General features: G+C 39.6%; 6 protein-coding genes and 3 pseudogenes across 8 annotated transcripts; 4 read left to right on the top strand and 5 right to left on the bottom strand.

Annotated features, from left to right (window-relative positions):
- Positions 1-1857: 1857 nt before the first annotated feature.
- LOC129652560 (putative olfactory receptor 10D3) lies at positions 1858-9710 on the bottom strand. Of its 3 annotated transcripts, none has more exons than XM_055581287.1 (3): positions 9523-9710; positions 4732-4843; positions 1858-4044 (listed from the first exon to the last, which is right to left on the bottom strand). In XM_055581287.1, exon 3 carries the CDS (start codon positions 4025-4027, stop codon positions 3095-3097), a length of 933 nt encoding a protein of 310 aa, XP_055437262.1. In that variant the 5' UTR covers positions 4028-4044; positions 4732-4843; positions 9523-9710; the 3' UTR covers positions 1858-3094. The 3 variants fall into 3 exon arrangements, with proteins under 3 accessions (XP_055437262.1, XP_055437263.1, XP_055437261.1); XM_055581288.1 differs by having other exon boundaries at positions 1858-4110; positions 4732-4845; XM_055581286.1 differs by lacking the exon at positions 4732-4843.
- Positions 9711-17281: 7571 nt separating this feature from the next.
- Positions 17282-18329, bottom strand: LOC129654193 (putative olfactory receptor 10D4; annotated as a pseudogene).
- Positions 18330-35436: 17107 nt separating this feature from the next.
- On the bottom strand, positions 35437-36482 carry LOC129653786 (olfactory receptor 149-like). Its single transcript, XM_055583473.1, has one exon. The coding sequence runs from the start codon at positions 36370-36372 to the stop codon at positions 35437-35439; it is 936 nt and encodes a 311-aa protein (XP_055439448.1). The 5' UTR covers positions 36373-36482.
- A 19028-nt stretch (positions 36483-55510) lies between these two features.
- Positions 55511-85751, bottom strand: VWA5A (von Willebrand factor A domain containing 5A). The gene is made up of 19 exons (XM_055581289.1): positions 85716-85751; positions 84683-84727; positions 82293-82350; positions 81987-82189; positions 81173-81395; positions 80875-81050; positions 80472-80586; positions 75585-75754; positions 75171-75259; positions 74375-74519; positions 70678-70757; positions 65767-65881; positions 64859-65023; positions 64481-64581; positions 63958-64223; positions 61422-61550; positions 59067-59197; positions 57367-57493; positions 55511-56844 (listed from the first exon to the last, which is right to left on the bottom strand). The coding sequence occupies exons 3-19, from the start codon at positions 82333-82335 to the stop codon at positions 56765-56767; spliced, it is 2358 nt and encodes a 785-aa protein (XP_055437264.1). The 5' UTR covers positions 82336-82350; positions 84683-84727; positions 85716-85751; the 3' UTR covers positions 55511-56764.
- On the top strand, positions 85628-99597 carry LOC129654194 (transmembrane protein 225-like; annotated as a pseudogene).
- Positions 99598-102511: 2914 nt separating this feature from the next.
- On the top strand, positions 102512-103523 carry LOC129653787 (olfactory receptor 147-like). Its single transcript, XM_055583474.1, has one exon. It carries the CDS (start codon positions 102594-102596, stop codon positions 103521-103523), a length of 930 nt encoding a protein of 309 aa, XP_055439449.1. The 5' UTR covers positions 102512-102593.
- A 7335-nt stretch (positions 103524-110858) lies between these two features.
- LOC129653788 (olfactory receptor 8B3-like) lies at positions 110859-111791 on the top strand. The gene has a single exon (XM_055583475.1). The coding sequence runs from the start codon at positions 110859-110861 to the stop codon at positions 111789-111791; it is 933 nt and encodes a 310-aa protein (XP_055439450.1).
- Positions 111792-125894: 14103 nt separating this feature from the next.
- On the top strand, positions 125895-126761 carry LOC129653789 (olfactory receptor 10G4-like; annotated as a pseudogene).
- Positions 126762-141866: 15105 nt separating this feature from the next.
- LOC129653790 (olfactory receptor 10G9-like) lies at positions 141867-143892 on the bottom strand. The gene has a single exon (XM_055583477.1). It carries the CDS (start codon positions 142854-142856, stop codon positions 141867-141869), a length of 990 nt encoding a protein of 329 aa, XP_055439452.1. The 5' UTR covers positions 142857-143892.
- Between the last annotated feature and the right edge of the window lie 287 nt (positions 143893-144179).

Consider the following 144179-nt stretch of genomic DNA (forward strand, 5'->3'; position numbering starts at 1 on the left):
TGCAGTGATTTGGGAGCCCCAAAAAATAAAGTCTGACACTGTTTCCCCATCTATTTGCCATGAAGTGATAGGACCAGATGCCACAATCTTAGTTTTCTGAATGTTGACTTTCAAGCCAACATTTTCACTCTCCTGTTTCACTTTCATCAAGAGGCTCTTTAGTTCTTCTCCACTTTCTGCCATAAGGGTGGTGTCATTTGAATATCTGAAATTATTGATATTTCTTCTGGCAATCTTGATTCCAGCTTGTGCTTCTTCCAGCCCAGCATTTCTCGTGATGTACTCTGCATATAAGTTCAATAAACAGAGTGACAATATATAGCCTTGATGTACTCCTCTCCCAGTTTGGTACCAGCCTGTTGTTCCATGTCCACTTCTAACTGTTGCTTCCTGACCTGCATACAGATTTCTCAGGAGGCAGGTCAGGTGCTCTGGTCTTCCCATCTCTTGAAGAATTTTCCACAGTTTGTTGTGATTCACACAGTCAAAACCTTTCGCATAATCAATAAAGCAGAAGTAGATGTTTTTCTGGAACTCTCTTGCTTTTTTGATGACCCAACGGATGTTGGCAATTTGATCTCTAGTTCCTCTGCCTTTTCTAAAACCAGCTTGAACATCAGGAAGTTCACGGTTCATGTATTGCTGAATCCTGGCTTGGAGAATTTTGAGCATTACTTTACTAGCCTGTGAGATGAGTGCAATTGTGTGGTAGTTTGAGCATTCTTTGGCATTGCCTTTCTTTGGGACTGGAATGAAAACTGACCTTTTCCAGTCCTGTGGCCACTGCTGAGTTTTCCAAACTTGCTGGCATATTGAGTGCAGCAGTTTCACAGCATGACCTTTTAGGATTTGAAATAGCTCAGCTGGAATTCCATCACCTCCACTAGCTTTGTTCATAGTGATGCTTCCTAAGGCCCACTTGACTTCACATTTCAGGATGTCTGACTCTAGTTGAGTGATCACACCATCATGAATATCTGGGTCATGAAGATCTTTTTTGTACAATTCTTCTGTGTACTCTTGCCACCTCTTCTTAATATCTTCTGCTTCTGTTAGGTCCATACCATTTCTGTCCTTTATTGTACCCACCTTTGCATGAAAATTTCCCTTGGTATCTAAGATTTTCTTGAATAGATCTCTAGTCTTTCCCATTCTATTCTTTTCCTCTATTTCTTTGCACTGATTGCTGAGGAAGACTTTCTTATCTCTCCTTACTATTTTTGGAACTCTGAATTCAAATGGGTATATCTTTCCTTTTCTCCTTTGCCTTTCACTTCTCTTCTTTTCAAAGCTATTTGTAAGCCCTCTTCAAACAACCATTTTGTCTTTTTTGCATTTCTTTTTCTTGGGGATGGTCTTGATTGCTGCCTCCTGTACAATGTCACACACCTCCATCCATAGTTCTTCAGGCATCTATCAGGTCTAATCCCTTCAATCTATTTCTCGCTTTCACTGTATAATCATAAGGGATTTGACTTAGATCATACTTGAATGGTCTAGTGGTTTTCCCTACTTTCTTCAGTTTAAGTCTGAATTTGGCAATAAGGAGTTCATGATCTGAGCCACAGTCAGCTCCTGGTCTTTTTTTGCTGGCTCTATAGAGCTTCTCCATCTTTGGCTGCAAAGAATACAATCAATCTGATTTCGGTATTGACCATCTGGTGATGTCCATGTGTAGAGTCTTCTTTTGTGTTGTTGGAAGAGAGTGTTTGCTATGACTAATGCATTCTCTTGGCAAAACTCTGTTAGCCTTTGCCCTGCTTCATTTTGTACTCCAAGGTCAAATTTGCCTGTTACTCCAGGTATCTCTTGACTCCCTACTTTTGCATTCCAGTCCCCTATAATGAAAAGGACATCTTCTTTGGGCATTAGTTCTAAAAGGTCTTGTAGGTTTTCATAAAACCATTCAGCTTCAGCTTCTTCAGCATTACTGGTCAGAGCATAGACTTGGATTACTGTGATATTGTATGGATTGCCTTGGGAATGAACAGAGATCATTCTGTAATTTTTGAGACTGCATTTTGGACTATTTTGTTGACTATGATGGCTGCTTCATTTCTTCTAAGGGATTCCTGCCCACAGTAGTAGATATAATGGTCATCTGAGTTAAATTCACCCATTCCAGTCCATTTTAGTCTGCTGATTCCTAAAATGTTGATGTTCACTCTTGCCATCTCCTGTTTGACCAGTTCCAATTTGCCTTGATTCATGGCCCTAACATTCCAGGTTCCTATGCAATATTGCTCTTTACAGCATTGGACTTCGCTTCTATCACCAGTCACATCCACAACTGGGTGTTGTTTTTTATTTGGCTCCATCCCTTCATTCTTTCTGGATTTATTTCTCCACTAATCTCCAGTAGCTGGAGAAGGCAATGGCACCCCACTCCAGTATTCTTGCCTGGAGAATCCCAGGGACAGCGGAGCCTGATGGGCTGCCATCTGTGGGGTCGCACAGAGTCAGACACGACTGAAGTGACTTAGCAGCAGCAGCAGCAATCTCCAGTAGCATGCTGGACACCTGCCAACCTGGGGAGTTCATCTTTCACTGTCCTATCTCACAAAAAGTTTAGCAGGAAATAAAGTAGAAAAGGTAGGAAAAGTGCAATGGCAAAGGCAATCTTCCTTCCTTTTAGTGGGAAGAGATTCTCCACAGAAGGAAAGCAAAATAACAAAACTATACTATTTTGAGGGTTTCTCTGGTGCTCAGTGGTAAATAATCTGCTTTCGAATACAGGGGAAGTGGGTTCAATTCCTGGGTTGAGAAGATCCTCTGGAAAAGGAACTGGCAACCCACTCCAGTTTTCTTGCCTGGAGAATCCCATGGACAGAGGAGCCAGGTGGGTTACAGTCCATGGGGTCAAAGAGTCAGGCATGACTTAGTGACTGAATAACAACAACATGCTATTCTGAAGCTATGAGGAGGGGCTTAGGTAATACAAGAAAATAAAACAGACAAAATGATGACATATTTTGACATACCCATCCACAGCATTCAGCATGAGCTGAAAAGACACATGTAAGAATTCCAGAGAAAAATTTCACATATTGAGGCAGAAAGAATTCCACATCATCAACCTTTCCAGCCATTCTTTTTAAATCACAAGAACATGGTTTTTCCTGTGCAATACTTTTTTCAGAGCTGTTTTTACTTCTTTATTCCTCAAGGTGTAGATTAAAGGGTTCAGCATTGGTCCCACCAGATTCATCAGAATTTGCACCACGGTTCCTAGCATGGGGTTAGGTGTGGGCTGCAGGTAGACAGTAATGATGGGTCCATAGGCACAGAGGATGGCGATGAGGTGGGCACTGCATGTGGAGAAGGCCCGGCGACGGCCCTCAGCTGATGGAATCCACAAGATGGAGATGGTGATCCGAGTATAAGACACAAGGATTAGGAGAAAGCAGACTAGAGATACTAGGCCAACGTTAGTGAAACTCAGCCTCTGGGCCAAGGATGTATCAGCACAGGCCAAGGGTAAGAGTGCTGGAATATCACAAAAGAAGTGAGCCACTTCATTGGGACCACAGTATGGCAGGGTGAAGGTAAGCAAAGTCAGGACGCTGGAATGGACACATCCTAGCAGCCACGTGCCCACAGCCAAGGCCACGCAGACTCTAGGGCTCATGATGACTGCGTACCGCAGCGGGTGACAAATGGCGGTGAAGCGGTCATAGGCCATCACGGTGTACAAGAAACACTCAATGCTGCCGAGGAAATGGAAGAAGAAGAGCTGGGAGACACAGTCCTTGTAGGAAATACGTGGGCTCAGGCCCATGAGGTAGAGCAGCATTTTAGGACAGGTCACAGAGGAGAAACTCATGTCAAACACAGACAAGTTCCCCAGGAAAAAATACATGGGTGTGTGAAGGCGACTGGAAAAAAGAACAGTTACAAGGATCGACATGTTTCCCAGCAGGGTGCAGGCATAGAAGGGCAAGAACAGGACAAAGAGTAGAGTCTCCAGCCCCTCCGTGTGCGGGATTCCCAACAGGATGAACTCAGTCACCTCAGAGCAGTTCTTCATCTCTGTGAATGTCAGTCCTGTGGAAGGAAACGGAAGCAGAGAATGTGGAAGAATGTCCTGATTTGATGTCAGCAGACAATGTACTGGAGAAATGAAATATGTGAGGGAAATTACAGCATTTTGTTTCAAAGTTAAGGAAATACTATGTCTAAGCCAAATTACAGAGCATTTAACCTGGAATGCAGCTACCATAGCAAAACGTCATAGTTTTTATAACAAATATTTTTATCATACTGATTCTAAATGCAAATATCCTTTATTAAAATACTACTTTTAATGTTGGAGCAAGGCTTTTAAAGAGAAGGGTGATGCCCATACAAATATGCTCCCTCAGAGTGGAGGAAGCCTCAAAAACAGACAAAGGCTCTTTAATGTCTCTAGAATGAAACTTGAGAATCACTATATTTGTGAGCCACTACTGGTGACAAAATTATATTTTATCTGTTTTCTGGTGAGACCTAGGGTTGAACCTCATAACAGTTTGAAACGCTTACTCAACATGATCTCAGTTCATTTAATCCTCCCAGTAACACTTTGAGATAAATGTATAGAAAAGGAAATTTCTGAACATTAGGAAGAGTGAATGACTTGCCTAATTTGAGGTTACTATACATCGCAGAGCTAGGTACTTAAATCTTTTTTTTTTCCCCCTGACATGAGTCTTTCCACTGTGTGCACTTGTGATGGACTGTGGTGTTACTGACCTTGTCAAATTTTGTCCTTCACCTTCATGTTGTTTATGTTTTTCCTTTTGATGTCACCAGGCTCCAAAAATGCTCCCAGTTCTCTTTAGTAAACAATGTAAACCCAACTTGTCTCTCCATGAAACACCACCACACACACACACACACACACACACAGAGAGACACACATACACATTTAAATATAAAGTCGAGAAGAATTAATACTTTTTGACATGTATGGCTATACCCTTGGTGCAGAAAACAGTGACCAGCACAGAGTAGGTTCTTAATAAAGATCTGATGAATGAGATAATGAAACAAGTCCTTGAATAACTGGAAAGAAAAGCATTCAGTTGTTTTGTCTTGTACAAGGACTTACATGACACTATCAGATATTAGTCTTCCTAAACAACCATGTAAAGAAGCTTGATCATACACCTGTTTCTCTTTTTCACCATCCTCTGAATAGTTGAACTTTCTCTGTTACCTATATGGCATCTGAACCCAAGAAGAAGCTTTGCTTTGTGCTGTAAAGATGACCCAAGACAAGAACTACATAATCTGTATGTGAGTGCATGCTAAGTTGCTTCAGTCTTGTACGACTCTTTGTGACCCCATAAACTGTAGCCCGCCAGGCTCCTCTGTCCGTAGGATTCTTTAGACAAGAATACTGGAGTGGGTTACTGTGCCCTCTTCCAGGGGATCTTCCTGACCTGGGGATCAAAACTGCATCTCCTGTGGCTCCTGCATTGCAGGTGGATTCTTTACTGTTGAGCCACCTGGGAAGCCGACATAATCTGTAGTCTCAAAAAAAAAAAAAAAAAAAAATGAGACCTGGATATCTTATTAAGAGAGTCACACAGAAGAAAAGAACTGGACTGAAGGTGTCCAGGGATAGGCTCATTCAAGTGTCCAATCCTTTAATTATTTTGAATGAAGACCAAAGCCCTAGTTGTAAAGGAAGATTTGGAGTTGGTGAGCCAATATCATGAGGTAAATGACAAACCAAGCAAGCAGTGTTCTATTCTTAGCCACAACTTTCTGTTCATTTCCTGGACTTTGAGACCATTTGTAAACCAGGGACTCCAAATTCTCCTTTCCACTGGATACCTGAGGAAGAAAAGAGGACTTAAAAAGAGAGAAAGATGAGGGCGGCACTTACATGACTAGCAAGGAGAAAGTTTCATCCCTGTAGTATTTGTCTCTCTAGGATCTGTCACCCAAGTTTGCTTCTGACATCATACCATAAGCCAGAATCAGGGATCTCCTCTCATAATCTGGAAAGTTCTTTCTTCTTAGTGAAATAAACTCAGATTAAGTGACAGAAAGCTGAAAGTCCCTCTGCCTTCTGCAAAGATCTCTTGCAAAACACTAATAGCAACATTGTTTTCTCATAGTGAAAATTTAAAAGCTCTTGAAGCCCTTGGGGAACCCCATTCCTGAATGAATCCTGTTTTGCGGGGGTTGTTAAGCAAAGGGAGTAATTAGAAGTGAGTGATGATAACTCCCCTGTGACATTACTGTGATGTGAACAAGATAGAGCCATATCTATATTTTCTACTTCTGTGAATGACCTGGGGAAGTTAGAGAAAAGCTAAGATGTACAGCTCAACCTTAGGACATATGTAGAAACCATTTCCCCAGTTTCAGGGTATACTTTTAGAATAGCAACCATATATCTCAGGCTTTTAACTATCTAATTTCATATACTTTATCTCAGTTTCTCTTTAGCCCATATACTTTTCTATGATACTTTGGTTTGGAAATATAATTCCAATATCAGATTCTCCTAAAAGCAGAATTCTCAATTGGCAAAGTTGACTTCCCTGAATGAGGAATTGTTCTCCACATGACTTTCCCAGAATTCTATTAATGTATCGATCAGCAAATATTTATTAGTAACTTATACTACTATGTCCAACTAAGCACAAAACATGTTTGCTGAGTCTGGAACTTCTCTTACTTAACAGAAGTCAATAAACTTGACTCTTGAACACAAATGTTGGAAATGTGAGAACTGATATTTTATGTGGCAGAGATCTATCTAATTTTCAAAGAACTAAAATAAATAAATAAAAGCATAAACTAATGAAATAAAGAAAACCAAAAGCGAAAAGATGAATGATGCTAAATTTTGACCTTCTTAAAATACTAAGAAAATAGATATACTGCTGCAAAGATTATTACTGAAAAAAACACCATATGGGTTAAGATTGATCAATCTCAAAAGCAAGTTTGATGGGAATAAGGGCAATCACATGTTAGTCTTTTTAAACAAATTTTAAAACCAGAAGAAAAAAATAGTATATTGTTTATATGTACTCATAGTGGCAAATCCATAAATAAAAGGAAGGTATTTTCTTAACAAAAATTCAGCAGTCTAACAACTGCTGAGAAGATGAGGATGACAAAATTACACAAAGGGAACTTCTAGATTATATTCTATATCCTGTACTGGCTGAAAAGCTCCCATGAATTTACTAATATTCTTTTTTTATTATTATTATTATTATTTATTTATTTATTTTTACTTTACAATATTGTATTGTTTTGCCATACATTGACATGAATCCACCATGGGCATACACGTGTTCCCCATCCTGAATCCCCTTCCACCCCGTCCCCATCCCATCCCTCTGGGTCATCCCAGTGCACCAGCCCTAAGCACCCTGTATCATGCATTGAACCTGGACTGACAATTCATTTCACATATGATAATTTAAAGATGTTCCACAAGGAAAACAATTTTAAAAACTGTAATAAATGAAAAATGTTATTAATTTTAAATAATATATGAAACATATATATATATATATTTCTAACCACTAAAGAATGTACCCTATTAATTTATCTTGAATTGATTATGGAAAACAACAAATAATTTATAACCACATTTTTTTCATGTCTTATTATGTTATGTTTGGCTAGTTTACCAAACATGTACAAAAAGTACAGACTAAAATGTCATTGAGTATTAGGACATATACATGGACAAAAACATTTTTTAAAACCCACTGCCTAAATTTTAACACTTCATGCTTTAAATTTTTAAAAAGAACGTGTACCCCAATGTTCATCGCAGCACTGTTTATAATAGCCAGGACATGGAAGCAACCTAGATGTCCATCAGCAGATGAATGGATAAGAAAGCTATGGTACATATACACAATGGAGTATTACTCAGCCATTAAAAAGAATACATTTGAATCAGTTCTAATGAGGTGGATGAAACTGGAGCCTATTATACAGAGTGAAGTAAGCCAGAAAGAAAAACACCAATACAGTATACTAACGCATATATATGGAATTTAGAAAGATGGTAACAATAACCCTGTGTACGAGACAGCAAAAGAGACACTGATGTATAGAACAGTCTTATGGACTCTGTGGGAGAGGGAGAGGGTGGGAAGATTTGGGAGAATGGCATTGAAACATGTAAAATATCATGTATGAAACGAGTTGCCAGTCCAGGTTCGATGCACGATACTGGATGCTTGGGGCTGGTGCACTGGGATGACCCAGAGGGATGGTATGGGGAGGGAGGAGGGAGGAGGGTTCAGGATGGGGAACACATGTATACCTGTGGCGGATTCATTTTGATGTTTGGCAAAACTAATACAATTATGTAAAGTTTAAAAATAAAATTAAAATAAAATAAAATACTGAATAACAACAACAAAAAAAGTAATGTTAAAAAGTGAAAGATTCAGTCTTTTATTTGTAAACACTTATCAGCTATTTTAAAAACCAAGGGCAAAGTCTATATCCTCAGGAAAAGAAACAAAACCTTTGTTGTAATTGTTGCTATATATCTTAAAGTTGATTTTAAACCAGGAACCAAAATTTGATGAGATGAGTATAATATCCGAAGTTCAACGTGAGCCAAATATGTTATTTATGTCAATCCATCTATCTTCTGTAAACGGCAACCCACTCCAATATTCTTGCCTGGAAAAACCCCATAAACAAAGGAGCCTGGCCGGCTATCGTCCATAGGATTGCAGAGAGTCAGAAACAACAGTGACTGAGCACGCACACATTTACCCTCTGTATTAGTTTGAATCTCAGTATCATTTTTCCTCATGCCTCGTCTTTTTAACCATTAGTCCAATGTGAATATAATTACATATAAACAGTTAAGACAAACAATTTAAAGATACAGTGGGTAATCAATTGTTATTTTTGCACAATATCAACAAATCAGGCTTTCCCAAGCCTCAGAAAGTAAAGAACCTGAGGGCAATTCAGGAGACCCAGGAGACTCCAGTTCAATCCCTGGGTGGAAGATCCCCTGGAGGAAGAAATGGCAACCCGTTCCAATATTCTTGCCTGGAAAATTCCATGGACAGAGGAGCCTGGCTGGCTACAGTCCATGAGGTTGGAGAGAGCCGGACACAACTGAGCAACTAAGCACACACATCAATAAATCAGTGAACAAATTGTGAGCATATAGTCTCATAGCCTCAAATTCTGCTCTTGTTTATTCAAGCCACACACAGAGGCTTTCAAAGCTTTTATTTAGGGGAAAATGCATTAAAATACTTTTGTTAACTCATTAAAAAAAAAAAAAAACACATATTGGAAAAAAGTAACTTGGAAAAAAAGCCATTGCTCTCCCTACTGATTTGAAGTGCAAGGATCATTTCCAGGAAATCTCTGTGGGTTTTGAAACCCTCAATTTGAAAAGGCTGCTGAATAATTTAGAATATACTCTGTGAAACCTAGAACGCATTCCAGTGCTTCTGGGCCAAGAATGACACTCTTTCCAAGCAGATCATTCTGTAATAATTATCTCTTCCATTTAAAGCCTACCTCCTCTGAGTCCCCAGACCGGGACTCAACTCAGGACTTGGGCTTGAGATATCGAGGAGACCGTGAATCTGGAAGGACACAGCCCTGGGGCCCTCGAGTGACCACGTGAGAGAGCTGGAGAGCAAAGCGCCCTCGGGGAGGAAGCAGAGCTTTGAAACGTGCACACACCCACCGCTGCTTCCGGCACAAGTGCCTCTTCTTTGCCTCTCTTTGGCCTGAAACAGACCCCAGCTGCTACTGTTGTTCCGCAGGTGATTCCTAAAGATGCACCTCCTGCAAGAGCTATCGTCCTGCTGCTCTGGGGCTGCCTAAGTGTGCTCAGGAGTGTCAGACAAGTGGGGCTGCCACGCCTGATGCTGGGGAAGGGCCTGATGCTGGGGGAGTGCCTGATGCTGGACTAGGGCCTGATATTGGGGGAGGGCCTGATGCTGGGGGAAGGTCTGATGCTGGACTAGGGCCTGATGCTGGAGGAGGGCCTGATGGCGGACTAGGGTCTGATGGTTGGGGAAGGTCTGGAGCTGGACTAAGGCCTGATGCTGGGGGAGGGTGTGATGCTGGAGGAGGTCCTGATGCTGGGGGAGGCCCTGATGCTGGAGGAGGGCCCTGATGCTGGGGCAGGAACATCTGATGCTGGAGGAGGGCCTGATGCTGGACTATGGGCCTGGTGCTGGGGGAGGACCTGATGCTGTAGGAGGGCCCTGATGCTGGGGCAGGAACATCTGATGCTGGACTAGGGTCTGATTCTGGGGGAGGCCCTGATGCTGGACTAAGGCCTGATGCTGGGGGAGGTCCTGATCCTGGACTAGGGCCTGAAGCTGGGGGCAAACGTCTGATGCTGGCGGGAGATGTGATGATGGTGGGCAGCCTGCTCCCAGATGTATGCAGAGTTGTGATTATAAATATGAGAAATCTTTTTTTCATACTTTCCTGACCACCTTGCTATGTTCTTTTTTTCTGAAGCATAATTGCTGTGAAATATCGATTTGATTTCTGCCATACATCAACATGAATTAGCCATAGGTGTACATATATCCCCTCCCTCTTGAATCTCCCTCCCACCTCCCTTTGCTACATTCTTGTTTCTATGGATATATGAATAATAAAGACTCTTGACTAAAATAACATAAAAAGCTCCCACACACAAGCATGCACATGCACACTCCCTAGTGCATCATTCAGGTCCTCGTCAGGGTTGCCCTCGGCCACCCCGCCCTGGGATCCACGTGAGCCTTGACACCTGCACTTTGTTCCCACCCTCGGCCCGCTGCCCACGCCTCAGCAGCAGAGGGGCCCTGTCCCCACAGATGCTGAAGTGATGAAGCCTCTTGTCTCCGGAGCCAAGGGTATGAACACCTAGTCGGTCGTCCTTTGGGGACACCTATACTTCCGCCTTCTAGCCTTTCCATTGTATCCATCCGTTTCTCTTAACAGAATGTCCGTGTGATGACACGGGCTCCCATTACCAGCTCTGGTCTGTTCTCATTGAGAGTACAGCTTACCCTCGGCACTCTCTATTGGCAGTGGGAAATTTTGCTCCAGTACTTTATTGAAGCAGTGAGTGCAGTGAAGTCGCTCAGTCATGTCCGACTCTTTGCCACCCTCTGGACTGTAGCCCGCCAGGCTGCTCTGTCCATGGGATTCTCCAGACAAGAATGCTGGAGTGGGTTGCCATTTCCTTCTTTAGGGGATCTTCCCAACCCAGGGATCGAACACGGGTCTCCGGCATTGCAGGCAGACGCTTCATCCTCTGAGCCACCAGGACTGACTTGTCAGGCCTGAGCTCGAATTTTTGTCTTCCCAGCCCAAGGAACCATCCAGAGCTGTGTTAGCCAGTACCCTCTGCTTGACTTTTCCCCTGCCTTTTCTTCCAAGAGTCAGCTTTGTTCAGATGCCGCGAGGGAAGGAGTGGCCCTCTCAGTGTCCAGCTCCCTCACTGGGCTTTTGTTTGAAATCTTGGATTGTGGCTGCCTAAGGACCTCTTTTTAAAGTGTATTTAGCTTCTCTAGCTCTTGGTAGGCTGACCCACAAGCTGCCTGTGTCTGTAACTGGAAGTGGGGAAGCCCTGGGTGTCTTCTCTCATCTGAAGCCACATGTAAAATTCACAGTAATTATATTGATCATCTTTGATACCGGGGAAAACAAGAACCAGAGGTCCATGCTTAGTACCCACGGTTGTGTTTTTGATCAGAATCCCCAGCTTCCCTGGGCTGTGTCAGTGCCACTTCAACTCGGGAAGAAGGTGGAGCAAGCGGCCCATGCGGCCTGGGGACAGAGGAGCCGGTCTGCCCTCTTCCCCTGCCCCTGACGGCCCAGGGCAGGCCTTGTGATGATGGGCTGCTGGTGGTCGAGGAGAAGGCTGAGGAGGCAAGGGTTGCGTGAACTGTATTCTGTGACGTGGTCACATGCGTGTTTCCTTTTTCAGTTTGAAAAAATGACTGCTTTTAGTCTTCCCTCCAGTTTGACTTTAAGGTTGAAAATGAAGATTTTATTCTTAAAGTTGAGCACAGTGATTTTACAGTCTTTTTGAAAGCAACAGTTGAGGTTTTAAAAAGACATCTAGCAAATATTGCTTGTTTTACTCTTTGCACATTACCAATAGAATCTAACTCTTTTTTCATTCAGCATCCCATTACAAATTTCAGATCCTTGGTTATATCTGCTTTCTCTTTGTCTAAACAGTCTAATTTCCAACAACTGTTTCTCATATACCTTGCTCTTTTGGCTTTCTGACATTTCTGCATCTGGTTTGTCAATAGCGCCCTAGTGATTTTAGACTTGACTTAGTCAAGTACTTTAGAGTTAGTATTTCAGGTATAATAACATTTAGATTGTACCTTGGATATAAGACTGCTCAATAAATGTCTATTGAACAAATAGATGACTTCTTTCTTCCACCTTTTGTATTTCTTTGTGTTGGGCTAAAGTTGCTATTCATGTCTGGAAATTCATTCTACCTCCCCCATACACATTCTCTAGTTGAACAGTGACAGCTCCTATCTTGCTCTTAGTACTTCATTTCCTGGAGGTTTGTCTTTTCAGACCACATCTCTTTGCTAGCACGCTTTTACATCTTAAACCGGTGTTTTCCTTTCCCCAAGAGAAGGCGCTTTCATGAGGAAGTCATTGCTGAGAGAGTGATATCTGCCTTCACAATTCAATCTGTTTTTTACATTTACTTGTTCTCAGTTTTCATATCCCTTGTTTCTATTGCTATCCTTCTAATAACATCATTTTTTTTTAATCAGAGAAAAAAATGTCTTGTCTAAACCAGGTTCAGATTGTCAACCTGCAACATGTACCTCTGACTTATCAAAGGGTGAGAGCCAACAAGGAGAAAGTGAGACACAGAGGGACAAATTTGAGACCGTTTTGTAAAAGGACTAAAGATTTTCCTTCCTGTGATTAACCTTGGATGCTCTGAGTTTTGATACAGTAAGACACATTGAACAAACACATGAAAATATGCTCAACATCACTCATTATCAGAGAAATGCAAATCAAAACCACTATGAGGTACCATTTCACACCAGTCAGAATGGCTGCGATCCAAAAGTCTACAAGCAATAAATGCTGGAGAGGATGTGGAGAAAAGGGAACCCTCTTGCACTGTTGGTGGGAATGCAAACTAGTACAGCCACTATGGAGAACAGTGTGGAGATTCCCTAAAAAACTGGAAATAGAACTGCCTTATGATCCAGCAATCCCACTGCTGGGCATACACACTGAGGAAACCAGAAGGGAAAGAGACATGTGTACCCCAATGTTCATCGAAGCACTGTTTATAATAGCCAGGACATGGAAGCAACCTAGATGTCCATCAGCAGATGAATGGATAGGAAAGCAGTGGTACATGTACACAATGGAGTATTACTCAGCCATTAAAAAGAATACATTTGAATCAGTTCTAATGAAGTGGATGAACTGGAGCCTATTATACAGAGTGAAGTAAGCCAGAAAGAAAAACACCAAGACAGTATACTACCGCATATATATGGAATTTAGAAAGATGGTAACGATAAAGCTGTATATGAGACAGCAAAAGAGACACTGATGTATAGAACAGTCTTTTGAACTCTGTGGGAGAGGGAGAGGGTGGGATGATTTGGGAGAATGGCATTGAAATATGTATAATATCATATATGAAATGAGTCGCCAGTCCAGGTTTGATGCACGATACTGGATGCTTGGGGATGGTGCACTGGGATGACCCAGAGGGATGGTATGGGGAGGGAGGAGGGAGGAGGGTTCAGGATGGGGAACACATGTATGCCTGTGGTGGATTCATTTCGATATATGGCAGAACCAATACAATATTGTAAAATTTAAAAATAAAATAAAATTTTAAAATAAAAATAATTTTAAAAAGACACATTGATACCTTTCAATTTCATATTCTAGGACTTGTTGGATGACATCTTTTACTCAATACTACCTATGGCATGTGCAGTAGAGGAAACAGAAGGTATGATGAACACAGTGTTGTTAATGGGAAAATAAGCGACTGTACTAAGAAGGTGTTTTAATACTTATAAAATGTGACATCATAGAATGATATTAGGAAGAATTAGAAATGCTGTCAAAGTTTATCCACTATTAGTTCATTTGAAACAGTATGTTCTAGGAGATGTAAGGCAATGGTCCCTCTCAGGAGATGAAAGTAACCGATTTAAAAAAAAAAAGAAAAAAAACAACCTCTATAAATAAAAAATTCAATGGACTTGAGAACAGATGTGAGGATAAAGCCTGACAACTCCCAATTGTCCCAAGTTCCTCTCAGTGTTATTTTTCCATATACAGGCAACTTTTCTTGAGTCATTCTTTTGGTTTTCTTACTTCTTAGACTAGACACCAAGATTTCAGATGGATAGTTCTTTTCTTAGTGATTCAGACAGTAAAGAATCTGCCTGCTATATAGGAGACTAGGGTCAATTCTTAGGTCAGGAAGATCCCTTGGAGAAGAAATGGTAACCCACTCCAGTATTCTTGCCTGGAGAATTCCATGGACAGAGGAGCCTGGTGAGTTACAGTCCACAGGGTCACAATGACGAGGTGGATACAACTGAACAACTAACACTTTCAATCCTCTTCCAAACCTCTGTTGAATAATCACAAAAATAGAAGGTAAGAATACACAAATGGATCAATAAATAAAATTAATATCAATTTAAGGGTAATAGTCACACAGACTTCTACCCATGCCACAAGAACCATAGTTAATGACAATCTTTCTAGAAAAGGTCAAAATCAGAAGTTGGTGTGATCTTGCCAGTGTGTCTATAACACTTGGATTCTGTCCTTTGGAAGAAACTTGTATTTTATATTTTAACAGAGGAGAATTAGGAATGGCAAAAGAGGAGCTCCAGTATACTAAGCCCTTGTTAATTTATTTTTTTGACCACTCTGCACAACATGTGGTATCTTAGTTCCCCAACCAAGGATCACACCCATGTCCCCTGCATAAGAAGCACAGAGTCTTAACCAGTGGTTCACCAGGGAAGTGTCTCCAATATACTATAGTAGTAGTTTAGTCACCAAGTTGTGTTCGATTCTTGCGACCCCATGGACTGTAGCCTGCCAGGCTCCTCTGTCCATGGGATTCTCCAGGCAAGAATACTGGAGTGGGTTGCTGTTTCCTTCTCCAAGAGATCTTCCTGACCCAGGCATTGAACCCAGGTCTCCTGCATTGCAGACAGATTCTTTACCAACTGGGCTACAAGGAAAGCCCCCTCCAATATACTAGCCACTTTAAATATTCTGGGGGCTTGGCACCATGGATTTTTTGGATCTGCTTTTATGTGGAAATGGGAAAAAAAGAACTTAGCCCAATATCATTAGAAAGAAGGTTTTATCTATATCTTTCTATCTGCTCAGGCTGAGGCCAGCTCGAGTTGCCTGTACCACCTAATACCACTGTCTGCTCAGTTAGTTAAATAAGAACTTACACAGGTTCCCAGAATACATGGAGTGTGAATAAAACATGCAAAGTCCATGGTCCCAACTAGAGAACTATCTTTACTTCTCAGCTCCCTCTCAGCTCCTCAGAGGGGCTAGTCACATTGCTGAAAAAACTATAGTAACACACATAAACACACACACACCACACACATATTGTGTCCTTTACCACTGAGCATGGAGTCTAAAAACTAAAGGTTCCAGGAGGAGATTCACTCTGTTGACAACTCTGCTAAACTGAGATAAAATAATCCTATCTTGTGACAAAACTTGGTAGTCATTTCAACAGAATATTCCAAGGTGCCCACCCAGTCACCTTCGGGGCTTTACAGCTGGCATGCTAATGGAGTGGTTGATACCAGCAGAGGCAAGCTGAGCAACTTCTGAGGTAAACATAAATTGTTTTTATAAGCAACAGTAATGACCTCTATGCATCTTCCCTGTAGCTCAGACAGTAAAGAATCTGCCTGCAATGCAGGAGACCCAGGTTCGATCCCTGGGTCAAGAAGATCCTCTGGAGAAGGAAATGGCAATCCACTCCAGTATTCTTGCCTGGAGAATCCCATGGACAGAGGAGCCTGGAAGGCCACAGTCCGTGGGATTGCAAAGAGTCAGACATGACTGAGCAACACTACTACTAATGACCTCTATGACCTTCAAGCCTCAGAAAACTGGACACAAACCATTTCTAGTACCAGGACCAAAGGTATCAGTACATTTCTAGGCATTGTTGCTGTTGTTTAATCATTAAATTGTGTCTAATCTGTGCAGCCCCATGGACTGTAGCCTGCCAAACTCCTCTGTCCATGGCATTTCCCAGGCAAGAGTACTGAAGTGGGTTGCCATTTTCTTCTTCAGGGGATCTTCCTGACCCAGAGATTGAACCTACATCTCCTGATTGGCAGATAGATTCTTTACCACTGAGCCACCTGGGAAGCCCATTATTTTTGGCATTATTGTTGTTCAGTCACTAAGTCATGTCGGGCTCTCTGCAACCCCAAGGTCTGTAGCATGCCAGGCTTCCCTGTCCTTCACTGTCTCCTGGAGTTTGCTTAAATCCATGTCCATTGAGTCGGTGATGCTATCCAACATCTCATCCTCTGTCACCCCCTTCTTCTCCTGCCCTCAATCTTTCCCAGCATCAGGGTTTCTCTTCTTTGCATCAGGTGGCCAAACTTTAGCATGGGTCATATTCAGATGAGCCTGTAGCAATAACAGGTCTCTCTGAAATGCTGTGGATTTCTCTTCAGGGTGTGCTCCCTGTGTTCCTGACACCCATCCCTTCCTTGACCATCCTTGATCAATAGTTCAGCTTGTGCCCTGGTGGGACTAAGCCCACGTCAAAGTCCAGTCTTAAAGCACTATCAACGTAGCCTTGAAAAAAAACTGATTTCAAATTCAAGTAACCTCTGACAGAGATCAGCAAGCTATGGCTTGTGGGGAATATCCTGCCTGTAGCCTATTTGTGTAAATGGAATTTCACTGGATCAAGCCTTCTCTTTTTTCATTCATTTATGTTTATTCATTCATTCTATGCCTGTTTTAATGCTACCACAGCAGAATTTTGTATTTGTGATAGAGACCCTCTGGCTCCCAAAGTCTAAAATACATACTACCTGGACCTTTAGAAAAAATATTTGCTGATGCCTGGTCTCTGAGATGGGGAAAATGCCACCAGTTTGGATCAGGTAGAGTTGTTTCCCCACTCTCTTTATTGCAAAAAGGTCTTTACAACTGTCATAGATATATTTTAAAAATTAATTTAATATACAAATGAGGGGAAAAAATCAGCTTTACCCACAAGTGACTAGTGACCTCTTTCTGAAGCTATCTGAGCGATCTGGCCCCCAACCAGTTTCTTCAGGGAGCCCTTGACATCTTTGTTTCTCAAAGTATAGATTGTGGGGTTCAGCATGGGAGTGATTACACTTGCAAAGATTTGCACTGGAGTGACCAGCACCTCGCTCAAAGACGGCTGGGTATAGACAAGAGCACAGGGCCCAAAGAACAGAGTGACCACAGAGAGGTGGGAGACACAGGTAGACACCGCCTTGTGCCGCCCCTCAGCCGAGTGCATCTTTACAACTGCAGTGAGGATGCGCAGGTAGGAGGAAACAGATCATGGGAATGAGGCCAATGTTGGTGAAGCTCACCATCTCAATGATGAGTGTGTTACCACAGGCCAATTTGACAACAGGAAAGATGTCGCAGAAGAAATAATCTATCTCATTAGACCCACAGTATGGCAACTGGAAGGTCAGTGTAGTGAGACTTGTGGCGTGGAAAGAGCTAATAGCCCAGGTGCCAGCCACCAGCAGGACACACGCCCGACGGTTCATGATGATGGCATAACGCAGCAGGTGGCAGATCGCAGCAAATCGGTCATACGCCATCACCGTGTAGAGCAGAGACTCCGTGCAGCCTAGGAAGTGGTAAAAGAAGATCTGGGACATGCAGCCACCCAGGGACATGACCCGGCTCTTCACCAGCAGGTTGGCCAACATCTTTGGGGTGCTCACAGAAGAGAAACCAATGTCCAGCACGGAGAGGTTACAAAGAAAGAAATACATAGGAGTGTGGAGGCGGGAATCAGACACCACAGCTAGCAGGATAAGCAGATTTCCTAGCAGAGTGCAGGCGTAGAAGATGAAGAACACCACAAAGAGCACAACTTCCTGCCCCTGGGTTCGAGGGATGCCCAACAGGATGAACTCTTTAACCAAAGTGTGATTCCTTATCTTCGTATAAGTTAGATTCTTGTCCTGAAAAGAAGGGAAGTGACAGTAAGTTAATGACCCACAGCACCAAAATCCGCAGCTTGCTACCAATAGATTCATAAAAGGAAAGACGATCATAGGTTCTATTCATGGAAGGATAATGCTTCTTGTGACTGAGACATCAAGAATAGCAAATACCCCAGAAGGAGGTACCGTCTCTGGGGTGAGGACTGAAGGCAGGCTGGTATATGGACAGACATTGTTTTATTATTATTAGAGAGAGAGGAGCAAGTGACAAAGAGAGTAGAAGCCTTGAAAACTGATGAAGGAAAAAAAAGGGAAAGGGAAGGAAAACAGAGTAGAGAAAAGAAAAGGAAAAAATGAGGCATGTTTATAGTTTACAGAGAATTTTTATGACCATTTTCGAGTTAAGCCTTAATAGAGTCTTATAAGGGAAGATCCCCTGGAGAAGGAATGGCAACCCACTCCAATATTCTTGCCTGGGAAATCCCACTGGCAGAGGAGCCTGGTGGGCTACAGTCCATAGGGTCACCAAGAATGGAACACGACTGAGTGACTAAACAGTAACAGAGTCGTATATATAATATAGGAATAATATTTCTATTTCATAGATGATGAAATTATGATTCAGAGAGATTAAGTAACTTGTTGAATTTCTCATATATAACTCATGGAAGATCCAGAATTAGACTCCAAGGATTCTAAATCCATTATACCGTAATTGGAAAAGAAGAAAAATAATTATGGAAATGCAGATAAGAGAAAATACTATTGTATTTTCTAAACTGAGAGGACAAGACAATGTGGCTCGGTCATTCATTTTTTTAAATTTAGATTTCTCCATAAACACCCTTGCCAAGTTGTCACTGAGTCCCTCCTTTCCAATTTTTGTCTCACTATACTCTTCCTGTCTATTATTGTTAAACGTTCCAGACAGTTATACAATGAGAGCTGTTACCCTGCATTCCTTATTCTATTTCTGTCAGTGCACTTATACATTTCATGAACTTTCAAAGCAACTTTGAGAACACTGTGATCTGAAATTGAATTATTCACATGTGAAGCTAAAAAGACGTTTTCACACTGGTTTCTGTTATTTAGTGCTGAAAACATTTTTTATGTCTTTTTTTATGAAAACACAGGTTCCTACATATATAATTTATAGGTGTCCAGTTTCATAGTTTTAGTATTCACCCATCACCCAAGCCTATCAAAACATCTTTGTGTATTTGGACTGTCATCAAAAATACACAATGCACTGTATTCTTTCCAGCATGCCCTTCCTTTAATCATAAGGTGTTGTATAGTGTCCACATTTTCATCTACATCCATATGGAAGATATTGGTAAAAGAAACTGCCTAAAATGGCAGTAAGTTTTTCTTTACTAAAATATTTGGATATATTATGTATCCTATTTCTGATCTAAGTAGGGAAGATATATGGATCAACTTTTATAATTCTTTCAATTTAACTAAATTTGAGTATTCTAGCTAGCATTGCACAAATGTACATACAAAAAATTCTTAAAACCTATGGATAAAGTAAATCACTGAAAATAAAGAATATTTCATAACATTCTGGAGAGGTTTTTTTGTATTCTCTAAAAGAGATTCAGAAATAACAAATTTCATGAACTATCTGAAATAGGATATTTTTTGCTCCTGAAGCAACCATATGAAATCAGATTAACTTAATTTAACATCCTAAACAGTTTTTTTTAATATGCAAAGGGAAAGCAACTTTTAAGAGTAAAATCAAGACTAACATGTGTGATGAGTCAGAAATGAATCAGAAAAACAGATTATTAACTTTGAGGGATCCATCATACACACATCCTTCAGCTTTTTTTCTTCATTGCCTCAGGGAATAATAAGATATCTAAAATTTTATGATAAAATAAATCATAAAAGTTTATTTAGACCATGCCTTTTTTAGGGTTAGATTTTATTTTCATTGAAGTTTTGAATAAAAAGAATACGTTCTATTGATTCTATTGATTCAAGAGCAGAAAGGGGAAAGTTTTCAAATCAGAGAAGAGAAATTATAACACGCAATAAAACAAAATTAGCAAATGTTTAGACATTGAAAAGACCCTCATTCCTATAATGCTAAATTATTCTCTTAATTCAACATGGTGGATGGTAGTGCTATTCAATGAAATATGGAACTAAGTGAATTATAGAATGAAAATCTATTTTTAAGGTAAATAATAGAATTGTTCCTGTATCTATTGACTTTGAGGAACCTATGGACCAAGCAATTGATGATGTCCAAAGTGGAGTTGAATGCATGACTCTGAAACCAAAGAGAAGTTCAGTGCTAAAGATGTAACCAAAAAATGGAAGATTGCTCCTTGCATTTAGGAAAATATAGATGAGTACAAAATATAGAACACAAGAGAGGAACTGGGAGCACTTGAGAAGTCTAGGGAATTATGAATCCTGTCTTCATTCCTTCCCCTCACCACTCCTCACATTATTATCTGATTCCAATGTACTGTTAAAAATCAGTAAATTAAATAAATAATAACTAATAATCAGCCTTTATATCATTAACATATTTAATCCTCTTAACAACCATCTGTAGTAGTTGTATTATTATTCCCCATTTACAGAAGAGTAAATGGAATAATAATTTGCCACATTACTTACGATTGAAAATGAAAGTGTCTCAGAAGAGTAAACTGCATAATAGAAGATTAAATAATTTGCCACATTACGTATGATTACCAGATAGTAATTTCTGACACTCTCTCTCCCCGCCAAAATAGATCTGGTGAGGTGTTTGCTAAGCATGAGTCACCTGATTACAGTTGGTCTATAATTATTTCTGAGTTTTTAAAAGTCTCAGTCCAGGTTTCATGTTGGTGAAAAAGAAGCCTCATACAGTTGTAAGGCTGTAAAGTGAGTCAGACAATAAAATGGATAGAAAAAGAACTATCAGGCTCAGTGTTTACTCTGTGTATAATAGCATTGAAGTGAATACCAGGAAATGACATACCAAGCAATGTCAGTCATTTGAATGACTCTCCAGGGACAAGAACACTGTAAATATATTAAAGTGGTTATTTTTAATTTCTTCTCTCAAAATTCATGAGAACAGTTAGGCCAGTGAACAATTTAACAATCCAGGAGCCCAAATCGTAATGTTCCAATGAATAATTCTATGGCACAATTCCTTAACTGTAAACATGTCTTTATTATCATCATACAAAGGAGAGCCATAGAGCAGACATATATTATAACTAATGCAGAGTAAATCCTACATGGCTAAATCTGGAAGGAGACAAAAAGACGAACTCAGTTTGTGTCTCGAATCGTAAATGAAAAAATAAAGGTCAAGAGAGGACAAACGCCCAATGTCTTAGATTCAGGATTAGAATTTAGGTCCAGGGTATGTTGTGGTTAATCTGCATCAGTTCTACTTAATCCCTTGACATCATTTTCAGCATGTCATGTCGGGGGGATGGGAAGGGAGATACACACAGACATACAAACACAGACACATATTTTTTCTGGGAAAATGTCCATAAGTATTCTTGGGTTCTTAAAAAGGGTTACAGTCATCAAAATGATGAGGAATCACTACTTAGACTAAACTAGAAAAATGACACACAATGTCTATGACTGAGCAGGGTAAGAACTAAGGTGAAACAAATATATTTGTGTTTATATTCCATGACAAAAGAGTGAAAATGTCTTAGCGTCTACTTAGAGCAAATGGGGAAAAAATAGAATAAGGAAGTTACATAGCAGAAAGGGCAGAGAGGAGTGAGAAAGTGATAGGAAAAGATATAGGAAAAAGAGAGGAAACTATATGTTATAATAAACATGTAGGCTTATACTGTCATAAAAACAGTGTTGTGATCCAGGTCAGTACAGTTTTACACTTCTCTGTTCTTCTGGTGCCTCTTATGGATGCTTTTATGGTCACCTTGTCAAGAAAGGATACAAACTGGCTTGATCCTGGGCTCTTTAGGCTTGTGGTGTTGCTGTGTTTCTGTCCTTGAGCTGGTCAGGGTCTGTGCAAATAGATTCCCAATCTAGAGCTCATTGAGTCATTGATCTTTTCTCTAGGCTCTAAAGCCTCCCTCAAGAGTGGGTATCAGAAGCTTAAATAGAACTGGCATCTCTAAGGGACCAGATTCCATGAAGTCTGTTTTAAGTCCATAAGGCTTACAGATAACATCAGATTTTTTCCTAATTAGTTTAAGGAATCTAATACTTTTTTTTTTTTTTTAATAAGACGTAGCCAATTGGTCTCTGTATTGAAGATGATGAAACTTTTGCCAAGGACCATTCTGGAAGAGCTACCAGATATGCTGGAAAACATTCAACTTATTATCTATGAAAAGTAAAGACCTAATGCTACATTAAAGTTTTTATTCCTGACATTTAAAGTCTCAATGGTTGGTTCTTCCTCAGAACAATTATAGTACCTCAGAACAATTATAGCTCATGATTGCTGCGTGGTACTTAAAGTGTAAGATTTTGAATCATAACATCTGGGTTTAAATCCTGACCACACAATGACTGGTGTGTGAGAATGAACAAGTTACTCAAATTGTCTGATGATCACCAAATTTCTTTATCTGTAAACCTGGGATGATAATACCTTTCACATTATAGATTTATGAATTTCACATGAGATAATGTATGTGCAAATTTGGTTTTGAATCATAAATCTTTCTGTAAATATTAAGAATTAGCACTATTTTAATTATTTTCACTTAATTAATATGATTAAAAGTGGCTGGAATAATGTGTTAAAAGAACCTAGACTATTGACTTTTTAATAACAAATTTCTTGAGATATAATTCACACATCATAAAACCTATCATTTTAAAGTATACCATTCAGTGATTTCACAGTTTTGCCACCAATACCACAATCCAATTTTAGAACATTTCTATCACATTAGAAAGATCCCTCATGCCTACTTGCAGGCATTGCTTCTTCCCATCCCTCACTCTAGGACACCATAATGTGCTTTTCTGCTGTTATGGACTTGTCTTTTGTGCACAGTTCATGTAAATACAATCATACACCATGTAGCCTTTTGCATCTGCCTTCTTTCATTTGGCATAATGTTTTCAAGGTTCATCTACTTCACAGCACCTACCAGCACTTCATTCCTTTCATAGCCAAATAATTGTGCACGGTGTAGATATAGTACATTTTTTACTCGTTCATTACTTTATGGGTATATGGGTTGTTTCTGGGGTTATTAAGTTTACTGCCTCAGGAATGCAGATAACCTCAGATATGCAAGTGACACCACCCTTATGGCACCTTTATGGCAGAAAGCAAAGAAGAACTAAAGAGGCTCTTGATCAAAGTGAAAGAGAAAAGTGAAAAAATTGGCTTAAAACTCAACTTTCAGAAAACTAAGATTATGGCACCTGGTCCCATCACTTCATGGCAAATAGATGGGGAAACAATGGAAACAGTGAGAGACTTTATTTTGGGGGGCTCCAAAATCACTGCAGATGGTGACTGCAGCCATGAAATTAAAAAGCAATTGCTCATTGGAAGAAAAGCTATGACCAACCTAGACAGCATATTAAAAAGTAGAGACATTACTTTGCCAACAAAGGTCCATCTAGTCAAAGCTATGGTTTTCCCAGTAGTTGTGTATGGATGTGAGAGTTGGATTATCAAGAAAGCTGAGTGCTGAAGAATTGATGCTTTTGAACTTGGTGTTGGAGAAGACTCTTGAGAGTCCCTTGGACTGCAAGGAGATCCAACCAGTCAATCCTAAAGGAAATCAGTCCTAAATATTCATTGGAAGGACTGATGTTGAAGCTGAAGCTCCAATAATTTGGCCACCTGATGTGAAGAACTGACTCATTGGAAAAGACCCTGGGAAAGATTAAAGGCGGGAAAAGGGAACAACAGAGGATAAGATGGTTGGATGGCATCACTGACTCGATGGACATGAGTTTGTGTAAGCTCTGGAAGTTGGTGGTGGACAGGGAAGCCTGGTGTGCTCCAGTCCATGTGGTTGCAAAGAGTTGGACATGACTAAGCAACTGAACTGAAACTGAACTGAACTGGGTTGTTCCTACTTCAGATTATTATTAATAGTGCTCTTATGAAAATTTATATATAAGTTTCTGTTTGACCATATGTTTCCAAATCTCTTGTGTATATGCCCAGAGGTGAAATGCTGAATCTAGATTGTTGGTACTTCAACTTGAATTATATACAAACAGAAAAAAATATTCTTGTTGACTGCACTTTTTCTTAAGTATTGTTATCTCTAATTTGAAATTAGATGTGAAGGGTTGCTTTCAACCTTTATATAGAAACGAGCAAAATAAATGCAAAAAAATACTATAAAACGTATAAAATCCTAAATGCACTGATTTGATCTAAATGATATATGTTGTTTTATGTGAAATCAAATAATTGATACTGAATTTAATCAAAGAAATATATTTATATTTCTGAGTTTTATGCTCCATTTGTCAACCTGATTTTATTTTTTCTTAACTTTTAATTTTATATTGCTGTATAGCCTATTAACAATGTTGCAATATTTTCAGGAGAACTACGAAGGGACTCAGCCATACATAAACATATGTCCATTCTCCCCCAAGCCCCTCTTCCACCCAGGCTGCAACATAGCATTAGGCAGAGTTCCCTATGCTATATGGTAGGTCCATGTTGGATATCATTTTAAATTTAGCAGTGTGTACCTGTCTATGCTATAAAGAGCAATATTGCATAGGGACCTGGAATGCTAGGTCCATGAATCAAGGCAAATTGGAAGTGGTCAAACAGGAGATGGCAAGAGTGAACGTTGAGATTCTAGGAATCCGTGAACTAAAATGGACTGGAATGGGTGAATTTAACTCAGATGACCATTATATCTACTACTGTGGGCAGGAATCCCTTAGAAGAAATGGAGTAGCCATCATGGTCAACAAAAGAGTCCAAAATGCAATCTCAAAAATGACAGAATGATCTCTGTTCGTTTCCAAGGCAAACCATTCAATATCACCATAATGCAAGTCTATGCCCCAACAAGGAATGCTGAAGAAGCTGAAGTTGAATGGTTCTGTGAAGACCTACAAGACCTTTTAGAACTAACATCCAAAAAAGAGATGTCCTTTTCATTATAGGGGACTGGAATGCAAAAGTAGGAAGTCAAGAAACACCTGGAGTAACAGGCAAATTTGGCCTTGGAATACAGAATGAAGCAGGGCAAAAACTAATAGAGTTTTGCCAAGAAAACGCACTGGTCATAGCAAACACCCTGTTCCAACAACACAAGAGAAGACTCTACACATAGACATCACCAGATGGTCAACACGGAAATCAGACTGATTATATTCTTTGCAGCCAAAGATGGAGAAGCTCTATACAGTCAACAAAAACAAGACTAGGAGCTGACTGTGGCTCAGATCATGAACTCCTTATTGCCAAATTGAGACTTAAATTGAAGAAAGTAGGGAAAACCACTAGATCATTCAGGTATGACCTAAATCAAATCCCTTATGATTATACAGTAGAAGTGAGAAATAGATTTAAGGGCCTAGATCTGATAGACAGTGCCTGATGAACTATGGAATGAGGTTCCTGACATTGTACAGGAGACAGGGATCAAGAGCATCCCCATGGAAAATAAATGCAAAAAAGCAAAATGGCTGTCTGAAGAGGACTTACAAACAGCTGTGAAAAGAAGAGAAGCGAAAAGCAAAGGAGAAAAGGAAAGATATAAGCATCTGAATGCAGAGTTCCAAAGAATAGCAAGAAGAGATAAGAAAGCCTTCTTCAGCAATCAGTGCAAAGAAATAGAGGAAAACAGCAGAATGGGAAAGACTAGAGATCTCTTCAAGAAAATTAGAGATACCAAGGGAACATTTCATGCAAAGATGGGCTCGATAAAGGACAGAAATGGTATGGACCTAACAGAAGCAGAAGATATTAAGAAGAGGTGGCAAGAATACACAGAACTGTACAAAAAAGATCTTCATGACCAAGATAATCACAATGGTATAATCACTCACCTAGAGCCAGACATCTTGGAATGTGAAGTCAAGTGGGCCTTAGAAAGCATCACTATGAACAAAGCTAGTGGAGGTGATGGAATTCCAGTTGAGCTATTTCAAATCCTGAAAGATGATGCTGTGAAAGTGCTGCACTCAATATGCCAACAAATTTGGAAAACTCAGCAGTGGCCACAGGACTGGAATAGGTCAGTTTTCATTCCAATCCCAAAGAAAGGCAATGCCAAAGAATGCTAACTACCACACAATTGCACTCATCTCACACACTAGTAAAGTAATGCTCAAAATTCTCCAAGCCAGGCTTCAGCAGTACGTGACTGCAAACTTCCAGATGTTCCAGCTGGTTTTAGAAAAGGCAAAGGAACCAGAGATCAAATTGCCAACATCCGCTGGATCATGGAAAAGGCAAGAGAGTTCCAGAAAAACATCTATTTCTGCTTTACTGACTATGCCAAAGCCTTTGACTGTGTGGATCACAATAAACTGTGGAAAATTCTGAAAGAGATAGGAATACTAGAACACCTGACTTGCCTCTTAAGAAACCTATATGCAGGTCAGGAAGCAACAGTTAGAACTGGGTATGGAACAACAGACTGGTTCCAAATAGGAAAAGGAGTATGTCAAGACTGTATATTGTCACCCTGCTTATTGAACTTATATGCAGAGTATATCATGAGAAATGCTGGGCTGGAAGAAGCGCAAGCTGGAATCAAGATTGCCAAGAGAAATATCAATAACCTCAGATATGCAAACAACACCACCCTTATGGCAGAAAGTGAAGAGGAACTAAAAAGCCTCTTGATGAAAGGGAAAAAGGAGCATGAAAAAGTTGGCTTAAAGCTCAACATTCAAAAAACGAAGATCATGGCATCCGGTCCCATCACTTCATTGAAATAGATGGGGAAACAGTGGAAACAGTGTCAGACTTTATTTTTCTGGGCTCCAAAATCACTGCAGATGGTGACTGCATCCATGAAATTAAAAGATGCTTACTCCTTGGAAGGAAAGTTATGACCAACCTGGATAGCATATTGAAAAGCAGAGACATTACTTTGCCAACAAAGGTTCATCTAGTCAAGGCAATGGTTTTTCCAGTGGCCATGTATGGATGTGAGAGTTGGACTGTGAAGAAAGCTGAGCACCAAAGAATTGATGCTTTTGAACTGTGGTTTTGGAGAAGACTCTTGAGAGTCCCTTGGACTGCAAGGAGATCCAACCAGTCCATTCTGAAGGAGATCAGCCCTGGGATTTCTTTGGAAGCAATGATGCTAAAGCTGAAACCCCAGTACTTTGGCCACCTCATGTGAAGAGTTGACTCATTGGAAAAGACTCTGATGCTGGGAGGGATTGGGGGCAGGAGGAGAAAGGGACAACAGAAGATGAGATGGCTGATGGCATCACTGACTCAATGGATGTGAGTCTGAGTGAATTCTGGGAGTTGGTGATGGACAGGAAGGCCTGGTGTGCTGCGATTCATGGGGTCGTAAAGAGTCGGACACGACTGAGCCACTGAACTGAATTGAACCTGTCCATCCTAAACTATTCACAGTATATTCAATCATCCTACCAGCTAATTAATTTTAAAGGGATTATAGCAATTAGATTTTGGAGGAAATCTAAAGGGGACTCCAGTTTATGATGAGGGGAGTCTCCACGGGATGATGATATTGGATGTTAATGTTAGATAACAATGTTGTTGGGTGACCATGGTAGGAATGGGTTACTTCCAGCAGACATCGGGGCAGATAGAGTTGACCAAACACCATCACAGGTCACAGTACATATCAGAGGAGGCCACAGGAAGGTGTATCCAAGTGGAAAAATGGACATCCCTCTTTACCAATGCTGTAGCCTTGTAGTGGCAGAGCTCAGAATCAACCATGGGGAAATGAAGGATGAGGGTAGAAAGTTAAAAATTGACTAAGTTTGTAACTTGAATGTAACAATTTTGTAACTTGAATATAGTAAGTGTAACTTGAATCTCCTTGACTTCAATGTAACTAGGATATTTTTCCTACCAACCATTTGGCAGAAATGGAGGTGCAAGATAAAAATAAGCTATGCTATGCTATGCTAAGTCACTTCAGTCATGTCCGACTCTGTGTGACCCCATAGACAGCAGCCCACCAGGCTCCCCCGTCCCTGGGATTCTCCAGGCAAGAACACTGGAGCGGGTTGCCATTTCCTTCTCCAATGCATGAAAGTGAAAAGTGAAAGTGAAGTCACTCAGTCGTGTCACTTTTCAAAAATAAGCTAGGTATGAGAAAATAAAGGAAGTTACATTTTGTGCATCTGAGTTTGTCCCATGGGAACAACAGTTGCCCACTATATATCTTCTTTGTATGTTTGCATGAGTGCTCAGTTGTGTCTGACTCTGCAACCCAATGGACTGTAGCCTCCCAGGCTACTCTGTCCATGGCATTTCCCAGGTTATAATACTGGAGTGGGTTGCCCTTTCCTCCTCCAGAGGATCTTCCTGAGCCAAGGATCGAACATATGTCTCTTGCGTCTCCTCCATTAACAGGCGGGTTCTTTACCACTGAGCCACCTAAGAAACCTACTTACATGTTTGAAATGACCTTAAATTGTGACTCCCCAAGAGATACATAGTGATGTAAGTTATATACATGTATCTGGATGTGGTCGGGGACCTGATAATATGATGGCTAGGAATAGAATTACGGGTGGAAAATAATAGGCCTAATTATGTTCAATGGACTTTGAAAATTAGTCAGCCAGTGCAATTTTACTTGCAACATTTTCTCTGACCGTCAAGCTTACACCTCATTTCAAAGGGCTCAGCAAACCAGCTTTGGTCAGTCGCTGACTTACAGGGTCCTCTGGAAGGTTTCCATGGAAACCAAATGCAGAGCAGAAGGAGAGCATGGATAGCCTAACAATTAATTTCAAGCCTGATGTTTCTCTTTTTCCTGACCATATAGCCAATGTTTTTAGCATGGCTTTTGCCAAATGAATATAAATAATACCATGCTACAAACATTTTAAATACTATAAAATACTATATTAACAGTATACAATAAAAATAGAACATGTTACTATATATATACACGTATGAATTATACATATATGTATAGTATACATTGTATGTACATACCATATTATACATAATAATAGCTGCTATATTATAAACATATAACATAATATTAAGGATTATATATTACTGATTTTTGGGGGGGGGACTAAAAAGGGAAAAAAAAAACTAATGACTTTTCTATTTCTCTTGACATTTCTATGCCTTAACCACTCCTAGATTTTCCTCTTATGGCCATCCCCATTCTCAAATTTTTAAATCCTCCCAGCCAGCAATACACATTTCATATGTGATCTATTTTAGGCTCACCCTGGTATTCCCAGACCAAATAAATGTCTCTCATTTGAACCCACTTCATATTTTAATTACATTTTTGACAGATAATACTTAATTTGTTTCATAATTAATTACATAAAGACCTCTGCCTAAATCAGCTTTTCTTTCTCTGTAGCATCGAGTTAAGTGACTTAACAGTGACTCAATGAATGTTTGCTAAATTAATACATCAGTTAATTAAAATAAGAGGAAATCAACTTAGACTTCAGATCCCTTGGAGAATAGAACTCCCAGTTTAGTGCCCTCATTTCTGAGCACTCAGTAAGATACACAGACCTCTTTCCTCTTTTCTAGGAGAGGTATTTATATGAGGGATCTCTGAGGTCCCTTCCACCTCAACAGTTCTATTTGATAATCATGATCTAAAAATAAGATCTAACTATGTTGCATTTAGACTATCTTTTCATGTGGACCCTAGTCTAAATTTCTCTCTTTACTTCTGCTCATCATTTGCTTCCCAATAGATAGACTTAGCTCTATAAATAATAAACTGGCCAGAGAGTTGAGGACCAGGCTATGTAAAGGCATCACTTACTAAAGTATATCCAATTCAATATTAAAAATAGTGATAGACCTTCAGCTGTGCTCAGACCCTGTGCTGAACCACTGCATGGGACACAAAGATGGGCTTAGTGGTACAAGATATATGAGACATACAGTACCTATTCTCAAGAATTCACCAGCTATGAGGTGGAGAAGACAAGTATAAAGATAAATATAAAAACTATGGAGGAGGATTCAGGAGGACACATGTATGCCTATGGCCAATTCATGTCACTCTATGGCAAAAAACCATCACAATATTGTAAAGTAATTATCCTCCAATTAAAATAAATAAATAAATTTTTAAAACTTATTCTAAACAGACAAACTCAGTATAAGATTTAGATCCTAATTTAGATACCAATCCATCCTTTTAAGTGAAACTGCATTGGAGAACAGAGTCCCTAACTTTTTTGTCACTTGTTCCATGTTATTTTATGTATGTTGTTTGGGCTCTCTGGATTCAGTTGCCTCATTATATATAAAATGAAATCACTGTTTTCATTTTATATTGAAATTTTCATTTATATTGGTTAAATTATAAAATTCATTTATAATTATAAAATTATAAAATTCATTTATAAAATGAAATTTATAAAATGAAATTATAAAATTCATTTATATTGGTTAAATTAATTTATAATTTATAAATTATATAAATTTATAAAATTAAATTATAAAATTCATTTATATTGGTTAAATTAATTTATAATTCACAAATTATATATAATTTTCATTTATATTGATATGATCTTTAAGGTCTCATAAATTTTCTATCTTCCTATGTCTTACAGGACTTAAGAATGTAGCTCTTTGTTTTCATAGAAATGGTATGTTTATTGGCATCCCTAAAGGACTTTTATATTCACTTTAAAAATAATGAATTTCATTCTGTTGGTATATTATCAGAATTATTGTCAGTTCCATTGATTGTATCATGTGTGTGTGTGCATGGGTTTTGTGTGTGTGTGTGTGTGTGTGTGTATTTAAGGAAATTAAATATTCCTTAGCTCTCTCAAAATAAGTAAGAATGTAAAATACTTCTAAATTTTGGGTATCAAAACTGCAGGCAATAACATGAGATACAAATTTTCATAGCAACTACTGATGGAAAGAACTAGCAAGTATCGGATTGATTTAAGCCATGAGAACTGTCAGGGTTGATAAACTGAACCTTCTGCATTCTATCTTAAAATTCATTCTGAGTGTCAGATTGCTCACCCTGGCCCTGCTGTTTGGTCTAACTGCCTTACTTTAATTCTGCTTTTTATTAGGTGCTGGGCAAAGCCAGCTCTGAGCCCTGGAATGTGATTGAAAGATTCCAATGGTGCTTCTTTGAGATAAGAAGATTCCACGTTCAGAATATGTAGCCATTTGAAACTGAATTATTTTAACTGCTTTGTCTAGACCATTTAATTGCATCATAACTGGCAAGTGACATTTTTATCACTAACTCTCACAAAAAGGTAATCTCATAGAAGCTCTCTCTTTTAATGCAATAATTTAGGAAGAAATCAGTCTCACCTTAGAAATGCTAGAAAAACTGAGGTGAATGAAATTTTGCCTGAGCGTGTGTGGAAAGTAGGCTGTATGTTGTGTGTGTGTATGCACACATATACACATGTATGTTACACTCACACTTAGTTCTTCCCTGGAATACTAATTGCAGAGAAAACCCAAACCATAAATCTAACAAGCCTTCTTGTACTTCCAGTATCAATTCCCAGTCTTATTAATCCACTTGGCCCTGATATGCAGCTCTGAAGTGAGAACTAAAAATTAGAGGGTAAAAATAAAAGCCAAAGTCATAATGAGCAGGAGAAGCATCTCATAAGAGTGAGTACCTTTGAGATTAATTAACTAGAGAATTCTCTTCACAATGATTCCCTTAGAGAAATCTTACAGCTTGGCGTAAGTGGTAAGAAAAGTTTTATAAATGTGTTTCTTATCTGGAACTTTCGATTACCTCCTTTGGGAAACAAAGACCATTTCTGAGTCTCAAACAGTGATGTTAATAGGAATGAATATAGAAAGTGCATGCTTTTATCAGCAGCACAAATCATACGTTGGATATGGGAGGCATTAGAACAGATCTGGGCTTGAAAGTCTCGGTTTTCTAGGACTGTGGGGACAAAATACTGAACCACAAATTGGGTGGCATGAAAAACAGACATTTATTTTCTCCCAGTTCTGGAGTCTCGGAGTCTAAGATCAAGGAGACAGAAGGGTTGGTTTCCTCTGGGAGGACAAGGGCCCCTTTTCACGCTCTGTCCTTGATGACTTGCCGACGGCCACCCTCTTACACATTCTCATGCCGACATTCTTCCGACTGTATCCCTGGTGTCTCTTTGTGTCTGCAGATTACCTCTTATAAGGACATCAGTCATGTTGAATTGGGGTCCACCCTAAGAGCCTCATTTTAATTTAATTACTGCTTTAAAGGTCCTATCTCCAAATTACAGCCACATTCTGAGGTATGGGGTCTGGCAGGGTACAGTTAGGACTTCAACATGTGAATCTGGGGGGAAAACACAATTCAGTCTATAACAGAGAGTAAGACAAACATAGGGCTGGACGGCAGCCAAGGTACACAGGACATGTATGGTTTTGAACAAGTTTCCCATGCTCAATCTCATATTTCTAAACTAAAATACAAAAATACAGTAATAACAAGTATTTAGCTCATAGGGTCATTGAGTGAGTGAAAGTCGCTCAGTCGTGTCCGACTTTTTGCGACCCCATGGACTATAGAGTCCATGGAATTCTCTAGGCCAGAGTAGTGGAGTGGGTAGCCTTTCCCTTCTCCAGGGGATCTTCCCAACCCAGGGATCGAACCCAGGTCTCCCACATTGCAGGTGGATTCTTTACCAACTGAGCCATTAGGGAAGCCCAAGAATACTGGAGTGGGTAGCCTATCCCTTTTCCAGGGGATCTTCCCAACTCAGGAACTGAACCAGGGTCTCCTGCATTGCAGGCAGATAGGATCATTACAAAAATAAAATGATATAAGAATGCAAATAAACTAGTATGTGCTTAGTACATGATAAATGCTCTATAAGTCTCCATTTATCACATTTTCTTGGTCTCTCCATTCCTGGTGTAGCTTCAGTTTATCTTTTTCTGTCTACAGTTATAATTTAACTATTGTATGTCTGTTTTCTCCAGCAGGCTATGACATCATTTAGGTAAGATCATCTGTGTCTTCTTTATCTTTGCCTTGCCCACTCCTAGCAGAGTTATCTATCAAATGACATCTGAATGAGTGAAAATGAAAAGGAATTTGATTCCATCTTTTATCATTACAAATTGTGCTAGGTTGACCCTCTGAGCTGTTACAACCAGGAAACTGAGGAATGGGAAGAGATCATGTAGACTCAGAGAGGCTTAGAAGGGTCGGAGGCTTAGAAGAGAGGCTGGAGTGGGTTGCCATTTCCTCCTCCAGGGGATCTTCCTGACCCAGGGATTGAACCCACATCTCTTATGTATCCTGCATTAGAACGCAGATTGTTTACCACTGCACCACCTAGAAAGATTTGGGATATATTAAATTTAGAGTCATTTGAAGTGTATTTGAACCTTCCCCTTTAGACTCTTGTTTACTGAGCAACAAAAAAATAAAAAGGTTTTTAAGAGTTTAAGAGAAGAGACCAACAAGAGTTTGTCTCTGATCCAGGAGTGATTGCTAGCTCACACCAGTGCCTGGAGGTACAGACACAACAGTGCTAGTCTGGTCTGGAAGTTTCCATGGCTGCTGTCTGATTTTGAGAAGTACAGAGGCAGGAATAAAGACTGCTCTCTGTCTCTGCCCCCTTCTCATCTATCACCCTTTTTCCAGTTTCCTTCCATCCCTACATCTCTGTTAGAATAAACTTCATAGTCACTAGATTCCCCAAGTGTGATAGTAATGCTAAATGAGTTCAGCTGTGAAAACAAACTGTATTGAAATAGCACATTTTTCAACCTTTCCATATTTCAGCCAAAGCAAAAAGAAATGTACGCATGGGGACCAAACTCAAATTCTTTCCATAAACAGAGAAGTCAAAGGTACAAAACAATGACATCTAGGATGCCACATTGCCTCCTGGCTGTGCTGAGGAATACAAAACCAAGTCCAGATTTTCTGAAACAGCATCACAGTGCAGTCACGGCTCTGTGGATTCTCCCCATCTGCCCTTCCCAGATTCCCCTTCACATGCTGCACATTTCCAACCAGGACTGCTTCCCAGCTGAGCCCAGCAGACAGGGTTTGTAGATGAGAAGTACACTAGTCCCTCTGCCTCACTCGTGAGAGACCTGCCTCAGGTCCCAGCCTCATGTCCTTCTCTTCATGCAATGACTTTTTAGGGTGCTACTTGGGCTTCCCTGGTAGCTCAGATGGTAAAGAATCCACCTACATTATAGGAAACCTGGGTTCAATTCCTGGGTCAGGAAGATCCCCTGGAGAAGGGAATGGCTACCCACACCACTATTCTTGTCTGGAGAATTTCATGGACAGAGGAGCCTGGTGAGCTATAGTCCATGGGGTCACAAAGAATCTGACACGACTGAGTGACTAACACTATGAACTATACTTGTAGCCTTGGGGATGTAAGTCTCTCTTTTTTTTTTTCAACAACTCCTAGACCAATAAAATGAGGACTTATTCAATGAAGACACTGGTGGAATCAAACACTGCGGCCAAGATGAAGAAGCACCAAGGCAAAGGGGGAAAGAAGAGGAGGAGGGGCTGCAAGAGGATGACGGAAACAGATCTTGAGAAGCTGAAGAAGCAAAAGGTGATCTCCCTCCTTCCCTTATCAGCAGCATAATAACACACACATCCCAGGGTCAGAAAGCCAGCCCTCGAGTCTTCTTTCTGCCATTCGCTCCGTATGTGTCCTTGCATACACGCGTGCATGCTAAGTCACTTCAGTTTGTCCAACTCTTTATGACCCCATGGACTGTAACCCACCAGGCTCCTCTGTCTATGGGATTCTCCAGGCAAGAATACTTGAGAGGGTTGTGGTGCCCTGCTTCAGGGGATCTTCCTGACCCAAGGATTGAACTCCCGTCTCTTATATCCCCTGTATTGACTGGCAGGTTCTTTACCACTACGGCCACCTGGAAGCCCTGTGTGTCTTTAACAAGCCATTTTATCACTTCCAGTCTTAGTCCCCACATTGCAAAATGGATGTAATCATAATAGTATCTGTCCTCTCAAAGATGTTTGTGAATATTACCATACAGTAATATTCCATAAACTATGAAGTGCAGTTGAAGTAGTAGCTACTGATTTCTCTACCTCTGCTCAGGGAGGAAGACCAGCTGATATAGGACCTTCCTCAGAGATGACTTCACCTCTTTATTCCTGAGGCTGTAGATGAGTGGGTTGAGCATGGGGGTGACCAGGTTATTCAGGATCTGAACAGTTGCATCCATCCAGGGGCTTGGGGTTGGCCGTAGGTAGATGAGGACCACTGGCATGTAGAAAAGCAGGATGGCAGTGAGGTGGGCGCTGCAGGTGGAGAAGGCGTGCTTTCGGCCGTCTGCAGAGCGGATCTGCAGGATGGAGCAGACTATGCGGCTGTAGGAGGTGAGGATGAGAAGGAAGCAGCTGAGGGGCATGAGGCCCACACTGATGAACCCCACCATCTCCAGGGCTGAGGTGTCTGCACAAGCCAGCTTCAGCATGACCGGGATATCACAGAAGAAATAATCCACTTCATTGGGGCCACAGTAGGGCAACTGGAAGGTGAGCGTAGTTAGAAAGGTGGCCTGAATACAGCCAAAAAATGAGGTGCCCATGGCCAGGATGGCACACGCTCTGTGACTCATGATTATTGTGTAGCGCAGAGGGTAACATATGGCAACAAAGCGGTCATAGGCCATTACCGTGTACAGGAAACACTCGGTACAACCCAGGAAGTGGTAGAAGAAGAGCTGGGACACACAACCTGTGTAGGAGATGGCTCGGCTGTTCCCTGCGAGGTAGAAGAGCATCTTGGGGGAACTCACAGAGGGGAAAAACATGTCACACACAGACAGTTTACACAGGAAGAAGTACATGGGAGTGTGCAACCGAGTGGAGGAGACAATTGCCAGTAAGATGAGCAGGTTCCCCGTAAGGGTGAAGATGTAGAAGGACAGAAACAGGACAAAGAGCATGGTCTCCAGGTCCTCTGTGTGCGGGATGCCCAGCAGAATAAACTCAGTCACCACCGAGGCGTTTCTCATAGCTGTGATGAAGTCAGACCTTGAAAAGGGATCAGGAACACTGAGGTCTAAACACCAATATCAAATTATTAAGCTTTTTGCCAATAAGCACATTGGCTGTGTTTTTAACAAGCAACAACCTGCTTTCCTATGAATGGCAGGTTTAAAATATGTATTAAAAAAAAAAAAAATAAAATAAATATATCATATATTAAAATATCATATATTAAAAATATTATGTATTAAGAAAAGGCTATTTTACAGGCAGTCTATCAATCTCTTGGAAGAAATGTCTTGAGAGGCTGATTGTTGTTTATGACAAGACCAGAAATTCTGAGATATATTCAAATCATTTTCAGGTCAATTTAGAAGCCACTTTACAGTTGTTTAATTCATGGATTCACTCTTTTCAGGCACATTTATATTTTTAAATCTCACAATATCTTTGAGAGGCAAACTCCCACTATGCATTACCCTCTGAAAAATAATCAGGAAAAAATTGTGTTAGGAATCAGAACATTTAATTTTAATTCTGGCTTTGCCACTTATTAGCTATAGGAGTTCAAACAATTTATACAATATCTTCCATAGACATAGTTTTGTCGTACACAAAATGAAAATAATAATAACCTTAGCAAAAACATCAACAACAAAGATACTCTGGTGTCACAGTAAAGTTAATGCAATTTCTATGAAAGTATCTGGGTAAAACATAAATCTTAATGAAAAGTGTATTTTTATGTTTATTAAATATATGTTTAAATACCTTTCTTCAATGTTGGCATTCTAAAATTGTTTGCAAATACATGTTTTATGAAATACTATTATTAAATAGACTTACATCACATCCTCTTCAGATTACATCCTTCCAGACTTGGGAGGTACAATGTCCCCAACTCTATCAGGAGATGCTGCTCTGGTTCTTCTAGTCCTTTTAACATTTTCTGAGTGGACTTAGAAATATTAAGTCCCAAGGTGACTTTGGAATATTAAGTAAAAGAAAGAATAGCAGCAAGTAAAGTACCAAATACTACAACAACTTATGGTTCTATAATACTGTTTGATTTTTAAAGTCCATTTGAGGAAAAAGAAGCCTCAAGGACCAGGAAGGTCCCTTTATGTGGTCCCCAAGTGTGTGGGGATGGGGCAGAAGTTAATGATAAGACATGGGCATGGGCAGAGGTTGAGACACTCACATAGTCCACCTGAGAATGGAGTCACATTCTCCGGTGTTATAACAGGACCTCATGTTTACTGCCTCTGAGCAGAGAACAGAGTGCTCCAGCCAAACACACTTTAGTTCTCCCACTTATAAAGAATTGAGTCTCTTAGGGTTTGTGCATTCGAGACCTGTACACACTCCTGCTTCCAGGAGTGCTTCCTTGGAAGTTGATTCAGATCCCCTGAAGCTCTATTTGGGAATGAGTGATAGCTCTGAGGGAGCAATTAGTCCGTCGATCTTATTCATCATCCAGCTATGAAATAATAGTAGTGCGATCATCAGAAAGGAATTCTCTGAAGTGGGAAATGTCTGTGTTCCTCCAGGAGTATTTGCATGGTAGCATGAGTTCCAATTCTAAGCTTAGATCACCTGCAATGCTATCTCTTTTTTTGGTTGTCTTTTACACCTTCAAACTTTTCCTTGTGATATCCTTTGTCTACTGTTTTTGAAATTATCTGTACATCCTTGCAACTGCGCAGTTATCTCTAATAAACATCACTTTTCCAGGTAGAAACTTCATCAGTTATTATTTTCTTTATTTATACTATTATTATTTGTCCTTCAGGTCAATACTCCTAAAGACAAATATACATTCATGGAGGGTGATCAGTGTAAATAAAGGGGTTGGCTGAAAACCTTCTCCAAAAAAAAAAAAAAAAAATGATTGACTAAATAGCTAACGTTCAGTTAAAAATTCACAGTAAGGAGAGGGAGGAGCAAAGATGGCAGAGGAGTAGGACGGGGAAAACACTTTCTCCCCCACAAATTCATCAAAAGAACATTTAAACATCGAGTAAATTCCACAAAACAACTTCTGAAGGCCGGCAGAGGACATCAGGCACCCAGAAAAGCAACCCAAGTCTTCAAAAGGAGGTAGGAAAAAATATAAAAGACAAAAAAAGAGACAAAAGAGGGAGGGACGGAGTTCCGTCCTGGGAAGGGAGTCCTCTCCCGGGAAAGGAGTCTTAAAAAGAGACGTTTCCGAACACCAGGAAACCTTCTCACTGCCGAATCTGTGCCGAGCTTTGGAAGCACAGAGGGCAACATAACAGGGAGGAAAAATAAATAAACAATTAAAACCCGCAGATTGCGAGCCCTACGGTAACTCCCCACAGCGGAAAAGCAGCGCAGACGCCTGCATCCGCCATTAGCAAGCGGGGGCTGGGCAGGGAGGCGCGGCGCGGGCTGCATCGCTTAGGGTAAGGCCCTGGCCTGAATACCCTGAGTGCTATCTGAGAGAAATAATTTGGGCTAGTAAACCAGACCGTGGGACATCTACCACACAAAAAGCCAGCCCTAAACTAAGAAACCGCCAGGCCTGCGCAAGGAACAAAGGACTGAACAGAGATAGCCAGCTGCAGACCTTCCCCCTCTGGTGACAGGCAGCCAGAACCGGAAGTGGGTAATCGCAGACCCAGAGAGACATTATCTATAAAACTGTAAGCAGGCTTCTTTGCTAACTAAAACGTCTTGGCAGTCTGGACGGTCAACATCTGCCTGAGAAGGTGCGCCGGTTGTACACCTAGATAAACGAGCCGCAGGGAGGCGATAAGTCGCAGCAATCGCACTCACCAAACACCTCATCACCTGAGCTGCTTGGACCTGGGAAGGGCACAAAACGCAGGCCCAACAGAGTCTGCGCCTCTGAGGACTACCAGAGTGCCTGAACCTGAGCGGCTTGGACCTAGGAGGTACAGGCAGCACAGGGCCAGCCACGGATGGTTCCTGGCAGAGCAACCTAGAGCCTGAGAAGTGTGGGCAGGGAGGCTACATGTGCTGTGAGCAGGGGCAGACCCAGTGTGGCTGAGGCACTGCGAGTGCATGCCAGTGTTATTTGCAGCATCCCTCCCTCCCTACCCACAGCGTGACTGAACAAGTGAGCCTAAAAAAAAAAAAAAAGTATCCTCCACCATCCCCTTTGTGTCAGGGCAGAAACCAGACACTGAAGAGACCAGCAAACAGAAGAAGCTATAACAGAGGGAACCGCCTTGGAAGCTACAGGCAATAGATTAAAACCCTGTGGTTACTACCGACTACATAGGAAGGGGCCTATAGATCTTGAGAAATATAAGTCGGACCAAGGAACTAGCCAAAAATGAACTGAACCCACAAAACTCACAACAAAACCAGAGAAAGTCCTAGATATATTTTTACTATTTTTACGATCATTCTTTCTTTTTTTTTTAATTTAAAAAAAAATTTAAGTCCTCTATTATTCCTTTAATTTTCACTTTTATAACCTATTACTTTGCAAAAAAAAAAAAAGCCCTATTTTTTTTTTACAGCAAACTTCATATATACATTTCTTATAACTTTTTGACCTTGTTTTTTTTTTTCCTTCTTCTTCTTCTCTTTAACATTGTATTTTTGAAATTCCAAACTCTACTCTAGATTTTTAATTTTAGCTTTTTGGTATTGGTTATCAATTTTGTACCTATAGTTTTTTTTTTATAATTTCTGTGACTTTTTTGTTTGTTTGTTTCTCTTCTTCTTTTATATAACATTGTATATCTGAAATTCCAAACTCTACTCTAGATTTTTAACTTTTGCTTTTTGGTATTAGTCATCAATTTTGTACCTATATTCTCTTTATAATTTTTGCAACCTTGTTTGTTTTTGTTTGTTCGTTTTTTCTCTCTTTCTTTTCCTTCTTCTTTCCTTTAACATCGTATTTTTGAAATTCCAAACTCTACTCTAGATTTTTAATTTTTGCTTTTATGTATTTGTTACCAATTTTATACCTTTAAGAACCCAATCTTCAGTACCCATTTTTCACTAGGGAGCGAGATTGCTGGCTTGACTGCTTGCTCTCCCTTTGGACTCTCCTTTTTCTCCACCAGGTCACCAGTGTCTCCTCCCTAACCCCTCTCTACTCTACCCAACTCTGTGAATTTCTGTGTGTTCCAGATGGGGAGAACACTTAGGGAACCGATTACTGGCTGGATCTGTCTCCCTCCTTTTCATTCCCCCCTTTTATCCTCCTGGCCACCTCTGTCTCCTTCCTCCTTCTTCTCTTCTCTGTATAACTCCATGAACATTTCTGAGTGGTCCAGTTGTGGAGTGCACATAAGGAAGTGATTACTGGCTAGCCCACTCTCTCCTCTATTGATTCCACCTCATCTCATTCACGTCATCTCTAACTCCCTCCTCCCTCTTCTCTTCTCCATGTAATGCTGTGAACCTCTCTGGGTGACCCTCAAGGTAGAGAAACTGTTCATCTTTAATGTAGATGTTTTATCAATGGTACTGTACAGAAGGAGAAGTTTTGAAACTACTGTAAAAATAAGACCAATAACTGGAAGCAGGAGGCTTAAGTCCAAACCCTGACTCCAGGAAACTCCTGACTCCAAGGAACATTAATTGACAGGAGCTCATCAAACACCTCCATACCTACACTGAAACCAAGCACCACACAAGGGCCAACAAGTTCCAGGGCAAGACATACCAAGCAAATTCTCCAGCAACAAAGGAACAGAGCCCTGAGCTCCAAGATACAGGCTGCCCAAAGTCACCCCAAAGCCATAGACATCTCATAACTCATTACTGGACACTTCATTGCACTCCAGACAGAAGAAATACAGCTCCACCCACCAGAACACCGAAACAAGCTTCCCCAACCAAGAAACCTTGACAAACCACCTGTACAAACCCACACACAGCAAGGAAACGCCACAATAAAGAGAACACCACAAACTGCCAGAATACAGAAAGGACACCCCAAAATCAGCAACTTAAACAAGATGAAGAGACAGAGGAATACCCAGCAGATAAAGGAACAGGATAAATGCCCACCAAACCAAACAAAAGAGGAAGAGATAGGGAATCTACCTGATAAAGAATTCCAAATAATGATAGTGAAATTGATCCAAAATCTTGAAATCAAAATGGAATCACAGATAAATAGCCTGGAGACAAGGATTGAGAAGATGCAAGAAAGGTTTAACAAGGACCTAGAAGAAATAAAAAAGAGTCAAAATATAATGAATAATGCAATAAATGAAATTTAAAACACTCTGGAGGCAACAAATAGTAGAATAACAGAGGCAGAAAATAGGATTAGTGAATTAGAAGATAGAATGGTAGAAATAAATGAATCAGAGAGGATAAAAGAAAAACGAATTAAAAGAAATGAGGACAATCTCAGAGACCTCCAGGACAATATTAAACGCTACAACATTCGAATCATAGGGGTCCCAGAAGAAGAAGACAAAAAGAAAGACCATGAGAAAATACTTGAAGAGATAATAGTTGAAAACTTCCCTAAAATGGGGAAGGAAATAATCACCCAAGTCCAAGAAACCCAGAGAGTCCCAAACAGGATAAACCCAAGGCAAAACACCCCAAGACACATATTAATCAAATTAACAAAGATCAAACACAAAGAACAAATATTAAAAGCAGCAAGGGAAAAACAACAAATAACACACAAGGGAATTCCCATAAGGATAACAGCTGATCTTTCAATAGAAACTCTTCAAGCCAGGAGGGAATGGCAAGACATACTTAAAATGATGAAAGAAAATAACCTACAGCCCAGATTATTGTACCCAGCAAGGATCTCATTCAAGTATGAAGGAGAAATCAAAAGCTTTTCAGACAAGCAAAAGCTGAGAGAATTCTGCACCATCAAACCAGCTCTCCAACAAATACTAAAGGATATTCTCTAGACAGGAAACACAAAAACGGTGTATAAAATCAAACCCAAAACAATAAAGTAAATGGCAACGGGGTCATACTTATCAGTAACTACCTTAAACGTAAATGGGTTGAATGCCCCAACCAAAAGACAAAGACTGGCTGAATGGATACAAAAACAAGACTCGTACATATGTTGTCTACAAGAGACCCACCTCAAAACAGGGGACACATACAGACTGAAAGTGAAGGACTGGAAAAAGATTTTCCATGCATATAGGGACCAAAAGAAAGCAGGCATAGCAATATTCATATCAGATAAAATAGACTTTAAAACAAAGGCTGTGAAAAGAGACAAAGATGGTCACTACATAATGATCAAAGGGTCAATCCAAGAAGAAGATATAACAATTATAAATATATATGCACCCAACACGGGAGCACCACAATATGTAAGACAAATGCTAACAACTATGAAAGGAGAAATTAACAATAACACAATAACAGTGGGAGACTTTAATACCCCACTCACACCTATGGATAGATCAACTAAACAGAAAATTAACAAGGAAACACAAACTTTAAATGATACAATAGACCAGTTAGGCCTAATTGATATCTATAGGACATTTCATCCCAAAACAATGAATTTCACCTTTTTCTCAAGTGCACATGGAACCTTCTCCAGGATAGATCACATCCTGGGCCATAAGGCTAGCCTTGGTAAATTCAAAAAAATAGAAATCATTCCAAGCATCTTTTCTGACCACAATGCAGTAAGATTAGATCTCAATTACAGGAGAAAAACTATTAAAAATTCCAACCTATGGAGGCTGAACAACACGCTGCTGAATAACTAACAAATCACAGAAGAAATCAAAAAAGAAATCAAAATCTGCATAGAAACGAATGAAAATGAAAACACAACAACCCAAAACCTGTGGGACATGGTAAAAGCAGTCCTAAGGGGAAAGTTCATAGCAATACAGGCACACCTCAAGAAACAAGAAAAAAGTCAAATAAACAACCTAACTCTACACCTAAAGCAACTCGAAAAGGAAGAAATGAAGAACCCCAGGGTTAGTAGAAGGAAATAAATCTTAAAAATTAGAGCAGAAATAAATGCAAAAGAAACAAAAGAGACCATAGCAAAAATCAACAAAACCAAAAGCTGGTTTTTTGAAAGGATAAATAAAATTGACAAACCATTAGCCAGACTCATCAAGAAACAAAGGGAGAAAAATCAAATCAATAATATTAGAAATGAAAATGGAGAGATCACAACAGACAACACTGCAATGCAACAACAATGCAAAGGATCATAAGAGACTACTATCAACAATTATATGCCAATAAGATGGACAACGTGGAAGAAATGGACAAATTCTTAGAAAAGTACAACTTTCCAAAACTCGACCAGGAAGAAATAGAAAATCTTAACAGACCCATCACAAGCACGGAAATTGAAACTGTAATCAAAAATCTTCCAGCAAACAAAAGCCCAGGTCCAGACGGCTTCACAGCTGAATTCTACCAAAAATTTAGAGAGGAGCTAACACCTATCCTGCTCAAACTCTTCCAGAAAATTGCAGAGGATGGTAAACTTCCAAACTCATTCTATGAGGCCACCACCACTCTAATACCAAAACCTGACAAAGATCCCACAAAAAAAGAAAACTACAGGCCAATATCACTGATGAACATAGATGCAAAAAGCCTTAACAAAATTCTAGCAATCAGAATCCAACAACACATTAAAAAGATCATACACCATGACCAAGTGGGCTTTATCCCAGGGATGCAAGGATTCTTCAATATCTGCAAATCAATCAATGTAATACACCACATTAACAAATTGAAAAATAAAAGCCATATGATTATCTCAATAGATGCAGAGAAAGCCTTTGACAAAATTCAACATCCATTTATGATAAAAAAAAAAAAAAAACTCTCCAGAAAGCAGGAATAGAAGGAACATACCTCAACATAATCAAAGCTATATATGACAAACCCATAGCAAACATTATCCTCAATGGTGAAAAATTGAAAGCATTTCCCCTAAAGTCAGGAACAAGACAAGGGTGCCCACTTTCACCATTACTATTCAACATAGTTTTGGAAGTTTTGGCCACAGCAATCAGAGCAGAAAAAGAAATAAAAGGAATCCAAATTGGAAAAGAAGAAGTAAAACTCTCACTATTTGAAGATGACATGATCCTCTACATAGAAAACACTAAAGACTCCACCAAAAAATTACTAGAACTAATCAATGACTATAGTAAAGTTGCAGGATATAAAATCAACACACAGAAATCCCTTGCATTCCTATACACTAATAAGGAGAAAACAGAAAGAGAAATTAAGGAAACAATTCCATTCACCATTGCAACAGAAAGAATAAAATACTTAGCAATACATCTACCTAAAGAAACTAAAGACCTATATATAGAAAACTATAAAACACTGGTGAAAGAAATCAAAGAGGACACTAACAGATGGAGAAATATACCATGTTCATGGATTGGAAGAATCAATATAGTGAAAATGAGTATACTACCCAAAGCAATTTATAGATTCAATGCAATCCCTATCAAGCTACCAACGGTATTCTTCACAGAGCTAGAACAAATAATTTCACAATTTGTATGGAGATACAAAAAACCATGAATAGCCAAAGCTATCTTGAGAAAGAAGAATGGAACTGGAGGAATCAACCTACCTGACTTCAGGCTCTACTACAAAGCCACAGTTATCAAGACAGTATGGTACTGGCACAAAGACAGAAATATAGATCAATGGAACAAAATAGAAAGCCCAGAGATAAATCCATGCACATATGGACACCTTATCTTTGACAAAGGAGGCAAGAATACACAACGGATTAAAGACAATCTCTTTAACAAGTAGTGCTGGGAAATCTGGTCAATCACTTGTAAAAGAATGAAACTAGAACACTTTCTAACACCATACACTAAAATAAACTCAAAATGGATTAAAGATTTAAACGTAAGACCAGAAACTATAAAACTCCTAGGGAGAACATAGGCAAAACACTCTCCGACATACATCACAACAGGATCCTCTATGACCCACCTCCCAGAATATTAGAAATAAAAGCAAAAATAAACAAATGGGACCTAATTAAACTTAAAAGCTTCTGCACATCAAAGGAAACTATTAGCAAGGTGAAAAGGCAGCCTTCAGAATGGGAGAAAATAATAGCAAATGAAGCAACTGACAAACAACTAATCTCAAAAATATACAAGCAACTCCTACAGCTCAACTCCAGAAAAATAAATGACCCAATCAAAAAATGGGCCAAAGAACTAAATAGACATTTCTCCAAAGAAGACATACAGATGGCTAACAAACACATGAAAAGATGCTCAACATCACTCATTATCAGAGAAATGCAAATCAAAACCACTATGAGGTACCATTTCACACCAGTCAGAATGGTTGCAATCCAAAAGTCTACAAGCAATAAATGCTGGAGAGGGTGCGGAGAAAAGGGAACCCTCTTCCACTGTTGGTGGGAATGCAAACTAGTACAGCCACTATGAAGAACAGTGTGGAGATTCCTTAAAAAACTGGAAATAGAACTGCCTTATGATCCAGCAATCCCACTGCTGGGCATACACATTGAGGAAACCAGAAGGGAAAGAGACACGTGTACCCCAATGTTCATTGCAGCACTGTTGATAATAGCCAGGACATGGAAGCAACCTAGATGTCCATCAGCAGATGAATGGATAAGAAAGCAGTGGTACATATACTCAATGGAGTACTACTCAGCCATTAAAAAGAACACATTTGAATCAGTTCTAATGAGGTGGATGAAACTGGAGACTATTACACAGAGTGAAGTAAGCCAGAAAGAAAAACACCAATACAGTATACTAACGCATATATATGGAATTTAGAAAGATGGTAACAATAACCCGGTGTACGAGACAGCAAAAGAGACACTGTTGTATAGAACAGTCTAATGGACTCTTTTGGAGTGGGAGAGGGTAGGAAGATTTGGGAGAATGGCATTGAAACATGTGTAATATCATGTATGAAACGAGTTGCCAGTCCAGGTTCAATGTACGATACTGGATGCTTGAGGCTGGTGCACTGGGACGACCCAGAGGGATGGTGTGGGGAGGGAGGAGGGAGGAAGGTTCAGGATGGGGAGCACATGTATACCTGTGGCGGATTCGTTTTGATGTTTGGCAAAACTAATACAGTGTTTCAGGTTTAAAAATAAAATAAAATTAAAAAAAAAAAATTCACAGTAAACCTTTGCCACATGCTAAAGAAAAGTGAAAGTGTTAGTTGTTCAATCATGTCTGACTCTTTGCAACCCCATGAACTGTAGCCAGCCAGGCTCTTCTGTGCATGGAATTCTCCAGGCAAGAAGACTGGAGTGTGCTGCCATTTCTTTCTCTAGGAGGTCTTCCTGACCTAGGGATTGAACCCGGGTTTCCTGCATTGACAGGCAAATTTACTGTCTGAGCCATCATGGAAGCTCTGACACATTCTAAGTGTTACGCTAATTCTTAAAATTTATTATTACATTTAATCTCCCAAAGAAACCACATAACAAAGAAATTGAAAAGCAGATTAAATAACTGATCACACAACTAAAAACTGACTGCACTGAGACTGTAATTTTAAAGCCAGTGTTTTTAAGCTCAACACTATGATGAACTCCAGAGATTGGAATTTTGTACCCAGACAGATTTGTGAGAATGGCATTGAAACATGTATAATATTATATAAGAAATGAATCGCCAGTCCAGGTTTGATGCAGGATACAGGATGCTTGGGGCTGGTGCACTGGGATGACCCAGAGGGATGGTACAGGGAGGGAGGTGGGAGGGCGGTTCAGGATGGGGAACACGCGTACACCCGTGTCAGATTCATGTTGATGTAGACATTACTTTGCCAACAAAGGTCCATTTAGTCAAGGCTATGGTTTTTCTAGTGGTCATGTATGGATGCGAGAGTTGGACTGTGAAGAAAGCCGAGCGCTGAAGAATTGATGCTTTTGAACTGTGGTGTTGGAGAAGACTCTTGAGAGTCCCTTGGACTGCAAGGAGATCCAACCAGTCCATTGTAAAGGAGATCAGCCCTAGATGTTCTTTGGAAGGAATGATGTTAAAGCTGAAACTCCAGTACTTTGGCCACCTCATGCGAAGAGTTGACTCATTGGAAAAAACTCTGATGCTGGGAGGGATTGGGGGCAGGAGGAGAAGGGGACGACAGAGAATGAGATGGCTGGATGGCATCACCGACTCAATGGACATGAGTTTGAGTAAACTCCGGGAAATGATGATGGACAGGAAGGCCTGGCGTGCTGCAATTCATGGGATCGCAAAGAGTCAGACATGACTGAGCGACTGAACTGAACTGAACTGACTGATGGCAAAACCAATACAATATTGTAAAGTAATTAGCCTCTAATTAAAATAAATAAATTTAAATTAAAAAAAAAGGCTTCCAGGGCTGATAGATAAACTTTGTATGCACTCTTTCTTGTGATGATTCAGGAATCATGGGCATATCTGGTAGAAAGACATTTATTTTCAATGCAAAGGTTTAATTATTAGAAATTATACATCAATGAAGTAAACAATCCTTATGATATAGTTATTTCCTTGTCTGGAAATATCCAAGAAAAATGTAAAACAAATCATCTTTCAGTTATGCCGTTAAGGCTTTTCTCAATTTGAATTCATCTGTCAGTTCAGTCGTTCAGTTGTGTCCCACTCCTTGAGACCCCATGAATCGCAGCACACCAGGCCTCCCTGTCCATCACCAACTCCTGGAGTTCACTCAGACTCACATCCATCGAGTCAGTGATGCCATCCAGCCATCTCATCCTCTGTTGTCACCTTCTCCTCCTGCCCACAATCCCTCCCAGCATCAGAGTCTTTTCCAATGAGTCAACTCTTCACATGAGGTGGCCAAAGTACTGGAGTTTCATCTTTAGCATCATTCCTTCCAAAGAAATCCCAGGGCTGATCTCCTTCAGAATGGACTGGTTGGATCTCCTTGCAGTTCAAGGGACTCTCAAGAGTCTTCTCCAACACCACAGTTCAAAAGCATCAATTCTTCGGCGCTCAGCTTTCTTCACAGTCCAGCTCTCACATCCATACATGACCACTGGAAAAACCATAGCCTTGACTAGATGGACCTTTGTTGGCACTTGAGTTCAAGTTCTTACTAATTTTGAAATTATTTTTTTTATACTGGAAAGTTTATGTCCATTGAATTGGTAATGTTATCTAACCATCTCATCCTTTGCCGCCCTCCTTTCTTTTTGTCTTCATTCTTTCCCAGCATCAGGGTCTTTTCCAATGAGTCAACTCTTCGCATCAGTAGCCAAAGTATTGGAGCTTCAATTTCAGAATCCATCCTTCCAATGAATATTCAGAATTGATTTCCTTTAGGAAGGACTGGTTTGAATTCCTTGCTGCCCAAGGGACTCTCAAGAGTCTTCTCCAGCACCACAATTCAAAATCATCGATTCTTTGGCACTCAACCATCTTGATGATCCAACTCTCATATCCATACATGACTACTGGAAAGACCATAGCTTTAACTATGTGGACTTTTATCAGCAAAATAATGTCTCTGCTTTTTAATATGCTGTCTAGGTTTGCCATAGCTTTCCTTTCAAGAATCAATAATCTTTTAATTTCATGGCTGCAGTCACCAGCCATGATTTTGGAGCTTCCACACCCCAAGAAAAGAAAATCTGTCACTGCTTCAAACTTTTCCCCTTCTATTTGTCATGAAGTGATGGGACTGGAGGCCCTGATCTTAGTTTTCTGAATGTTGAGTTTTAAGCCAGCTTTTCACTCTCCTCTTTTACCCTCATCGAGACTCTTTAGTGCCTTTGTGAATATACCACAGTTTTAATAATAACTAATATTTATTGTGCATTTCCTATATGCCAGATCTGCTGAGTGCTCTCCATTAAGTAAACAATATTATTTCCCTCATTTCTAGTAGAAAATTTAGTCTCAAAGAGTTTAAGTGACTTACCTAATGTAATCGAGTCAATTAATGGATCCAGAATGATATGACTCTTCCCTTTGAGTTATAAAGAAAAAAATAATTCAATCCTGAAGGAAATCAGTCCTGAATATTCATTGGAAGGACTGATGCTGTTGAAGCTACAGTACTTTGGCCACCTGATGCAAAGAGCCAACTCATTAGAAAAGACCCTGATGCTGGAAAAGATTGAAGACAGGAGGAGAAGGGGATGGTAGAGGATGAGATGGTTGGATGGCATCACCAACTCGATGGACATGAGCTGAAACAAGCTCCAGGAGATGGTGAAGAACATCACCATCTCCTTGCATGCTGCAGTCCATGGTGTCACAGAGAGTCGGACAGGACTGGGCAACTGAACAGCAACAGCAATTCTGATTTTCATAACTAATATCACCTTACATTTGTGGTGGGTGAGGTTTTTCAATGCAATTTCATGTTTTTAAAGTTAATTTTCTCAGTAACTATGTAAGGTAGTTCTTATTAACTGCATTTTACAAGTAAAGCCATTGGACTCAGAGCACCTGTGACTTTCCTAAAGTTAGACATCAGAACACAGTCATGTCCAAGCTTAGCCCTCTTTCACTGCATTATCACTGCTTCCCAAGACGACCCCATGCAGAAAGCAGCTGGCCCTCTGCGAGAGAATTAATAATAGATTCACTTGAGGGTTTTGGAGGAGTGTTGTGTATGCTCTTAGTGTATGCCTTATTACCATTTTTATCGTGTATTCCATGGCAAGATGATATGAGAGAGAGAAAGAGAAGAAAACCTGTTCAGAATATGTCTTGTTTCATAGGAATCGAGTCTCAGAAATTTCAGTAGGTATTTCTCAAGGGAGCTGTCTTGCTATAATTTATTTGTAGGAAATCTTGCCTTATTTGGATCACTCTTGTTTTAATCAGAAAAAAGGCCCTGCCTTGTTTAATGCCTTTTTTCCTGTACTCTGAAATTCAAGTAAGTCACTAGCACATTCTTGCAACAACTGATTTCTCAACTAATTACTCAGCAGAACTTTCTGATTATAAATAGCAGGGCTAAGTCCAGGCATTCTCGGTCCAGTGACAGGTGCTTTATTGTTTGTTGGTAGGGATGGGGTCTGGCATGAGTAACCAAGTGAAAGTTTCTTCTTTCATCTGCAAAAACTCAGCAGTGAAGAAGTGGACTGTGAGCCAAAACGGAAGAGTAAGATATGGCTACTTACTGGGTCATAAATTTCTTAATCTGTTTTCCCCCTCCTTTATTTTTCTTTTTTTCCTTCTGGTAAGAAAGTGTTCATTTGCTTTACTGGGCTTCCTAACAATTTAATGGTTTCTATGGAAGAATTGGAACCCAGTTAATGGAGGAATTAAGTTAATTCCTAAGTTAATTTCATTCATAGGAATGAAACATACTTTCTGCATTTTTGTTGGGGAGAGACGGGTATGACAGAAATATCAGGGACTTGAATCCCAGGAAACTCTCTTGAGTGGCTTGGCGTCCTTAGTTATTACCAGTTCTTAAGCAATTCCTCACATTTCTTTGTGGTCCCCATTCCCATGATGAGAGCCGGTCAACTGCTGGGATATGGTTCAGGTGCCCTCAGCAGGCTACAGTACTGAAACAGCCCCTGTGTGTGATGGAGCAGACCAGGTGCTAGCAGAAAGATGACTGATCTAGCAGGTTTGAGATATAGCCCAGTCTGTCAAGCAAACTACAGTATCCAGTTTCCATGGCACAAGCAGACAAGTAGGCCATGGTTCAGAAAGAACAAAACTTTTAGTAACAGCTACCCTGAAAGATACAGTAGAGCATCCTTACAAAAGAAAAAAAAATATGTATAAAAGAGATGCATCTTTGTGTCACATATATGTAAATATATGTGTGTGTAACTATGTATATTCAGGGTTTAATTTCTTAGCTTTTTATGTTTATATTCATTCCTGTTTTGCTCTCATTCATTCTAACAATATTAAATCCTGTCTTCATTCACATATTTATATTTCTAGCCCAGTTTTCCCCCCTTGAATTCTAGACTTGTTACTGAATATCTCCGTGTAGGGGTCTGGATGTTAGGCATCTCAAACTCACTGTAACCAAAGAGGCACTCTTGTTTTTCCATTCCAAGCTTTCCCACAACTGTCTCTAGCTTAGTAAATAAAACGCTACAAAAAACAAAGACAGAGAAAATCTTGAAAAAAGTCAGAGTCAAGCAAAACACTTTATCCACTAAGGAAAAAGTGTAAGAATTACATTTCTTGCCAAATATTATACAACCAAGGAAAAAGTAGAGTGAAATGTTTGAAGTGTTGAAATAGTTAAGCACAGCATATTGAATTCAATAGCCAGTAAAACTATCCTTCAGAAGTGAAGGAGAAATAAATACTCTCAGACAAACCAAATCTGAGGAAATCTATTTCCAGGATAACTATTCTGCTAGAAATGTTAAAAGGAATTCTTCAGAAAGAAGGAAAATAATGTAGGTCAGAAACTCAGATCTCCATAAAGAAGGAGTGTCAGAGAAGGAATAAATAAAGGTGAAATAAATCTTTTATTTTTCTTAATCTAAAAGATAACTTTTTAAAGTAATACTAATGCATTGGATAATTATAAAGAAATGAACAACAATGCCACAATGAATGAGATGAAAGAATTATGAAAACTCTCTAACTCATCAAGGTACCAGAACTACATGTAAAGTAAGATAGTGCTATTTGAAGGTGGACCTAATTCATTTTAAATATATATTGCAAATTCTAGGGAAACAACTAAAAATACATATAAAGAAATACAATTGATATGTTGAGAGTGGAGATAAAATGAAATCACATATAATGCTTAATTAAAACCAAAAGAAGTGGGAAAATGTTTAAAAACAGATGTAAGAAATAGAAAGCAAACTTAGTAAATATTAAGCCAATTATATCACTGATTACAAAATGCACTAACTAAAACTCAAAGATGGTCAGAGTAGCTAAAAACACAAGTGAAGTCATTCAGTCTTGTCTGACTCTTTGTGACCGCATGGGCTGTAGCATACCAGGCTCTTCTGTCCATGGGATTTTCCAGGCAAGAATACTGGAGTGGGTTGCCAGTGGTTAAGACTCCATGCTCCTAATGCCGAGGGCACAGGTTCACACTAAGATCCTGCATGCTATACAGTGTGGCCAAAAAAAAAAAGTGTGTGTGTGTGTGTACCACTAGAAACCCAATTTAATTATAAAGACTTATGTTAAAAGTTGGAGAAGGCAATGGCACCCCACTCCAGTACTCTTGCCTGGAAAATCCCATGGATGGAGGAGCCTGGTGGGCTGCAGTCCATGGGGTCGTGAAGAGTCAGACACGACTGAGCGACTTCACTTTCACTTTTCACTTTCATGCATTGGAGAAGGAAATGGCAACCCACTCCAGTGTTCTTGCCTGGAGGATCCCAGGGACCGGGGAGCCTGTTGGGCTGCCGTCTATGGGATCGCACAGAGTCGGACACGACTGAAGTGACTTAGCAGCAGCAGCAGCATGTTAAAAGTAAAGGAATAGAGAAAGTTATATATCAGGCTAACACTAATCAAAAGAAAGCTGGATTAACTGTATTCATTTTAAACAAAGCAGATTTCAGAAAAAGGAAAATAATCAGAGATAAAGGTGCATATTACAACATAATCATTATGTATTTTTATGTACATAGTGTACATCATTACATAATGATAAAAGGTGCATATTACATAATGATAAAATCCAAAATGTGTATGGGCCTAATAAGAGAACATCAGAATGCATGAGGTAAAAACTGATAGAACTGAAAGGAAAAACAATATATGGGGCATTGCATGGAGTTTTTCTTCTTGTCAATCAGATACTTCAAGCAGATGGACTGATTTTAAGGGAGCCATGGCTGAGTTGGGAGAGAAACAACAGATGCTAAATAATCTCCAACATGACTGTGTTGTTGTTGCTAAGTCGCTTCAGTTGTGTCCAACTCTGTGTGACCCCATAGACAGCAGCCCACCAGGCTCCCCCGTCCCTGGGATCCTCCAGGCAAGAACACTGGAGTGGGTTGCCATTTCCTTCTCCAATGCATGAAAGCGAAAAGTGAAAGTGAAGTAGCTCAATCATATCTGACTTAGCGACCCCATGGACTGCAGCCCACCAGGCTCCTCCATCCATGGGATTTTCCAGGCAAGAGTACTGGAGTCGGTTGCCATTGCCTTCTCCAAGAGGATCTTCCCGACCTAGGGATCCATCCTGGGCCTCCTGTATTAGCAGGAGGATTCTTTACCATCTGAGCCACCAGGGAAGCCCTTGGTGAAAATAGCAATGGGTTTACTAATAAGTCTCTGTAGAACAGCGTACCCTGCCCTGAAGGCACTGGACTCAGTCTGAGTGGGAGAATCTTGAGGCCATCTTATCTGCCTTCCTTCTGGCCAAGTCTGCAGCAGCCAGGAAACAACTACAGGAACAGGGTGAGGAAAATCAATATGAGAGCAGCTTCCTTCCCAGGCTCCTTGCCCAGATCATCAGTTCCTGACAGCACAGATGGTGTTTGATATTTTTCTAAAACATGAAGCACCAGCCTTGAAAGCGGGCTTCAGGGCAGGTGATGAAATATCTTTTTTGGTTCTGAAGATAGACACTTGTTTAGATCTGAGGAATTGATAGTTGGTACAACATTCTATAACACAAGAGCACAACTAGAAAAATAAAAGCATGGGCATTTATAATTTATACTTTAAAACGGGAGTTGATTCTGCAATTTAAAGAAGACATAAGTAAGATTATCCTTTGTTTTTTGATTTTTGCTCGGTTGCTCAGTCCTGGCTGACTCTTTGCAACCCCATGGACTATAGCCCAGCAGGCTCCTCTATCCATGGGATCTTTCAGACAAGAATACTTGTGTGGGTTGTCATATCCTTCTTCTGTTTTTTTGTTTTAGAAGTTCCTAAGTCTCAAGTCTGGAAGCTGAGGGTGACAAAAGAGAGACGAACAATGAATGGAATAGTCAACGTCCCGCATGATAAATGTTAAGGACTGTCATTTTGTGGAAGAGGGTAATTGTGCAAGAGTCATGGTCCTTAAGAACCTGTCTTTTCTGTCATTACATTGATAGGGACTATCTAGATCAGGGGTCTCCAGCTTCTGGGAACTAATGCTTGATGATCTGAGGTAGAGCTGATATAATAATAATAGAAATAAAGTGCACAATAAATGTGCTTGAATTATCCTGAAACCAACTATCTCCGTTCCCATCACCCCAGGTCCATGGAAAAATTCTTCCACAAAACTGGTCCTTGGTGCCCAAAAGTTGGGGGACCTCTGATCTAGATGACAAACTTGAACGCAAGCCTATTTTATGAAAAGACTAAGCCCTTATTTCTCTAAGTTCAATGTGTGTACAAATCACCTGGTGAACTTGTGAAAATGCAGATTTTGATACTGTAGTTTCTGGGGTTGCTTAAAATTCTGCATCTCTAGCAAGCTTCTCGGGGATGTCAGAGCCATATTGCGTGGGTTGCACTCAGCCATAGTAAACTTGGAAGAAAGTCTTGGGAGGTGAGTCACCACTGGCAAATCTTCCCAATGCTAGTTCATGCAAGAGCCAAACAGGACTCAGCTCTAGGTCATTCTCCACCTAAGTGAACAGACATTGTGGTCTTGCTCAGAATGCTTGACTATTCGAGATGAAAGTAATAATAGAATTCTAGTTTAATCCCTTAGTTATAGGATGGGAATTCTAAGATCCTGAAGGTAAAATCATTTGTCCCTCCTCACATGACTATTTAAATGTATGGTCAGGATTCCAAAAGTGGTTTTCTGGCCAGTGCTCTTCACCTGCGTCATATAAGATAGGAAGCCAGGGACTCCCCTTGTGGTCCAGTGGTTAAGAATCCACTTGTGGTGCAGGAGACGCAGGTTCAATCCCTGGTCAGAGAACTAAGATCCCATATGCCTCAGGGCAACTAAGCCCACGCACCACAACTAGAAAGTCTATGTGCTGGAACAAAGATTACACATGACACAGTAAAGACATGCATACCACAACTAACACCCAATGCAACCAAAAAAAAAAAAAAATATATATATATGTGTGTATGTGTGTGTATATTTCTCATTAAAAAAATGATAGGAAACCAGCCTACAACAGAAGATAGGAGGGAAGGACACAGCGTAAACAGTAGAGGCACCAGAAAAGTTGGCTGGAAAAAACAAGGGATAATAAAAACTGATGCAGGTTCAGTGAGTAACTCTATAAATAAAGACCAAATACAACAGAGTGCAGGGTAGAGATGGCCATTTTAATATTGATATGATAGCATTTTAGAAGGCAACACATCAAAAAGAGTTATTTCCACAAGGATAGAGTATACGGGACGTAAGTTTCAGAAACACAAGGAGCTTCTTTCTTCCTCATGGGGTGAGTGGTCTAGGTTGAGGTCTCAGAGAAAACTGCCCTTCAACTTGTTTTTTCCTATATTATATGGGGTCAGATCTGGACTTAGAAGCCTCATGAGTTCAGACTAGGACTAAGGAGTCCATTAGTGCTTTCTTACTAAGATGTTTAAGGATTAAAGAAAAACAGGTCTCTAACAGACATAACTCAACCCAAGTCACCAAGGCAGTGGGAGGAAAGGCATGTAGCGAGGCGAGCAAAGCCCAAGCAGGATCAATCAAGAAAGTCCCCAAGAAATAAAGGGTGGGATGAACTGGGATAGTAGCGTTAAAACATACATATTACAATATGTAAAACCAATAGCTAGTGGGAAGTTGCTGTATAATGCACGCAGCTCACCCTGGTACTCTGGGATAAGCTAGAGGGGTAGGATGGGGTGGAGGGTGGGAGGGAGGTTCAAGAGGGAGGGGCCTTATGTATACTATGGCTGATTCACATTGTTGTATGGCAGAAACCAACACAACACTGTAAAGCAATTATTCTCCTAGTTAAAAAAAAAATTTTTTTTAAAAGAAGCTCCCCAAGTGCCAGACCTCACAGTGGACCCCTGAATCTCCCTCTTTGTGATCTTAAGCTTATATTCATCCCAGTGTTGGCTTTCTACCTCCCCTCCAACTCTTATTCCTGTCTAAAAATATAAAACTGCAAACTCCTGGTCCAGTCTGGTCCTGATGAGTACCTAAGAACAAAAATAAACAGAAAAAAAGTGCAGAGAATTCTCTAATTCAAGCATTCCCTGAACATCATTGCTTCAATCTTTAGTCTGGAGTCTACATCACCTGTGTTCCATGTGGTCATTCTGGAAAACTGAGGAGGAACGTTATAGCCTGGGAATGCTTTGAATTCCTCCAAGAAAGGGAACAGATTCTGGGACCCATGACACTCAGCTGAGAGTATGAGCTGGGGAAGGAAAAGCACATTCGAAGAGAACCTGGCACTGAGAGGCAAGAGGGTGTGGCCACCCACTGTTCGTGTGATAAGAAGCTGCCAGGATAGGTGTAAACTACAGAAACATCAGAGCAGAAGAGACGGTGAAGGCAAGGACTGTAGCATAGCAGAGGCACTTATTCTTCTGGACGGTCTCTTCAGGGGCCAAAGATGGCAGGATCCGCAGAAGATTTCATGAAAGCAATTGCAGCTTTCACAAGCTCGTGCCTGATGGACCCTGGTAGAAGGAGGAAACAAAAATGAGGGCTGAGGGACAGCGATGAGAGGACAGGCTCTCCTCCCAGGCTCCCCTAAACTCTTCAGCATCTTCTCTGAGCCCTACTTAGCTGTCTTCAATACCCCTGATTTTTTTCTCCCTACTGCCCAGGCTCCCTTTACTCTTCTCTGGCCCCAGAAATATTCAGCAGCAGTGAAACAATAAATACCCAAGGAATAAGGGCTCCACATCCAGTCCTGCACTCAGTACAGCACACTTTCACTTCACGTCCTTCTCACAGCTCACACTCCCCACCCATGTCCCCTTCCCTCTGCACCTACCTCCTCCACTCCCCCAATTTCAGATTGCACCCTCATCCAACCAGTTAGGGCATCAGGAAAGGTCTGAACCAGGATGGTTGGGAAGGGAAATATGGGGACCCTATCTTGGTAACCCTCTATTAGGCTTGGAGGCTCAATGCCTGGGATGATGGCTAGCTTCCTAAACACGGGGAAAGATGGGGTCTTAGGACTGGGTTCCTACCTGCGTGGATGTGAATCCAGGCCACTGCCTTCCTTTCCAGAAGTTCCCACTCACAATCCATGTCCTTAGCATTGTCATGCAGCCAGAGCACTGCCAGGACTGTGGCCCAGCTTGAAGAATTTGCATCCTGTACCACAGACAGAGATTTCCCTGACGCCCCCACGTTAAGTTCAGGGACTCCCCTCATGGCCCAGTAGTTAAGAACCTGCCTGCCAATGCAGGGGATTTGGGTTCGATTCCTGGTGAGGGAACTAAGATCCCACGTGCTGCGATTCAACTAAGCCCGTGCACCCTGCAGCTAGAATCTGTGCACTGCGATGAAAGATCCCTCATCATGCAACTAAGACCTGACACAGTCAAATAAATAAATATTTTTTAAAAATTCAGATTCGTCATTGAAGGACTCTTCATTCCCCTGATTTATTGATCCAGTTACCATGAGAAGGAAGGAAATATTAGTCAGACAAGTCTTGTTCTCAATGAAACCAAGTTAGAACTTCATGATTCTCATATCTTCTTCCACTTATTTGTAAATTATCCCTTTAATTATTTGTTTTAGAATAGTTATTTCAAGAGAAATATAATGCTAGACACATATATAACTTTAAATGCCCAAGCAGCCACAAGTAAAAATAAAGACGTAGAATTATTTAATATATTAAATTTAATATATTCAAAATATTATTTTAACATGTAATCAATTTAAAAATAAATATCAAGAACGGTTTACATTTTTATGTTGTCTTTGAAATCAGTTTGTCTTTCACAACTATAGTACATTTCAAATCAATGGAAAATTTAATTTCTCACTTGCAATTGTCATATTTCAAGCTCTTAGAGGCCACAGGTGACTAGTGGATACTATATTAGATGAGGCAATTATAGCATATTTAAAATTTATTTAATCACCTTCCACATTTTGAAAATTCAGAATGATGGGTGTCCTTCAAGTTTTTGGCATTTGTCTCATATGTCTCATTTGGTGTATATCTCAATATTCAACAATTTCTCAATTAGAAGATTCAGTAAGTTACCTTGAAATTCTTGAATATAATTTGTCCTCATCAGCATACTTGAACACATTTGAAATAACTAAGTTGTCCCTATTGATACTTCACCTATCCTAACTTTGGTTAGGATAACTTCACCTATCCTAAGTTCTAGACCACCCTGTTTAGAAGAAAGAACATAGATTCTGAAGACAGATAGTCCCAGATTGAATCCAGCTCTGCCACTGACTAGCAGAGTACACTCAAAGATATTGTCATACTTCTTTGAACCCTGGTTTATTCATCTATTAAGCACAGCATGAGTAGGATTTACCATATTTAATTGATTGATGAATAAATAAGGTCATGAAGCGCAGTGCAATGCACAGGGGCTGGTATAGAGTAATTGCTCAATAAATGTAAGTAATTATAACTAAGATGACTGGCAGAAACTGTAGTTAAAGAGGATTTTTGCTTTCCCTCTGTCATCCATCAACTCTAAACCATCAACTTCTACTAGCAGACTAATTCCTTGTTCTTTCTGCTCCAACACAGCCAGAAAAATCTTCAACTTCTATTTCTCAGAAGTTAATTTAGTCTATGACTTCTTGTATTCTCCTTCCTCCGGTGAGTCATGATTCACCCCAATTCTCATTACTCACCTCAACCTCACAAAAATATACACACTCTCTTTTCTTCTCTGAATCTCACCTTGTCAGTAAGTGCAGCCTGTATGTCTTCCGACTTCATACCCAGGACCAAAGCCAGACCTTCATTCAGATCCCAGGAACCATCTGCCTTTTGAAGGGAAATCAACTCTACAAGACGATTATCTTCAACAACTGTGGGGGAGAAGAAAAGAGAGGATGGGAAATTATGGCGCTAGTGGCCCCTGAGCATCCTGAGAGACAGGTCTGAATTCAGAGACAGGATGCAGTGAGAGCCCAGCACTAAACAGATACCACAAGATCCTCATTTTAGTCGTGTCCCCTAGGACACATGCCCTCTCTCTGTGACAATGCAGGCCACTCAGGTGACAGACTGACTGCACTGAAACATTCAGTAACAAGGGAAAGACACAGGCCACTAAAGAACCCACCAGATGGTGCTGTTTAGGTCTTACCCAGTCCGGTTTATTTTATCTTTATTTTTTAAATTAATTTTTATTAGCATGTGGTTGCTTTACAATGTCATGTTACTTTCTACTCTACAGAAAAATAAACAGGACTGGATAAGACTTAAACAGCACCATCATGTGGGTTCTTTAACGACCTGTATCTTTCCCTTGTTGAATTTTGAATTTCCTTCCCATTTAGGTCACTACAAAGCATTGAGTAGAGTTCCTTGGGCTATACATTCGGTTCTCACTAGTTATCTATTTTATACACAGCATCAGTCATGTTTAAATGGGTTTAACTTTAGGTATATTAAAAAAATTCTAGACAAATGTAGCTTGGGTTTCAATTATCAAAATTTCCAAAGAAAGCAGATATAATGGAAGCTGTCAACAGTCTATCTCAAAGAACAGCCTGGTGTCCAATCCTGGTGGTATGAAAATTGCTTAAAGGCCACAAAATTTTCACAGAAAGTATCTCACATCTGGCTATCAATCCTATGAGATGATGTACTTACAGTATCTTGGAAAATTAGTAGGTAAGAAAAACTGTAACCAGAGAAACAGTTCCACTCCAATGGAAAAAGAAAAAATACCTAAGGCTCTGATTTCAACAGTTTCAGTTTGAAACTCAGCACTGTTAACACTCAAAATTAACAGTTCTTTAACAGGAATCTCAGCCTTCTCTGTAAATTCAAAACAATAGAGCCTAACACATGACAAAGAATGTAAAGTACTTGGAAGGCCACTGATTAGCTCTCTACAAATAGAAATTGCTAATTAATTCATAAAAACCAGTACCTTATCTTCCTGGGTAATTTTTCTTTCTACTTTGGTAAAAGGATTCATAAGTTAGAAAGCTCAGAGTGGGGATATTCTAAGTTACTGAGATAGTACGACACTACAGACAACCAACACAAACTATGGGTTTGTCCAAAAAGTTTTTCAAAACATCTTATGGAAAAACCCAAATGAACTTTTTGGACAACCCAAGGAGGTTCTTGTGACAACCCAAGGAGGTGAGAAGCTGTGCAGATGAGCGAGCTAAGGCGCTAATAATTGAACTAATTTGCCTAAAACTCCACAACAAATGGGAGTACAGAGCTCTGAATCCACCTTAGACCCTGAAGCTGTGATAATCTAATGAGAATGAGTGCCAAATAAGATTTTAAAGAATGAAATAATTGTACAGCACACACTCTGGCTACAAAACCAGAGAGACTAGAAAGAAATGTCCTATAGGCCTATTTTAATAGAAAAGACCTCCCTTCATGGTGAAATGTACTTAGATTCCATTTGTTATGTACATGAAAAGCCAGCTACTTGAAACAAAAGGCAGCGACCAAGGAACACTCTTTGGTGACAGACAATCATCAGACAGTATCAGGAAGACCCATTTGTAAACCCAGTCTGTACAAGAATGGCAGTGTAGCAGGGGCCCACGCATGGTGGGTTGTGCAGGAGGAAGGCCCCAGCCCATAGGCAAGGAGTGTGAGCTGAGATGGCAACATGGTTTATTTATCCAGGGCTCAACTCAGACTCTACTGGGTAGGTTTCAGGGTCATAAGCTGTAGGAACTGACCCTGGCAAATATAGGGACTGGACAAATCTCACCCTCTGCCTGCTGCTTTTCAAATAGGTAACTTCCTGGTAGAGAAAGTCACAGGGCTCCCCAGGTGGCTCTGGTGTAAAGAATCCACCTGCCAATGCAGGCGACACAGGTTCAATCCCTGGGTCGGGAAGATTCCCTGGAAAAGGAAATGGCAACCCGCTCTAGAATTCTTGCCTGGGAAATCCCATGGACAGAGGAGCCTGGCAGGGTACCATGCAAAGAGTCAGACACAACTGAGCGACTAAATAACAACAACAAAGAAAGCCACAAGATAGCAGAGAATTGAAGCTCTGTTCTTCAGTTCCCATAGAAAAGAGGATAAGACTGAGGCCCATCTCACCTGGACCATGAGTTTCCACGTTGGTCTTTTTGGCAGAAGCACGAGACTTTGGCTTCTCAAGACAGGCCTCTGATAAGGAAGTGCATTTCTTCTCTTTTCTATGACCAAGACTCAGGTGTGTTCTTCGTCCTATACAGGTGGTAGACAAACATTGGTCAGAAAAAGTCCCTGGAAAGATGCTCACGTAGAGAGAACAGGCTCTGTTTAATCACAGGCTTAAAAGGATCAGGATCACAACTATTCTGCTGGTGAGACACCCCTCAGTAATGAGTGATGATCAGTGGGACAAGAAGGAGGATGGAAGTGGGACAAGGCCTCTGAATGAGCTAAAAAACACCAGTGTAGCTATAGAGACCAAGGCGCCCTCTATGTTCGGGTGTAGCCAAAGGCCCTGGATAATTTGAGACCCTCCTATCCAGATCAGTTCAGCCACTGTCTCCACTGTGCATTTTTTTCTTCTATGATGAGCCCACTTACTGCACACAACATCACCCTCTGAACGCTTTGTACTTTGTCTTCTGGAACTCTTGACACAGGACAAAGACCTCTTCTGCATCTTAAGTTTCATCACAAGAGGCTTCTTTTGACTATTTATCTTAACTTAAACTGTTAAAACCTGTTCTTGCCCTACCCCCTCAAATTGCTCGAGGTGCCATATGCCAAGTTCCCAGGTTTGGGAGGTGTGGGTGGAAACCACTTCAGTCCCAATCACTGCAGCCAGGTCACCAGTCTGCCAATCTCACCTGGGTTACCCTCCTCATATCCTTGCTGCTGGCAACCTCCAACCTCTCTGTCACTTCCCATCACCCACTGGAGTGTCTGAAAGATCACAGACTTGCACTTCATTGCAGGCTGCATCACCTTGAGAGATGTCAGCACCTATCTATGCAGATAACCTGTCCAACACCCTAATTTAAAACTTCTTGACTTCTTCAATCAAATGGCTTCAGCCTCCCCTTTACTTCACCACTCCCTCCCAAGTCAGAATCTTATTATCAAGCAAATTGTTCCACTTATACAAAATAAACTTTAAAAATATTCTACTTTTAAAATACAGGATCCAGTTCTTCCAGTTTCTTTTCTTTTTAATTGATTATGTTTTTTAATTGGAGAATAAATGCTTTAGAATGTTGTGTTGGTTCCTGCCGTACAACAATTCAATTCAGTTGTAACCGCGTGTGTATACGTATGTATCTCCTATATGTATCTCCTACATCTGGAGCCTCCCTCACCCACTATTCCACCCCTCTAGGTCATCGCAGAGCACCGGGCTGGGTTCCCTGTGCTATGCAGCAGCTAGCTATCTTACACATGGTAGTGTATATATGGCAATGCTACTTTCTCAACTTGATCCACACTCTCCTTCCTTCCTGTGTCTATTATGTCCATTCTCTACGTCTGCGTCTCTATTCCTGCCCTGCAAATAGGTCCATCAGTACTATTTTTCTAGATTCCACATATATGCATTAACATAATGATATTTGTTTTTCTCTTTCTGACTTACTCCACTCTGTATAACAGGCTCTATGTCTTTGACCTCATCTAGATTCTAAATCTGTTTCCTCTATTTTTTTTTTCCAATGTAACACTTCCTTCTATCTTTACTTTCTTCCCTATTTAGCCTAAATCTCAGGTCCAACACTATCCTACTCTCTTATCAATATCAACTCTATGTCCCTAATTTCCTTTTCATCACACCCATCTGACAAAACCCCAACTGCAGTATTAAGCCAACACTCTACCTGCTTCATTCTTATACCAAAGCTCCTGATTCCTTTTAGTAGTTCGATGCCACTAAAAAAGTCAAGGAATCAAAACTAAACTGGACCTTCAACACCATGCTGAGTCTCCATTGCTGTGTGTAGGTTTTCTCAAGTTGCAGCACGCAAGCTTCTCATTGCAGTAGTTTCTCTTGTTGTGGATTCCAGGATGAACAGGCTTCAGTAGTTGCAGCACATGGGCTCAGTAGTTGAAGCTCCTGAGTTCTAGAGCACAGGTTCAGTGGTCGCAGCTCATAGGCTTAGTTGCTTCACAGCATGTGTGATCTTCCTGGACCAGGGATCAAACCCGGGTCTCCTACACTGGCAGGTGGATTCTTAACCACTGAGTCATCAGAGGAGCCTCACTTATACCCTTTGTCATCCTGTAATATGGACTGCTTCCTGATCCAAGCCAATAAAACTGTTCTTCATTAGATTGGCAAGGGCTTCTTTGATATTTATCCAGTAGCTCTTTTTCAGCTTTTACCTTGACTTTTCTGCAGTATCTAATATTTTGATGACCCCATCTGAATATCCTTTTTTTGAATACACATTCATTTATTGTCTTCCCACTTCATTTCTTCTTAATTTCATTTGGAAAACCCTCTGCCATCTATCCCTAGATACTTGGGATACCTAGTCCATGGGATTGCAAAGAATCGGACATGTCTCAGTAACTGAACAACAAGGACCTTTCATAAACTTTTTCTTTAAATGCTGTGTTCAGATGTCCAGAGGCCCTTCTTTTGCATGAGTTTGAATGGGGTAAAACTTACCAGTTCCACACCTCGGTGGTGACAAGGATTGCATCACTGGGGCAGCATACATCAGCATTGGCCTTGGAACATCCCGAGGAGCCAGTGGCCCCTGAATTGGCTTGTTGAGATCCTTGTTGACAGCAATGAAAGCTGTGTGGGAGCTTATGACTCCACACTCCATGCTAACTTTCAACACATCTTTTTTATCACCTGCTGCAGTTTCCCTGAGGCCCATGTCCTTGGTCTGCAGAAAGGATTTGGCTGCAAGTCGGTGAATGGTGAGGCTAAAAAAAAAAAAAAAAAATCCTGTGATTTAGGGACAAGCACACAAAAGTCAGTTGTACAGGACCCTCAAAAGTTAAGGCTGAAAAAGGAGGGAAAAACCACATTAGGGGAAGAAAAAGAGACAAATGGGTTAGGAAGAAGAAGTGATGGTAGGGCCACTACTGAACCCCAAAATAAGAGAAGGAAATCAACCCTGAAGGATGGCAGAGACCAAACAAGAAAGAAAAAAAATAGCAAAGGAACACTGAATTCTCACTTGGCATCAAGCTTGGGTTGTAGGGAAAATGTCACTTTATTCTCCAGACTCTCTCCTTGGAGTGTGTACTTGAGGCAAACTGCTCCTGTTGCCTCTGCTGGCTACAAATTAGAGAAGGGTAAAAATGGCAAAGGAAGAGATTACCAAAAGAAAGGATAGATATGGGGCAGCTCCCCAACCCAACCCATTAAATTTCTGACAGGGAACCAGGAAATTCAAGAAGTCAGAGACTTGAAATAATAGAGAAGGGCCGGGTTGACTCTACCTGGCAAGGGAAATCTCTTGATGAAACTCTACCAGCTTTCATGGACTTGCCCAGAGCAGAGTTTAGGACAATAGCTACTCTGACTAGAGGAACAGACAAGAATGAGAACTCACCGGCATTGTCCCAGTCAACTGGGCATAGAGGATTAATCTCTGACCCCTAAAGAGGACAGTCTGTTCTGGGGAAAGCATTTTAGCAGACAGACCATCAGGCAAATCCCAGCTCAGAGAAACATCGTCTACCACGGGCTGCAGAGAACGTTTCAGGGCTCTAAGTGCCTGGTGAAGGAAAAAGACCAGAATAAGCACAAAACATAGAAACAGCAACAATACTACTACTAACTGAATATCACATGTCAAGTGTTATGCAATGCAATACATGATACACCTATTCCTTAATACCATCTACACCAGGACATGGGCATTATTACTCTTTCTTTACAAATGAGGAAACTAACATTGAGAGATTGAATGACATAATTATGAAGGAAGGAAGGAAATGTCTGGGAAAGGAGACCCAGGAGAGGTAGGGATTAGATAAGAGATCTGGGAAAGAGGAATTTAGAAATATAACCAGAGGTGGAAGATGCCTTCCTTTGTGGATATGAAGCAAATGGACTATCAATCTACCACCTCTTCCAATCTACCAGACCTATAACTGCTGTTCCTTCATCTTTACTTTGTAGTATTTGTACAAAGGATGGGGTACAATACCACAAGAGGCCCTAAAGCAAACACCTAGAATCTCAGTCATGACATTCAAAATTCAATTTCTCTTAAATCTAAAGCCCTAACCTATTCCAGCATCTTGGCTCTGGGCTTCCAACTACTAGAACCAGATGCCATTTCTCCCAAAACTATATACTGGGCTTCTTCTGCATAAGGCTGAAAGTAATCCCATTAAGTATATAGCCCAAGTCCTTGGGGATATAAGAAAACAAATGCTGGCAGGGAGTTGTTGCCCCACTCTGCTCCACACTCTGCTTATATTGCCACCTCTAGACACAAGGCCTGTCCCTCACCTTGGCCTGCATTCTCTCCTTGCCTGTGATAAATTCTGAAGTGCCCCGTGACACCCGGGCAATGCCTTTTACGAGGCTGGTGGAGACTCCTTCACCAATACCAAATGAAAAACATCTGGAATTATAAAATAAGATGTTAGAGACAGGCACTAAAAAGTGAATTTATAAAATTAACACAAAATGATGAAAAATACATAAAGAGATAGTTTTCTTCCTTGACCAAAAGTATGAGCTACCATTTATTGAGCATATGTCAGGGGACCAGATGCCTTAAATTAATGATGCAATTTAATCATCACAATGTTCCTAAGAGATAGGCTAATATCTCATTTTTGCAGGTAAGGAGCTAAGGCCCGAAGAACTTAAAAAACATGTCCAAGATCACATATTTACGAAAAAGCAGAAATTGCATTGAGCACTATTCTGGTCATATGATGCCCCTGGCAAACCATTGTATATTACACTGATTCTAGAAGCAGAAAAAAACAAATAGGACTGCATCCTCATCAATTATTTTAATAATCAATCCAAAGAATGAATCAGAAATCAGAAGTTAGGAAAAATAGACACTGCCATCAGTGCTTGACTAACACTGTACCGAAACCACACCTGCCCTCAAAAGGCTAGTCTTACGAGAAGTGAAAGTGTCAGTTGTTTGGTCATATCCGACTCTTTGCAACCCCATGGCCCATAGCCCGCCAGGCTGCTCTGTCCATGGAATTCTCCAGGCAAGAATACTGGAGTGGGTTGCCATTCCCTTCTCCAGGACAGCCTCCTGATTCAGGAATCAAACCCTGGTCTCCTGCATTGCAGGCAGATTCTTTACCATCTGAGCCACCAGAAAAAAAGTGCCTCCTGCTCTTTTAACTGGAGGGTCCTCTCCCCACCCTTGTCGATGTGCAACAAATAGCTTTTAAACCACAAACAGATTTCCAAATAAGACTGTCTATAAACAGAGATACTACAAATATAAGCATTTTTAAGGGCGTGACAAAAAAAGTTATCATTATATGAAATTAATGCACTATAATTTTGGCCTATGTATCCATCTCTTTTTAATCAGGTTAATGTGAGTCATCATCTATGCATATCTAGTCATATCAGCCTCAGGATTAATGCTCTAAACATGGAGATCTAAGAACCCGACATCCAACTGTAGGAACCTAACTGTGATCAAGCCCTCCAGAGACCACAGCCTTCCAGCATACTGGTATTATCTTCTTCAAATTCTCAACATGATCTCTAAATTGGTTTTTTTTGTTGTTGTTTTTGGTAAGAAAGAACATATTCACAAACCAGAGACATGTGAAAAAAGACAGAGGAGCAAGTTAAAAGGGCTTCCACTGACCAAACCTAGAAATTCTGAGAATCTAAATAGATAATGAGAGCAATGAATCTTTAAAAAGTGAAAAATAATAGAAGAATCCAAAAGTACACATTGATACAACAACAACAAAAAAAGTTGGGGGGTGCGGACGGAGGTAGTCAGGAAGAGAAAAATCCTCTTTACAGTAGGATGCCAAGTAATAAATATAGAAAACTTGACAGAATTGAAAAAATCACCATTTTGTAACCACTAACAGCAATCTGGACAATAATCGTTAGTGAATGCTAAAACTACTGGGTAAACATTGGCTGAAACCAAGATGTTTACAAAAATGTCAAAGTTATATGTCAGAGACCACCTTTAACTAAGTGACAAAATTTACAGCCAGGCCCAAATTCACTTTGGAATATTTTTTGCAAAAATATTTAATATTAATCTAAACATAAACTTAAATAGTCAAACAAACATAATTGAAATTTTACAAAAATAACTAGCTAGTACTCTTTTAAAATATCAGTGTCATTAAAGATAATGAAAAGCCAAGAAACTACTCTAGAGGAAGAGAGATTAAAGAGGCATAATAACTAAATAAAATACTTATTATTGGATTTTCTCCTGAACAAAAATAAACAAACAAACAAAATTCTATATGACATTATTAAAAAACTGGCAAAATGACCTATATTTCAATAATGGATTATATAAAAATTAAATATCCTGAATTGAGTATTGGTTTTTGTAATTTACTTATTTCTTTTTGGCTGTGCTAAGCCTTTGTTGCTGAGTGTACTCTCCTCTAGTTGCAGTGAGAGGAGCTACTCTCCAGCTGTGATGTGTGGGCTCCTCACTGGAGTGGCTTCTCTTGCTGTGGAGTGCAGGCTCTAGGGCGCACAGGCTTCAGGAGTTGCGGCATGTGGGCTCAGGAGTTGTAGCTCTCGGGCTCTAGAGCACAGGCTCAAGAGTTGTGGCCCATGGGCTTAGCTGCTCTGTGGCATGTGGGATCTTCCTGGATCAGGGATGGAACCCATGTCTCCTGCATTGGCAGGTGTATTCTTTACCTCTGAGCCACCAAGGAAGCCCAAGTAGTTTTATTCTGGCTATTTGTCAGATACTCTTAGTTCTTAGAAGATGAATGCAAAATGATATGCATAAGAAAGGTCATGGCATCTGTGGCTTGCTTTCAACTATTTCAGACCAAAAAAATTAAGTGAAATCAATATGTTAAAACATTGATAACTGGTGGATGTGGGTAAATGGTAGATGAACATCTATTGCTTTATTCTTGCAACTATTTGCTAGATTTGGTAAATCTTTCAAAACAATATATAGGAAATACATATTTAGAAAAAATGAAGAAAGACCCAAATGAAAGGAAGGACATATCATATAGATAGAGGAAATGTTTGATACAGCAAATACTAAAGTTCTCCCAAAACTGACTTATAAAGAGAATACAATTCTAGTCAATATCCAAACATGTTTCCTCTTTTGGTAAAAACTGACAAGCTAATTATAAAATGCAAAAAATCCAAGAATGACTAAGTCTTAAAAAAGAGTAAAGCTGAGGACTTACTCTACTAGAAATGAAAATTTATCAGAAAGTAACATTAATTTATACAGTGTATTGCTGGCACATGTCCAAATAAACAGACCAACAGAAGGCAACGGAGGATCCAGAAACAAGCCACACATGTATAGATGTTTGTTTGTGACAAAATGGCTCTGTACATCACTGAGGAAGGACAAACTTCTAAATAAAAGATACAAGGTCAACATAATATCCACATGAAAAAAAAAAAAGAGAGAGAGAAAAGAACCCTGACCCCTGACTCACACAATTCACAAAAATAAATTTCAGATCAACTGTGATTCTGTGAAAGAAAATACAATAAATCTTCAAGAAAATGACAAAGGCAAATAGCTTGAAGACCTTGGATAACAGAAGACTTTTTAACAGAATAGAAAAAAATACTAACCATAAAGCAAATTACTAAAAGGGAAAACTATATCAAATTAAGAACAATTATTAATCAAAAGATACCCTCTTGAGGGAAAGCCATAGAACAGAACATGTTCTGGTCTATATTTCTAGAACATGTCAAAAAGTGTTTGCACCTAGACCATAGAATGAACTCCAGATGGCTATTCAGTGTGCCAGATCTCTGCTTGCATTTGGCTGACTTAAGATGTATTAAGTATCATTTATGATGTAGCCTGAAAGAAGTAGGTAGAGGGTCAAAAATGTATCTGGTAATTTAGGCAAAACATCTAGTCATTCCAAAGTGAATTTAAGAAATGTTTGCTTATCCTGATTTATTTTCTGTAAACATTAAGGAAAATTTGCATTGACAAAAACTAATAAAGAATTTTGTGCTAAAAAAAAAAAAAGAAAATCTAATAGAAAAAAATTGGAAAGAGACTTGATCACAAAAGGACATCCAAGTGGTCAATAAATATGAAAATGTGCTCAACTTCATTAATTAGGAAAATGTAAATTAAAACCATGATAAGACAGTACTATACACACCCACAAAATTTGTTACAGTTTTAACAGACAAATAATGCCAAATTTTGGATAAGTAAAACGGCAACTGGAACACTGATACAATGCTGCTATGTATTATATTAGCACAATAACTTGGAAAACTATTTGGTATACCCCCAAAATTTCACAATTATGTCAGTGTGTTTGAATTCTATATTATATGAGCATAGATATGTATGTATGTATTCATATATATGTATACACATGTTCATGCCCAAAAAATGCATGTACAAGAATTCAAAAATGGTCACAGAAGTATAATTTTTAGCAACTAAACCAAAGACTATCAGCAGTAGAATCAACAAATAAATTATGGTATAATCACCCTATGGAATACTATATACCAATGAAAATATGCATGAATCTCAACATACAGCTGAGGGAACAAAGCCAGATACACAGAAATAAAAAATATACATGGGGAACACGTGTACACCTGTGGTGGATGCATGTTGATGTATGGCAAAACCAATACAATATTGTAAAGTAAAAAAAATAATTAAAAAAAGGAAAAAAATATATATACTGCATAACTCATTTATTTTAATTCAAAAACAAGCAAAAATAATCCACAGTGTTATTTTATTTCCTCTTTGGAGAGGAAAAAATTGAGTAGAGATTAAAATTAGGATGTGATAGAAATGGATAGAGAAGTCGGATCCATTCTGGTTCTAGACTTGTGTGGTGGTTACATATGTGTGTCACTCTGATAATTCACCCAGCTGTACATTTAAAGTTGCGTAGTTTTCTGTATTATTTTGATTACAATGTTTATAGTAAAGAAAAAATCGTACTGTTCAGTTTTTGTTTCCATTGTGGTTTAGAGACACCACAAGATAATGATTTCATTGTGGTGTTGATATTATTTAGAAAACTAATTTTTTCTTTTAGTAGGAAGTAGATTATATAGAAAAATATTTTCAGTATTAAGACTAAAATACTTGAATCATTCTGTTGTCTGAAAGGAATATGAATACTGTTAATAGGTGGCACTAGATTGCATGTGACATTATGTGGGTCCAGGCACATTAACTCATACCTGTGCCTTAGACGGTGGCTCTTAACTTCTCTAACGACAGTAAATGTATCAGTAACTTCTCCATCTGTGAAGACAAAAACCTGTAGAAAGAAAACATCCATCAAGTTTCTGAAGTATATTTAAAGACACCAGAACTTGCCCTTCAAAAACCTCAACTATTTCATTCCAGAGACTCATGTCACTTCAGACGGGTCAGTTCAGTTCAGTTCAGTCGCTCAGTCATGTCAGACTCTTTGCGACCCCATGAATCGCAGCACGCCAGGCCTCCCTGTCCATCACCAACTCCCGGAGTTCACCCAGACTCATGTCCATCGAGTCAGTGACGCCATCCAGCCGTCTCATCCTCTGTTGTCCCCTTCTCATCCTGCCCCTAATCCCTCCCAGCATCAGGGTCTTTTCCAGTGAGTCAACTCTTCACATGAGGTGGCCAAAGTATTGGAGTTACAACTTCAACATCACTCCTTACAATGAACACCGAGGACTGATCTCCTTTAGAATGGACTGGTTGGATCTCCTTGCAGTCCAAGGGACTCTCAAGAGTCTTCTCCAACACCACAGTTCAAAAGCATCAATTCTTTGGCGCTCAGCTTTCTTCATAGTCCAGCTCTCACATCCATACATGACCACAGGAAAAACCATAGCCTTGACTAGACGGACCTTTGTTGGCAAAGTAATATCTCTGCTTTTCAATATACTATCTAGGTTGATCGTAGCTTTCCTTTCAAAGAGTAAGCGTCTTTTAATTTCATGGCTGCAATCACAATCTGCAGTGATTTTGGAGCCCCAAAAAATAAAATCTGACACTGTTTCCGCTGTTTCCCCACCTATTTCCCATGAAGTGGCAGGACCAGATGCCATGATCTTCGCTTTCTGAATGTTGAGCTTTAAGCCAACTTTTTCACTCTCCTCTTTCACTTTCATCAACAGGCTTTTTAGTTCCTCTTCAATACTCCCATCTCTTTCAGAATTTTCCTCAGTTTATTGTGATCCACATAGTCAAAGGCTTTGGCATAGTCAATAAAGCAGAAATAGATGTTTTTCTGGAACTCTCTTGCTTTTTTGATGATCCAGCAGATGTTGGCAATTTGATCTCTGGTTCCTCTGCCTTTTCTAAAACCAGCTTGAACATCTGGAAGTTCACGGTTCATGCACTGCTGAAGCCTAGCTTAGAGAACTTTGAGCATTACTATACTAGCGTGTAAAATGAGTGCAATTGTGCAGTAGTTTGAGCATTCTTTGGCATTGCCTTTCTTTGGGATTGGAATGAAAACTGACCTTTTCCAGTCCTGTGGCCACTGCTGAGTTTTCCAAATTTTCTGGCATATTGAGTGCAGCACTTTCACAGCATCATCTTCAGGATTTGAAAGAGCTCAACTGGAATTCCATCACCTCCACTAGCTTTGTTCGTAGTGATGTTTTCTAAGGCCCACTTGACTTCACATTCCAGGATGTCTGGCTCTAGATGAGTGATCACACCATCGTGATTATATTAGTCGTGAAGATCTTTTTTGTACAGTTCTTCTGTGTATTCTTGCCACCTCTTCTTAAAATCTTCTGCTTCAGTTAGGTCCATACCATTTCTGTCCTTTATTGAGCCCATCTTGGCAGGAAATGTTCCCTTGGTATCCCTAATTTTCTTGAAGAGATCTCTAGTCTTTCCCATTCTGTTGTTTTCCTCTATTTTTTTGCATTGATCTCTGAAGAAGGCTTTCTTATCTCTCCTTGCTATTCTTTGGAACTCTGCATTCAGATGCTTATATCTGTCCTTTTCTCCTTTGCTTTTCACTTCTCTTCTTTTCACAGCTATTTGTAAGGCCTCCTCAGACAGCCATTTTGCTTTTTTGCATTTCTTTTCCAGGGGGATAGTCTTGATCCCTGTCTCCTGTACAGTGTCACATAGTTCATCAGGCACTGTCTATCAGATCTAGTCCCTTAAATCTATTTGTCACTTACTGTATAATCATAAGGGATTTGATTTAGGTCATATCTGAATGGTCTAGTGGTTTTCCCCACTTTCTTCAATTTAAGTCTGAATTTGGCAATAAGGAGTTCACAATCTGAGCCACAGTCAGCTCCCGGTCTTGTTTTTGCTGACTGTATACAGCTTCTCCATCTTTGGCTGCAAAAATATAATCAATCTGATTTTGGGGTTGACGATATGGTGATGTCCATGTGTAGAGTCTTCTCTTATGTCGTTGGAAGATAGTGTTTGTTATGACCAGTGCATTCTCTTGGCAAAACTCTATTAGCCTTTGCCCTGCTTCATTCCATACTCCAAGGCCAAATTTGCCTGTTACTCCAAGTGTTTCTTGACTTCCTACTTTTGCATTCCAGTCCCCTATAATGAAAAGGATATCTTTTTTGGGTGTTAGTTCAAAAAGGTCTTGTAAGTCTTCATAGAACCATTCAACGGCAGCTTTTCAGCATTACTGGTTGGGGCATAGACTTGGATTACTGTGGTATTGAATGGTTTGCCTTGGAAACGAACAGAGATCATTCTGTCGTTTTTGAGATTGCATCTAAGTACTGCATTTCGGACCCTTTTGTTGACCATGATGGCTACTCCATTTCTTCTAAGAGATTCCCGCCCACAGTAGTAGATATAATGGTCATCTGAGTTAAATTCACCCATTCCAGTCCATTTTAGTTCACTGATTCCTAGAATGTCGATGCTCACTCTTGCCGTCTCCTGTTTGACCACTTCCAATTTGCCTTGATTCATGGACCTGACATTCCAGGTTCCTGTGCAATATTGCTCTTTATAGCATTGGACCTTGCTTCTATCACCAGTCACATCCACAACTGGGTATTGTTTTTTCTTTGGCTCATCTCTTCATTCTTTCTGGAGTTATTTCTCCTCTGATCTCTAGTAGCATACTGGGCACCTACTGACCTGGGGAGTTCCTCTTTCAGTATCCTATCATTTTGCCTTTTCATACTGTTCATGGGGTTCTCAAGGCAAGAATACTGAAGTGGTTTGCCATTCCCTTCTCCAGTGGACCACATTCTGTCAGACCTCTCCACCATGACCCACACAGCATGGCTTAGTTTCATTGAGTTAGACAAGGTGTGGTCCGTGTGATCAGATTGCCTAGTTTTTCTGTGATTATGGTTTTTGTGATTCAAATAGGTATGAAGTTCCTAATGTTCACATCCCTCACATGGTCTGATCAGAACCCTGAGAATATTCAGCATCTCCTCTGCTAGTTTCATGCAAGGCTTCTGTCACACTTCCCAAAAGAGCTTCCTTCATCCATTGTCCATAGCATGGAGCTAAGGGAGAGGAATTCCATCAAATGCCTCTTGTCTTAGTCTCTTTATTATAGGACATAAAGCTAAATTTTGTTGTTGTTGTTTAGTCGTTAAGTCATGTCCAACTCTTCTGTGACCCCAAGGATTATAGCCAGCCAGGCTCCTCTGTCTACAGGATTTCTCAGGCAAGGATACAGGAGTGGGTTGCTAATTCCATCTCCAGGGCATCTTACTGACCCAGAGTTTGAACCCAAGCCTCCTGCATTAGCAGGTGGATTCTATACCACTGAGGCTATACCACCAATGATTCTATACCATTTCACCTGGGAAGCCCACGGCTAAATGACTACCACTTTTCAACAATCCTGTGATGAAGCCCAGAGCTATGGATTCTTGAACAGGGATTCCATTCCATCCCTTTTTTGATCTCTGTTCCAACTCTTACCTGCAGGGGGTGGCCTGGGACAGAAGGCTGCTTGTAAATGTGTTGGAGTGCCATCAAGATTTCCGTACCCCTGAGGTTAGCCCTCATAAGCTTAACTCTCCGCAGTGCCTCCTCCACGGTACTCTGAGCATACTTCACACTATTCCTGAGAAAAACAAACACTCCCCAGTGAAATGAAAGCTAGTGGACATAGCCCAGTATTAAGTCCCTGAATTGTAAGCAACTTTAACTTGAAATCTCCAAAGCCAAAGTCAATCCTGCAGCAACCCCTTTAACAACTTAGTCCTTTCTTTAAAGTAGCCTTTCTAAACTTTTTATTTATTTTTTAATTGATGGAAAATTGTGTTGATGTTGTGTTGGTTTCTGACATATGACATGAATCAGTCATAGTTTTATATTTATATATATATATATATATATATCCCCTCCCTCCCCTGTCTCCATACCACCCATCACAGAGTGCCAGGCTGGGCTCCCTGTGTTACACAGAAACTTCCCACTATCCATTTTACACGTGATGTTGTATATACTGTCAATGCTACTTTCTCAATCCATCCCTCCCTCACCTTCCCTGACTGTGTCCACAAATCTGTTCCCTACTAGGTTCATCAATATCATTTTTCTAGACTCCATATGTGTCAATATATAATACTTGTTTATCTGACTTACTTTACTCTGTGTAAGGGGAGAGAGGAGTCACAACAACTGACTCAAATCTGTTCCTTTTCATGACTTAGTAATATTTCATTGTATAAAGTAGCTTTTTGAATTCTCTATGGACTTTCTGGAAACTTACGGAAAGAATGCCTCATAAGTAGATCCAAATTCATAGATGTTGAAATAACAGCCTAGAGGCAAACTCTTCAGAAGCAAAATCAGTGTTTCCTGAAGGAAGACCATGTGAGAAGACAGTGAGAAAGGATTCTCTCAATCACATGACCCTGCTAATCTAACTCAGGAATGGGTCTTCACCCTTTCATTCCCCCAGACCCTTCTATTCCAAGGCTAACCTCAGAGTAGTCATGTTAACTGTAACTCAGATGGGGAACAGATCTATAGCTCCAATGGACCCTAATTTAATCCCCAAGATTCACTCCCACTTGAGCAAGTGACCAGGAAAAGAAAGAAACTACTTTTACCCCCTAATTTAATCCCCAAGATTCACTCCCACTTGAGCAAATGATCAGGAAAAGAAAGAAACTACTTTTACCTTGGCTACATCTATGCGCAGCTGAGATTTACTCTGTTTACTTATGGGGCTCTGCATGCTTCCTGAGCAGTCCATGAGGAAGATAAATTCTCCGCAGGCAATTGATGGCTGAGCTTCTGGGATATTCGGGTAGAAAGTCACCATTGCAGCTGGATCTCCCAACACACCATCTACTCAAAAAGAATAAAGACGTGGTAAGAAAAAGGGAACTCAAGAATCAATTGCCAGTCCAGGTTCGATGCACGATACTGGATGCTTGGGGCTGGTGCACTGGGACGACCCAGAGGGATGGAATGGGAAGGGAGGAGGGAGGAGGGTTCAGGATGGGGAACACATGTATACCTCTGGCGGATTCATTTTGATATTTGGCAAAACTAATACAGTTATGTAAAGTTTAAAAATAAAATAAAATTAAAAAAAAAAAAAAAAAAGAATCAATTGTAGTGAGTTACCTAAGGAGCTAAGAAAACACAAATCTAAAACAGCTTAATCTTTATACCATATCTGCTGGCAAAGAGTTTGAGGTGAGTTACAAACATATAAAAGATACAGATGTATTACAGGTATGAAAGAGAAGAAAGAGGGTAGAATTTACTATATACAAGCAATATTAAAATACTATATCTGGATGCCTAGCAGTTGGGAATGAAATACATCGTTAAAATGTCCCAGGATTTGTCAGAGGAATCAAGCTAATTTATTTGATATCTTCACATCAAATCAAAGGGAAATTTATTTACATGGGGTCCTTAATTCTATTTTTCCTAAATAACTTTTTTATTTATTTTTGGCTGTGATGGGTCTTGGCTGCTGCACGTGGGCCTTCTCTAGTTGTGGTGCATGGACTTATTGCCGTGGCTTCTCTTGTTGCCCAGCATGGGCTCCAGGGTGTGCAGGCCCAGTAGCTGCAGTTACCAGGCTCTAAAGCACAAGGTCAATAGCTGTGGCACATGGGCTTAGTTGTTTTGTGGCTTGTGGAATCTTCCTAGACCAGGGATCAAACTGGTATCTTCTGATTGGCAGGTCGATTCTTTCACCGAGCCACCAGGGAAAAGAAACTATTAGTCGCTGAGTTGTCTCCAACTCTATGCCACCCCACGGACTGTAACCTGTCGGGCTTCTCTGTCCGTGGAATTCTCCAGGCGGGAATACTGGAGTGGGTCGTCATTTCCTTCTCCAGGGGATCTTCCCAACCAGGGATCGAATCCAGGTCTCCTGGCATTGCAGGGGGCTTTACCATCTGAGCCCCCAGGAAAGCCTGTCCTTAATTCTTAATTACAGCTTTGAAAAAAAACAATGACGACTGTGTGGATAATTTTTATGCTAACAATTTACAAGAGCTGAGAGTGTAATGAGTGTCATACAGGACAAGGAAATCCATCTGTGCTTCATTTGGGTACAAAGCACTTATGATACTCTCCAGAACAAAGAAAGAGAGGTACGTAAATGTGTGTTGCACTCTAATACTAGCATCATCCAAATAATGGTATGGAAGAGATCATGGGCGTCTAGCCTATGTTACCAAGTTGCAAAAGCCAGAGCTGTGATTCTATTTTGAGAAACAAGTGAAAACAGATACAGGAGATGAAATAAGAATGGGTGGGTTATACCAACTCTAGTTTTACTGTTCAGAGAATATAAAAAGACACAGAATTAAATTCCAGTATCCCATTTTTATAAAGTGATTCTAGGATTACAGTTTTAAATTATCAGTACCCCTGGGATTCAGAATGATAACAAGATCTGGTTCAGTTTAACCTCTTACCTCTGAGATATCTCAATAACCAAAATGGCTTCCAAATAAAATGGGTGTGGCTCAGCAAATATTTGATAGAGCACTGATTCAAAAATAACTTTTATACAATCCAGGATCTCTGGATATAAAGGAGTAGCTTTTTTTTTTTTTTTTTTTAATGAGCAAGGTAGATTACTTTCCATTCTGAGAGACAACTCTTTACAGTGGGACTGGCACTGTACTAAGAGGTCAGAGAGGTTACCACAACAATGAAATGAGTCAATATATAACTTTAGAACAATGCCAGACACATAGGAAATACTATATATGTTTCATTTACATTATTCTTTTGTCATGGCTCAAATTATTTTCATCTCCAGAGTCTCAACTTCCTCTTTTTTAAATGAGGCATTTCAAATCCTAGCTCCTCTGCTTGCTATCCTGTTTCCTGTGAAATCAAAGTAGTAATACCTGCCTCAAGATTATTTTAATAAACATGAGTAGAGTCATGGATGTAGAAAACAAACTTATGTCTACCGGGGATAAGGTGGGGGAGATGGATAAACTGGGAGACTGGGATTGACACATACACACTACCATATATAAAATAGACAGCTAATAAGAACCTGCTGTATAGCACAGGGAAATGTGCTCAATACTCTGTAATGGCCTATATGGGAAAAGAATCCAAAAAAAGAGTGGATATATGTGTATGTGTAACTGACTCACTTTGCTGTATACCTGAAACACAACATTGTAAATCAATTATACTCCAATAAAAATTTTTTAAAATATTGTTTTAAGAGTTAAGTGAGGGAAGTCTGATATAATACCCTTAAGGAATTCAGTCTATGGTTCAACTTAGATTAAGAATAGTTTTATAAAATTATTTATAAATTGTTTTATGTGATTATTTTTATTAAATTATACATACTATTTTTTTTAATATCATGTTCTTAATATGGAAAGTACAGCCTAAGTTTTTGAGAAACAGGCTATGCATTTCTGTCATCTAGTGGTATGCTTCATTTGGTGGAACGACAAACTGTTTTAGTGAGTCAACCAGTCAGTTGTCATTTGCTTCTTTATATGGATGGAAATAGCACGTCATCTTGATCAAATACATGATCTAGAAAGCAAGATGTGAATGGCCCTGCTGGACGGGATTCTCTAGACTTGTAAAGGGTCCCCTGAAGTCCTCCTATGGCTAATAGAGCTTGCAAGAAGAGGGCTTGACATTTCAATCCTTACCACTTGAGATTCAACAACATAGAACTTTCTCCAGGGGATTAAAATAACTGAGTAAAGATGAGGTCCAGCTTCCCAGGTGGTTCATTGGTAAAGAATCCCTCTGTCAACACAGGAGTCATGGGTGGGTTCAATCCCTGGGTCAGGTAGATAGCTTAGAGAAGAAAATGAATTTCCCAGTATGCTTGCCCGGGAAATTCCATGAACAGAGGAGCCTGGTGGGCTACAGTCTCTGGGGTTGAAAAGAGTCAGACACAGCTGAGCATATGAGCATACACATACTCACATAAAGACCAGGTCACTGTTGCAGGAGAATTTCAGGGGCACTCGAGGGGGAACTCCCCAAAAGGAAAGGACAAAGCCAGGCAACTAATGTACAAGACAGAGCACAGGGCTTCCTGGAAGAGGAGCCTCTTTGAGGTCCCTGCAATCCAGTGGCCTGGCAGCCCAAGAAGGCCCCACAGAACAGGAGATGGATATAGGTTATACCAGTTATAATTATAAGGAAAAGTACACATATATTAAGAAAAATTTAGAAAATAAGATAAATTGCTATCAATATTTTTTAAAGATTTTTTTTTTATGTGGACCATTTTAAAGACTTTACTGAATTTGTTATAACATAGATTCTGTTTCATATTTTTGTTTTTGGGGCATAAGGCATGTAGGATCTTAGTTCCCTGACTAGGGGTCAAACCCACACCCCTTACATTGGAAGGCAAAGTCTTGGTCTTTGGGGGACCAAGGAAGTCCCCCAAAGAAGACACGTTAAAGAAATTACAATAATAATTTGTATATAATATATTATAATAATAATAAGCTAAGCAGTAAGAAACTAAACATAGTCTCAGAAATTAAGTAACTAGGACAAGATGAAAATTATCTGCAGATGGATGGGTGATGGTTGAACAGCAAGGTGAATGTATGCGAGGCAATGGGATTTTATACTTAAAAATAGTTACAAAGGTAAAGTTGATGTATATAAATTTACCACACAAAAAAAAAGAATTCTAGGTGAGATTACGTGAAGGTATATGAATCAAAACCAACAGAAATTGTTAGATCTAAAAGGTAAACTTACTTTTAAACTAATCACAATTACTTCTTGCATACTTTCTCTGTTTTAAAATGGTTTTTCCTCATGCACAGATTATTTCCTAGTGGTAATCTACTTCTACAACTCATTTTTACTTTAACAATGTTTGGAAACCTTATTCGCATATTATTTCAATCTGTTGATGTATATTATTTTAGTAGTTACATGGTAACTCATCAAATATACCTAGCATAGTGAATTTAACCACTGTAAGACATTTTGATTGCTTACCAGTCTTTGATATGATTAAATTAAAAGAGAAGAGAACTTTTCAATCCATATTTTTACTTATATTTAGATTTATTTTCATATGTAAGATTCCCAAACCTAGAATTACCAAAATAAACATTTATTTTGACGCATATGGCCACATTTTCCCTCAAAAGCTTGATATCAAATTATTTTGGTTCAGGCAGTCTCTGAGTACCAAATTCACCACACCTTTTAAAGCATTATTTGGAAATCTCTGATAACTTGAAAAGTGAAACTGTCACATTATTACTTTTATTTTTATTTGCCTTTGTAGAGACTGATCATTGTCACATGTTAGTAAACTAGTGTTTCCTCTGGTGAATTATTTGTTCATGTCCTTGGTTCAATTATCTACTGATGCACTTAGATTTGCCTAAAAGATATAACCACAAGATATTCATTGAACTTAACCATTTCTTTCACATCATAACGTAAGCTGTTTCAATGTTTCACCCACTACTGGATAGAAGGCAATAAAACTGAGGATAATTTGAAGATAATTCCAAATCAGAAAGTTACTCCTCAGGAGGTAACCGCAGAGGGAGAAAGACAATACCTGACTTTGTGGTAGATTCTCCCATCTCCACGACTACACTAGGGGTGTGCACTGCTCTGTAGTAAATCAGGAACTCCACATCCCTGTCAAACTTGTGTCCATCAGCCAAGGAAACCTGAATTGGGAACAGACAAAGATGCCATGTTAGGACTATCGCTGCCTCTGCCCAGGGCTGAGGTCAGTGCTGAGGGCTACAGGCTTCTTCCACGAAGGAGAACAACACAGAGCAGGAGCAAGAACAGACAGAAGGCTAGGGAGATTAAAGGAGGGTGGTGAGGAGGGAGCGCAGTGTGATCCCCTCGGGGTTAATAAGAAAAAATGAGGAGGAAGAATTGAGTGAGGACCAAGGTCAGGATCTAAAGGAAAAGGGTACCAGCAATGATAATGCTCTCTTGTGAATTACCTGAGCAGAAGTCTTGTTATCTCCAAGGTACTCAATAGGACTCAAGGAGCAGTTGGATTGAATCCTGTCAATGCCATGCTGGGAACTGATGGTCGCCACCATGCTGATTGTGTAGGGCAGGTCCTCCAAAGAGACTACAGGAGTCTTCATATTAAGGCAACTGTCCTCAGAACATCCTACAAAAAGTTATTTTAGTTCTGTGTTCCCTCCCCACACTTTCTAGCACTCTACAGCCTTGAAGGGGTTTCCCCAGTTACATCAACTCCCCCAGGAGTATTTGGAGGGAGAGGAGACTGACCAGAGAGTTGGTACCGAGGATTCAGGACAGCAGGGAGCACGTAGCGCAGAGCCCCGTCTGCTTCCAGGGGCAGCTCCTGCACGTACTTCAGGGTGACCTCCGCCTGCGACCCAGGGAGGAGGTTCCCCACGTTACAACAGAATACATCCCTGGAGCACATGTCCTCCTCTAACAGAAAGGCTTGGTGGCCACGGATGATGGCATTCTCATAGTTGGTGTGTGCCTGAGGACAGAGAAAGAAAGCTGACACAGTCAGTGGAGGTACACAGGGTACAGAAAACAAAGACTAGCGGGGAGAAACTGTGACTGGTATTGCCAAGTTCACACCTCTACTTTGTTTTTAAATTTTGTTATTTGCTTTTATTTTTGGTTTCAGTGGGTCTTTGTTGCCTGCTCGGGCTTTCTCTAATTGTGGTGAGTAGGGACTACTCTTCACTGTGGTGCTTGGGCTTCTCAGTGTGGTGGCTTCTCTTGATGTGGAGCGCAGGCTCGCATGTGGGCTTCAGTACTTGCAGCTTAAGGGCTTAGTTGTCCCGTGGTGTGTGGAATCTTCCCAGACCAGGGACTGAACCCATGACAGTGCATTGGCAAGCAGATTGTTATCCACTGTGCTGCCAGGGAAGTCCCCACAGCTGTACTTTAAGTGACTCTGATTGACTTTCCCTCCAAATGATTTTAGGAAAATAGCAGTTAGAGGGGGATAGAGGAAAGAGCATTCAACATCAGCACTTTTTGTGAAGTTGCATTTGCTAGAGATGCTGAAGAGTATGCATTAGGGAAAGGAGGAAGGAGGTAATGTATTTATCCACAGTACCGTCATCTTGTCCTGTAATTCTGCTTTAATTTTCTTTCCATCCACCATGGCCTCGAAGCTGTAGACAGCTGAGTCTTCATCCATGGGGAATATAAAGAAAGCCTCCAAAGGAACTTCCTCCTCATTCTTGTAGTTTAAGGTTGCAGACACACCAGCCACAAACTCACAGATGGACAAGGTCACAGAGATGCTCTTCAGTGGCACTGGAGACAGACCAGAGTTCAAGAGTTCAACAAAATGTAATTGAATGCCTCCTGTGGGCCAGGTTAGGTACAAAGGCAAGTAAGACTTATGAGTCAGACTTACCTGGCTTTTCCTTGGGGGTTAGGAGGCCTCCTGGGTGCACCATGGTGACACAGGGTTACTGTGGAAAAAACACATGATGAACAGAGTAACATGCTGGGAACTATTCACTCAGAAAATGAAAGTGAAAGTCGCTCAGTCGTTTTTACTCTTTGTGACCCCATGGACTATATAATCCATGGAATTCTCCAGGCCAGAATACTGGAATGGGTAGCTGTTCTCTTCTCCAGGGGATCTTCCCAATCCAGGGATCGAACCCAGGTGTCCCGCATTGCAGTCTGATTCTTTATCAGATGAGCCAACAGAGAAGCCCAATCACTCAAGTACCAGCATTGTATTTGCTTCTCTCTGGCATAATGGTGGAGGAAGGAACCTAGAAAAAAGACTGGATAGGTGAAAAAGTTGCTAATAGTAAGAAAAGAGTCAGTTGCTCAGTTGTGTCTGACTCTTTACGACCCCATGGACTATAGTCCACCAGGCTGCTCTATCTATGGAACCCTTCAGGCAACCCCTTCTGGAGTGGGTTGCCATTCCCTTCTCCAGGGGATCTTCCTGACCCAGGAATGGAACCCAAGTCTTCTGCATTGCAGGCTGATTATCTACCATCTAAGCCACTGGAGAAAACCCAGTAGTAAGGCTCCTTCTAAATGTCAGACCCAGGTGGGGAACCTGTAAGGTTCAGCGCTGCTCCTGCTAAGTCGCTTCAGTCGTGTCTGACTCCGTGCGATCCCATAAACGGCAGCCCACCAGGCTTCCTCGTCCCTGGGATTCTCCAGGCAACAACACTGAAGTGGGTTGCCATTTCCTTCTCCAGTGCATGAAAGTGAAAAATGAAAGTGAAGTTGCTCGGTCGTGGCCGACTCTAGCAACCCCATGGACTGCAGCCTACCAGGCTCCTCTGTCCATGGGATTTTCCAGGCAAAAGTACTGGAGTGGGGTGCCACTGCCTTGAGTATATACTAAATAGGAAATCTCTGAAAAACCCTGAGGCTTGTTCAAAGGCTAGCTCCAGTTTTTTCAAAAACATATTTAATACACCACTTGTTAGATATATTGAATCAGTGTAATTAGTTTAACCCCTCTGAATCTCAGTATTCTCTTGCTAAAATGAAAACCATAATACCTGTATATCATATATGCATATATGAATTAGTATGTGTGAAGTTCCTAGAACAGTGCCTGACTTTTAGGAAACAGTTAATCAATGTTAATAGACATAAGTATTGTTTCTATTATTCCTTTTACTACTATTAAATAGACCTCTGCTGTTACTTTGATCATGCTATTGGAAGCTGCCAAATTCAAAATGGACCCCCTTACAATTTGGGGCAATTACCTTATAGCTTTTCTTTCGTGGCTCATCATTGAAACTGCTGATGGATTCTCCTGTTGAAGATGTATTTGTATGTGTGTGTGTGGTTTGTACATATGTATGTGCCCAGTTGTGTCCAGTGCTTTGGACTGTAGCCCGCCAGGTTCCTCTGTCCATGGAATTTTCCAAGCAAGAATACTGGAGTGGTTTGCTATTTCCTTCTCCAGGGGATCTTCCCCACCCAAGGATCAAACCCTTGTCTCCTGCATCTCCTGAATTGATAGTGGTGATCCTTTACAACTGAGCCACCTGGGACTCACCTATTTGTAGTGTGTGTGTGTATATATATAGTATATATATATATATGTATACATGTATGTATATTACATGCTACATGTAGCATGTCCTCTATTTTAAATCAGGCCATTCTAAACATATCTTCCAAGTTTTACTATAACCTTAGACAACCATTTCATGTGACATGTTAACAAAGAAATCAATGTATTTACATATACTGTGATTTACATTATGATTCCTTTATGCAGAGAAGTAACAGGTGGAGCTGGTTCTACCATTGAAGATACCCTGGAACTTTTCTGAACCCAAGCATTTGTGAGATTGCCTGTAAGTATTCGAGGCCATCTATGCTCATCCCAATCACCATTTAAAATATATCACACACTATCCACAATCCAGAGCAAAGTCCAGGTTGCTCCTCCAGATGATGGCAATCCTGTTTCTTATCATGGTGCCCCTCCTCAAAAATCAGAGCCAATAAAACCTTCCGTGTCTGTTTTTATTTTGAGCAACTGAGTAAAAACTGAGCGTGGTAAAATAGCACACTATCTGACAGAGAAACACAGAGCGCAGTAGCAGCTATGAGGGAGGAGAGGTTTCCAGGCAGACTCCTGACTGGGCTAAATTCCCTGGTAGAACAGGCTGGAGCTGGGGGCAGGAAGAATTTCTAACCACACCAGCAGGGAGCTTAAAGCAGGAGAAGGACACAGACACCGGGTACAACAGCTGAAGAAACTGCGTCAGATGTCAGGCCACCCATGCTCCAAAATTAGGTAATACTCACCCAGGGTGGTTTTCAGATGGGGTGAGAGAAGCAGAGGGACGTCTCCTATAAAGAAACAACCCTATTTTCAGATTATGACCCCAGAACAAATCCCTCTTTGCCGGACATTTGATTTCCTGAACCCTCTCCCCTACCCTTCCCCAAATAAATGATGCTGCGTCAGAATTAGTTCTTCCTTCAAGAAGGCACTTCAGAAATGCACCCAGCAACAGGTAGGCAGACTGGCCACAGGGGCTGGCCAAGGTCAAAGCCTTGAATCCCAGGCAGCAGGGAGAGCAGAGGATGGCTCACTGAGCCGGGGGCGGGGGGCCTCAGGCTAGGCGGACCCTCTGGAATGTAGGAGCCCCGGCAGAGCGGGGGCGGGAAGGAGCAGCTGGCGGTGGCGCAGTGGGTCACACCCCTGCAGCCTGCTGCAGGGGAGAAGTGGAGAACCCGGAATCCGGGGGAGTGGGTGAAAGCGGGACTCCTCTAGAAACGGAGAGTGACTGAGTCCTTATTCAGGCCTAAAATTTCAGCATCCAAATACTAACGGAAGATATCTGAGTCAGTCCTGAATTTTTATATAGAAAGCTTTAGCCGCTGCAGTACGACTGGGGAGGGGGTTGGGGGTGGGGGGTGCGGGGTGGGGGGACTTGGAGAGAGAGGGCTTGAAGCTCCATTTCCCCAGCATAAAATCACATAAAATTGAGAAAGCATCAAGTGTCCACAGGAAACAAAGGAAGGAAGAAAGAACGAAAGAAGTTGATCAAAAGTAAAATGAAGTAAAAGAGAAGTGAAGTAGAAAGAGGGGTCTTCGGATTATCCGGAGATGGCTACATCCCCCTTCCACATTCAGCAAGATTCCCCAGAACCACCAAACCCGCAGAAACCCTCAAGGCATCGCACTCCAGGACTAAGTTCCCTACCCTGGGCTTGCAGTTAAAACGAGCCCCGAAAGATTTAAAGATGGGGAAAGGGAGTTGGAAGAGGCAGGTCTCAATCCTCCGGGGCAAGGGTGCCATTCAGCGCCGGCGCGGGCACCCTAGTCACTTACCTCCAGCTGTTCCCAGCACTCTGCGTCGCTGCAGGCAGAAAACAGCTGCAGACAGAATTTCCAGGAAGCCACGCCCCCTCCTAGGGACCGGATGTAAGGTAGAGACTACGTGACTAAGGGATCGATGGAAAATTCTTACACACAATATTGAAAATTTCACTTCTCTCTGGTTCAAGTCCTCAACCCTGGAACGTTTGTTTTCTTTTCTTTTTCCTTTGTCTGGTCTCAGTTAAGGAACAATCAGAGGAGAGGCAAAGGGAAGGGATTTTTCTTTTTTTTTTTTTTTTTTTAATGAAAACACTGTTAGAAACTATATTAACATGAAAAATTACATGTTTTTGTAATAGACTGAATTAGCATTTCTTCATTCTTACTGTGCTAGGCCCCAAACTATATTGGTTTTATATCATTGATTCATTTTTCATTTGAGTCGTTTGTTCCAAGATTGTATCCCCTCCTACAATATGTGGGGGAAATGAGGAGCCAAGGAAAGGCACCCACAGACCAAGTCTTCCAGTCATGAGTCACTTGTGGGTTTTTCATTCTGACTACAAAATCAAATAATGGGGACTAACAGTGCAAATAACTGAGAATATTTGTGCTCATTCAGGCCTTAGGTGCATTTTGGAATTCAAAAGCAATTTAGCAATTTAAAAGCTATGTTTTTAAACATTTCCATGTACTACATACTACTATTAAAACTATGAGAATTGAAAAGTATTTTTTCAAAAGTGAAGTCTAGATCATGATTGCTCAATAGAAAGATAATGCAGGGTCTTTCCTGGTGGTCTAGTGGTTAAGACACCACCCTTCCAGTGTAAGATGTGCAGGTGTGATGTGCCAGGGCCGGGGAACTAAGATCCCACATACCACATGGCCAAAAAACTAAAAAGAAAAAAAAAATTTAGAAAAGGAAAGATAATACAGTCACATGAGTGATTATAATGTCCTAGAAGTCCATTTTTTAACAGCAAAGAAAAAAAAAAAGTAACAAATCAATTTAATGCTGTATTTAATATGGTATATACAAAAACTTATATTTTAACATATAATGATGTAAAACTCCTTATGAAGCATTTTGCATATTTTGTACAGATTTTTGAAATTAATAATGTATTTACACTACACCTAAAATCATACTACATTGTAAATGCTCAGTGACCACACTTAGCTAGTGGCTATAATATCCAACAGCACGGGTCTAGAATATAATTTTTTAAAAATCAATGTTGACTGTCAAATAATTGCCCCCTTTTAAAGAAGGGAACCATTAACACAGAAGTGGCAGAAACAGCACTGAATCACTAGTCAAATACATTTTGTTTCAGTACACAGGGTACCATCTGATCCATCAGAGAGGCTCTCTGAGCTCATGTTTTAACCTGTAAAAAATAAATAATAAATACTTCTAGGAATTGCCATACAAATTAAACAAAACATTTTGGGCATTGTCCATTGTGTATAAAAATATTTCTAGTATTAAAATTTCTATTTTAGAGGCTGATGATGTCACACACTAATTCACACATTAGACACTATGTGACTTAACTAAGCATTAAGTGGACACTATACATCTGAGTTTAAGATAGGTGTCCACAGGCTCTTCTCTCCACTTCTGTGGCTCGGTGGCCTGCAAACATCAGAACCTCTAGCTTACAAGAAAATCAGGAGTTAATTTAGAATCTTTTTGTTTTAATTTCTATACAACATGAACATTGTTACTATGAAACTCACCTTCCTCCTCTGAAACTAGCTGAGTATCTTTTCTTTCCCTAATCTCATCATTTTAAGAGGAAAGATGTCAGTTATTCCTTTTCATCTTTACATTAAGAAGAAGCAGGTTTAAAAGAATGTGACTTCTGTTCTCAGTTCAAGTATTTTATTCCGAGAAATATAAAAGCAAGTGTCCCTCAAGGAATTCTGATTTCTGGGGTTTAGTGGCCTGAATATTTATAAGAATATATCCTCTAATATTCTTTTTACAAGTGGAAACCTGTGTAATATCATATTTCCTGAACAATGCAATTAATATAGCCTAATATCAGATACATATTTAGAACACAATGATGAAGAAATAGAATGTGTAAAAGAAAGAATGTAATATTCTCTTAAGTGTTTTAAACTATAGTGGTAGATTTCCAGTCATATTTTTAAGTAAGACATGAATAAAGTTTTAATTTAAAAATATAAGAATAATTCAAATATTACATAAATTTATTCCTACCCCAAAATTATATAACTATTCTTTCTCCCTTAAAAATTTTTGTTGACATGTAGTTAATTTGCAATGTTGTATCAGTTTCAAGTATACAGTAAAGGTATTCAGTTATGTATGCTTCCTTTTTCACATTGTTTTCCTTTATAAATTATTACAAGATATTGAATATTGAGTATAGTTCTCTGTGTTATATGGTAGGTCCTTGTTGTTTATCTATTTTTATATGTAGTTCAGTTCAGTTCAGTTCAGTCGCTCAGTCGTGTCCAACTCTTTGCGACCCCATGAATCGAAGCACGCCAGGCCTCCCTATCCATCACCAACTCCCGGAGTTCACTCAAACTCACATCGATCGAGTCGGTGATGCCATCCAGCCATCTCATCCTCTGTCGTCCCCTTCTCCTCCTGCCCCCAATCCCTCCCAGCATCAGAGTCTTTTCTAATGAGTCAACTCTTTGCATGAGGTGGCCAAAGTACTGGAGTTTCAGCTTTAGCATCATTCCTTCCAAAGAAATCCCAGGGCTGATCTCCTTCAGAATAGACTGGCTGGATCTCCTTGCAGTCCAAGGGACTCTCAAGAGTCTTCTCCAACACCACAGTTCAAAAGCATCAATTCTTCGGCGCTCAGCCTTCTTCACAGTCCAACTCTCACATATATGTAGTAGTGGGTAGCTATTAATCCCAAACTCCTAATTTATCCCTCACTTTTCAAACCTTTGGTAACCATAAGTTTGTTTTCTATGTTTATTTCTGTTCTGTAAATAAGTTCATTTGTATAGTTGTTTTTGATTTCACATATAACTGATATATTTGTCTTTTTCTATTGGACTTACTTCACTTAATGTAATAATCTCTAAGACCATCCATGTTGCTGCAAATGGCATTTTTCATTCTTTTTTAATGTATGAGCAATATTCCATTGTATATATTATATATACCACATCTTCTTCATGTAGTCATCTGACAATGGACATTTAGGTTGCTTCCATGTCTTTTTGTTGCTGTTGTTTAGTCACTAAATCATGTCTGACTCTTTTGTGACCCCATAGACTGTAGCCCGCCAGGCTCCTCTATCCATGGGATTTCCCAGGCAAGAATTCTAGAGCAGGTTGTCGTTTCCTCCTCCAGAGGATCTTCCTGACCCAGGAATCGAACCCACATCTCCTACTTGGCAGTGGAAATCTTTACCACTGAACCACGTCTTGGCTACTTTTAATAGTGCTACTATGAGCATAAGGGTGCATGTATCTTTTCAAATTAGTTTTTGTCTTTTCTGAATATATGTCCAGGAATGGAAAAAATTCAGTCATATAATTGTAAATGACAAATGATGGAATCTTTTAAATTCATTTATTAAATATTTTAGGGAGTCCTCTCACATTCCAGTGATTAGGACTTGGTGCTTTTACTGCTATGACTTTGGGTTTCAATCCCCAGTTGAGGAACTAAGATCCCACAAGTCACAGAACATGGGCAAAACAAGTATTGAGGATATCTACTACAGATGAGCACACTGAAAGATGATGCAGCATCATTCTCTTCACAACCTTGCAGTCTAGTGAGGAAAGGACTGGCCAACACATGCCTCATCCTGATCAACTGCTGAATGAGTGAATCACCATATCCAGTGCTCTCTTTGACTTAGAACCATCACTCCTAATGTATCAAACCCATCCCTGAGGAGACCAACAAGTCATTATAAAAAGTGGTAGGAACTGGTTGAGTTTCAGAGGTGAGGCAGACCACCACTGTCTATAGCGATAACAGCAGTCTTTAGGGAAGGGTAGATTTTAAACTGTCTTCAGAAGCAGGGAGAATTCACTTAGGCTGAAGGACACAAAGGGATATTCAGATGTAAGATAAAATAATCACCACCAGATACCTAATTCAATCAGAATACTTTGTTTTTCTCCAGCTTAGAAATTCATGGCCTGAAAAAGAAGTAAGATACACTAATTTATACAAGAAATTTTTCGTTTCCTAGAAAAATCACAAAATGAGATTGGGTGTATCCCCTAGATTTACTGACAAAAAACTGACAAATAAATATTGTGTATGCTTAAAGTGTAAGCTTCCCAGGTAGACCAAGTTTAAATGTATCCACTTGCCAATGCAGGAGATGCAAGAGTCAAGGGTTCAATCTACAGGTTGGGAAGATCCCCTGGAGAAGGAAATGATAACCCACTTCAGTATTCTTGCCTGGAAAATTCCATGGACAGAGGAGCCTGATGGGCTATGGTCGATGGGATCTCAGAAAGTCAGACAAGACTGGGCAATTGAGTACACCCACACATACATACTTAAAGTGTACAAACTGATGATTTGATATATTTTGAGATGATTATCACATTAACACATCAACCACCTTATATGGTGACTGTTTTAAAAAGTTTTAAGTTATAAGATAAATTCCTGGAATCTGATGTACAGCATGTGAATTTTATTCATAATACTATTTTTTATACTTGAATTTGGCTAAGAGATCAGCTCTTAATGAAAAGAAATGAGTCCTCAAAGATATGATTTATGGTACTAGAAAAGTAGATATTTGACACAGTATTCTTGCTTATCCTTAAAATAAAATATTACAGATAAACATCTGTTCTCCTTATATATCTTCTAACAAAATTATTGTATAAGGTCTACTGGAGTCAATATTTTATTTTTTATTTTCATTTAAAAAAAAATTTTTGTGTTAAAATACACAAATTTTAAACACGAAGCTTCAAGCATACCCAAGACCTATATGAGCCCTCTACCACCCCATGAATCATGCATATTGTGAATAACGTTTAGTAAAATAAATCTCAAATCAGACTATTATGATCCCATGAGTGTGAGTGTGTGTATGTGTCACTGTCTCACCATGCAAGTAGTTTGTTTGAAACTAAAAATTATTTGTAATTTGCTGCAAAATTATCTTGAGGGGTGATGCTGCTGCTGCTAAGTCGCTTCAGTCGTGTCCAACTCTGTGCGACCCCATAGACGGCAGCCCACCAGGCTCCCCCATCCCTGGGATTCTCCAGGCAAGAACACTGGAGTGGGTTGCCATTTCCTTCTCCAATGCATGAAAGTGAAAAGTGAAAGTGAAGTCGCTCAGTCATGTCTGACTCTTAGTAACCTCATGGACTGCAGCCTACCAGGCTCCTCCGTCCATGGGATTTTCCAGGCAAGAGTACTGGAGTTGGGTGCCATTACCAGATTTCAAAAAACAATAAATGTAATTCAAAGGCAAGGAGAAGTGTTCAAACTATCTCATATTCTTTTTGTAATGTGGATAAGTCAAAGTGAAATGAGCTAAAGCAATGTCTTCACAGTTATGCCAGGCACATATCTCATGTGGAAGGAGATAATTTAGGTGATTCTCTCTGTGTTCTAACTTATGTTTGTTGAATTAAAGGTGAGCTAAGTCCCTATACATAATTGTTAATGTGTTATTTGACTTAGAATAATTATTTTAAATATATCAAATCCTTCTCTGTGGGGCAAAGCAAATCATTGATCTTATTCCCATACAGATAATTACATAATTTATTTTCCACCACGGTTGGAAATTCTTCTGGAGGAGGGCATGGCAACCCACTCCAGTATGCTTGCCTGGAGAATCTCCATGGACAGAGGAGCCTAGCAGGCTACCAGTGCATGGGGTTGCAAAGAGTCAGACATGACTGAGCAACTGAGCACATATTCCACCACTGGAATGGTGCAGTCATCCAAAAAAAATACTAAGGGGTACATGTACCTCTAGGAGATATTTTTATTTAATCCTTAGACAGAAAATAATACATGACTTGGGTTATTAGGATTATGTGAAAATAAACTCATCTGCTGCTTTGGGGATATCAATATAGAAGATTTTATTGACTGTATACCTGTCACCCTCCTTTGATTCCTGGGGGAAAGTTTCTGAAGTGGAATAAAACTTAGAGATCAAGAAGTTACACAAAGAGACAAGCACTAAGAGTAAACACAGAGAATGACTTAGATGCCATCTCTCTTCTTCCTCTTTTCCTTTATCCAAAAGCCATGGTTTAGGTGCTGTCTCAAGGTAGAAGAAAGAAGAACATTTAAAGTCATGTGAGCTAGTGAAAAGCCTGGACACTAGAGAAGTGGTTTTTGTTTTTTCATCCCTTTTTCAACTTTTTAGCTCTTTTTAAGCTATGACCTTCTGAAGCTTTCTGTTGAGGCATTCAGGTTTGGGAAGAACCGCTGCTCCCTTCAAACCCTGCTCTCACTGTCCTAAGTACAAGCCACCAGGGAGAGTGCCCACTCCACCACCACCCACAGTGCCTGGCAGCCCCCATGGGCACCCTGGGCTTGCTGCTGCTCCACCAGACACGGCTGCTTTAGTCTGAAGGGAGCCATGGTCGGTGGAGTGAAAACACGTTCTTACACTTGGTCTGCATGACTGTTATGCTTTGCTGGTATTTATACTACAAATGGTAATGTGCAGTAACATCTTGTAGAGATTTCTACCAAAATCAAATGTGGGGTTTTAGATCCCTCAGATACTGTGAAAATGCAAAAAGGAAATGGTCCAGAGTCCAGTCTCAGTGAGAGCTTCACACTGTCCTCAGGTTTTACCTGTCGGAGGGGAGATAGAGCTAAAGTGGCTCCCTCTAACCCCAGTTGTCTGATTATGCAAATCTGGGGTTGGAAAATGAAATTTTTAATTTCCGTAGCATTCCAGTTCAGTTCAGTCACTCAGTCACGTCCGACTCTTTGCAACACCATGGACTGCAGCATGCCAGGCCTCCCTGTCCATCACCAACTCCCGGAGTTTACCCAAACTCACGTCCATTGAGTCGGTGATGCTATCCAACCATCTCAGCATTCCAGAGAAGTACATAATCAAGAAATCCTGGGCTAGAATGTAACAAAATGCCACCGCCTAGTTCTGCAGATCAGAGTCTGTCCTGAAGGTCAAAGTCCACACCTCAGAAAAACATCTGATAAAGAAGGGAATGGGGAAACCAAGTGACATGAAAAGTATCTGAGTGCAAGTACAGACATAGACCATAGAGATGCTGTATAGAGACTCTCCACCCATAAACCCTGTAATCATCACCTTCACTAAGTTCCAACAGGCAGAAGGGGATCTTCTGCCTATATATGTGTGCCCCAGGGTTCGGGTTGACCCTCTGTGCCTTTCTCTTAAAGATGATGTTAGGAAGAGCTATTTCAGCTACGGGGATCATGATAAAGAGCTATGTATTCAGTTGCCTAGAATACATATCCCACGGGCAGGAATCAGACCATCCAGGTCTCAGGTAGTGAGGAGTATTAGCCTACAGTCTCTCACTCCCAAGCTGAAGGGTATTCCAAGTAGAGTAGAGGAAGGTAGCTATCATACTTTCATTTAGAAAGAAAGGAAAATAAGTATCCATGAGAGAGACCAGAAACAACACAGTCCGAGACTTGTCCATGGTACCCCAACCCAGGGGACAGAGTCTTAGAGGATACTCTTCTCTTAAAATTGTTTGGCTCACAGAGCTCTGCACCTAATCATGCTGATAAGTGACACAGACACTGCTTTAGATGAATAATTATTCCTTTTTTTTTTTTTTTTTTTTTTTGCCTCCCGAGTTCCTGGTGTTTAGGAAAAGATTCTGTTTTTTGAGGGAAGTGGGAGGGGAGCTGGGCTCCAGGGAGATGGGGGCAAGGGACACAGAGAAGGGCAAAGAAGAGAGGCCCAGGTAGCCTGGGCATTGATCTTCCTGCCCCGCTGAGAATCTGCATTCATTCCTGCCCTCAGGTGTACGAAAGGAGCTGGTTTCTTTTTGAAAATAATTCACTTGCTTTATTTATGGCTGTGCTGGGTCTTTATTGCTGCATGCAGGCTTCCTCTAGTTGCGGCAAGTGGGGGCTACTCTTAATTGCAGTGGATGACCTTCTCATTGAAATGGCTTCTCTTGTTTCAGAGCAAGCGCTCCGGGTGCACGGACTTCGGTGCTTGTGCTGCACTGGCTCAGTAGCTGCGGCTCACAGGCTCTCCAGGGCAGCCTCAGTAGCTGCGGCTCACGGGCTCTCCAGGGCAGCCTCAGTAGCTGCGGCTCACGGGCTCTCCAGGGCAGCCTCAGTAGCTGCGGCTCACGGGCTCTCCAGGGCAGCCTCAGTAGCTGCGGCTCACGGGCTCTCCAGGGCAGCCTCAGTAGCTGTGGCTCACAGGCTTAGTTGCTCTCAGCATGTGGGATCTTCCCAGATCAGGGATCAAACCCACGTCCCCTGCACTGGCTGATGGATTCTTATTCACTGTAGCACCAGGTAAGTCCCAGGAAAAGCTTTAATTGTCCCAGATGGGACTATGTTCAGTTATTTACTAGTGAATCTTGCAATCATGAATGCTACAATTGTATAGTTTCTACTTTCCAAGATACATTCAAGTGGGAAACATTTGTACATGTGAACACAGTCACAAATAGATTTCAATGGTGAAGTCAAAATTAACATTAAAAACTGTCTAATGTGGAAATATATAAGACATAAGCCAAGAGTGAACCCTCACATAAACCATGGACTTTGGACAATAATAATATGTCATTGTAGGTTTGTAAATGTAACAAATGTACCACTCTGGTGGGGATGTTGAGAACAGGAAAGGCTGTCCCTGTGTGGGATATACAGGGAGTATATGAAAAATCTCTGCATCTTCTGCTCAATTTTTCTGGAAAAACATAACTGCTCTTTAAAATATTATTTTCTTAAACTTGTTTAAATATGAAAAATTTGAAAATATGAAAAATATGAAAAAATATGAGATATAGCAAACTCTGTGCACAGATAAACATGGGTCACCTTAAATCCTGGCATATTAAAGAAGTTTTAACTATTTTAAGAAATTTGAGGGATAAAAAATTAATCTGAAAGGGAAATAATGAAGTAAAAACTTAAAGTAGTAAACTCTACTTAAAATAATATTTTCAAATGGATAAATATGTAAAGGGATCTTGAATATTATCAACAAATTGATAGCCCTCTAATAAACCAGATTAAGAAAACAAAGAGGGAGAGTGAGTAAATCTATGAGGAAAACTTAGTCCTCATCTTTTAGTGATATCAACAAATATTTAAGGATGAAATTCTCTGAGTTTGTTTCAGAATAACTCAGGGATGAGCACTGAAGCTGGGTAAAGGGTACACGGGAACTATCCCACCAGTCTCTCCTCTTTCAAAATTTCATACTTACCTTTTGAAACTAAAACTCTAATTTTCTTTTTCCATTTATTGTTATTTCTTTAATCTAGTTGTCTATTTAAAAAAAAAAAAAAGAAAAACATAAAACCTAACAATCTCCCTTCTACTTTCACTTCTTCCATTGTTCTGCAGAGAATGCCATGCCCAAAACCACCAGTGACATTCTAATCATCAAATCAAGTGACATATGTTCAGCTTCCACCTAATTAGATTTCTCTGCAACATTAGGAATCTAATTTCTCCTCAAAACTCAAGCTTCCTTAATTAGTCAGCAGCATTTGTATTTTTCTAGGTGGCTTTAGTGGTAAAGAACCCACCTGCCAATAGGAGATATAAAAGACAAGAGTTCGATCCCAGGGTAGGGAAGATCCCCCTGGAGGAAGGCATGGCAACCCACTCCAGTATTCTTGCCTGGAGAATCCCATGGACAGAGGAGCCTGGCGGGCTACAGTCCACAGGGTCGCAACGAGTCGGACACGACTGAAGCGACTTAGCATGCAAGCACACACACACAGCCTTGCTCTGACCTCTCCTTCTTTGCTCTTTCTCATAAAAGATGATGTTAATCAGAATTTCCTTCACTGCCTCTTGTCACCTTCCGTGTGATATCCTCTCATGGTGATATACACACCTATGCTTCAACTGCCATTACTAGGTTGATAACTTTTAACCTGCTATTAAGTTTCAAGACTAATTCTATCATATGCTTTCAAGGCACCTTAAACTTAACCAAAACTTGTACTTACTAAATTCTTTCTCATAAGCAGGCTTGTGCTTGTTCCCATGGTTTACATCTTATTTAATGGCATCTTGACTCCTGTTTTCCCTAACTACATATATCATTTCTTCTCTGACCTGTGTCTCACTAATCCCTCACCTATCTTCAAAACACCCCAAATTATGAGTGGTCATTCTCTTTTGTGATGCTAGCTACCTGACATCTCACATAGTGATCCAATTACCTTTTTCATTTCCTTGATCCCTATCTAATGTTCATCAATCCTGGAACATATAATCCTGATGTCTTCCATCATACGCGTCTAACTTCTTTCAGGACCTCTAGTTGCTCCTATAGCTGACAGTGTTTTCTATGTGTGATATCATACATCCTTCTTTATCTGGTTCCTCTTTCAGGGCCTCTGCTGCTGCTGCTAAGTCGCTTCAGTCATGTCTGACTCTGTGTGACCCCATAGACGGCAGCCCACCAGGCTCCCCCATCCCTGGGATTCTCCAGGCAAGAACATTGGAGTGGGTTGCCATTTCCTTCTCCGATGCATGAAAGTGAAAAGGGAAAGTGAAGTCACTCAGTCATGTCCGACTCTTAGCGACCCCATGGACTGCAGCCCACCAGGCTCCTCTGTCCATGGGATTTTCCAGGCAAGAGTACTCGAGTGGGGTGCCATTGCCTTCTCCGTCAGGGCCTCTAGGCCCCTTGGTGATTCCACTGTAGTAGGTCTCAGGGTCAAGGGTCAGACCAAGATGATTCCATGGCAGTTGGCAGCCGTGACAACAGACTAGCCCAAATGAATGAGTGGGGAACAGTAGGATTTATCTTCTCTGCTCCATAGGCTACTTCACTTTCTACCACTGCCATTGCATCAGCAATCACTAAAAGATTTTCCCCTATTTCTTGTGACTAATCCTATCGGAGAAGAAGCATGTGGGATATTGGTGACAGTCTCTGCTAGAAAACCCCAATCACAGTGGTGCACATACTGGTCAGAAAGGTCGAGGCCACCAACATGTTCTTTTCCTCCTGGGTCTTAGTCCTCTTGGCAATAGGACTCATCATAGAAGAATGGGCTGAGCTGAAGTTGGGACCCCAAAACCCATGATAAACCACAGTCCGTGGATATGTTGTACCTCACTGTGGCCATCAGGTCAGAGCTATTATATGGAAAGAGATAGGTGGAGAATGAGGGTTCATCCTTCCTTGACTTCCGTTCATCTCACCATTATCCTCTAGTGCAACCACCTATGGTTGCAGTGTGCTCACTTCCATAATCAACACAGTCAAGGTCTACCCCAAAAGCTCAGCATTTGTACGTTTTGGAAAAAAGTTTAGAAGCTCACAGACTTAACTGATGGATCTCTGAGAAGCCCTGACAGTAACAACAGGGTATCTAGCACATCTAGAATGTAAGGATATAAAAGAAAGGTGACTGGCAGCAAAGAAAACATGTTACATTGTCACTAGAGGAAGACAAGAGTGTTTAGCAAGACATACATTTTGAAAAAATAGAAGAGAAAGAAGTTTACAGAGATAGAAAGAGAACAGTTTCTTTTGGTTCCATCTCCCATTTAGCTTAAGACCTCTACCTCTTTCTTGCCCCATCTTTGCTCTTTATTATTTAATCAAATGTTTCACCTCATTCATGTTTACCTAGAGATTTGTGTGCCCCAGGTAGAAATGAGCCAAAAGAAACACCTGTCCTCCTCTCAATACAGCTTCTTCTTTTCAACAGATGGCCTGGAAGTGGTCAGGAACATTCTGATTGTGTTGTTCAGCCTTTCCTTCATGCATAACTTGCTCCTGGGTTTTGAATTCACCTATACGATTCCTCAAACCAAATACACTCTCATTATGATTGCCTGCCTCGCTTTCCTCACAGGTAACTTCCTGTCTTCAGTCACAAGTAACTTCCTGTTTTCCCTAACATAGGATTGGAGGCATACTTGGTTTGTAGATCCAGGCTGTGGTCTCTGACTAACTCAGCCCTCCAAGTTCTTTGGCTTAGATACGCAGCTGCCAAATTGGATCCACCACTCAAGTGGCATTGGCCTTTGGACAAGGTGCAGTTGTGAGTGGTAGGGGTTGGGAAGTCAAGCATATCTCAGGTTAAGTCTTAAGTACGGGAGCCAGGGTCCATCAGAAGGGACTTTTCTTTCTCCTTTTGTCTGGACATCAGGTATCCTTCTGCTCGGTGCACTCCTACTGTATCACCACATGCTAATTCAAGGTGAATCCGTGTATTATTCAAGTTACAAGGTCTCCTGGGTTATTTTTACTACATACTTAAACGTTTTATTGTTATTCGCCTCTGATGAGTGTCTTCAGGGCCCTTGATGGGTGCTAACAACCAATCCATCTCTGATAGGCGGGAGAGTGAGAGGATGAGAAAGAAGATAGAGGGAAAGTTACCAACCTTTGCATTTTAAAGGGCTAGTGGGGAGTTAGACTCACTCTGAGGATGGTTCCTATAGGATGTGGGCTGAGTGAGATTTTCAAAATGCTTGCCTCCAAGGGAACCCTTCCTTTCCACCTTTTCTTTCATACCTGCCCCATTCAGAGTGGAAATAACCACTAACTTCAAGACTAAAGAGAATGGCTGATAGGGAATGTTCACTCATGTGGAGGCAGTGACCCTGGGGGCATAGTGTCCTGCCAGGACAGCCTGAGGTCAGAGAGAATCATTGTCTGATGCACGGTGACCACCTACAAACACCAGAGAGTCTTCTAAGAAGTCTTTAAAATTTCCCTTGGAATTACACTTCCTAACTCAGAAGCATGTCCTCTGTCAGAAAGAATTCTCAATTGTGTTGAGTTGAGCACTGCCTGTGTGTGTGCTCAGTCACTCAGACATGTCCAACTCTTCCGAGACCCATGGACTGCCAGGTTCCTCTGGCCATGAGATTTTCAGGCAAGAATACTGGAGTGGGTTGCCATTTCCTCCTCCAGGGGATCTTCCCAACCTAGGGACTGAACCCAAGTCTCCTGCATCTCCTGCATTGCAGGTAGATTCTTTACCTGCTGAGCCATCAGGGAAGCCCCAAACCTTGTGCACGTGTGCCCAGTTGAGTCCGGCTCTTTGTGACCCCATGGACTGTAGTTGGGCTGTATTTAAGCTATTCTGCACACACTTTTAAAGTGAAAGAAAGAAAGGGAAGTTGCTCAGTCGTATCCAACTCTTTGCGACCCCATGGACTGTAGCCTTACCAGGCTCCTCTGTCCATGGGATTTTTCAAGCAAGAGTACTGGAGTGGGTTGCCATTTCCTTCTCCAGGGAATCTTCCCGACGCAGGGATCGAACCCGGGTCTCCTATATTGTAGGCAGATGCTTTTACTGTCTGAGCCACCAGCACTCTTCTGCTAAAGCATCCCCCTCCTGAATGGCTTGGGACAGTTCAAAGGGAACCATTAGGCTTTAGATCTGGGCCATAGGGAAGTAAGTGTTTCTGTGACTTTTCTATTGTTCCTTCATCACCCTCCCCTGGCTTCTCTTTTTCCCAGGATTCCTCTCTCTCTTACAGTGCAAGCAGTCCATCAATGGTTCTGGCAGCCTGATCACCATCCCCAAATCTGCCAGAGAAAGTCAGGTTATGGAGCAACATGGGGTTTCTATCAAAGTTGTCTCGTTACCAGCAGGTACTGCAATGACTCATAGTATTGTCCAGTTACACTCTGCCCACATGAAAGAAGATTCTCCAAAAAGACCACACGTCCAAGCACATGATGTAACCTGGGCTCTATGATTTGACAATTTATCTTTCTGTAAATGTTCATCTTAATGGCAACAGCTTGTGCATATGTGGTGTGTGAAGGTCCAACTGTATGGTGTGGTTTGGAATTACGTAAATGACTATAACTGGATTGGGGTCTATAAGAAGATCCAGAAGCTTTTAAAAAAATTGTTTTACCCTGAGAGCTTTTATTTGTTCTCACCATTTAATAGCATCTGTTATTAATATAGTAAATATAATCATATAACTGATAGTTGCTGTATTATTAACTTTATATATCACAATGATTTGGAATAATGTATATTACCTTTAGTCTCACTGATTTTATTGTAAAATATTTCAACCCTTCAGAAAAAATACAAAACAACATGATAAACACCTGTGTATACATCACCCAACTTTCACATTATAGACATGACTGATATTCCCCTAATTGCTTTTCTAATCTTAATTCCCTCATTTGTTTCACTGTCAAACACCTTTAATGATGCATTGTTGATAATTTTACATTCATGTCATCTTTCCTACAACTTTATGCATCTATAAAAATTGTAGAAAGTAGCTATCCAAGCATTTAAAGATCATTAAATATTGTACTGTACAGTTCATTTTTAGCAACTCACTTTTTTCACTTTACTTTATGGTTTTGTAATTCATTGATAAGTTTTGTTCTACTTCATTCATTCAAACTACTGTTAAGTTTTTCCCTTTAGGGCTATAATGTGAAATACTCATTTTCCAGTTGATGAAAAGCTAGCAGTTTTCTTTTGTTGTTTTGTCACTAAGTTGCATGCAACTCTTTTGTGACCCTATGGATGGTAGCCCACCAGTCTCCTCTGGCCATGGGATTCTCCAGGAAAGAATACTGGAGTAGGTTGCCATTCCCTTTTCTAGGGGATCTTCCTTACCCAGAAACTGAACCTACGTTTCCTACATCGGCGGGCAGATTCTTTACCACTGAGCCATCAGAGCAGCCTTGGTTTCTTTATTCTGTTAAAAATAGTGCTGCTATGAATATTCTTATACACAGTTCTCTCTGACCATGAGCTGGAGTTTCTCTTGGGTGTTTAGGACTAGACCAGCTGTATCAGAGAGTGTTTTCAATATGATAACTACCTGTGTTATTGTTGTTCATTTGCTGTCATGTCTGACTCTTGGCAACCCCATGGACTGCAGCACACCAGGATACCCTGTACTTCACTATCTCCCACAGCTTGCTCAAACTCACGTCCATTGAGTCAGTGATGCTATCTAACCATCGCATCTTCTGCTGCTCCCTTATCTTTTTGCCTTCAATCTTTCCCAGCATTACAGTCTTTTCCAATGAGATGGTTCTCCACTTCAGATAGCCAAAGTATTGAGTTTCAGCTCCAGCATCAGTTCTTCCAATGAATATTCAAGGTTGAATTCCTTTAGGATTGACTCGTTTGATCTTCTTGCAGTCCAAGAGGCTCTCAAGAGTCTTCTCCAGCACCACAGCTCAAAAGCATCAATTCTTCCACACTCAGTCTTCTTATTTCTAACAAATACTAAAGTGTTTCTTTTTATATGTGTACTTTTCTTAAACCATAAGCTCCTAGAAGGCATAGGATTGTCCCCTAATAATTCCTCAGCATCTGAAATAATACCTATCAGAAACCTACAAAAGTGTAGGGCCTAAGAACTGAGTCCCCCAGGCATAACTTACTGATGTTTTTCCTGCCCTACACTCAGGTCTACAAAGAAAAACATTGACTTAATGCTATATAAGCTTTTTCCTGTGGGGTAATAATTCTATTGTATCAGCTAAAATTGGTTCCAAGAAACATGGGAAAAAGGGATTTTCATTCCTTAGTATTTGTTAAGCAAATATTTATTCATTACCTACTGTATATGCCTGGTGTTACTCTAAGTTGCTACAAAAATAGCACTGAACAAAAAAGACAAAATCTCTGCCCTTATGGAACTTAGATTCAAATGCACCTGAGCATATCAATGTGTGTGTATGTGTTGTGAGAAAACAAACTAAGTAAACAAATAAGTGACTAGTATTTCATAGAGGGGTAGGTGCTGTGTATTCAGGAAAGGTAACCTGCTTTTCTATTTGAGGATCTGCCCCATTTGGCAACAAACAAAAATGTATGCAAAATGGTTTATTTCCAATACATCACTGTTATAGTGAACTCAGCTTAAATGCAGAGTAGGTAATTTCTCTTTGCTACAAATCATGATCTCTGGGGAAAAGACAATGAAAACCTAAGACTTCTAAGTTTTAATCAGGTCCCTAGGATTTCACAATAACCCCTGGGTCGTATTAGCAGGTGGCTCCCTGGGCACCAGCAGATGCTATTTCCACCCCCTGGACTGGAGAGGACACTCTGGCAGAGCCACCATCAGAAATCATGACCTGTAACTCGTGGCACCTCAGAGCCTGGGGTACCGAGGTCTGTGCTCTGACTCTTTCAGTCCAAAACACACTCAAAACAGAAACAATAGCAAAGAAGAAGAAGAATCTCTGTTCTGGGCTGTTCATCTCTAAAATTCATCAGAGCCACTTGCTCTTCCTTGAGAATATGGAAGCAGAGGTAGCAAGTCCCAACACTGAAGTTTCCGTACAGAAGGGTGAGTGTTGAATTTTATCTGCCCTGTTACTCATCTTCCAAACCTCATCTGGGGAAGCCAAGGATTCCCTGAAATAACAGCTTTGTTTCTGCTCAGATAACCACTGATCATTGGGTGTGTCTGATAAACTGTCAGAGCAGAAGTGGAACAGAGATGCTGTTGTCATGAGTCCACGGATTACTGAATTTTATCCCTGTAGAACTTGCACGATAGTGTTTTTTATACACTTCTTTAAAAATTTCCCCAGCCTTTATACAGAGGAGAAAGCAAAGACACACAGAAGGGTGGGTGGGGGTTCTTCTCAAATTCTGGGACTGTCTCAATAGACTGGGATTGGGTGGAGAGAGCGGGGTACTCATTTTAATGTTACGCTCTGTCCTGTTCCCACAGGTATGTCCTAGGGAAGAATGGCCCCAGGGAATGAATCTTCAGTGGCTGAGTTTATCCTGCTGGGTTTAACACAGCAGCCAGGACTCCAGCTGCCTCTCTTTTTCATTTTCTTAGCAGTTTATGTGGTCACTGTGGTGGGGAATGTTGGCTTGATTATTCTTATTGGTCTGAACCCTCCCCTGCACACTCCCATGTACTACTTTCTCTTCAACCTTTCCTTCATTGATCTCTGCCACTCCTCTGTCATTACCCCTAAAATGCTGATGAGTTTTGTAAGCCAGAACATCATCTCTTATGCAGAGTGCATGACTCAGCTCTGCTTCTTCTCCTTCTTTGTTATTGATGAGTGCTTTATTTTGACATCAATGGCCTATGACCGATACGTGGCCATCTGTAAGCCCCTGCTGTACAAGTTCTCCATGTCCCATGAGATCTGCCTCATGCTGACGTTGGGTGTATATGCGATGGGGCTTGTGGGTGCTATGGCCAATACTGGGTGCATGCTGCGACTCTCCTTCTGCGATGGAAACATCATCAATCACTACATGTGTGACATCCCTCCTCTCCTCCAGCTCTCCTGCACAAGCACCTCCATCAATGAGCTGGAGATTTTCATTGTGGTGGGTGTCAATGTCATAGTGCCCAGTGTCACCGTCTCCGTTTCTTACACCTTGATCCTCTTGAACATCCTTCGCATCCGTTCTGCAGAGGGCAGGTCCAAAGCCTTCAGTACCTGCAGCTCCCACATAATTGTGGTTTCTCTTTTCTTTGGATCATCTGCATTCATGTATCTCAAGCCTTTTCCTGCTCGGTCTCTGGATGAAGATAAAGTGTCCACAATTTTTTACACCATTGTGGGGCCAATGGTGAATCCTTTCATCTACAGTTTGAGGAACAAAGATGTCCAAATTGCATTGAGAAAGACCTTGAAGAAAAGAGTAGTCTGAACTAAAATTTTGTTAGTTATTGATGCCACATCTTAGTATGGACATACAATGTATAAAGACATGGAGAACATAGAAATTAAAGTAGAAATGTAAGTGATTTAAATCAGAGCATAAATTAAGTTCATTATATAAATCTCTTCATAAGAAAAAACACTGTATGGAAAAGGAGGATCAACCCTTCATCCTTTCATAGAAAATAGGGGAAGTAGTCATTGTGTCATTGTGCAGCTTATTTTCAGAGACTATATGGTTTTAAATTGAGAAAGTTGAATGATGATGTACCAAGGAATGGTAAGATTGTCAGATTTTTCATGGTGAGTAGGGAGAATTGAGAGAATAGCATTGACATATATACACTACCGAGTATAAAATAGATGGCTAGTGGGGAGCTGCTGTATAGCACAGGGAGCTCAGCTTGATGTTCTGTGATGACCTAAAGGGGTGGGGTACAGGGTGGGAGGGAGGCTTAAGAGAGAGGGAATATATGTATACACATAGCTGATTCATGTTATTGTACAGCAGAGACTAACACAGCATTGTAAAACATTTATACTCCAATTTTCAAAAATAAATAAAATTTTAAGTAAAGATTTCAGAAGTTTCTCTTTAGGTATCCCAGGGACATTAGGTACAAATAATATAGTTTATTTAATCAACAAATTGAAACTGAGCAACTATTTTGCATCAGTTTGTGTTTTTAAACAGCAGAGATACCATAGTGAACAAGGCAATGTTTGTGGTCTCATCAGGCTAATTGTCTATGGGAAGGTGGAGGTGGGGTGCAAGTGGGCAGCAGGAGGAGTCAGATTATGAGCAAATAAACAGATACACATGTATAGATGGGAAACACCATGTAGAGTCTTGAATTAAGGAGATGGTACAAGAAGTAACTATGGTTACTTCAGACTGGGTGTTCAGGAAGGATTTTTCTGAGAAGGAGACATTTTAACTGAGAAGAAAATTGGACACACAGAGAGATAAGAATATTCTTCACAGGGGAAAATCCACATGGGGACACTGGACTGAGTGGCCATCTGCAAGCCAAGGATAAAACAAACCTGCCAACACCTTGATCCTGGACTTAAAGCTTCTAGAACTGTGACAAATAAATGCCTATTTTTAAGCCACCTAGTATGGTATTTCTTTATAATAGCCCTAACAAACTAATGCATGGACTATTTACTGAACACTATGAAATATTTTTAAAAGAGTTGGGACTCACGATATAAACATCTCTTTTCAATGCTAAATATAGTCATATCAAATTTGATGGTCAAAAAGCCATACCTAACAAACTTACTTTTACTGAAAGACTAGTCTCTCTTTACTTGAGTCTTTTCCTTAATTCACTGAATTTCAAGACTGTATTAAAAATAATATTCATCAAGATGTCAGGAAGTGAATAGTTTTATGCTTGTGCAGAATTAGTACTTTTGGAGCAAATTTCCCTGGAATTCAGGTCATAGGACAAGTCTTGGAAAGGTCAGAATGGAGGAGGCAGGCTCCACTCTGCCCCCGATTTCCTGGGGGGAAGGCACAGGAAGGCCAGTCTCAGAGCCAGCAGGCTACAGCAACCTCTTTCCTCTTTCTGCTGTTCTTAGCTACCACAAGCATCCAGGCTGTGGGTGAGAGAGAAACTTATTCGTTGTTCCATGTGAGCTTGAGAAAAATGTACATACGGCTGTTGTCAGATGCTATTCCATCTCCCAATTTCAACTGGATTCTTACAGTGCTGCTGCCTGTTTAATTATTATCATTCTGTAATGCCTCTTCTTTATTAAAGATTAAATGTCCCTGGTAAGCTTCCTATGTCCTGTATGTTTTCTGAAATTAATATAATGACCCCAGCTTTCTTTTGAATGTTACCATGGTATGTATTTCTCCATCCTTTTACTCTTAACTTAAATCTTTACATTTAAAATGAGTTTCTTCTAGACAGTGCAAACTTGGTGTTTTTTTCATTATCCACTATGAAAATTTCTGTCTTTTTATTGCTGTATCTATCCGACATACATTTAAAGTGATTGCAGAGCTTTCTCAACTCACCATGGGGTTCTGGGGCCATATCATGACTTAGCCTAGCCTCCCTTCAATGTGTTCAGCATACTTACATTAGCCTACAGTTGGGCAAAATCATCTAACATAAAGCTAGAATCTTGTTTTGATTAAAATATGCAAATAAAAAAAGCTATTTATAATAAAGTGTTACATACCTCATGTAATTTGCTGAATACTGTGCTGAAAGTGAAAGGCTTTGCAATTGAAAAAGTATGGGCTGTTTACTGTCATGGTCAAATGATTGATGGGGAACTGCAGCTTGTGGCTTTTGACCCGTATTTATTTTAGACCCATGGTGAAGTTGAAAAATCATAAATCAAACTGTCCTAAGTCAGGGACCAGCTATATTAATGAACCTGAGTTAATATCATGTTTATAAGTGTTTTCTACTTGTGCACATGTTGTTTTCTTTGTTTCTTTATCTTCCCCTTTGTTTTCTTATTCTCCAGATTTAATTGAGCATTTTCTATTATTCCATTTTATCTCCTATCTTAATATATCAATTATCCTTCTTTTAAAATATTTACACTGGTTATCCTAAAGTTTACAATGCATGTTTTAATTTAATCGAATCCACGTTCAAATGACTCTATACAATATCATCTGTAGTACAGGGAGCTTGGACAGTTTCTACTTATTTTCTTCTGTGCTCCTATGACACTGATGTTATTCATTTCACAGAACCATGCTGTAATTACTAATGCATTGTTGCTACTATTATTTTAAACACACAGTTATCTATTAGATAAATTAAGAAGAATAAGACAAACTTTTTATGACTATTTTTTCCCTCTGATGCTCTTTTTAAAATGTCAGTTCAAGCTTTTGACCTATATTCTTTTTATGGTACAGGGAGGGAGGAAGGAGTAGGGTTCAGGATGGGGAACACGTGTATACCTGTGGCAGATTCATGTTGATATATTGCAAAACCAATACAATATTGTAAAATTAAAAAATAAAATAAAATTCAAAGAGAAAAAAAAAAGAATTTCTTTTAGTATTTCCTGCAAGGCAGTTCTGTTGACATCACTCTCTTAGATTTTGTTTGTCTGAGAATGTCATCATTTCACTTTCAAGTTGAAGGATAATATTATCGGATTTAAAATTACAGATTGGTGATTTTTTTGTTTCAACACTTTAAATATTTCACTCCATTCTCTTTGATTGCATGGTTTGCAATGAGAGTCCCTCTGTAATTCTTATCTTTGCTCCTCATGGGTGACACACTTCTCGCCCTTGGCTTCTTTAAGATTTTTGTTGTTGTTGCTGTTTTGTTTTGTTGAAATATACTTGATGTACATATTATGTTATTTTCAGGTGTACAACATAGTGATTCAATATTTAAACACATTATGAAATGATCACCATGATAAGTCTGGTAACCATCTGTCCTCATACAAAATTACTATAGTTTTATTGACCATTTTTCTTATGTTGTGTGTTCCCATGACATTTATTTTATAACTAGATGTTTGTACCTCTTAATTCCCTTCACCTATTTCTCTCATCCCCCACAGCATCTCCTCTGGCAACTGCTCATTTGTTCTCTGTATGTGTGAATCTAATTTTTGTTTTGTGTTTTAGAATTCACATATGAGATCATACATTATTGTCTTTCTCTGACTTATTTCACTTAGATGCATCCATAACATAAATGGCAAGATTTCATTCCTTTTTGTGACTGAGCGACATTGCAGTACTCCATAGAAATCTTTATCCATTTGTCTTGTCAGTGGACACTCTGTCACCATCTTGTCCTTTTTTCTATTTTATACTTCTTAATTTTATATTTTACATGAGTACCTATGATTCATTTTGTGACAATTCTGTTAATGTTGTGAGGTACACATTGAATCTCTATATATTTGTTTGCTTTTTGTGTATCTAATTATTCCCACCTCACTGTATTAAAAGCCTGTCATTTCTCCTTTAGATTGCCTTTGTTTTTTTGTCAAAATTATTGTTTCTAGTGTATGTGGATCTATTTCTGGACTCTGTACTTCATTCCATGGAACTATGCATTCTTTGGACTATTTGCATTTTTTATTATTGAGTGAAAGAGTGGTTTATGCATTTGGATGCTAAAAATATGTGCGTGCATGCTCAGCTGTGTCCCACTCTTTGCAACCCCATAGACTAGAGCCTGCCAGGCTCCTCTGTCCATGGGATTCTCCAGGCAAGAATATTTGAAGGGGATGCCATTTTCTCCTTCAGGGGATCTTCCTGACTCAGGGATTGAACCTGTGTCTCCTTTAAAAAAAAAAAATGTGCTTCCCAGGCTACAATAGAGGTAAAGAATTTGCCTGCCAAAGTATTTTGGATACCATGTGGATTAGTAACTAAGTTGTGTCCGATTCTTGTGACCCCATGGACTGTAGCCCACCACGCTCCTCGGTCAATAGGATTTTCCAAGCAATAATATTAGAGTGAGTTGCCACTCCCTTCTTCAGGGCATCTTCCTGACCCAGGAATCGAACCCAGGTCTCCTGCACTGCAGGCAGATTCTTTACCCACTAAACTACCAGGGAAGCCTATTTGGATACTAGGTCCTTATCGAACATATTTCTCTTGTTCTATTTGCTGTTTTTTGGCTTTTTTAAACCATCTTGATGATGTTTTGGAGGCACTCATATTTTGAACAGCCTGGTACTTTCAGACTAAGAAGGAAAACTTCTCTATTAAGTATAGTATCTCACTTGACTTTCTTTACTTTTATCCAAAACGTAATCATAGTTTTGATAGTTATATTTTTATTACAATGTTCCAGTGTGCCTTTATTACAGTGTTTCAATTGCCCATTAGGTAGCTTAAGGTCATGGAGCATTTTAAACTAGGAAGGAAGAGATCTGTGCTTTCAGAACTTATTCTAACAGCTGTGTACATAGCCAAATAAGAGGGAGTATGTGGGAAAATCCAGAATAACAGCTGGAGTCACCATATTTCAGCATGTAGTTCAATAAAAACCTAAAGTCAGTGTGGCTGTAGACCCTAATGCTGAGCATGTGAGAAATGTGAGAAACTCAGAAGGCTTCCACCAAAGAACAATGTAACTTATAGAGTTATTTATGTAGTGCCTACTGCATACTCTGCACTACACACAGCACTGTGAGAAAAGTTATAAGACAGAAGACATGTTTGTCCTTATAGAACTTATAGTGTCTAGGGGGACACAGGAATTAAAGGGGAAAATGCCTGGTGAGTGTTATGACAGAGGACCTATTGGAAGTTTTGACAACATGTATGATGACAGCTGACACTGTTTGACTATATACCACTTGGCTGGTACTATTCTAACCAATTTTTGTACAGTTTTTAATTTCATCATCAAGACAATGCAATGAAAAAGATGCGATCATTATCATCACTATTTTAGAAATTATGAACCTGAGGCATGGAGTTTAAGCACTGTGCTCAAGTTAGTAAGCGTGGCGGTAGGACTCAAAGCCACACCCTAAGTCTGTATCCCCCAGTCGTTTCTATGATGAGAAGGAATTGATGACCTCAGTTAATTAAATAACTTAATACATTTAAGGGCTCAGCTAGATCCTCAGAACTTTCCAGTAGGGCTTTAAACATAAAAACTTTAGAAAGGAGAAAGCCACTCAAAAATTTTTGAGATAACTCATGAAAGACAGTAACTGAAATTAGTTACTAGAGTCTTTGCAAAATTTATAGTACAGATATGAAGAAACCTATAAGCACTCTGGAAGTTTTCCATTTAGGATGTGGAAAGACATAGAGTAAGAATCTGTAAATAGATTCTTCTAAAGTAATGAAGATGATAGGAAGATGGGAGTCTACTTTTGCCTCTGCCTTGGGGGATGTAGAGTCCCTGGAGTGATGTGTAAACTGGATTCAAATACTGAGTCCCTAAAGAATTAAACAGAGAATATGGTCCAGAGTGTAAAACCAATTCCCTTTTTCTTTGCACACACATAGACTCTATTCCCTGAGGAGAGACTGAGTAAGCTTCCACCCTGTTTATAATCAAGAGCGCTACATCATTAAACCACATTCAATCTTGTGTGTCTTATCAAGTGGCAAACCTGATAACAATGCTGTTAATTTTTTCCTGATTCTTGAGAAGACTCGAAGTCATAATCTGAAATTAATACATGTAGGTCAGAAAGATTTCCAGGGCATGTCTGAAACTCAGTCTGGGCTGCATCCTTTTAGAATTTAAGGAACCTCAAACCTGAAACTGCCTTTCCAGGACTACAGGGGTAAATACCAAGGGAGAGCACCAAAGAGGGTGAGTTTCTGAATTCTGTTGATTTAATATCTGTCCTGTTTTGGGATGGAAGGCCAGAGGTATCAGATCTTCCACTTTCATTCCTGTTGTGTGCAGTCCTGAGATTTAAGTGAAACTGTCAGGAGAGTATGTTCATGGGAGATAAAAAAGTGTTCAGAGATTGGAGAGGGAGAGGGTGGGATGATTTGGGAGAATGGCATTGAAACATGTATAATATCATATATGAAACGAGTCGCCAGTCCAGGTTCAATGCACGATACTGGATGCTTGGGGGTTGGTGCACTGGGACGACCCAGAGGGATGGTATGGGGAGGGAGAAGGGAGGAGGGTTCAGGATGAGGAACACATGTATACCTGTGGCGGATTCATTTTGATATATGGCAAAACCAATACAATATTGTTAAGTTAAAAAATTAAATTAAATTAAAAAAAAAAGAAAATGCAGTATCTTAGTCAGTAAGTTCCTTCTCCCAGAATGAACTCTCACTTTTCTACATTTATGGATTTTATTCTGTGAAATAGAGCAGTAACTTAACCTCCTCTGGCCTTTTGTCCCTTAGTTTTTGTTTGGAGACAATGTTCCCACTCCTCCATGTATTACTCCTCTAATAGAGGTCAGCAACAGGGAACTAGGGTCTCTGCCTTCTAATTTTACTGGTGAAGGAAGGGCTTAAGTGAATGAAGAAACGATGAGATGTGAAAAGGAAGATTCTGTCCTGGCACATCCCTCTCTCTTCTCTTTAGTTTTTTCTGGCATATTTTGCATATGGCTGCACTGCCCTCTCTCTATAGGCTAAGTTTGTGATATTCTTTGTGTAATTAACGTCTTAAGCCTCTGGTAAGGGAATGTCCATGTCACTCACTATCATGATAATGGTAAAGGCAGATTCTATGGGTCCAGGTTGGCTAGTCTCAGACATGCTCGGTATATACACTTTCATGTAGGATGAGATACTGTCAGAAGGGCTGAGTTGTTCTCTAATGTTACCCTTTTCTTCTGTGTCCACAGATTCCCTTAGTGAAAAATGGCTCCTGGAAATGGTTCTTTTGTGACTGAATTCATTCTGGTGGGATTAACAGACCAACCAGATCTTCAACTTCCCTTGTTCTTCCTGTTTCTAGTAATGTATATGGTCACTGTGTTGGGAAATTTTGGCTTGTTAACACTAATTGTGCTGAATTCACACCTACACACCGCCATGTACTTTTTCCTCTTTAACTTTTCCTTCATAGACCTGTGTTATTCTTCTGTATTTACACCCAAAATGTTGGTAGATTTTTTATCAAAGAAGAATATGATCTCTTATATGGGGTGCATGACTCAGCTCTATTTTTTCTGTTTTTTTGTCATTTCTGAATGCTATGTGCTAACATCAATGGCCTATGATCGGTATGTGGCCATCTGTAACCCACTCTTGTATAACATTGCCATGTCCCCTAAAGTGTGTTCCAGTCTTATGCTTGGTTCTTACTTGATGGCATTTTCTGGTGCCATGGCTCACACTGGATGCATGCTGAGACTGACCTTCTGTGATGCAAACACCATCAACCATTATTTATGTGACATTCTCCCTGTGCTCCAGCTCTCCTGCACAAGTACTTACATGAATGAGCTGGTAGTTTTCATTGTAGTGGGCATCAATATCATTGTGCCCAGTCTCACGATCTTTGTCTCTTATGGTGTCATCCTCACCAACATCATCCAAATATGCTCTACAGAGGGCAGGTCCAAAGCCTTCAGCACCTGCAGTTCCCACATAATTGCTGTTTCTCTGTTCTTTGGTTCAGGGGCAATCATGTATCTCAAACCATCATCTGCTGGGTCTATGCATGTGAGGAAAATCTCTTCTGTCTTTTACACCAATGTGGTTCCCATGATGAATCCCTTAATTTATAGTCTGAGAAACAAGGATGTTAAACTTGCTCTGAGAAAAACCCTGGGGAGGGGAAAATTTTGATTAGGATCAATGTCTCTGTGCAGGCTGTCATAGGACAGAAGAGTCCATGTGTTTATTTTTAATAATTTTAGTGGCAGCTTTCTCATCCTATTTCTCACCATGGGGAAGGAAATCTGACTCTTCTCTCAAATTGTTCCTATTGTTAGGTCTTTTCATCTCCATTGTCACAATTTTCTTATGTTTTCCTTATGTTTCTCATTTAAGAAAAGCATTAAGAAACAAGTTATTCTCTTTTATTTTATTTTTTTTCCTACTTGTAGGTAATTTTTTTTTAATTTTATTTTTAAACTTTACATAATTGTATTAGTTTTGCCTAATATCAAAATGAATCCACCACAGGTATACATGTGTTCCCCATCCTGAACCCTCCTCCCTCCTCCCTCCCCATACCATCCCTCTGGGTCATCCCAGTGCACTAGCCCCAAGCATCCAGTATCGTGCATCGAACCTGGACTGGCAACTCGTTTCATACATGATATTTTACATGTTTCAATGCCATTCTCCCAAATCTTCCCACCCTCTCCCTCTCCCACAGAGTCCATAAGACTGTTCTATACATCAGTGTATACATCTCTTTTGCTGTCTCACATACAGGGTTGTTGTTACCATCTTTCTAAATTCCATATATATGCGTTAGTATACTGTATTGGTGTTTTTCTTTCTGGCCTACTTCACTCTGTATAATAGGCTCCAGTTTCATCCACCTCATTAGAACTGATTCAAATGTATTCTTTTTAATGGCTGAGTAATACTCCATTGTGTATATGTACCACAGCTTTCTTATCCATTCATCTGCTGATGGACATCTAGGTTGCTTCCATGTCCTGGCTATTATAAACAGTGCTGCGATGAACACTGGGGTACACGTGTCTCTTTCCCTTCTGGTTTCCTCAATGTGTATGCCCAGCAGTGGGATTGCTGGATCATAAGGCGGTTCTATTTCCAGTTTTTTAAGGAATCTCCACACTGTTCTTCATAGTGGCTGTACTAGTTTGCATTCCCACCAACAGTGTAAGAGGGTTCCCTTTTCTCCACACCCTCTCCAGCATTTATTACTTGTAGACTTTTGGATCGCAGCCATTCTGACTGGTGTGAAATGGTACCTCATAGTGGTTTTGATTTGCATTTCTCTGATAATGAGTGATGTTGAGCATCTTTTCATGTGTTTGTTAGGCATCTGTATGTCTTCTTTGTCTCTTTTATTTTAAAATTATCATTATGGATTTTTTTCACTTGGAAGATGAACGGTACTGCTAACAATCAATAAAGTAGCACTAGTGTGAGTTTAAAGTCTTTTTGAAGTCTAATTTGAATGATCAATAAAGTAACACCTTGTACATTGGTGGTTTCTTAAATGCCACTAGTGCCAGCAGAAGCATGAATCAGATCATCTGTCCTAACTCTTTTCTTTCTCCCTACTGTGGTCAGTACTATGACTCAAATGCCAGTTTCACAATTATAGCAGATCCATAAAAACTATGTAATATACCCCACTTTGTAGCCGTGAACATCATTCAATAAGCTGGTTTCATATTTACCTCAGAGATTTCATATTTACCTTCTACAGTCAAAGAAGCACAATAGATTTTCAATATATATTTAACATATGGATAGAATACTGAAAGAAATATTATTCATTTAGTTAAAATCACACAGCTGCTTTATTTAAAAAAAAAGTCTAGAATAGACTATAAGCCTCATATTTCAAATCTACCACTCTTTCTATTATGCTATTTGTATAACACATATGAGAAAACATTTGCTTTGAAAGCTGACTTTTTATATAAAAAATGAAATATTTTGGGGATCCTGTAATTTAGAGAACAAAGCATGGGATGAAAATTTTTCATGAACATGTCATTTGTCCATGGTCCAAAGAGACACAGTCAGTAAGTAAGAAGTCCCTCAAGAGAATGGACAATGAGATTTAGAAGCTGTATTTCATTCTAAATCTGTATCTTGAGCTGTAGAATACTGTAATTATCCTCCACTGTCCATAAAGCTTCTATTAAAACTTATAATACACAATGATCACACATTAACAGTGATTTTTAGAATTAAGACCAATTCGTGGGGAACCAGGAAGAGAAAGGATGACCTCTTAAAAAGATAACATAGTTACTGTTAATCAAAATTCAAATTAGGAATCACGTGTACCCCAATGTTCATCAGAGCACTGTTTATAATAGCCAGGACATGGAAGCAACCTAGATGTCCATCAGCAGATGAATGGATAAGAAAGCTGTGGTACATATACACAATGGAGTATTACTCAGCCATTAAAAAGAATACATTTGAATCAGTTCTAATGAGGTGGATGAAACTGGAGCCTATTATACAGAGTGAAGTAAGCCAGAAAGAAAAACACCAATACAGTATATTAACGCATATATATGGAATTTAGAAAGATGGTAACAACAACCCTGTATGTGAGACAGTAAAAGAGACACAGATGTATAGAACAGTCTTTTGGACTCTGTGGGGGGGGGGGGATGATTTGGAAGAATGGCATTAAAACATGTATAATATCATATAAGAAATTAATCATCAGTCCAGGTTCGATGCAGGATACAGGAAGCTTGGGGCTGGTGCACTGAGATGACCCAGAGGGAGGGTATGGGGAGGGAGATGGGAGGAGGGTTCAGGATGAGGAACACGTGTACACCCATGGTGGATGCATGTTGATGTATGGCAAAACCAATACAATATTGTAAAGTTAAAAATAATAATAATTTTTTTTTAATTTTTTAAAAAAAGAAAAATTCAAAAAAAAAAGTAAATGGTAAGGAAAAAACAAACTTTTTCTATGACTCTTCTTTCTGGAAGATTCTCAAAATATTATGAGGGTCATAGGATTTCTCTAGATAGGATGAAAGCTTGTTATTTGATATTAAAAAGTTAAACTGAAAGGACTTGTGGGACCCAGGAAAAATAAAACCATTCCTTGTTTTGTTGGCTTCTTTATGCTACTCTTACATGGATTTTTTGAGTACAAAATCCACAAATGGCACCTGGAAGAGCAATGGCAATTTGAAAGAAATATTTAATGAATAAGCTAATTTTTACAGTATCTTTTTTTAGAATTAGATGTTGTTGTTTTTTTTCTTTTGAGAAAACAGGCAAAAAGATGATCAAAAATCCTTATTATGATGCCAAGAGAGAATTTAAACATGTAAGAAATCAACACTGAATATTCATTGGAAGGGTGGATATAAAGCTGAAGCTCCAATACTTTGGCCACCGATATGAAGAGCCAACTCATTGGAAAAGACCCTAATGCTAGGAAAGATTGAGGGCAGGAGGAGAGGGATAATAGAGAATGAGATGGTTGGATGGTATCACCAATCCAATGGAGGAGTTTTCGCAAACTCCAGGTCTTCCCTGGTGGCTCAGATGGTGAAGAGTCTGCCTGCAGTGTGGGAGACCCAGCTTCAATCCCTGGGTCAGGAAGATCCCCTGGAGAAGGAAATGGCAACCCACTCCAGTATTCTTGCCTGGAAAATCCCATGAACAGAGGAGCCTGGCAAGCTACAGTCCACAAGGTTGCAAACAGTCAGACATGACTGAACAACTTCACTTGAGCAAATTCTGGAAGATGGTGAAGAACATGGAAGCATGGCCTGCTGCAGTCCATAGGGGTCACAAAGAGTCAGACATGATTTAGCAACTGAACAACAACAAGAGAATGTAATAACATTTATTACTTTGTTGTTTTTCTAGTCTCCACTCAATATTTAGATATTTTGAAATTTAACATATCTGGATTGTTGGCTTGCTTGCTTGTTTTTAGATGTTCAGCACTGCTAAATCCTTGACTTTTGGTTCTAAATGACCACTCATATCTCATTCCCTGACTCCAATATTAATATGCTTGATTTTCACTTAACTAGTTCTTGGTATATGAAATAGTTCATCTGGGTTGGATTTTTTCTTTTTGCTTTTCTTTTAGTAACTTTTCTGAAAAAAATATTTTCCAGATTGAAAGAAAAGTGTATCTCAATAGGTAAACAGTTGTGCTGTTTGAGAACCTTGGTAGATATCACAGAGTATGTTCAATCTGTCGTATATTTCATTAGTATTTGAAGTGACCCAAGTGTGGGTTTAAGTTATCATTAATCTTTTATTTGATGAGACTAAAATACAAATGAAACCCATTTAATATCAGAAAAAAATTTTTCTTTAAAATTAGGTTTCATTCTTTTGGATTATTTTGCATAAAATTAATCAGAAAAACAGACATGCATACAGATTAAAAACTAAGGGACGGCAAAGTTTCAGCAGAGGCAGTTTGATTTTTTTAGTGCATATAAGTACTATATGGCTATTTGGGCTTCTTTCAAAAGGAAGGGATGTGTCAGGGAAAAAAAGATCAGTTTTACATGCACAGCATAGAACTGTCATTTGTAGAGGATTTTTTTTTTTTTGCCCTTTTATAAAATGGTATAAAAGGATCTATGAGGGAATATATGATTCCGTCAAAGTTGGCACAGCTGAGAATCAAGCAGGTATGCCATAGGATCCTCCTGTGCCTATGTACCAGCCTGGTCAATTTGAAAGCTCTGGTTTTCAAAATGTAACAAAGTCTTCCTCCTCGTTAAGGACCAGAAAATTCCCTGAGGATATTCTGAATGTGTTTAACGTTCAGTAGCTCTAAGTGAGCTACTGTTGTTGTCAGGATCCGCTTTAGAATGAGTGTGACCAGAGTGCACTGTGGCTAAGGGCTGAAGAAAACCGGAAGTAAAAGGCATTCTATGTACCTTTAGTTCCTGAACTCCCAACTTTATTGAACCCCATTATACTCTCCTCCTTAAGCTGCCTCCCTGCGCGTGCGCGCGCGCGCGCGCACACACACACACACACACACACACACACACACACACACTCTCAGTGCCTTCAAATCTTGCATTTTATTAGATCACTGCCTAACATCAATTGCATGGCACAAAACCCACTTTTTCCCTTTTATTAAAATTTATATTTTAATTGAAGAAAAATTGCTTTACAATGTCGTGTTGGTTTCTGCCATACGACAATACACATCAGTCATATATACATCCACTCCCTCTTGAGCCTCCCTCCTCCTCCCCATCCCACCGCTGTAGGTCATCACAGAGCTCCTGGTTGGGCTCCCTGTGTAATATGGCAACTTCTCACAGCTATCTGTTTTACACATGATAGTGTAGATATGTCTATACTACATTCTCCATTCGACCCACTCTCTCTTACCACCACTGTGTCCGCAAGTCTGTTCTCTATGTCTGCATCTCCACTGCTGCCCTGCAAATAGGTTCATCAGTACCATTTTTCTAGATTCCATATATATGCATTAATATACAATATTTGTTTTTCTCTTTCTGACTTACTTCACTCTGTATGGTCTTCCCCGGTGGCTCAGATGGTAAAGAGTCTGCCTGCAGTGCGGGAGACCAAGCTTCAATCCCTGTATCAGGAAGATCCCCTGGAGAAGGAAATGGCAACCCACTCCAGTATTCTCTAGGCTCATCCACCTCATGAGAACTGACTCAAATTTTCTTCTTTTTTGTGGCTGAGTAATATTCCATTGTATACATGGACCACATCTTCTTTATCCATTCATCTGTTGATGGACATCTTCCTGATGTTGATGGACAGGTTGCTTCCATATCCTGGCTATTATAAACAGTGCTGCTATGGACATTGGGGCATGTGTCTTTTTCAATTATGGTTTCCTCAGTATATATACCCAGTAATGCAATTACTGAGTCATGCTGTAGCTTTACTCCTGGTTTTTTAAGGAACCTTCATACTATTTTCCATAGTGTCTGTATTAATTTATATTCCCACCAACAGTGCAAGAAGGTTCCCTTCTCTCCACATGCTCTCCAGCTTTTTTTTTTTTTTTGGTAGATATTTTGATTATGGCCATTCTGACTGGTGTGAGGTGATACCTCATTGTAGTTTTGATTTACATTTCTCTAATAATTAGAAATGCTGAGCCTCTCTTCATATGTTTATTAGCTATCTCTATGTCTTCTTTGGAGAAATGTCTGTTTAGGTCTTCTGCCTATTTTTTTTATTTTTTTTTCCTGGTATTGAGCTGTATGAGCTGCTGTTATATTTTGGAGGAAAATCCTTTATCAGTTGTTTTATTTTCAATTATTTTCTCCCATTTCAAGGGTTATCTTTTAATTTTATTTATTGTTTCCTTTGCTTTGCAAAAGCTTTTAGGTTTCAAGGTCCCATTTGTTTATTTTTGTTTTTATTTTCATTACTCTAGGAGGTGGGCCAAAGAGGATCTGGCTGTGATTTATGTCAAAGAGGACACACAACCCACTTTTAATCTTTCCAAGCACATTCAAGTACATGGTTCTTGGTTTCAGCACCTGACGGGCAAGACCAAGCAGGAATTATTCATTGAATCCAACGATAAGAAATAGCTATTGAGTCAATCATCCATTTAATTGTGTAGTAGCTACAACAAATGAAACAGCCATTTTGTATGCATTTTTGGTAATTTGTGCACTGGGCTGAATGTCACAGCTGAGAGAAAGCCATCAGGGTATTTTTTTCTCATTACAGCATAGTGGAGTTGCATACAACCCATAAATAGAATCTAAAATCAGTCATATTTACTCAAAATTATTACTATATTCTGACAATTTTTACTGAAATTTGACTCTGGTGAATTGATGTCCATGTTGAGGACAGACACAGTGTTTCCCCAAATCTGGCACAACTGACTTTTCTCTCAAGCAGTGGGACATTTACCTGTATCATCAGCCTGGCACCAGATGAAGTTGCTGCTTTATATGCTGGGTTTGGTATACGAAATCAGTTCAGTCCAATTCAGTGACTCAGTCATGTCCAACTCTTTGTGACCCCATGGACTACAGCACGCCGGGCTTCCCTGTCCATCACCAACCCCCAGAGCTTGCTCAAACTCATGTCCATCAAAATAGGCACCTTTAAATATTAAAAGCTTGCTCAATGGAGAAGTTGTACGTTCTAAGGCAGAAACTCCCTCCTCTTCAATAAGTGGGAGATTGGTGGAATCACCTGGGCAGTTTGAAGTGCCCCTGTGGCATGAGGTTTAGTAGACCCACCTCACACATTAATAGGAGAACGCATAGGGTGTCACGATTGCTCTTAGGGGTCGTGCTGCAGTTTCCTCTGCACTGTTGCATCTGTCAGGCTGTGTGTTCCTCAGGGAAGAATAGTGAGGGAATTAGGGAAGGGGACCCCAGTTCCCATCTCATGGATGATGAACTGAGGCTCAGAGATGTTCATGCTTGTTCCAAATTATGATTTATAAGTGGTAGAGCTGAGACTTGAGTATTTTGATTCTAAATGTATAAAGTAAAAAATATGTACAAACTTTACTGTGTTTTCAAAATTCAGTGAAACATGAACAGCAGTCTTAGTGAATGAAATGACTCAACACAAAGGCAACGTTCTAAACTAAGAAAAATATAGGTGCTTCCCTGCTGGTCCAGTGGTTGGGAGTCCAAGAGGGAATGAAATCAATGACACCAATCAATGAAACCAATGACAGCACTGGCAACACAGTTTGAAAGGCAGGGCTGACTTCATGACAACAGGGCTTTAGGGGATTTACGTTGGTGGTGATGGTGGCCCTCTGGGGCTGAGCTCCATGGAGACAGCAGTGGACCCTCACCAGATATTCATTAGGAGTGATTTTGGAATAATTCTACCTGATTCCTATTCCGTTTACAAGTTTGGTCTTTGGCTTTTCTGGATTGTTTGTTATGTGGGGGTGTGTGTGTGAAAGAGTATGTTTTAACTGAAATATGAGATTTTATTTAGTTTACTTTTTTCACTTAAATTCTATATTATGGACTTCCCTCCAAGTCAGTAGATCAATATACAATTTTTGTATTTTCTGATTTCTTTATGCATACAACAATGCACATTAAATAAAACAGTTATTTAAAATACTGAAATATAACAACAGCAGTTAACTTTGAGTGGTTTTCAGGAGATACCACGATATTTTTTGGGGGTGGTATGTGATATACAGAAGTGTAGTTAGCATTGTGCCATTTTTGTAAAGCAAGAAAGACAATTTGTGTGTCATGAAAGCATAGAGAAAGAAGCATAAGGATAGACTATTTGTTTTATTGGAGTACAGTTTCTCCATTAGTACATACTAATGCATGTAATTAAAAGTAATTACATAATTAATGTTATATTATTTTTATATGTTTAAACTATTTTTAATCACTCACACACCTCAACCCCAGATTAGTTTAATAAGCTCATTTATATCCTTCTACTCCTGACATAGAGAACAAACATGTGGATACCAAGGGGAGGGTGCAGTGGATTGGGAGATTGGGATTGACATATATACACTATCAGTACTGTGTATAAAACAGATAACTAGTAAGAACTGACTGTATAGCATAGGGAACTCTACTCAACACTCTATGGTGACCTAAATGGGAAGAAAATCCAAGGAAGAGGGGGTATATGTATACTTATAGCTGATTCACTTTGCTTAACAGCAGAAACTAAAACAACATTGTAAAGAAACTGTACTCCAATAAAACAAATAGTCTATCCTTATGCTTCTTTCTCTATGCTTTCATGACACACAAATTGTCTTTCTTGCTTTACAAAAATGGCACAATGCTAACTACACTTCTGTATATCACATACCACCCCCAAAAAATATCGTGGTATCTCATGAAAACCACTCAAAGTTAACTGCTGTTGTTATATTTCAGTATTTTAAATAACTGCTTTATATTTCATGATGTAGCAGTACCATATTTTATTTACCCATTTCTCTTTGGGAATATTCATTAGATTTTCAGTTGTCTTGCCATCAGAAATCATGTGTTAACACAGGAGTTTGAATATATCTACTTATGTACTACTGCTTTTGTTTTCATGAGATAGATTTCTGGTGTGAAATTACTGGATTTGAGAGTGTATATAAATATATTTAAATTTGGAAACTATCATCATTTTTTCCAAAGAATAACCTACAAACAGATGTCAGAGGAAACATTTCTTTCATCTAAGTCAGTAAGGTGTTGATATTTATAACTTGAATTAGTACTTTTAATTTGAAAAAGTTCAGATGAATCAATAAAATGATTATAACTCTAAAAGAAAGTTTATGAAAAGCTAATTTGCAAAATAAGATACCCTTAAAGAATATAATGTGTTTTAGTCATGCTTGTAAAAGCAATGAAATGACAGCAATAGAATTTGATTATTAATTGTGAACTTGGAAATAATTATGCCTCTTTAGGTTTCTTTAGGAAAAGCCACACTAAAATTCTATATATTAAAAAAAGAAATTTGAAAGATGTTTTAAAACACCTGAAGAAGATGGTGGAAGAGAGTGACAGTGAGATGGAGAATGCCAGCTGGTGATGAATAATATGGATGCTGGGCCATTTTAAGTTGAGAGAAATCTGTTATGAGTCTACTTGCATCACCTTTCTTCTTAGATATAAATATTTGTTCCAAAACGACATGAACTCAAGAGGGTTCAAATAACAAACACATAGGAAATAAAAGTATGATTATTAAAAACCTTTTATTAATCTCTTTCTTTTGTTTTTCTGCTCATCAAGGGAATCTGAAGACCCAAGAGTAATTCTATCCCCTGAGACACTAAATCAAGTTAATCTCCTACCCATCTAGCTGTGTTAGTTTCCATTCTTTGCACATAAACTAGTTGGGGCCTTGAACAGAGAGTAATCATTCTTTCTCACCAAGCAAATAGAATAGTACCTGTTCTTCTATTAGTAACCTGCAAACAAATACCTCAACATAGCATATAGAAGGCTTAAAATTTTGGTTAAAAAAGAACTAAAAAGGGACATGAGTTTTATGTTGAAAGACATCACATACTGGAAGGTAATTTCTTAGAAAGGTAGATTTCTCTTGTTTCCCCTTATTTTCCTTCTTAAGCTTTCATTCAGACATAAGTTACTTGGGGATTGTTAGACTTCCACCTAAATAAGGCTATCAAGTCTCTCTCTCTTTTATGTTGACCTTTCAGTAACAGGGGTTTGAACACTGTGATCTATTTACATGCAGACTTTCCAATAAATATATTGGAAATATTTTTGGAGCTTTTCAACAATTTGAAAAAAATCACAAGTAGTATAGCCTGCTGCTGCTGCTGCTGCTAAGTCGCTTCATTCGCATCCGACTCTGTGCGACCCCATAGACGGCAACCCACTAGGCTCCCCCGTCTCTGGGACTCTCCAGGCAAGAACACTGGAGTGGGTTGCCATTTCCTTCTCCAATACACGAAAGTGAAAAGTGAAAGTGAAGTTGCTCAGTCACGTCCGGCTCTTAGCGACCCCATGGACTGTTGCCTACCAGGTTCTCCGCCCATGATTTTCCAGGCAAGAGTACTGGAGTGGGTTGCCATTGCCTTCTCCAAGTATAGCCTAGAAATATTGAAAAAAATAAGAAAAAGGTATGTTACAAATGCATAAATTATATGTAGATATTCATATATAGGCATAGGGCTTCCCTGGTGGCTCAATGGTAAAGAATCTGCCTGCAATGTGGGAGACTCAGGTTCAATTCCTGGGTCAGGAAGATCCCTGGAGAAGGGAATGGCAACCCACGCCAGTATTGTAGCCTAGAGAATGCCATGGACTGTGGAGCCTGGCGGACTATAGTCTGAAGGGTCGCAAAGAGTCAGACACGACTGAGCAATAACCCTTTCACTTTCATATAGGCATAAGGTGAGAGATATTTAATATAAAGCTAACATTGTGGAAACCTGTTAGTTTTTGAACCATATCATAACTTTGCTTTCAAAGACTTATATTACCATACAGAATGCCTCTTTCCATAATCATGGAAGAAACTGTATTAGCCTACCATCACCAATAAGTGGTTTAAAAAAAAAGAAGTAATAATGTTCTTAATACTGTGTAGTGGTCACATATGGATGTCAGAGTTGGACTGTGAGGAAAGCTGAGTGCTGAAGAATTGATGCTTTTGAACTGTGGTGTTGGAGAAGACTTTTGAGAGTCCCTTGGACTGCAAGGAGATCCAACCAGTCCATTCTAAAGGAGATCGGTCCTGGGTGTTCTTTGGAAGGACTGATGCTAAAGCTGAAACTCCAGTACTTTGGCCACCTCATGTGAAGAGTTGACTCATCGGAAAAGACTCTGATGCTAGGAGGGATTGGGGGCAGGAGAAGAAGAGGACGACAAAGGATGAGATGGCTGGATGGCATCACTGACTCAATGGACATGAGTTTGAGTGAACTCCGGGATTTGGTGATGGACAGAGAGGCCTGGCATGCTGTAATTCATGGGGTTGCAAAGAGTCGGACATGACTGAGCGACTGAACTGAATTGAACTGAAGGGATATAACTGTAATACAGTCTGACATAAGAATTTTCTAAGAATTCATTGATTAATATATGGGCCAGGCTACCTTAAAGCAATCATATAGCTGCTTCTTCATTAATGCATGAATTGTTACTATTTTGTTTGTTGTTTCAGTCACTAAGTTGAGTCTTACTCTTTTACGCCCCCATGGATTGTAGCCTGCCAGGCTCCTCTGTCATGGGATTTTCCAGGCAAGAATACTGGAGTGGGTTGCCATTGCCTCCTCCAGTGTATCTTCCTGACCTAGAGATTGAACTCGTGTCTCCTGCATTGGCAGGTGGATTCTTTACTGCAGAGCCACCAAGGAAGTCATGAATTGTTATAGTTGCAAATAAATATGAATCTTTTCACTTTATCTTTTCATTTTTGAGATCTAGTGTTAGTAATATGTATAACATCTACAGTGTCTTCTATTCTATAAGACAATATTGGTGTGCATGGTGACACACAGATGATTCTGTTTGTAAACAGTTGACATACACTTATAGTATCCATAACACAGTACATAAGTGTACTTTCTCATCCTTATGATTTTCTTCATAACATTTTCTTTTGTTTAGCTTACTCTATTATAAGAATATAGTATATAATACATATAACATACAAAATATGTGTTAATTGACTGCTATGTTCTCTATTAGGCTTCTGGTCAATAGTAGGCTATTAGTAGAGAAATTTCTGGGGGTAAAAAGTTATATATGGATTTTTGACTGTGAAGGAGCTGAGTGAGAAGTTGATGTCACTAAGCCATGCATTGTTCAAAGGTCAACTGTATATGCAACATAAATACATATATATATATATATATATGCTATGCTATGCTAAGTCACTTCAGTCATGTCCGACTCTGTGTGACCCCATAGATGGCAGCCCACCAGACTCCCCCGTCCCTGGGATTCTGCAGGCAAGAACACTGGAGTGGGTTGCCATTTTCTTCTCCAATGCATGAAAGTGAAAAGTGAAAGTGAAGTCGCTCAGTCGTGTCCGACTCTTAGCGACCCCATGGATTGCAGCCTACCAGGCTCCTCCGTCCATGGGATTTTCCAAGCAAGAGTACTGGAGTGGGGTGCCATTGCCTTCTCCGATATATATATATACTGTTTGTATATATATGGGACCTATGAAGGACCTATGAAGAGGGACTAAGTTGCTATTACATTAACAGACAAGTCAAACACTGATACCTTTCACTGATACTCCTGTCTCAGGTTACCTTGCAATTCACCTGATGAAAATTTTCATACTTTATCTAATCTAAATGTGATGTATTCTGATGGTGAAATCCCACTGGTACAGTAAAAATTTCCATTTTTTTGAGTTCTGATATCCATATAGGTGATTAGGATAAGTCTATGTTATTTATTCTCTTTTTTTAAAAATATAGCTTTATTGTATCTCAAGCCACATTGTCTGGAGATATCATTTTTATGGGTTTTGTTAAGAACAGAGAATGTTGTTTCTCCTATGTTGGTGAGTCATTGCTCAAAAAATAATAACAATCTTGATCTCAACAATATTTCGCATTAAATTACAAGCATCATCTCTTCCTCACTTCCCACTGTAAACAATTCCTACTTTTCTTGACTTCCAGATGGCATAGGCCCTTTATTCTTTCATTGATTCTGTCTTTCTTGTCACAGGTAGTAGGCTTTAAATATGCATCAGATATTTGAAGGAATTATCTTCTGTTGTGAGGGCATCACCTGGATTTACAAGTATGAGGAGTGGAAGATGGGGGGAGGGATATCATCTCTAACACTACTTTCATATTTAAGACTGAAATATGCATGTTAGAAACCAGCCCCTACCCAGTGGATTGTAGCTGGGAGAACACATATGAGCTCTGTTCTTAGAGCCTCATAAACCATAGTCTCACATAAGACAAGCATCATACCAACAATCTTATGAGGGTTGGTATTTTATTGATTGTATTGGAGATTGTAGAATTCTCTATTGAAGTTTAGATTCTTAACCTGCTTTAAGAGTATTTCCTATATAAACAGGAAGTGGTATTAATGAGACACAAGTACCAATACCAGTGATGAAATTTTCCTTGAAGTTGTAGCTTTTGAAATTGAGAAGTCTTTATAGCACAGTGAGAATTTATTTATTTTTTCTCTATATATATACACATATATAATATATATTATATACATGTATAATATATATTATGCATGCACATATATCATATATTATATATATGGCAATTTTGTAATAAAAGGCACAGTGCTGTGTGGTTCACTATCATTTACTGAGCAGTCCCAAAGTTTCAGGGAACTGAATAACAACAACTTCAATAAGCTTGTAAGTGGATCGTGAGCCTCAGACAAGATTTCAGACTCAGCCAATACCTTGATTTCTATGTGGTGAGTCCTTGAGCAGGAAAACCCAGCTGACTTGACTCAAAAAACCTTTAAGACAGTAAATTTGAATTGTTTTATGCTACCGAATTTGTGGTAGTTTATGATACACCAATAGATGAATGCACAGAATTTCTCCACTTTATTTTGCATATCTGTGTGTGTGTGAGAGAAAGAGAGAGAGAGAGGATGATGATGAAATCATCTCATTACTTTTTTCAAAGAAGCTTCATAATAAAGTTGAGTATGACTTTAGAATTATCAACATTGAATGATGCAGCTTCTATCTAGAGAATGGGTTCTCAGTTCTCCCTTAATAATGGGCACTTTTGATATTCCCACAGAGAGAGAGCAAAAACGTGGAGAAATGACAAATGTGAGCCTAGTGACAATGTTCACACTCACGGGCCTTCCGCATGCACCAGAGCTGGACACATTCCTCCTTGGAATCTTCCTGGTGGTTTATGTCCTCACTGTTGTGGAGAACCTTCTCATCCTGCTGGTGATTATAGTGAATCCCTGCCTGCACACCCCCATGTACTACACTTCCTGACCCACCTGTCCTTCACTGATATGTCATTCTCCACAGTCACCATGACCAAAATGCTGATGATCCTGGTGGCCCCAGAAGGCAGTCCTGTCTCCTTTCCCACTGTGTGGCCCAGCTCTACTCCTTCCACTTCCTGGGCAGCACCGAGTGCTTCCTCTACACCGTCATGTCCTATGACCGCTTCCTGGCCATCAGTTACCCGCTCAGGTATGCCAGCATAATGAGTGGGAGGACTTGTGCCATCCTGGCCACAACCACGTGGCTCAGAGGTTCTCTGCACTCTGCTGTCCAGACCACACTGATGTTCTGTTTGCCCTTCTGTGGGCCCAAACAGATCCAGCATTACTTCTGCGATGCATCACCCATCCTCAAACTGGCCTGTGCAGACACGTCCAGATAGTGTTGTCCTACGTGTCCATCATCCATTCCATCCTGAAGATCCGCATCTCAGAGGGGAGATGGAGAGCCTTCCAGACCTGTGCCTCCCACTGCACTGTGGTTCTTTGCTTCTATGTTCCCCTTGTTTTCATTTACCTGAGACCAGGCTCCAAGGAGGCTATGGACAGGATTGTGGCTGTTTTCTACACTGTGATGATGCCCCTTCTGAACCCTGTGGTCTACACCCTGAGGAACAAGGACGTGAAGAAAGCTCTGTTGAAGCTTAAAGACAAAGTAGCGTATTAACAGAGCAAATAATCTCTGCACTGTACATATGCTTATTTAAAAAATAGTAATAACATAATATAATATAGTAGTATAATTTCATCAACATGAAATGTACAATGTATATAGTTCTCAGTGTTAAACTTTATTCAAACTACTTAGTAAGAAATATCTGTTTCACAGATTTCTTTGAGAATTTTTTAAAACTATAAATTTTTTATTTACAATAAACATGCTTAAATTTTGATCTATGAACTCATTTCTCTGTAGTACATTTATGTTACATTTTTTCCACTCTTATTGACATATAGTTGACATGTAACATCATTTCATGTCGCCATTTTAAGGGCTTCCCTGGTGGCTCAGATGGTAAAGAATTTGCCCACAGTGCAGGAAACCTGGTTCAATCCCTAGGTTGGGAAGATCTCCTGGAGAAGTAAATGGCAACCCACTCCAGTATTCTTACCCGGAAAATCCGATGGACGGAGGAGCTACAGTCCATGGGGTCGCAAAGAGTCAAACACAACTGAGCGACTTTACTTTCTACCTTTTAAAAAAGTAAATATTCAGCCTAAATCTCTGATGCAGAGGAGGGACTTATTTATATATTCTTAAGTTGATAATATGCTTTTTTGTTTATGTCTTATGCACACAAACACGGGGATTTAGAATCTGGGGACACTGTTAACACTGTTCAAGGACAGCAACAATTATCAGAGGTCATTTACTTATGGATGCAGCTGTGCACCTGCCTCCTCGGTTCTTTTTGTGGCTGTGTGTGTGTGTGTGTGTGTGCGCGCGTGTGTTTGTCTGTGTCTACGTGTGTGTCTGTTTGCATGAAGGTCCCAAGGTAACTAGTCCTGTTCCCAGGACATCTTGACCCTGGTCGGTGCTGCCACACTGAAAGAGTCCCAGACTTCTGAGCAACTTGTCTCTCTAGATAGGTCTGCCAAGATAAGCTGTGGCTCTGACAGACTCCTTTCAGAGACTGGGAACCATCACCACCTTCAGAGAGCCTTGCGGTTTCTCAGGTTTGGTCAGTGTGATCAGGACAAAGCTACCATCAAATACCTTCAGTCTCCATCACACAATCTGACTTTAAATTCTTGTATTACTGGACCAGATGTCCATATTCAGCACAATCATTCTATGCTGGGTTTTTTCACTATTGGTGGTGATGACGGTCGTGCTGCCCAGAGAGCTCCTTAGATTCACCAAACCTCAGCCTCTTCTGAGACAGGGACACCATACATTGCAGGCTGGAGCCAAGGGTGCTTCCTATTTAGAAAGTAGAATAATTAAAGTGTAATTAAGTCACTTGGTATCATGGGATTTCAACATATTTCTTTTACAAGTTAAGGCAAAACCAATACAGTATTGTAAAGTAAAAAAAAACAATAATAATAATTTAAAAAATAAATAAAATTTTAAAAAAAGAAAAATAAGGTCTAGTAAAGACAAAACACCCTAAAAAAAAAACAAAAACAAAAACAAAAACAAAAACAGTGCATAGCTACACAGCCCATACTAGTGGACTTTCACATATAACCATGAAGATGTGACTGTACCTCAATTTCTCATCTGTTTAAGACCTTCTCTGGCAATACTGTTCAGAGATTAAATGATTTAGTTGAAGTAAATGTACTTGAGCAAAATCAAGTCACAATAAATTCTTTAAGTTTTAAAATTAAAACATGTGACCACCAGCCAGATAATCTGATTCTCAGAATCTTTCCTTCTACAATTTATTTCAGTGACTCTCTAGCCACTGACATAATATTTGGTAGATGCATGAATGTAGCTTTCTTTAAATTGCTGATAATAAATTATAGTCATGATTATCACCATTATTCACAATGTAATTATTCTGATTAGCTATTTTGATAAATTTTATATGGTCATATTTATTAGTTTTCAAGGAACTTAATAATTATAAAATCAATGAAAATTACATTGTACCAAATTAAATTATTCTAGAACAATTCAGAGGCAAAAATATAAATATTACTGAGCTTAGAATATACTAGACACTATATAATTTAATCATTACAAGAACCCTATGAGATCTGTACTGTTGATATATAAAGTGAGAAAACTAAAGATGATTAGGTTGCTTGCTCAAATAAGGTTAGTAAGGAATATGGTCAAGGCTTAACCCCAGATATCCTGCATCAAAGCCCATGATGTTAAACTTTACCTTACATTGCTATTACTAAATATGAGGAAACTTTTAAGTGTTTGGTGAGGACAATATCAATGATCAATAATCATTGAAATAACAAAGCAGATAATTTTGTACAGTTGTATTTTATATATCAAATGCAATTTCTTATAAACTACTTTTCTCCCCATATACTATGAAAAGCACCCTAGCTACCTTACCTTTGCCTGATTTAGATTCTAAATGCTTCATCACACTGTTTATTTACATGCTCCATATTAAGTTGTGGACTTCTCAAGAAAAAATATTGTCTTATCCTGTAGTAATCCATATTTATAAATGTTTCTCTCCTTTCTTTAGGATGCTTTCTGTGCTATAGGCCATTTCTATTTCCCAATATACTTTTTTACTTTCTTAGGGACCCAATTTCTGATGCACACTCATAATATTAGGTATTACTCCTAAACAGGGGCCTTCTCTTTCTCTCCATGCTATTCCTGCTTTCCTTGTTCAAGTCCCTAGTAACTCTAGTTTGTCAGATATTTCAGTTAGGAGATAAAGCTATTGCATCAAATTTTACAAATCTAAACATTTCCCCCTTTTCTTCAACATTTGTCTCTTATGTGATATGATTATCCCAGTATAAAGCTACTCTGAAACTCAGTGTCTGCCCATAATCCTTTCTTCTACAATTCTTCTTCATACAATTGAAAAGGGATAAGAGAAGAGATAAATAGAAAAAACTGAGAGAGTTCAAATGGCATGTAAAATCTCTGGAAAATAAAGATGCATAGTGTATAATTTTAATACTTCTATAATGAATTCTTCATATCTTCAAATATTAATTGGGAAAACTTTATTTTGTAAATACTTCCTTATGTCATTACTATGCCCTAAAAGTTATCAGGCCTGTTTTCAAAAGGGAAAAAAAATTTTAATAATAATAAAATAATTCAGAGTTGATGTTTCCATTCCAGTTGGGGAATGATGAAAACTGAGGAAAACTTTCAACATCCTGTGTCATATTCCTGTATGCTCTTGGGTCTTTCCTTGCAGTAACAGCTATAGAGTATTGAACTTGTCCTTGGAGACTCATTATTATGCTATTATTCCCCTGTTAACCCCAAATTTTAAAACATTGTTTGTAATAGCATGATGTGTCTAATTGATTCCTTAAAGTTATAGTTTCTGAGTTAACTAGTAGCCAAAAGGGATCTTAAATTATAGAAGTACATAGTTAAATTATGAGATGTAAGTAGATAGCATGGAAAGAAGCTGGGTAAATCCAGAAGGAATAGGATGACTTTCATAATAATCTTAATGTTGATACTGTCCATCCATTCAATCCTGCATTCTCAATTAATTAATCAATGCAATAATTCCTTTAAAAATTTTAATTAAATGAGTATTATATTTAAGGCCCTATGTGCTGCAGTTCATGGGGTTGCAAAGAGTCAGATATGACTGGGCATCTGAACAACAGCAACAAAATATTTAAGGCACAGGAAATACAGAACATCGAGACAGTAATCGTGTTCTAAGACAGTAATCGTGTTCTAAAGGTCCAGCATCCATACATGAAACACATAAGTAAACAAGTGAGTTTTAGAATGTCATAAAGTATACATCCAGAGAAATGGTAAACCATATGGCATCTAACAGAGGTTAGGCAGTTGAATGAGTCACAATCTGAAAATAAATAAAACTACACACACAGATAATAAGGATTTCTCCAAGCATGTAATTCATATTAATAACATGTAACCCACTCCAGTGTTCTTGCCTGGAGAATTCCAGGAACGGGGGAGGCTGGTGAGCTGCTGTCTATGGGGTCGCACAGAGTCGGACACAACTGAAGTGACTTAGCAGCAGCAGCAGCAGCAGCAAGCATAAATAATATGGACTTCTCTGGTGACTTAGTGGTAAAGAAACTACTTGCCAAAGCAGAAGATGCAGGTTCAATCCCTGGGTAGAGAAGATACCCTGGAGGATAAAATGGCAACCCACTCCAGTATTCTTGCCTGGGAAATCACATGGACAGAGGAGAATGGCGGGCTATAGTCCATAGGGTCTCAAAGAGTCGGATATGACTGAGTATGCATGAATAATATAGAGATTATTTCAGTTCACGTGTTTTGCAGTCTGCCCCAAATTCTCAGAGATTCTGCTTTTCAGCCCAGGTCACAATGTATTTTGAGTCCTTTAGTTCTAATAAGAAGAAATTTTGGACACAAGAGACTAAATTCAAAAGTTTTCACCTCTGTTTTTATTCTCTGATAATCTTAATGCCCAGACAATGCATATATATTGGCCAGGACTTACCTTCTTCCATCACAAGAAGGCCAGAATGTGCATTTCTTTTGTGTCTCTGTGGTGGTGATGTGGAAATATTAGGCAGCCTGTAGTAAGATATTAAAAGGAGTAAGATAGTAAAAGAAGGGGATGGCAGAGTATGAGATGGTTAGAATAACAGACTCAATAGATGTGAATTTGAACAAACTCCAGGAGATAGTGGAGGACAGGGGAGCCTGGCATGTTGCAGTCCATGGGATCACAAAGAGTCAGACACAACTTAGTGAGTGGACAGCAAAACAAAAGATTCAGTACCACTCTATGCATCTATTTCACCCACAGTCAGCAGGGGCAGTGGAAAGCCATAAAAAGAATTTTGAAAATGTGTTTGAAATTTGTGCAGAATCAAGTTTGAAGTGGTCAGATGCCCATATGATAGCACTTAAGATCATTATATATAAAGAGAAGACAAGGACTCTCCTGGAGTGACATATTAATGGACAAGACATATAAGACTTTTCATCACTCCTCTAAAGGATGTCCACTGGATGTATATTCACATGTTTGATTATGTGATATTGGGGTATTTTGAAATTATTAATGAAGCATGACAAGCCATTCACAGGTGTTCACAACTCGAAAACTCAACTCAGAAGAGCAATGTCATAACAGGCAATCTGCTGTATATTAACTAAACATCACTGTTAGAGGCCATGCTAAATTCTAAACAATCCAAGACCTTTACAGTCATTTAAGTACATGTATCAGCTTTCTATATTTTTTATATTGTTGCCCTCTATTTTATTTCCAACTGTGTTGTAAACTTCACAAGATGTTGTCTCTGTCCATGGGATTCCCCAGACAAGAATACTAGAGCGGGTTGACACTCATTTCTCCAGGGGATCTTCCCCGACCCAGGGATCGAATCCAGGTCTCCTGCATTGAAGGCAGATTCTTTACTATCTAAACCACCACGGAAGCCCACTTTAATGATCACACTTATTAAATAAACACTTATCTAATAAAAATAAGTGTTTCATTTCTACCTACATATTTACCTTTTCCAGTGCTATTTATTCCTTCTTACACTTCCATCTGGGATCATTTTATTCAATTTTAGAATTTCCTGTGGTAATTTCTATATTGAGGGGCTATATTTTATATTGTTAATACTTGTTAATAGAGACTACTTCGCCATGGCTGTGTAGAAATAATTTTCCTCTTTTGTTTTTAATTTGTAATTTGACTTTTCTGTTTGTCTGATTTTAAAAATCAACTTTGGAGAGGTGTGAAATTGAAGAAATTAGGGGAAACCACTAGATCATTCAGGTATGACCTAAATCCAATCCCTTATGATTATACAGTGGAAGTGAGAAATAGATTTAAGGGCCTAGATCTGATAGATAGAGTGCCTGATGAACTATGGAATGAGGTTCGTGACATTGTACAGGAGACAGGGATCAAGACCATCCCCCTGGAAAAGAAATGCAAAAAAGCAAAATGGCTGTCTGGGGAGGCCTTACAAATAGCTGTGAAAAGAAGAGAAGCGAAAAGCAAAGGAGAAAAGGAAAGACATAAACATCTGAATGCAGATTTCCAAAGAATAGCAAGAAGAGATAAGAAAGCCTCCATCAGCCATCAATGCAAAGAAATAGAGGAAAACAACAGAATGGGAAAGCCTAGAGATCTCTTCAAGAAAATTAGAGATACCAAGGGAACATTTCATACAAAGATGGGTTCAATAAAGGACAGAAATGGTATGGACCTAACAGAAGGAGAAGATATTAAGAAGGGGTGGCAAGAATACACAGAAGAACTGTACAAAAAAGATCTTCACAACTCAGATACTCAGGATGGGGTGATCACTGGCCTAGAGCCAGACATCCTGGAATGTGAAGTCAAGTGGGCCTTAGAAAGCATCACTACGAACAAAACTAGTGGAGATGATGGAATTCCAGTTGAGCTCTTTCAAATACTGAAAGATGATGCTGTGAAAGTGCTGCACTCAATATGCCAGCAAATCTGGAAAACTCAGCAGTGGCCACGGGACTGGAAAGGGTCAGTTTTCATTCCAATCCCAAAGAAAGGCAATGCCAAAGAATGCTCAAACTACCACACAATTGCACTCATCTCACAGGTTAGTAAAGTAATGCTCAAAATTCTCCAAGCCAGGCTTCAGCAATATGTGAACCGTGAACTCCTTGATGTTCAAGCTGGTTTTAGAAAAGGCAGAGGAACCAGACACCAATTTGCCAACATCTGATGGATCATCAAAAAAGCAATAGAGTTCCAGAAAAACATCTATTTCTGCTTTATTGACTATGCCAAAGCCTTTGACTGTGTGGATCACAATAAATTGTGGAAAATTCTGAAAGAGATGGGAATACCAGACCACCTGACCTGCCTCTTGAGAAATTTGTATGCAGGTCAGGAAGCAACAGTTAGAACTGGACATGGAACAACACACTGGTTCCAAATAGGAAAAGGAGTACGTCAAGGCTGTATATTGTCACCCTGCTTATTTAACTTATATGCAGAGTACATCATGAGAAACGCTGGACTGGAAGAAACACAAGCTGGAATCAAGATTCCCGGGAGAAATATCAATCACCTCAGATATGCAGATGACACCACCCTTATGGCAGAAAGTGAAGAGGAACTAAAAAGCTTCTTGATGAAAGTGAAAGTGGAGAGTGAAAAAGTTGGCTTAAAGCTCAACATTCAAAAAACGAAGATCATGGCATCTGGTCCCAACACTTCATGGGAAATAGATGGGGAAACAGTGGAAAGAGTGTCAGACTTTATTTTTTCTGGGCTCCAAAATCACTGCAGATGGTGACTGCAGCCATGAAATTAAAAGATGCTTACTCCTTGGAAGTAAAGTTATGACCAACCTAGATAGCATACTCAAAAGCAGAGACATTACTTTGCCAACAGAAGTCCGTCTAGTCAAGGCTATGGTTTTTCCTGTGGTCATGTATGGATGTGAGAGTTGGACTTTGAAGAAGGCTGAGCACCAAATAATTGATGCTTTCGAACTGTGGTGTTGGAGAAGACTCTTGAGCATCCCTTGCACTGCAAGGAGATCCAACCAGTCCATTCTGAAGGAGACCAGCCCTGGGATTTCTTTGGAAAGAATGATGCTAAAGCTGAAACTCCAGTACTTTGGCCACCTCATGCGAAGAGTAGACTCATTGGAAAAGACCCTGATGCTTGGAGGGATTGGGGGCAGGAGGAGAAGGGGATGACAGAGGATGAGATGGCTGGATGGCATCACGGATTTGATGGACATGAGTCTGAGTGAACTCCTGGAGTTGTGATGGACAGGGAGGCCTGGCGTGCTGCAGTTCATGGGGTCGCAAAGAGTCGGACACGACTGAGCAACTAAACTGAACTGAACTGAATGTGCATTCATTAAAATGCATCCATTTTGGGCACACAGTTTGACCTGTTATGACAAATGTTAACTTCTACAAAAATCAGTATTAAAAAACCTCTCCATCACTGTATGGAACACCTTGTGTCCCTTCTTGGTCATCTCCCACCTCCTGAGACCCAGACTCAGCTGCTCTCTCTCACTGTAGATTAGATTTAACCTCGAGTTTCCTGAATATGGGATCATATGTTACATATACTTTTGTATCTCATTTATTTTTTTAATTGAAATATAGTTTATCTATGGTATCATATTAATTCCTGGTATACAGTATATTGATTCAGTATTTTTACAGATTGCTGCTGCTAAGTCACTTCAGTTGTGTCTGACTCTGTGAAACCCCAGAGACAGCAGCCCACTGGGCTTCCCCGTCCCTGGGATTCTCCAGGCAAGAACAGTGGAGTGGGTTGCCATTTGCTTCTCCAATGCATGAAAGTGAAAAGTGAAAGTGAAGTCACTCAGTCGTGTCCAACCCTCAGCAACCCCATGGACTTCAGCCTTCCAGGCTCCTCCATCCATGGGATTTTCCAGGCAAGAGTGGGATGCCATTGCTTTCTCTGATTTTTACAGATTAAATGCCCTTAAAAACTACAATTTTTTGTAATTCCTTGTGCTATACACTATATCCTTATGGCTTACTTATTATATATATATTGGTTTGTATATATTAATCCCATTTCTATTGATCATCTGCCTTTTCCTCATTCATCTGTGTATTTGTACATAGCAATAATTCATTTCTCACTGAAGGGTAGTCTATTATATAAATACATCACAATTTCTCATGTATCGTTTAACATTTGTGTTGTTTTGATTGGGTATATTATTAATGAAGATGTTATGTACATTTATTTGCAAATATTTGTGGGCATTTGTTTTCAATATTCCTGGGTAAACATAAAAAACTAGAACGTCTAAGTCAAATGATAAGTTAAATTACAAGTCAGCTATACCATTTTATATATCCACTAGCAAAATATGAGTTCCAATTTCTCTCTATCCTCACTAATATTTGATGTTGTCACTTTCAAAACTTTAACCGATTGGATATGTGTGATAACACTTTATTATGGCTTAATTTTACATTTTACTGTTGATTAACGATGCTGAGCATTTTTCATCTTTGGCCATTCACTTATTTCCTTTGTGAAGTGTGTAGTCAAGTCTTTTGTCCATTTCTCATTGAATTGTTTGCTTTTGATTATTGACTTGTGAGATATCTTTACACATTTATTACAAATGTTTGCATCCAATGTGTGCCATACCTACCCATGTTTTTATTAACACCATTTGAAGAACACAGTTTTTAATTTAAGTAAAATCCAGTTTTTAATTTATTTTTATGGCCCATGCTTTTCTGGCCTTTCTAAGAAATCTACACCAACTCCATGTTTATGAAAGTTTTCTCTCACATTCCCCATGGAAATGCTTTTACATTTAGGTCAATAATCCAATTGAGAAGATAAATAAAATAGACAAACCATTAGCCAGACTCATCAAGAAAAAAGGGAGAAGAATCAAATCAACAGAATTAGAAATTGAAATGGAGCAATCACAACAGACAACACAGAAATACAAAGGATCATAAGAGACTACTATCAGCAACTATATGCCAATAAAATGGACAACTTGGAAGAAATGGTCAAAGTCTTAGAAAAGTATGATTTTCCAAAACTGAACAGGAAGAAATAGAAAATCTTAACAGACCCATCACAAGCACAGAAATTGAAACTGTAATCAAAATCTTCCAACAAATGAAAGCCCAGAGCCAGATGGCTTCACAGGTGAATTCTACCAAAAATTAATCCTACTCAAACTCTTCCAGAAAATTGCAGAGGAAGGTAAACTGCCAAACTCATTCTATGAGGCCACCATCACCCTAATACCAAAACCAAACAAAGATGCCATAAAAAAAGAAAACTACAGGCCAATATCACTGATGAACATAGATGCAAAAATCCTCAAGAAAATTCTAGCAAACAGAATCCAACAACATAATAAAAAGATCATACATCATGGGCTGGGCTTTATCCCAGGGATGCAATGATTCTTTAATATCTGCAAATCAATCAATGTGATACACCACATTAACAAATTGAAAGATAAAAACCATATGATTATCTCAATAGATGCAGAGAAAGCCTTTGACAAAATTCAGTATCCATTTCTGATAAAAACCCTCCAGAAAGCAGGAATATAAGGAACATACCTCAACATAATAAAAGCTATACATGATAAACCCACAGCAAACATTATCCTCAATGGTGAAAAAATGAAAGTATTTCCCCTAAAGTCAGGAACAAAACAAGGGTACCCACCTTCACCACTACTATTCAACATTGTTTTGGAAGTTTTAGCCACAGCAATGAGATAAGAAAAAAGAATAAAAGGAATCCAAATTGGAAAAGAAGAAGTAAAACTCTGCAGATGACATGATCCTCTACATAGAAAACCCTAAAAACTCCACCAGAAAATTACTAGAGCTAATCAATGAATATAGTAAAGTTGCAGGATATAAAATCAACACATGGAAATCCCTTGCATTCTTATACACTAATAATGAGAAAATAGAGAAATTAAGGAAACAATTCCATTCACCATTGCAACGAAAAGAATAAAATACTTAGGAATATATCTACCTAAAGAAACTAAAGACCTATATATAGAAAATTATAAAACACTGGTGAAAGAAATCAAAGAGGACACTAATAGGTGGAGAAATATACCATGTTCATGGATCAGAAGAATCAATATAGTGAAAATGAGTATACTACCCAAAGCAATCTATAGATTCAATGCAATCCCTATCAAGCTACCAACAGTATTTTTCACAGAGCTAAGAACAAATAATTTCACAATTTGTATGGAAATACAAAAAAAAAAAAACTCAAATAGCCAAAGCAATCTTGAAAAAGAAGAATGGAACTGGAGGAATCAACCTGCCTGACTTCAGGCTCTACTACAAAGCCACAGTCATCAAGACAGTATGGTACTGGCACAAAGACAGAAATATAGACCAATGGAACAAAATAGGAAGCCCAGAGATAAATCCATGCACCTATGGACATCTCATCTTTGACAAAGGAGGCAAGAATATACAACGGAGAAAAGACAATCTCTTTAACAAGTGGTGCTGGTAAAACTGGTCAACCACTTGTAAAAGAATGAAACTAGAACACTTTCTAACACCATACACTAAAATAAACTCAAAATGGATTAAAGATCTAAACATAAGACCAGAAACTATAAAACTCCTAGAGGAAAACATAGGCAAAACACTCTCTGACATAAATCACAGCAGGATCATCTATGACCCACCTCCCAGAGTAATGGAAATAAAAGCAAAAATAAACAAATGGGACCTAACTAAACTCAAAAGCTTCTGCACAACAAAGGAAACTAAACAAGGTGAAAAGACAGCCTTAAGAATGGGAGAAAATAATAGTAAATGAGGCTACTGACAAAGAATTCATCTCAAAAATATACAAGCAGCTCATGCAGCTCAATTCCAGAAAAATAAATGACCCAATCAAAAAAATGGACCAAAGAACTAAATAGACATTTCCCCAAAGAAGACATACAGATGGCTAAAAAATACATGAAAAGATGTTCAACGTCACTAATTATCAGAGAAATGCAAATCAAAACCACCATGAGGTACCATCTCACTCCAGTCAAAATGCCTGTTATCAAAAAGGCAAAACCAATACAATATTGTGAAGTAAAAAAATTAAATTTAATTTAAAAAAAAGTCTATAAACAATAAATGCTGGAGAGGGTGTGGAGAAAAAGGAACCCTCTTACACTGTTGGTGGGAATGCAAACTAGTACATCCACTATGGAGAACAGCATGGAGATTTCTTAAAAACTGGAAATAGAACTGCCATACGACCCAGCAATCCCACTGCTGGGCATACACACCGAGGAAACCAGAATTGAAAGAGACACATGTACCCCAATGTTCATCGCAGCACTGTTTATAATAGCCAGGACATGGAAGCAACCTAGATGTCCACCAGCAGACAAATGGATAATAAAGCTGTGATACATACACACAATGGAATATTACTCAGCTATTAAAAAGAATGCATTTGAATCAGTTCTAATGAGGTGGATGAAACTGGAGCCTGTTATACACAGTGAAGTAAGTCAGAAAGGAAAACACTATTATAGTATATTAATGCATATATATGGAATTCAGAAAGATGGTAATGATGACCCTATATGCAAGACAGCAAAAAAAAGATATAAAGAACTCTGTGGGAGAAGGCAAGGGTGGGATAATTTGAGAGAAGAGCATTGAAACATGTTTATTACCATATGTGAAATAGATTGACAGTCCAGGTTCAATGCATGAGACAGGGCACTTAGGGCCAGTGCACTGGGATGACCCTGAGGGATGGGATGGGGAGGGAGGTGGGAGAGGGGTTCGGGATGGGGGACACAGGTACACCCATGGCTGATTAATGTGAATGTATGGCAAAAACTGCTACAATATTGTAAAGTAATTCACCTCCAATTAAAATAAATAAATTAATTTACCAGAAAAATAATATTTTTTTAATAAAGAGTATGGTAACACTCAAAATTTTGATGGATAGCCAGCTCTTTCTGCTTTATTTGTTGAAAGCACTATACTTTCCCCTTTGAAATGTGCTGGCATTTTGATTAAACATTGTCTGAGTGACATGTGCGGGTGTGGATCCACATTCTGCTCCACTGACCTACTTGTCAGTACTTCATGCCAGTTGTGCAAACTCTTGATTACTACGATTTACAGTACTATCACAGTTTTTAAACATGTGGGTTTTATGTTTACATGCCTACTATATGCACCTTTACCCCCAAATCCTCCAGTTGCCCCTTTGTTATTCAAATGAATGTTTTCAATTCCTCATTTCCTTTTAATCACCTACAAATATTCCATGGATGATGTTTATATGTCATCTCTGCAGTGGAATAGTTCAGTGGCATGATGAAACTAGAAGAGCAACAGCTTTGGTCCTTGAATCCTCTGCTCCCAGGACCATGTCTCTGAAAAGTAGCCACTTTCATACGCACCTTCTCTGGGACTCCTTATATTTACAGTCTCTGTAAAGGTCTTTTCGTGTTATTGTGAGAAATGATTCTGTAAGTTTCAATAGCAGATTTGTGTAAATCTTCTTGGACTTACTTTGGAAACATAGGAAGGACAGTGGTTTCCCTTTACTGATCTGGCCCCTTTATTCTGCTCAATAGAAGCTTTCTTCTCCATGTTTAGGAAATGGATGTTTAAAAAGCCACCAGAAACCAAAGAATGTTGTGGCTAGTCTCCTTGTTTACAGAGTCTGTAGGCTTTTCCTGCCTTGTTTCCTAGGGTACACTATCAACCAGGAGATTTTACCTGAAACTTTCACGGGTATTTTATCCAAGTAATTCCGGAGCTAGATGTTTCATTCTATCCTAAGAACTTACCCTTATCACATTCTCTGTGTGTTGAGTGTTATCACAACTACCAAAGCGTATTAACCTTCTCTAGCAGTTTTACCTTCTCATGAAGTTGGCCCTTCACCGTTCATTGCTTACTACTACTAACTGAAGGTAAAGAATCCACCTGCAATGTGGTAGACGTGGGTTTGATCCCTGGATTGGGAAGATCCCCAGGAGAAGGGAAAGGCTACTCACTCCAGTATTCTGGCCTGGAGAATTTCATGGGATTGCAAGGAGTTGGACATGACCGAGTGACTTTCACTTTCACTGCCTGAACCTGGGTTTTCATGTGTTGTTTTGTTTTTGTTTTTGTTTTTTTTTCCCTAATATGCAGTTGAAAAAGCTCTTTAGTTGATCTTTCTGCCTTAAGGCTAAGCTTCCTCCCATCTGTCTTCACACACTAATTACATCTCTAAATAAAAATGTGGTCATATGACATTTACATTGGCTATATTTCAATTACTTTCCCAATTTTGAGAGATAAGAATCCTTCATCCTAGTATTGTATATATGTTCCTTCATCATTAGTCTGATTTTTATGACCATTTCTTAAACACCTTATTCTTCTTATATAAAGACTACAAGCTCCTTGAGGTCTATGTCTATTTAGTCTTTGTACACACAGTTCATACCACATAGTAGCCACTAAATACATATTTATATATTGAATATTGATTCACTCAGAAAAGCAAAAAAAAAAAAAAAGAACACAAAAAAACTGTAAACAAAAAACTCCTCAAAGTTGTTTTATATAATTCTTTAACAAAATAATAATATTTGATAGCTTTATTCAGTGGTCAATATTCACATCAGCTAAAACATCATCATATAAGAGATCCTTATGGTCTTGGAACTGTTCAATATATTGACTGTGATGGTGGATACACAAACCTACAGGAGTCAAAACTGTGTACAACTTAACATACAAACACATAAATAAATCTGGGAAAATCTGAATAATCTGTGGCTTATATCAATGTCCAAATCCTAGTTGTGATATTATGGTGCAGTCTGCTAATGACTACCATTGGGGGAATCTGGGCAAAGGTTCTCTCTGTATACAAGGGATCTCTCTCTGTATTATTTCTTACAACTTTGTATGACAATTATACCAATAAAAATTTCAATTAAAAAAGACACTGACACTTATTTACCTTTTGTGTCTTCATTAAAAATCTAAATAACTTTCAACATGGTTTTGTTTCATACATATTATTACAGTATTTTGAGTCTTCCAGTGAATTTCCAAGTTAAAACAATGAATGAGTCTCTTCCTGGGCACCCATGACACCTATCTCAATGTACCTTATTTGATACTGCATTTATTTTTCTCCCTTACCCAACGATGACCTTTGTGAATGTAGAGATTTTGGTCTCTCTGTGTTTCTATTGTTTATAATGTGTTTTGTGCTATATACATGTGCTCTGTGCTAAATTGCTTCAGTTGTGTTGAACTCTTTGAGACCCTATGAACTGTAGCCTGTCCATGGGATTTTCCAGGCAAGAATACTGGAGTAGGTTGCCATTTCCTTCTCCAGGGATCTTCCCTTAAATTGTTACCATTAAAAGTCTGCTTAAGCTGGAACTCTGCACAGGGAGAAACAGTAAAAAAAATTATTGTTTTCATTAAAGAATTAATTGAAATGTCCCTTAAAAGTATAAATTCTTCTTTTTTTTGTTTAAATTCTTGTTGGTGTTTAACTTAATTATAAATAAAAGTTAGCCATATCTGGTCTGTGTTGATTATTTACTTTGAGTAAATACTGACTCAGTTTTTCAGTTTCAACAGAGCTTTCTTCACTTCCTTGTTCCTCAGGGTGTAGACCACAGGGTTCAGAAGGGGCGTCATCACAGTGTAGAAAATAGCCACAATCCTGTCCACAACCTCCTTGGAGCCTGGTCTCAGGTAAATGAAAACAAGGGGAACATAAAAACAAAGGACCACAATGCAGTGGGAGGCACAGGTCTGGAAGGCTCTGCATCTCCCCTCTGAGGTGCGGATCTTCAGGATGGAATGGACGATGGATACGTAGGACAGCATAATAAGAAGAAAGCAGCCCAAGGCCACCAACCCAATGTTGACAAAGATCACCATCTCCACAGTGGACGTGTCTGCACAGGCCAGTTTGAGGACAGATGGTGCATCACAGATGTAATGCTGGATCTGGTTGGGTCCACAGAAGGGCAAATGGAATGTCGGTGTGGTCTGGGCAGCAGAGTGCAGAGAGCCACTGAGCCATGTAGTTATGGACAGGATGGCACACGTCCTCCCACTCATCATGCTGGCATACCTGAGCGGGTAACTGATGGCCAGGAAGCGGTCATAGGACATGATGGTGTAGAGGAAGCACTCAGTGCTGCCCAGGAAGTCAAAGGAATAGAACTGGGCCACACAGCTATGAAAAGAGATAGGACTGCCTTCAGGGGACACCAGGGTCATTAGCATTTTGGGCACAGTGACCGTGGAGTACCACATATCAATGAAGGACAGGTTACTCAGGAAGTAGTACATGGGGGTGTGCAGGTGGGGATTCAATATAATCAGTAGCATGATGAGAAGATTCCCCACCACAGTGAGGACATAGATCACCAGGAAGATTCCAAAGAGGAGCGTGTCCAGCTCTGGTGCATGGGGAAGGCCCGTTAGAATGAAAGTTGTCACTAGGCTTGCATTTGTCATTTCTCCTCTGTATGGTACTCTGTTCCTATAGGAAGGACTACAGCAAATCCAACACTGACATATTTCATATGAGAACATATTTCAATGTTAAATATACCAACTACATCTTAGCTTATAGAGAAAACATTGGATAAATTTTTACAAAGATAGCAGATAGCACTTTTGCTTCATCATGGGGCTCTGAGAAGGAATGGTTGTTTCTCTATTGTAGAACCTAAATCACCCAATAGAAAAGAATCAGCCAAATTAAAAAGAGGACTAAATTCATATAAAATCAGCTAAATAGACAAGAGGAGTAAATTTTATACTCTATTTTCTGTGGAATTAGGAAAGATATACCCAAACTAGCTACTTTTCAGAGTTGGTAGCTACTCTAAGAATAAAGCCTCTCTCTCTTTCTCTTTTTTTTTTTTCCTCTTTCTATTTTTCTCTAACAAACATGCCTATATAGACACCATAGAGACAGACAGAAATATACCCCACATACACACATACTTTCAAACATACAGATTTTGTCTCTTGATCATCAGAGAGTTTCCACAATAAATATAAGATCCTAAAGATTTCCCCGGTGGTACAGTCAGTAAAGAATCCACCTGAAATGCAGGAGATGTGGGGCTTGATCTCTAGGTCAGGAAGATCCCCTGGAAGAGGCATGGCAACCCACTTCATTATACTTGCCTGGAGAATCCCATGGACAGAAGAGCCTGACGGGCTACAGTCCATGGATTTGCAAAGAGTCAGACACGACTGAAGCGACTGAGCACACAAAGAAAACTTCATCCTTGATTGTGGGGAGAAAACTGCCTTCCTAAAGCTCCCTGGTCAGCTGTAGATGTGTCAAGGCCTGAGCCCAATACTGGTCCAGCATTAGTTGCAGCCAGATTCCTCCATCCCACCCTAAACCATGCTCTCCTGTTTCTAAATGAAATCTGGCACCAAACTTATGCATTGGTGGTCAGAATATCCCTGCTTTCCTCAGCTCCTCTTATACAATGTTTATTTGTATTTATAAGTTTTTATTTCATCTCCTTTTCCTCCAGGATTTTAAGCAATCAATCATCCTCCTTAAAAAGTGTGATCAAATCATCTCACAATGTGTTTAGAGATGGCCATGAAGGGTTCAATTTACTTAAATAATAATGAATAGAACTAAGCTATACCTATGGGAATTGAGTTCTTAAGACTGAATATTTATATTTGCTATAAAACAAACACAAATGTGCTTTTTTTTTTCTTTTTTTTTCTTTTATTTTTTTTTTAATTTTATTTTATTTTTAAACTTAAAAGTAAAGGATAATAGGTAGTGTGAAATCCAGAGAAGGCAATGGCACCCCACTCCTGTACGCTTGCCTGGAAAATCCCATGGATGGAGGAGCCTGGTAGGCTGCAGTCCTTGGG

This window comes from Bubalus kerabau, chromosome 5, assembly GCF_029407905.1.
Source record: "Bubalus kerabau isolate K-KA32 ecotype Philippines breed swamp buffalo chromosome 5, PCC_UOA_SB_1v2, whole genome shotgun sequence".
In the NCBI taxonomy this organism is placed as follows: Eukaryota; Metazoa; Chordata; class Mammalia; order Artiodactyla; family Bovidae; genus Bubalus; species Bubalus kerabau.

Excerpts from the sequence above, each read along its gene's own strand:
- LOC129653790 (XM_055583477.1), bottom strand. The coding sequence starts at position 142,856 with ATGTTCTCATATGAAATATGTCAGTGTTGGATTTGCTGTAGTCCTTCC.
- LOC129653786 (XM_055583473.1), bottom strand. The coding sequence starts at position 36,372 with ATGAGAAACGCCTCGGTGGTGACTGAGTTTATTCTGCTGGGCATCCCG.
- LOC129652560 (XM_055581286.1), bottom strand. The coding sequence starts at position 4,027 with ATGAAGAACTGCTCTGAGGTGACTGAGTTCATCCTGTTGGGAATCCCG.
- VWA5A (XM_055581289.1), bottom strand. The coding sequence starts at position 82,335 with ATGGTGCACCCAGGAGGCCTCCTAACCCCCAAGGAAAAGCCAG. Across the intron at positions 80,587-80,874 it reads ATAACAAGACTTCTGCTCAG|GTTTCCTTGGCTGATGGACA; the intron begins GTAATTCACAAG and ends TTCCCAATTCAG. Across the intron at positions 65,882-70,677 it reads AGCCACCGTCTAAGGCACAG|ATGTTTTTCATTTGGTATTG; the intron begins GTATGAGTTAAT and ends TTATAATTCCAG.
- LOC129653788 (XM_055583475.1), top strand. The coding sequence starts at position 110,859 with ATGGCTCCTGGAAATGGTTCTTTTGTGACTGAATTCATTCTGGTGGGA.
- LOC129653787 (XM_055583474.1), top strand. The coding sequence starts at position 102,594 with ATGGCCCCAGGGAATGAATCTTCAGTGGCTGAGTTTATCCTGCTGGGT.